This window comes from Peromyscus californicus, unplaced genomic scaffold, assembly GCF_007827085.1.
Source record: "Peromyscus californicus insignis strain IS unplaced genomic scaffold, ASM782708v3 Scaffold_7__1_contigs__length_154581171, whole genome shotgun sequence".
Lineage (NCBI taxonomy): Eukaryota > Metazoa > Chordata > Mammalia > Rodentia > Cricetidae > Peromyscus > Peromyscus californicus.
In genome coordinates this window covers 43,339,044-43,460,939 of record NW_026294595.1, presented here as the reverse complement: position 1 = coordinate 43,460,939, position 121,896 = coordinate 43,339,044, and the positions used below count along the sequence as shown (strand labels likewise).

The 121,896-nt window shown below is 40.1% G+C and overlaps 1 protein-coding gene and 1 long non-coding RNA gene across 6 annotated transcripts; both read left to right on the top strand.

Annotated features, from left to right (window-relative positions):
* Positions 1-5,121: 5,121 nt before the first annotated feature.
* Positions 5,122-82,774, top strand: Ttc21b (tetratricopeptide repeat domain 21B). Of its 5 annotated transcripts, none has more exons than XM_052726406.1 (29): positions 5,124-5,402; positions 10,312-10,441; positions 10,535-10,645; positions 15,304-15,470; positions 17,328-17,450; positions 22,278-22,435; positions 25,183-25,267; positions 27,031-27,129; positions 28,676-28,868; positions 29,266-29,363; positions 29,690-29,890; positions 33,274-33,403; positions 36,427-36,584; positions 38,793-39,014; positions 39,628-39,866; positions 41,279-41,351; positions 41,857-41,967; positions 42,697-42,835; positions 47,394-47,500; positions 52,907-53,095; positions 54,361-54,471; positions 55,771-55,852; positions 62,396-62,546; positions 62,747-62,908; positions 65,891-66,083; positions 70,858-71,082; positions 74,016-74,136; positions 80,784-80,851; positions 82,253-82,774. In XM_052726406.1, exons 1-29 carry the CDS (start codon positions 5,382-5,384, stop codon positions 82,328-82,330), a joined length of 3,945 nt encoding a protein of 1,314 aa, XP_052582366.1. In that variant the 5' UTR covers positions 5,124-5,381; the 3' UTR covers positions 82,331-82,774. The 5 variants fall into 5 exon arrangements, 4 of the variants coding, with proteins under 4 accessions (XP_052582367.1, XP_052582366.1, XP_052582368.1 ...); XM_052726405.1 differs by having other exon boundaries at positions 5,130-5,402; positions 65,888-66,083; XM_052726407.1 differs by lacking the exon at positions 10,535-10,645 and having other exon boundaries at positions 5,122-5,402; positions 65,888-66,083.
* A 6,432-nt stretch (positions 82,775-89,206) lies between these two features.
* On the top strand, positions 89,207-104,309 carry LOC128102351 (uncharacterized). The gene is made up of 3 exons (XR_008215388.1): positions 89,207-89,671; positions 102,588-102,721; positions 103,249-104,309. It is a non-coding gene; the product is annotated as an uncharacterized LOC128102351 (long non-coding RNA).
* Positions 104,310-121,896: the final 17,587 nt, after the last annotated feature.

Sequence of the window (121,896 nt, the reverse complement as noted above, 5' to 3'; positions counted from 1 at the left end):
AAAATTTTTTGAAGAAAACATACACAGGCCAGGCAACAGCTCAGTTGGTAAAGTGTTTGCTGTCCAGTGTGAGGACCTGAATTCAATTCCCCAGAAGCCAGGTTAAAAAGCCAGGTGCAGTGGTATACATCTGAAACCCCAGTGCTGAGGATGAGGTGGATGTCCCTGGAGCTTGCTACCAAGCCAGCCTGGCCAAATCAGTAATCCCAAGTTTAGTAAGAGACCCTATCTCCAAACATAATGTGGAGACTGACTGAGGAAGACACCTAATGTTAATGCCTGGCTGCTACGTATACACTCACACATATGTACTCATATGTACAAACACATACAACACACACCCAAAGAAAGAGGAAAAGAGAAGGGAGGGAGGGAGGGAGAGAGGGAGGAAAGAAGAAAGGAAAGAAGGAAGGAAGGGAGGGAGGGAGGGAGGGAGGAAGGTTGGGAGGGAGACAGGAGGGAGGGAGGGAGAGAGGGAAGAAGGAAATGAAAGTTTCTCCTGAGGGGAAAAATTAACTGTTCCATGCATGTTGGTTTTGGTACAACCATCAGGAAAAACAAACAAACAAACAAATTTACAAACAATCATCTAGCTCTTGGAAATTGATAGAAAATGACTTTTTGGGGGACACATATCTAGGAGGTTATGTGTTATCAGAACATTCATATCTCAGTGTCTAATTCATTCCTCAAATTGAATCAAACTCTGGATTCCTGCTGGCAAGCACAGATTCAATGTTGTCTAGATTTTTTTTTTTTTTTTTTTTTTTTGGTTTTTCGAGACAGGGTTTTTCTTGTAGCTTTGCGCCTTTCCTGGGACTCGCTTGGTAGCCCAGGCTGGCCTCGAACTCACAGAGATCCGCCTGGCTCTGCCTCCCGAGTGCTGGGATTAAAGGCGTGCGCCACCACCGCCCGGCAGTGTTGTCTAGATTTAATATTTGAAAATGAATGATTTATACTATAGCATCTTCCATATTCAGGGACAAATCTTTAAAATGTTTCTGGTACCCATATTGTACCCATATTCGGGGGATCTGGCTGTGAACTAAAGTTCTAAAACTGAATTAGTTTTAGAAGTCATTAAAATTTCTGGTGGTCAGCAAGATGGTTCTGTGGGTAAGGAACTTCCCAGGCAAGCAATGACCTGCATGTGGTCCCTGTTACTCGCACAAAGATAGAAGGTTGAAATACATTCTACATAGTTTGTCCTCTGATCTCCTCATGTGCACTCTGGAACATGTGCACACACACACACACACACACACACACACACACACATACACACACACACACAAAATAATGTTGCTGTACCTCATCCATATACATATTCTCTTCAACTGTATAGAAATTGTTACTTTATTATATATTCTCTTACTATTGACATAAAAAAAACTTCTACATACACACCACCTTTTCATGCAAGACAAAAGGCAACTACATTGGTATGTGTGCCCAGCAAAATAATCTTATGATGGAGAAATGCTGGTCAGTATATGAGGCTAAGACTACACTTCAAAAAAAGCTGTGTTTTTTTTTTTTTTTTGAGGTGTGATCCTCAAACAGAAAACATCAGCAATACTTTGAAATGTATTATAAACACATGCTTTGCCTACCAGGTTATACCCACTACCTCACACTCTGATCAGTCCCCTCCCCACCCCTAGGATATCAAGTGATTGATAGCTAAGTATCTGAGCCCAAGCTTGACAGTCATTGTTCATACCCAGTATTGTCTTACCCATGGGACAACAATGTCCTCCAGTGGCCAAAAACATGAACACTATTTTAAGTAAATATATTGGTACATCGTATTTTAAATGATGTACAAATCAATAGACAACGTTCACTATGTTTTTAAATGGGCATGAACCCTCTGTCTTAAAAGTAATGTACACACAATAAAATTTTTTAATTGTATATCTGTGTGAGGGTGTCCAACTGGAGTTACAGACAGTTTTGAGCTGTCATGTGGGTGCTGGAAATTGAACCCAGGTCCTCTGGAAAAGTAGCCAGTGCTCTTAACCTCTGAGCCATCTCCTCAGCCCCACAAGAATTTTTTTTTGTTCTTTTTAATTAAATTCCTCATGCTTCACGTGGCTACATTATTATGCAACACCATTCTAAAAGCTTTTGCTTCTGCCTTGCTACAAAAATACCAATTGTCTAAGCTGATCACTTGGGAGAGAGAAGAAGGAAGTTTTAGAGTTCAGAGTCAGTCTGGACCACATAGCAAGCTCCATGCATCCTGGTTTATAGCTTAAGTCTCCATTGAAATTAAGCAAAACAACCAGAAGAAACATACACCTAGTCTCATTGTGTACTTGAAACAATGAAAACAGGGACTATTTAGAAGAATACAAAACATCATTTTAAAATGTTCTCTAATGATAAGTAGAGGAGTATTCATTTTCCATGTGATTAAAAGTTCTAGAAACAAAAATTTGAGGGGTGGTGTTGGTAAAACCCTACTGTTAAAATTCAGTTGCAAATGGACTCATGAACAGGGATGTTTGGCTGTTTTCACTCAGCCACTTAGACAGTGGGCAGGCTGATAAAGGGGGGCTTTGTACACGAGGAGCCAGGACTTATGTCTGAAGGAAGAAACAGTGCACATTTATGGAAGAGGAAAGAGAGCACCAGCTGTTGAAGGACATGGACCTAGCCTTCCATGGATGGAGAGGTTTTCATCCTGAGGGAATCTGAGGGACACACTAGAGAACAGCACATGCATCGGGGTACAGGGATACTTTGAGGAGCACCTGACCCAAGTGTTACTAAGCAGAGTGCTCAGACTTGTGAAACAATAAGTGTTGAGGGCCAGCAAGTTGTAACAGCAAGCCACAAAGAGACAGGAAGGACAGCAGGGAGTGCCGGTCCATAGCATGCCACCGGGCACAAGAATAATTTTGAGCTTAAGATATCAGGACAGCTGATATCTTTCTCTAATTTTATCTGATATCTAGATTTTTCCTCTTCTTGCAGAAAAATAGGAAGATATTCAATTCCAATATAAAGTGGGAAGAAAATGCATACTTTTCCAACGGAAGCAATAGCGAAGAGGATTGTATACAAACAGGTTTCGTAAAAATAAGGTCATTTCCGTTTATCCTCCTTGCATAGTTTAAGTTCTCGTCTGTGACCCTTTTAGTTCTGTCTTCACAAGGACCACTCAGATTTCCTCCATGTTTTCTTTTAATCCGATGCACAGTGACATAGAGAAAACAGACATGATTGAATGGACACGCTGATCCTATTGCATGTACTAAATGCTTATGAGATCAATATACTTACCATAAACCTAATACCACTTCTCCCTCAAAAAATCACTTTGCAAGTCACGGAAGTTAAGTAGCATAAATCAGCTCCACCTCAGGCCTAGAGACCAGATCCTCCCACCCCCATATTCTCTCTCAAACCCATCCACTTACGGTGATCTTCACAGGTTTCACAGAGAATGGATTAGAGCTCTCTCTAAAGAGAGAGTAGATTTTGGTAGGTGGAAAAAATAGCTTGGGGCATAGGAGAAAAACACATTCTACAAAAAAAAGGAATCCTCCCTTCGACACAGAGTAAAGACTTTCTGAGGGGGAAGTTGAGGATATAGTTGAACAAGACATGGAGGCAGTCTTAGCTTCCATGCTCAGACATTTGTAGCTAATAGTAGAGAAACAGCAGAAATATTTGTGTTAGAGAACACACCAATGTTTCAAGAAAGATAGACTCATAAAGGAATTCTCTGCACAAGGGCTTATGGAGGACTGTCAAGTCATCACAAGTAACTAATAATGTTGGGTGCTAAATGATTTACTGTTAGGAACTTGACAAGGAGCTAAGTCATTCTGCTTGCATGTGTAGCTTTCCACTGGTCTTAGGTCATTTGGGGTTTAAACATTTCAGGCTGCTCATCTATCACCATAACTGTGATCCTCAGATAGACTTTCCCTCTTGGATTCAAGTGTGTAATCTCAAGATGACACACGTTATACAGCACCAAGGTTTTATTAGCCCGAGATTTTCTGTGCTGCATGATTGGAAACCAGATCAGTAGCTATTACCTATCAACTGCTCATTGCCACAGCAATTACCTAGACTATGAATTTTAGAAACAATTCCACGATGACAAGATATGCCTTATTGGGTGTAATGAATGTACTTTAAGGAAAAGCCTGTAGAAAACCTTGCTTCATTTTAAAGCCGGGAGTCGGAGTTATCCCATCTCTAAAGAATGCTCTTACATAGCCTACAAGCAGAAAGAAGTTCATGTCTGCAGACAATGTTAGTCAGTTTGTTGGCTCTCATAATGGATACATTGGTGAACATCTTCTAGAGAAGAGAAGCCCTCACAGGCCCAGGAGGGTAGGGGACTGTGGTGAGTCAGCCTCCTTTCATGCCTGGGATGGCAGAGATTACCATGGTGGGAGCTCCATGGTGGAGGAGACCCCAGTCAGTTTGGGACTGCCTGGAAGCAAACTGAGAGGCCGAGGGTCCCAATATCCTCTTCAAGGGCACTCCAGAATCATCTAAAGTTCTTTCACTAAGCCTCCCACCAAAGGTCCACCACTTCCAGCAGCACCACAGACTGGGGAATTAAGCATTCAGCACACCTGTCTTGGAGGGACAGTTTATATGCAAATTATAGCAAACCCCTAAGAAATAAAAGTCTGAAAGAGGCAACTACACATTTCAAGTAAGACTTTACGGTGGAAATCTGGTGGACCAGTTTAATAAGCACTCAGATAACAAAATTACAGCCGTGCTTGCAAAGATTCAAAACAGGCCCAAGCCAGGCTTCACATTTTTTGCCAAACTGTGATTTTTCTGCGCCACCTTGTGGCCCCGTCACTATTACTACAAGTGGCAGGTAAATCATTTTCCCCAGTCAAGCACGCCGCTAAGCCGCATTGCGCAAATCCGCTTCCCCCCACCCACCCAAAAAAAAAAAATGCTGAGAAAATGGAGTCTGCCTTTGTTTGCAGGGATGGAAAGCAGCGTTGCCCTTCTTCCCATTTCCTGCTTCATCATCTTTATTCTTTAATCTCACACCTCTAGCTCCACCCACCCCCTCCTCCTCGAGCCCTTTCCAGGCTGGCCCTCCTCCCTTCGGAGGCTCCATCACTCTGCCGCACTCAGTGCCCAGCGGAGTCCAACCTCAGTCGCCTTCGCGGTCCTCCCTCTGGGTTCCCTCCGAGCCTGCTCCGGGGCCCCTCCCTCGCTGCCCTGCGGTCAGGCCCCGCCCCCTCGGGGCCGACAGCCAATGGAGACCCGGCCACGCCCTCCGCACCGCCCACCGCGTCCCTTAAGGTTTGAGGGCCCGGGCAGAGGGTCTGAGCCCCGGAGCCTACGGCTGGCAGTGGCGGGCACGCTCCGGGCAGCTGGCGGCCATGGACTCCCAGGGGCTGAAGGTGAGCGGTGCGGGGCGTGGGCTGGGCGAGTGGACACTGCGAGGTGATTGGTACCTGGCCCCGGGTGGCATGGGTAGCGGCCGCTGGCGGTGAGGGCCTGCGGCCTTGGCCAAGATGCTGCAACCCCCCCGCCAACTCCTGCCCCCTGAGGATGATCCCGAGGCCCGGGCACAGCCGCTGCCTTGCCGTTAACGGCCAGCCCCCAGCCTGTTGCTTGTGTTGGCATTGGACTTCTACTAGGGAAGCTTGCTTCGTCTCCAGGTGTGATTTTGAGGGAACTTAACAGCCATCCTACCGTCCTACTCTCTGCATTCGCGTGTAAAGGAGCAGGACGAGATATGCAAGCAGTTAAAAACAGACTTAAAAAAGAGAGGAAGGAGTATTTAGCTTACGGAAATGTTCTTCTGATTGATGCATTCAGCAGATATTTCAGAAACGGTGAAACAAAGACGGTTTGGAAATGCAAGAACTTTCCTTTTCAGATGATGGTTTTTCTCTTTTCATTCTTGGACTTGTTTAGTATTTGTGGAGCGCTTCTTCCTGGATGTCTCCCAGAGGTTGGAGCTAGCAGAACAGACCCCAGGACTTTAAACTGACCCATTTGCAATCTAATGCTGGGACAGTCCCGAGTGCCTTTAATAAGCATTGGTTGACAGCCTTCTGTGTGTCTTGCACTATTTTCTAAGTACTTAAGATACTGCAGTAAACATGACAGGTCTTGCAACTCACACTTGATTTATGAGGACTGAACCCACGAGCTAATAAAAGCATGAATGCCATGTTAGCTCCTGATAGTCACAGAGGAAAATCTGAGCTCTGAAGGTTAGAGAAGACTGGAATGTTTGGCTTTATTTATTTATTTATTTATTTATTTATTTATTTATTTAGGTTTTTTGAGACAGAGTTTTCCTGCGTAGCTTTGCGCCTTTCCTGGAACTCACTCTGTAGCCCAGGCTGGCCTCGAACTCACCGAGATCCGCCTGCCTCTGTTTCCCGAGTGCTGGGATTAAAGGCGTGCACCACCACTGCCCAGCTGGCTTTTTTTATTTTTAATAAATTTCTGCATTACCGTTCAAGTTTTTCCTCCAGCTTTTACATTTTTCATCACCTCCAATCTATCCTTCAGGTTGTCCAAATGAGTTGTGCAGTAAAATCACTTAAATGATAAAACCATTATTCAAATTTTCATCATTCACCACAGGAGCAAGTCATATCCTTAAAAATGAGACCATTGGCCCAGCCTCCCTTTTTAAACCTTGATCTGTCTGTCCAATATTCTATCTAGAACAGGTTCTTGAACAAGGAATGGTAAACATCCTCTACAAAATGCCAGATGGTGCCTATTTTAGGATCTCTGTCCAATCTACACTATAGTTGGGAATCAGCTGTGGATGTACTTAAATGAATGAACATCCCCATATGCCAATAAATCTTTATAAGCTCTGAATTTGTCTATGAAATGTTTCTGCAGCCATTTTTAGCTCATGGGCCATACAAAACCAAGTGGGAAGCCAAACATGTCTTAGCCCACTGTTGTAGACTAAGGACTGGCTTTTAGCCCTGCCCATCACCACACCCATCCCAGGTACTGTGCTCTTACCTCCTTGTTGCTGTTCCTCTGCCTTGTAAACTCCTGGACCTTTGTGAAAAACCATCAAGGCAAATCATGGGGTTAAATGTAGGAGAAGGAGGAATAATGGGTTTATAATTGGAAAATCAGTTCTAAAATGGTCTGTCGGAGTGGGTTCTCTGGTCACTCACTCAAGCTGTGTATAGTATTCTGTATTTCCAATTGCAATGTACTAGCCACTTTCCTACATTAATTACTGCATTGGATCTCAGCTGGTGTTCAGATTACAATTTCACCAGAAAGTTCAAGATATTTTTAGAGCAGTGACCACTCCTACTAACATTTCTCAGTACTGCATAATTACTCTCTTCTTGGTATGTAGTACTAGAAAGTAGATAGTACCCAGTACTAGAAAGTAGACAGTCAGCAAATGCTTGCTAGATGCTGATCATGGGGTATGTGACCACTCTCAGCACTCAGGAAACAGAGGCAAGCAGAAAGCAAGTCTGAGCCAGCCTGAGTTACATAATGAGATCCTGTCTCAAAGTCAAAATGAAGTTTGTTGGACTAAATGGTCTAACTTGAACCACAAGAGTCATAATAGGTATGGGGAGTAATATGAAAGCCAGAGAAACAGATGCACGTAAAGACTGCTTTGCTCAGCAGCACTGGGTGAATGGGAAGGGAACGTCATGATTCATTTGATGATTTGGGTAGCAGGTGGCAGAGTATAAACCTGGAGGTTGGCAGAGGTATTGACCAGACAGCAGAGTGTGGTGGAACTCATTCTGTTTTTTCAGACTAGGACATCTTCAAGTACTCCTCACCCCATGTCTTTTGCTTTACTAACCATAGTTTGTAAATGAGCAAAAATGTAACATAGACAAAGACTCGAGGCCATGTCTTTATATAGTTAAATCCATGTCCTCTCTGGGATACCACAGCACTGCCTTTCAGAGTTATGGTTGGTGAGTGCAATTAAACACTGCGTAAAAGTCAAGTAGAATAATATTGTGACCCCAAATGCTCATTTGTGACCCTAGGGCCTGAGAAACTTGGAAAAAACAAAACTGCTGAGGTGTGTTGTGGGGTGACTAAGAAATGGAATATGGGGCATTCTCTCCAGAAACAAGGTGGAGAAGGGGTGTGGGGCAGTAACCACAGGAGGGGAGCAGAGCAGAAGTTCTAGAGAATATTGTGTGACTGGGATCTAGAAAAGGCAAGGATGTAGCCCTCCGGAATCCAGACTGTGAAAGAGCTGTCTGCACACACTATGTCTTTTCAGTTTCTTACTCATGCTGGACCCCACTGTGGTCAGACAGTGGCACAGGATTCCCCACACACCTTTGTTTATGGAGTAAAGGAGTCTGGTAGTCACCGGAATGGTGAGAGTGTGGCTTCCCTCTTTGAGTAAGTCAGCAGCTAAACCTTAGATACAGTTCCAAGAAACCTTAGACCAGTTCCAACTTGTGTGCTGGCTGTGACAACTTGACACAGCTAGGGTCATCTGAGAATAAGAAACCCCAATTGAGAAAATATATCTATCAGATTGCCTGTAGTCAAGTCAACAAGGAATTTTCTTGATTGATGATTGTTGTACGAGGGCCCTTCTCTCTGTCTCTGTGGGTGGTACCACCCTGGGCTGGTGGTTCTCTGTGCTATAAGAAAGCAGGCTAAAGTGAGCCAGTAATTCACATTCCTTCCTAGCCCTCCGACTTCCCTGCAAACTCTAAGGTGAAATAAACTCTGTCTTCCCTAAGTGGCTTTTGGTCATTGTGTTTTATTAGGGCAGGAACTCAAGGAAGCATCTGGAGATAGGAACTGAAGCAGAGACCATGGATGGTGGTGTAGTTTGAATGTAATTGGTCCTCGAAAGCTCCTAGGGAATGACACTGCTGAGAGGTGTGGCTTTGTTGGAGTAGGTGTGGTCTTGCTGGAGGAAATGTGTCACTGTGGGGGGCAGGCTTTGGGGTCTCAAATATGCTCAAGGCACGCCCAGTATCCCAGTTCATATCCTGTTGCCTGCATATTGAGATGTAATACTCTCAGCTCCTTCTCCAGCACCATGTCTGCCTGCATGCTGCCATGTCCCACCATGATGATAATGGATTGAACCTCTGAACTGTAAGCCACCCCAATTAAATGTTTTCCTTTATAAGAGTTTCCAAGGTCATGGTGTCTCTTCACAGCAATAGAACCTTAACGAAGACAGGTGTCTTAGTTACTCTTCTATTGCTGTGAAGAGACACCATGACAAGGCAACTTATAGAAGAGTTTTTTGAAGGTTTGCTTATATATTCAGAGGGTTAGAGTCCAAGATCATCATGGCCAGGAGCATGACAGTAGCTGAGAGCTTCTGTCCTGACCCACAAGCAGCAGGAAGAGAGAGAGACAGAGAGGCAGGGACAAAGACAGACAGGGACTGCCATGGGCTTTTGAAACCTCAAAGCCTCCAGGTCACACCTCCTCCAACAAGGCCAAGTCTTCTTATCCTTCCCAAACAGTTTCACTGACTAGGCACCAACCATTCAAATATATGAGCCTATGGGGGCTATTCTCATTCACCCACCAAAGTGGAGCAACACTGCTTACTGGTTTGCTTTTCATGGCTAACTCAGATAGATAGAGAGAGAGAGAGAGAGAGAGAGAGAGAGAGAGAGAGAGAGAGAGAGAGAGATAAATGTATATATGTGTGTATATGTATATATGTGTGTATACATATATACATATATATATACATATATATATGTATATGTGTGTGTGTGTGTGTGTATATATACATCACCACTTGCCCAGGGGTGGCAGGCCCAAAGTGGGCTGGGCCTCCCACATCAGTTGTTAATCAAGAAAATGCCCCCACAGACTTGCCTACAATCTGATGGAAGCATTTTGTCACCTGAGGTTCTGTCTTCCCAGATGACACCCTTTGTGTCAAGCTGACAAAACCGAACCATATGAAAAACAACAAACACCAGGAACAGCTAACCTGCCCAAGTCTCTTCATTTTCTTGGTCCACATGTTTTCTTCTTTTTTTCCTAAAACCCTTAAGAAAATATAGCCAAAGGAGGAAAATGTAAAAGTAGTCTAGCTCCAGTGTTCTTGACAAAATTAATTAAAGGGGAAAAAAAGGTATCACATTAGAAGAGAAAAACACTGAGTTGTCAGTCATTCCATGACCATTCTGTCTCATCCTTACTGTTATGTGTCAGTTTTCGTTAGTATTCTAAAGAGTAAAGAAGAAAATGTATTAGGTTCTGGATTATCCAATATTTTAGATCTGCTTCTGAATGTCTTTCAAAATAACAGACTGTTAACCTTTAGCCATTATTTCCTTCTAGACACTCATTAATTACTATTGTCAAGAGAGATACTATCACCACGTGTTGCTTGTGGCCAGTGAAGGAATGAAGAAGTATGGCAGTGATCCAGTCTTCAGGTTTTATCATGCCTATGGCACACTGATGGAAGGTACGCACTAGTCATCAACTGTTTTCAAATTCTCTGAATCCTCAATTTGAACTAAGAATACTTTTCCCCCCACACCCTAATCTTGATTTCCAGGTAAAGCTCAAGAAGCCCTTCGGGAATTTGAGGCCATTAAAAATAAACAAGATGTGTCCCTGTGTTCTCTGATTGCCCTAATGTATGTCCATAAAATGAGCCCCAATCCAGGTATAGTATTTAAGTACAGTGTTTGGATAGATTGTCTACATTTGGTTCATTTTGATTTATGGCTATATTATGGAAGGAACATTGTTCTGTGTAATAGTTGGGATATATGGCTCTATTATGGAAGGAACTTTGTTGTGCATAGTTGTTGGGATTTATTGCTGTATTATGGAAGGGATGTTATTCTTGGTAGTAGTTGGGATGTATGGCTAAATTAAGAAGGTAACATTGTAATTTTCATTGGGTAGTAGTTGGGACATTTGGTTATATTATGGAAGGAACATTGTTCTGCATAGTGGTTGGGACATATGGCTTTATTATGGAAGGAAAGTTTGTTCATAAACTGGTCTTTAAAGTTGAGTTGCATTGTGCTGGTGAGTCGTGTAACCTATAACTCAGACAGAAGAAAATCCAAGCCATAGGTAACTTAAAAATATATGTGTATGTGTGTATGTCCAGCAACAATAGCACTGTAAATATTTCAAATTATTAAACTGCATAACATAGGATGAGTTTTTAAGGATTAGAATCATTGTTTTTATTTTAAGAAGCCTATCACATACATCTCATGCCAAGCACACATGCACAGATTACAAAAACAAAATAAATAAAACATTGCTTGACAAGTAAACAGTTAGGTGCTTTCTGTTAGGAGTGTGCTAGATGTTTCAAAGATATGAAAGAGTTATAGTGAGTGATCAATACATATGTGCTTCAGGAGTGGACTTCAGAGTCAAGTAGTTTGGGCACTATTCATGACACTACCCCTGGTGATTTGGAATGATTACTTTTGTTTTATAAATTTTATTAATAAAATACTATAAAATAGTTGTCTATCTTGGGAATGGCATACACTACTCAGCTGTACTATATAACTGAGTGTGGCTTTTGAACACAAAAGGTGGCTAATCTGATTGTGTGGCTGTTGGTTTATCTTCGGCACAGTGGCTCTGCCTTAATCTACTGCTATTTCAGCCAGCAATTGTGACTCCAGAGTTACCTGCCTACTTCTCTAGTCGCAGCCCAGCCACTCAGGCCACAGCCTGGAGGAAAATTCTGTTCCCTCGGGCACTGGCTCTGTCGCTGCCGCTAAAGGTATCTCTGTCGTTCTATTTATAAATAAGACTTAAAAATTCAATGCTGGGGTGAAAACCTGCTGGCTCAGAGAGGCTAAAAAAACGCTAACCTTCTCTCCTTTCTGGCATCTTCAAAAGCTCCATGCTTCCACTTTGCCAAACCAGAAAAACCTGCCCCATTCCAAATCCATCTCTGCTACTTCGACTGTCTCTCCTGTTGCCCTCTAATGCTCCATGATTACTTTCTGTCAACTCATGGGTAACTCAGCCTCCTGATCCAAAGGTAATTTTATTTAATCAACACAAATACAAACTTGGGCTCACAGTATGACAAAATATCCCCCAACATGTGGCAGAATTTTTTATTTAATTTTTATTTACTTAAATTAAAAAAAATATTATTACTTGTATGTGTGTCTCTCTGTTTTTGAGGCAAGGGGCATGTGTGGGGGGGCTTACACATACCATGGCATGTTCAACTTTTTTCCCCTCCACCTTTTAAGGCAGGGTTTCTCCTGTTTCTGCCACATTGGGAGCTCCAGGCTAGCTGACCCACAAGCTTCCAAGTGATTTTCCTCTGTCCTTGTCTTGGTTAGTTTTCTATTGCTGTGACCAAACACCATGGCCAAAACCAACTTGGAGAGAAAAGGGTTTATTTCGTCTTACAGATTGTAGTTCAGCACCCAGGAAAATCAGGGCACGAACTCAGGACAGAAATTGATGCAGAGGTCATGAAGGAGTGCTGTTGATTGGCTTGTTCCTGGATTGTTCAGCCTGCTTTCTTTTGCCATCCATGAGCACCTGCCTTGGGGTACCACCACCCGCAGTGGGCTGGACCCTCCTGCATCAATCATTAATCAAGAAAACGTCCCACAGGCTTTCCCACAGAGCAATCTGTTGGGGGAATTTTCTCAGTTGTTTCTTTCCTCCCAAATGACTTTAGCTAGGATCAAGCTGACATAAAAACTAGCTAGCACAATTGGCCCCTTGTCAATCTGGCACACATGCATCACTATTCATCTAGAAACTTTCCTTTTCCATTTGTCCCGAAGATGACATGTTAATATTATCACAGTGCAAAAACATTCCAACTTTTAAAAGTTCCTTGATCTTTAAAAATTCAAACACTTAAAAGTTGAGTCTCTTTAAAATACTCATTGTGTCTAAAATATTAAGTCTGTAAAATTCCTAAGTCTGTCAAATTCCAGTGTCTCTCTAGAATTCTAAAGTTACTTTAAAATAAATATCCAAGGTCTCATAACTGTGCATTCCTGTGAACTTAAAAAAAAAAAAGTTAATTACTTTCTTACTTCAAGAGGGAACAACCAAACGTCAGCAGTGTATATAACTTGAGTGTCCAGTATCTGGGATTCCCTCAAGACTCATGATCTTCTGGGCCCCAAAGGGCTTGGACATTGCACTTCTCTGGATCTGCTGCTCATAACACTTACACCTGTCCAACAGCCTCAGCCCAGCTTCATCCACTCCTGCTGCTGCCCTTGGTGGTCATCCCATGGCCCTGGTATCTCTGAAATCCTGGGGTCTTCACAACTAAGCTGCACCTTCACCAATAGCCTCTCCTGGGCTCTCTTCAGGGACTTTGACCTTGCCACATGGCGGCAAGCCTCAGCTTCTCTCCATGATCCTTTCATTCCTTCAAGACCATTACCACCTGGGAGACTGTTACACAATGCCACGTTCAGCTGTCAGCATGAGGTACACCCGTGGCCTCCACTGGACCACAGTTTTCTGTGTGCTGACTCCAGGGAAACACTCCCCAGAAGACCTTGCTTCAGTCATGCTGGTCTCTTCTTAATCACCACGAATTTCCCAGGTCCAGCAAAACCAGCATCAGTTGCCCAAAGCAAAGGTTTATCAGAACCACAGATTCTTTATTTAAAATCTCAAACTGCCATGAGACAGTCTTTGAAGGACTCTAACTTCCCTCTGAAATTTCACAAATCAGGCCTCCATCGTCTTTGCTGTTCTAAGCATTATTTTCTAAGTTCCCACAGAACAGCCCACGGAGCTCTGAGCACTCAGTGGCTTCTCCAGCTCAAAGTTCCAAAGGCCTTGCACAGTACTTCCCCAAACGCCATGGTCAGGTCTGTCACAATAATACCTCAGGACCTGGTATCAATTTCTGTTATAGTTAGGGTTTTTGTTGATATGATAAAACATTTTCAAAAGCAACTTTGGGAGAAAAGAGTTTATTTCATCTTACAGTTTGTAGACCATTATCTAGGGAAATCAGCAAAAACCTGTAGGTAGGAAAAGATGCAAAGGCCCTGTTGACTCCCCATGGGAAACCTTGATTTGGGGGATGTGGGGATATGGGGTGGCTTGGGAGGGAGGGCTGGAAGTGAGAGGAGGGAGGAGATGGGATCTGTGGGTGGTATGTAGAGTGAGTAGAAAATTTCTTAATAATGAAAAATGAAAAAAAAAAAAAGATGCAGAGGCCTTGGTGGCTGGGAGTCTGGGGGTGAGGTTGGGGGTGGGGTGCTCCTTACTGGCTTGCTGCCGCTGCATCCAGGACCACCAGCCCAGGGTTGGCACCAGACACAGTGAGCTTGGCCCTCCCATATCAATGATTAATCAACAAAATGGCCCACAGGCTAATCTTGTAGGGTCATTTTCTCAACTGAGATTCCCAAATGACTCTAGTTAGTGTCAAGTTGACATAAAACTAACCAACACAATCTGCCTCCCATCTCGCTGCAGGAGTTCTGAGATTAACATGTGCCGTCACATGTAGGCTGTTTACATGGGATCTGGGGATCAACCTTGGGATACGAGGCTTACGCTGCAAGCACTTTGACACACTGGGCCATCTTACCAGCCCAAATTTTAATATACTTTTTAAATTTTAAGCTGATACCTGATCCAGTTATTAGGAAATTTATGGATGCAGAGGCCATGGTGGCTGGGAGGGGAGGTTGCTCCTCATGGCTTGCTCTGTCTGCATCCGGGACTGTCACCAGACACAGTTAGCTTGGCCCTCCCATATCAATGATTAATCAAGAAAATGGCCCACATTGAGTGTATGGATCTGCCTTTCAAATCTAAGTTTAATGGCATGTACATATTCTTTCTGAAGAAAACTTAGCCTCAATTAAATGTAGTGTAAGTATAAAATAAGCCCATTTCAAAGAGAGCAAACTCTCTAACTTTGTATCTATTTTGTATTTCTAATTTGTATGTATTATGTTAAATAAGGCATTATTAAGATTCATTTTGCTCATTATTTTTGGGGTTTTTTGTTTGTTTGTTTTTGTTTTTGTTTTGAGACAGGGTTTCTCTGTGTGTAGCCTTGGCAATCCTGGAATTCTCTTTGTAGACCACACTAGCCTCAAACTCACAGAGATCCACCTGTCTCTGCCTCCCAGGTGCTACGCCCCATAGCTTGGCTTGCTCATTCTTCTTAAATGAAGCAGCAATACTAGCAGTATTTTGATGGCATGTATAGTGTGTATTTATTTTTAATGATCTGCCCTTGAGAGAATAAATAACTGGTTAGTCATCTGACCTATCATGAACACTCGATTTGGGATTTAATTTCGATTTAATATTATTTCCCCTTCACAGATAGAGAAGCTATCCTGGAATTAGATACCAAAATGAAGGAGCAACGTAAGGAAGCCGGATGCAAAGCCTTGTACCACGCAGGCCTGTTTTTATGGCACATTGGTCGCCATGATAAGGCGAGAGAATATATTGACAGAATGTCAAAAATGCCGCATGATAGCAATGAGGTGACCACTTTTCTTTTTAAAACAGTAGTACTAAAGGAAGGTTGTGATATTATGTAGTAGTATCCTTTGTTTACTCCTTTGTTATAACCACTCTGTTCTCAATAAATAACTTTCTTTTAATATTCTTTATTGCAGAATAGGACCTTTCAAAGGTTGCTTATTCCTTGTTTCATGAGCTTATTTGCTAGCTTTAACTTACAAATATCCTTACTGTATATGAAATATTCATAAATAATATGGCTGGACTGGGGTTTCTTGTTTCTGTACTAGTCACTTTGGAATAGATCTGTATTCTGCTTCCTTCTCTTTCCTTCTTATTCCCCTTCCTTCCCTCTCGTTGAACATGTCTGCTATAAGACACCCGGATGTGTGCCATTAGTAATCCAAGCATAAAGAGAGCACAGGCTTCATTTTCTTGGGTAAATCAGCATAGAGCACATGCCTACTCTATCTCCCGAGAAGCCTTTGAAATGATGAGAAGAGCTGTGATTAAAGTGTGCAGGAAGACAGCGGCCTATTTTGTACAAGCCATGACTTTGATAAACATTTTCCCTCAATCACTTCACATCTGTAAGGGTAAGTGATTGAGGGAAAATGTTTAGAAAGGAAATAGCATTTCAGCTACAACCAAGAAAACAAGTCCCCAAGTCCCCCCACCCCCAACCAATTTCATCAGTAAATCAAGAAAAGGGGAGTAGTTACCCCAGGTTGGAAATGCTAGGTAGAGATGAAGACACATCAGATCTGCTTACCTTGAGAACCTTACATTTGAGGGAACACGAGGTACATAGTGAAAATGGTAAGAGAAAACCGTAGAAATAGAAGAATCATGATTGCTAGGTACAAGTATCTATAGATATTTTGATAGGCATTAAGAAATCCTTAAAGGCTTTGAAGTTACATTATTATAGTACAGATCAAGAAAATAGTTTATAGGCTGAACTGATTTAGACAGAAACTAAAATTTGCAAAAAGTATATTCTGGCAGATAGTTTTGAGGGACTAGAGGAAGTACAAATAAAATATGTTGAAGACCCACCAAGATTTGTTCAGCTGATACACAAAATGAAAAAAGATAATGAGGCATAAGCTCAAGGGGTGCCTCAGTGTCCCCAAATCTAGTGAGATCTCTTTCCATGAGGAGAAAGTGTTGAGTGAAGTCACCAACAGTAGAGGGCAGTGACATGTTTGTCTTCACACGTGCTGGGTTTCAAGTGCTGGCTAACAGAAGAGCAGATGAGCTTTAAAAGGAAGGAAGCTGAAGGTTTAGGGCTAGAACTAGAGTTTGTCAGTTACCCCACAGAAGTAGCCTTTGAAACCCATTCAGATGGTAAAGTGTCTCCTTAGTTGAAGGGGTACTGGTTGATAGTCTCACCCATATTTTCAGGAGGCAAGTATAACCTTTCTAAAATGCCTATAAGTTAATCTAAAAAGCATAGAAAGGAGAACATACCCTATTTCTTATTTGATTTTAAAAAGAAATCATCTTCTTTGCAATCATACAGACTTTCCAATCCATTGGAAATATCCATGATTTCAGTTCTTCATTTCCCAGGATTTTTCTAATTAACTAGACTGTTGCAGAGCTTGTCAAGGTAGCTGTGCACTTATCTTGGTCTTTATCATGCGTGAAGTAAGGTATCATCTCTATTCCTCACCTTAGGTCATTGGGGTTGTATGCAAAGAGAGGCAACACATTCTCACAGAATGAGCCACATGGTAGCTATTATGATGCTATTATCATGGTGGTCATTTACCATCAAAGGCTCAGAGAAGAATATTCATTTCAGCAGTAAGACAATTGCTGACCAACTTCTTGATATTCATATTGACTTGAGTAGTAACTTTCTTTTCCAGGGACCAATTTTGAAAGCGTGGCTTGATATTACAAGAGGGAAAGAACCTTATGCTAAAAAAGCACTAAGGTATTTTGAGGAGGGATTACAAGATGGAAATGATATTTTTGCTCTGCTGGGTAAGGTGAGTTGGAATCAAAGTGAATTCATCAAGTGTTTTAAAATTTAGAACACTTGAAATCTAATCAAACTAAGTAGGTCACAAAAGATAATACCTGTGATTCTGTCTTCAACTCTTAGAGGGACTTGCATCTATCTAGGGAGGACACAGTAGAGAATGACTTCTCTACCAAAGGGCCTGATTTCTGGATCAGAGTTATGTCTGTTGTGGTTGGTTCTTTAATTCATTCCTGCACAGTGTTTCCTTACATCTAATATGTGTGAGGCATCACCGGAGAAGAAGCATAGCATGGAAAAGGTAAACACCTCATGTTGTGGGTCTTCTCTTCTACTAGAGAGATGAACAGTGAGTAAAATGGGTAAATTAATTACCTAGGGTAGGACTAGATAGTTGGCAGGATGTGCAGTCAAAAATAAGAGAGGGATGGGAGATGGGCGCTGAGGCACAAATTTGCAGTAGGAAATGAGGTAGTCAGTACATTTGACTTTTGAACAAAGACTTATTATAGAAATGAGGGCTACATAACACTTGTATGTTTGTTCTTTTATTCTGAAAGATACTGAAGGAAATTCCAATTGAAGCATGTCTGTGATCATCTGAGATAGCTGCACTATCAGCGTATGCTTTGAATCAATAGTATTTAAGATTTTCACAATCCTCATTCCAATGCCCTACAGCCCTGATAGCATGGTGCAGAAAACATTAAAAATAAGGCGTGGTAGATTCAGATACCTTAAGGCACATTCAGGGCATAGTGAGAAATCCAGGCAGTTGGAGGAGAATGAGTGAGAAGTTAAAGGCTAGAGGAAAAAAGGGGGCATGGACCTAAAGTCAGGGTGATGAAGAGAGGTGACCTAACGGGTCTCGCTTTGGATTTGAATTTATATTTGGGAAGTAGCTAGTGCAAAGCTTGAATAGTTTTGCCCTTGATTTGCATTTTGAGGATAAACAGTTGACAAATCTTTTAAAAAATCACTGTTGGGTTGGACTATTTAAGTTATATCGTTTCAGGCTGAAGGGATGGCTCAGTGGTTAAGAGCACATACTGCTCTTCCAGAGGACCCAGGTTCAATTCCCAGCACCCACACCCTCACACAGATACATATGCAGGCAAAACACCAATGCACGTGAAATAAGAATGATTTTTTTTTTAAAGTTCCTTCCTTTCATCTGTCTCCACTAACATCTTCTGACCACCTTTCAAAACTTGTCTATGGGCTGCAGTGAGATGGCTCAGGGTAAAAGGACTTGCTACGAAGTCTGAAAACCTGAGTGTGGTCTCCAAAACCCACACATAGGAAGGGAGGATCCAGCGGACCCTGAATGTCCTCTGCCCTCCATCTGTGTGTCCTTGCACACACCCGCAGCCACACACAGGATAAATAAATAAAATATAAATTATTGGGACTGGTAAGATAGTAGATAAAAATGCTTTCCATGAAAATGTAAGAGTGTGAAGTTGATCCCCTAAAACCACAAAAAGTTTGGATGCAGTGACTGAGATCTATAATCCCAGCACTCTCTGGCAAGATAAGGGAGGAGTGGGGTGGAGCCAGGAGAATCACTCAGAAGCTTGTAGGTAGTTCCCCTGGTGTACAAGGGTGGGCAAAGACAATATGAGAGACCATGCCTTAACCATACAAAAGGAGAGAATTGACTCTTAAATTTGTCCTCTGACTTCTACACATGTGCTGTGGTCCATGCGTACCTGCACTCAAACTCCACAGTAAAGAAAATTAATTGTTTTCATTGCCATTTTAGGGGCTCAGTGCTTAAGACCTCTTGCAGAGGCTCTGAGTTCTGTGCCCAGCACCCATGTCAGGAGACTCCCCGAGACTTCCACTCCAAGGGATCGAGTGCACTTTTCTGGCCTCCAGAGGCAGCACTGTTCATGTGTACACACTCATACAAAGACATTCACATATACACAGTTAAAAATACATCTTGGCCGGGCGGTGGTGGCGCACGCCTTTAATCCCAGCACTCGGGAGGCAGAGGCAGGAGGATCTTTGTGAGTTCAAGGCCAGCCTGGTCTACAGAGCGAGATCCAGGAAAGGCGCAAAGCTACACAGAGAAACCCTGTCTCGAAAAACCACAAAAAAAAAAAAAAAAAAAAAATACATCTTAAAAAATACTATTATTTTAGCAGTGCTGGGGGCCTCTTACAATCCCAGGGCTAAACAAGTGCTCTACCACTGAGATACAGTCCTAAGTGTCTTTCAGGTTTTTTTAGTTGAGACTAAATAAGTCAATACATTTAAACTGGGCATGGTGATACACTCTGGTAATCTGAGCAATTGCAAAGCAGAGGCAGAAGGATCAAAACCAGCATAGGTTATGTAATGAGACTGTCTAAATAATGTATGTTCAGAAGTCTTTATTATTTATGATAAACAAGAGAAAGAGGTGAGGACTAATGTTTATTTCTTGTTAGTATCCCCATGGTCTCTTGGCCAGCTTCCGTGGATGAGTTTGTTCACGTTTTAATCAACCCACACAACAAGTATTCAGGGTGATTAGAGTCAGGATCTTTCTCATTGTGCTGTTACAGGAGTTGGGTTGGCAAGTTTTTCAAGTTTGTTTTGTTTTGGTTTGGTTTTGAATGATCTTGCTGCTCTCTATTCTTTAAAGGGAAGTGAGTTTGTGATCTTCCAGGGTTAGGCTAGTTGAGGTGTTAATATGAAGGACTTTAGAGGGGTTTACCTTTTACCGTGATGTGATACTCATAATTGGTTTAAATGATTTCTCCAAATTACTGTGGTCTAGTCTGTCTTGTGTTGTTTCAACAAAAACGCCTGAAACATAATAGGCATATTGACTTACATCTGTAATCCTGTAACTCAGAGGACTGTCATCAGTCCTTGAACTCAGAGTTCAAGATCAGTCTAGGCTGCATAGAAAAACTCTTTCAGAACCCCTCAAAATGAAAGGAGACTAAAACAAAGACGTCTGAGACTAGGTGCTTTAAAAGGAACAGAAATTCATTTCTACAATGCTAATGCAAGAAGTCTGAAATCACGGCACTAGCAAGTGTGGTATCTGGTAAGAGCCTGCGCCCTACAGGATGGTCCTTTGAACAGTCTTTCCTAATGGAGAAGTTGTCCCCTACATGGCAGAAGACCAGAAGAGTGGACTCCATCGCCCCTCTTTCATTTTCATGATGACTACCTCTGGTCAGGCCCCACCTCCCAGCACTGTTGCTTGGGGAATTAGGTTTCAATGTCGATTTTGGAAGAGACAAAAAAAATTGAAGCTCCAGAAGATCCATTGTAATTATATACGTACTTTTCAATTAATTCAGCAGAAGGGACTCATTAATATTCCAGATAGGAGTGACTGAAGATGCTGCTTCGTGTTCCTGTGGGAGGGGCTGGTCTAAGGAAGAGTACAGATGTTAACACATCAGCTCTTTGTGACAGGGCTTTCTTATTTTCAGTATTAGCTATGTAGGTAGATTCCAAGAGAAAATGTGTACTAAAATCTATCCTAATCTTCTATTATTGTCAATTATTTGGAAATTTAAATATTTTATTTTGATATAATGGATTTCTGAGTAACTATACTTTCCTATAACTATATGGAATTATATACATATAAATACATATTGCACTTTTATATTAAATATTGAGCAAAATATTAATTTTTAATTGAGATATACTAAGATAAAATTTAAAGATAATCTAGAAGAAAAATTAAAAGGGAAAATATGATTTATGAATGTACATTATTTATTTAGTGTGAGTTTGTGCTTGTACATGCCTAGAACAACTTGCAGGAGTCAGTCCTCTCCTACCATGTGAGTTCTGGACATTGAACTCCCTGAGGTCATCAGGTGAGGTGGCAGATGCCTCACTCTGTGAGTCATCTTGCAGCCTCTCCATGCATTTTCAGTACACTAATTACACTTACAGGTTATTCTCCTCTGGGAGAAACAATGTGTCTAATACACAGACACTGTAAAGATGTTTCCAGGCAGCATAGTGACATTTGAGTAAGAGAATAACTACCACTGTTAAACAGGCCAGCTGTCATATAGGACGTGTTCTTTGTGACAGTAAATGGAAGTTGCACACTTCTGCAGTCCTTCCAAGTCCACCTACACTTCTGTTCAGTCAGTGACCTCTTCTTTAGTGACTCATTTATGGACATGTGGGTAATTTTTTCTTTTCTCTTATACACTAACCATCAGGCAGTAACCATCATGGGGCGTGCCCCTTTATGCTGTCTTTCAGTACTTCCTTAAGAGAATTCCTAGAATTGAAGTGTTGTTGGAACCTTATTTTGCTTATTTTCTACCCTGAAACTAGCATTTTCAAATACAGGGTAAAAATCTGTAAAATCTCTTTAGCTTTATATACTATTTAAAAATCTCCTAATTCTATAAAGGTAATTTTCTCATTCTAAGTGGCAATATTCTTTATGTTTCTAAATGAACTTTTACTTGTTTGAATTTTGAGACAGGGCCTTATTCTGTACCACATCCCAGGCTAGCCTGTACTCAGCGTGTAGAAGACAGACTGACCTTACTTAAATGTGGGCCATCTTCCTGCCTCAGCTTCCTAAGTACTTCTGCGTATTATTTTAATTTTATCCTGTTATCAGGTTAAGTAGTATATTAAGAGTCTATTTTAGAGCAAAATTGCTGAGGTAATGTGTGTTAATTTCTATGATATTTTAAGATGTGATTTTGATAAAAACTCAGAAAAAAAATAGCAGCAGTATTCTGCCATAGCCCAGACTAATCTGGAACTTGCTCTGTAGCCCAGGCTGGCCTGAGAAGGTCTGATGTACAAGGCCATAGTTTCAATGTCAGTTTTCTCACCCCATTAGGTACTGTGCCTTGAAATGCGCCAGAATTACTCAGGAGCCCTGGAGACCGTGAGCCAGATAATTGTGAACTTTCCCAGCTTCCTCCCTGCTTTTGAGAAGAAAATGAAATTACAGCTGGCGTTGCAGGATTGGGACCAGACGGTGGAGACAGCACAGAGGTTACGTGGAAGATGCTATCACAGCCTCTTTGGATCTGGTTATACATGAGGGGGGAAAGTCTGGTTTTGTTCTGTCTATTACAGGACTTTCATAATCAGCATAAAATTTAACTTTTCAAGTAATATACAGTGATTTTATTCCAAGCAGCCTAGAGTTGAAAAAAAAAAAACTTCAAATAGTGTTGCTTTTAAAGATGGAGTTGGGGCTGGAGAGCTGACTCAGTGGTTAATGTGCTGCTGTCAAGTCTGATGGACCTGAAGTCTGGGTGGGTGTTTTGTCCCACTGTGTGGGAGGAATAGACACTGCCTCAAAACGGAAGGTGAAGGGTGCCCGGGGCTTCCACATGCATGTGCACATATGCAGGCCCATATGTTTATGCTAACACATACATAGCACGGAGCACATACTTATGCAAACCCCCTGAATTTGTTTATTCACATCAATCGCTGAGTACCTATTTTAAGATAGACACTCCTTTAGTGAACAAGTCTCTCTGCCATTAGGAAGGTAATAGTAAGGTGAGACGAATCATATGCTAAGCAACATAATTATGTAGTAATTAAACATAGGTGCTAGGGAGGGAAAAATAGTCAAGTATGACATGCTGGGGGTAGGAGTTGGAGGTGGTGGTGGAAAGCCTCACTGAAGAATGGCATCTGAGCAAAAACCTGGAGAAGTTCATGGAAGCAAGCCACGCAAGTATCTGAGAGAAAGCCATAGCTTTCATCTGTTTGAGGTACAGAGTGGAGTTAAGGCAAAACCAGTGAAAAGGTAATGGGGAGGGAGCGGGTGCTGAGTAATGAAGGATCTTGTAGGCCAGAGTTTGATATTTCTTCTGACATGCAAAGTTGTTAGTGTTTTGAATAAAGAAGTATCGTTAGGCACCAAATGAAGCATAAATTTAATCTTAACAATAAAAACCAGGATAAAAGCTGAAAGATCAGAGAAGCAGGAGAGCAGCCACAGTCACTTTTTCTTCAGTTTCTCCAGTCCAAAAGGAGCAAGATCCTGTCTTGGCCCCACCTTATCACTTCCTGTTTCCTCTCTGCACTGACCTCCAGACCTCTATGGTTATCTAGTGGCTAGCTCCGCCCTCTGACTCTAAGCAAGCTTTATTTATCAGAACACAAAATACCACGCAGCATTTAATGGAATCATTGCTGATTTGAGAACTGTGTGGGGAAAGGTGCGAGGGCAAAAGCAGAGGGACCATTTTCCTGCCACTGCCATAATCTGAAAGAGAAGTACTGGTCAGGGAATCAGGACAGTTATGCTTAAGGTGCTTTGAGAAGTGACTGGGATTTAGATATATTTTAGCTAGGAAGGCAAGAGACTGGGGGAAGATGACCCCAGGCTGTTTGGTCTGAACATTGTGAGTGAAAGTAAGTTATAGATGCCATGTTTAAAGTGCTCAGAGGGCCTGGCTGATGGGAAGGTGGCTTATACCTGAGACGGAGTCATCCCCACTTTGCAGCTGAACTAAGGTACGAACCTGTTAAGTGTTTTATCAAGCAGTACATATAGGTTATTTAGGGGGAAACTTTTAACCCAAGCTGAGCAATATCACACCAGACAGCAACTGGTGTAAAATAAGCAACTGCACATCTCAAGGAGTAAAACAGTCTACATCGGTTTCTTGTTTGGGTATCAGTGATCTGCATCGACTGATGTCGGGAGGGATTTGATTGCTTGGACTCTGCATCAAGTTCCAGACCTCAGTAACCAGCCATAACAGCACAGATGAAACATTTCTCCTGGTGATAGCAAAGACCTGAGAGCAGAGACAAAATCCAGACTGCCCGTGCAGAGTAAGCAGGGCTGGCTGGCTCTCCTGCTGTCATCCCATTGGCCAGTGCAAGGCCAAGACCCCAGTCTGTAGTCACAGTGCCATAGAGCACACCAACTTCTGCAGGAAGGAACTGTACAGTAGCGTAGCAGAAGACATATTCAAAAGGAGAAAAAGTGAGCCAGAAATTCATTATTTAATACACTCATGCAAGGGCTTGTAGGTGAGTCCTTCTGAACAGTTACTTTATAATTCCTTTTAGTAAAGTTTCCTAAGAATTCTTATAGCATAGAACAGTTCTTGCTATATTTATGCCTTTTGTTTTTTCTCATGATTAATAAATGTCTTCATAATATTTTCCAAGTTGTGTTTTATCACATAGGAACCTATTTAAAATTTATGGATAATATTCGCACATATTTAAATATTTCACTCTTTTTGGCATTGTTAGAATCCCTTTAATAAAAACCTGCTTGAGGTAAATTCACCATCTTAAAATTTTTGTTTATTTATTTTTACTTTGTGTGTATGAAGGTTTTTCCTGCTTGTATGTGAGTGCTCCACATGCATGTGCTTCCCACGGAGACCAGATGAAAGTGTCAGATCCCCTGGGACTACTGGAAACTTAGAACTGAATCCAGGTCCTCTGCAAGAGCAGCAAGTGCTCTTAACCACTGACCTTGTCTCCAGCTCCTGAACTCAACTTTATATACACTGTTGTGTATAGTTAACTAATATTTGATGTAGCATTACTATGGTATTAGAATCAGGCATAGCCCCTATTCATATTTTAAAACATCAAAAATTAACTTCCATATAAATTTTTAACCTAAAAATAATCGTTAAAACTACTTATTTGAGTAGTAGAAGTCAAGGCACTAAATGTTTAATCCCTCAAAAAAAAAAAAAAGAAACCCCAACTCCAGTTATTTTATTATTAACTGACATGTTTCCCTGCAGGTTGCTGCTTCAGGACAGTCACAATGTGGAGGCGCTGAGAATGCTGGCTCTGTATTATCTATGTAGGGAGGGGGACATAGAGAAGGTAAATTGTAGTGCATGACTGAAGTCGCCTGTCACGATGAATTTCCTCACACACCCTGATAAATGCATGTGTGCGTATTCATTAGAAGCTTGAAGTTCTATCTCAGAATATTTGTATTATAATTTTTAATTAGTTGCCAGAAACACAGCATTACAAAGACTTTACCATCTTGTACCAACTAGTAAAGCACACATGTAGGGAAATTTCTCTCAAAAATGATTTTAAGTTGATAATAGAGTATATGTATTTTTATGTAAAATTCTGGTACATAGCATTGTCTGTGATCCAGATATGAACATACATATACAAAGTAGATTTCATAATATGTTTGCAACTTAGTTGAGTTTGCATGAGTTAGATGAGTGCAGGATGAAATCATTAAGATAAGGTATGCGTGTTTTGATAGTATTGCACACATTCCCTAGATGCTGGTAAAGGAGTGCAAAAATGCAGTCTGCAGCAATCATGTTACAAGAGGTCTGTGTGTTTAACTTGGCTGATGTGACTACTTAACAACCACTTTAGTAGACACTAGAAGAATCTTAGTGGATCAAATCTTCTGTCAACTTTTCATTTGTTACTTGGAGCCAGGGCTATAGCTCAGGGGGAGAGATGTTTGCCTAGCATGTGCCAGGCTGGTTCTCAGCACCAAAAGAAACAACCCAGAAACAACACCAGAAATTACTTATCCTAACCACTTTCCTGATTTTTCTATTGTAGAAAACATTTCAAATATAAACTAGGCTATCTGTGTAGTTCAAAGGTTCATGTAACATTTTTGTAACTATATTATTCAAACAGCCTTTGTGGAATGGCTTCATTGTTAGAGAGAGCTCAGAAGAGAGAGCTCCGTTTGTACATTTGTTGAGTAACTATGGCTGTCTTTACCTATCCAGAGGCTTCTACTTAATGATGGGTATTTGCAAGAAATAATTATGTGTAATTCCTGGAGCTTTAAAAAAAACTGGAGCTTCAGATAGATTTTAAGTCATCCTACAATATATGAGATTCCACTGGGGGATCTGGGGAACTACTCAGTTTATAGAGTCCTTTCTACACAAACATGAGAATTTGATTTTGGATCTCCTGCACCCATAAAATGTCAGCGTGCTGGCACATACTTGTATTGCTAGCACTGGAGAGAAGAAAACTGGAGGACATCTGCAGCTCACTTAGCGTTTGGTCTTGCAGAATTGATAAGCTCCAGATTCAGTGAGAGACCCTGTCTCAAAAGTAAGAGAACAGTAGATAGCCAACCTCTGGCCTCTGTACACACATATGTTCATCAAATTCATGCACACACAAACATTTGCTCATGCATACACCACAACACACACACACGCACACGCACACACATGCACATACAAAAGGAGAAATTAGTAAAAACCCAAGGTCTCTTAAATATCAGTAATAAAGGGCTGGAGAGATGGCTCAGTGGTGACTGATGCTCTTGTATTGTTGTGCTCAGTGGCACTTGTTGCTCTTGCAGAAGGCTGGGTTCAGTTCCCAGCATCCCCCTGGCAGCTCACAACTATCTGTTACTCAGTTCCAGGGGATCTAACACCCTCTTCTAGCTTCCGCAGGCATCAGACACTTACATGGTGTGTATACATACATGCAGGGACTCACATATACACGTAAAATAAAAGTAAACCATTAAAAATATATCAGTAAAAAAATCAGTATATAAGAGTATTTATTTGTGTATTAGATTCTTTTTTTCTTAGTTTATTTTAAGATTAATATTGTTTGTTTTGTTTTAGGCTGCTGCCAAGCTGGAAAATTTAGGAAATGCATTGGATATTGTGGAACCACAGAATGCTCAACTTTTTTATAAGATTACAATGGCCTTCAGCAGAACCGTAAGACTGCTGCATGCCAGACCTCTATCTTTAAGAGTTTGCAGTCAGTCAGTGATGAAGCAGAGGAACATATGGTCTAGGGTGAAATCAGTATGATCTAAGTGTATTATCCATTCCCAGGAAAGGAGACTCAGGAGACTGTAACTACTACTTTCAAGACTTCAGGGGACTCTTGGAGACAGAGAGTGCCTTCCAGACAGAGGAAGCCAGAGTGCAGTGTTTGGGATTGGGGTACTCTGTTGCTGTAGCCCATTTTTAGGTTTCCTAGTGGCTTTACCCAGCAGGTCTGCATGGAGAAGATTATTGGACCATGGGCCTGAGTGAAGGTGTCTGAGATGGACCACTTGGCTGTGCTAGGGAGAGGTCTTTTGCTCCACCCCTTGGCATTTCTATAAATACCCTAGGGCAGGGACAGTCATGGTCCAATGGATTAGGATCCAGGCCTTCTAGAGGCTATCTTGTATTTTCTATCTGTCTCTTTCCCCTCTATCCTTCTAATTAATGCTTCCTGCTGCTCCTACTCAAGCGCACTCCAGGAAAATGTGGGGGTGGTGGGTAGCCCTTTCATACTCTGTGCTTTTGTTTTCTATTATAAAACCTTTGGGGGAAATCTATTAAAGTGAATTATAGAGTTTTTCATTGGAGGAAAAGGCCAGTGTCTTGGTTTTGTTGTTATTGTAGTAAAGGCATGTTTCTTTTAGGGGCATTCTGTAAAGGTGAGGTGATAGGCATGGAAATAGAGCCGAATTGCAAAGCCAAGGAAAGGAACTAGAGCTTTGAACAGTTCAGTGAAGTAGCAAAAATCTATGGAAGAAAATAAACATAAAGAATTACCAAACTAACTTGAAAGAAGAAGTTAAGAATATTAATTGCTAAACTGTAGAAACTATCATATTTTAAAACATGTAGGATGTATGAAACTTAAAGAAAAAAATCTAAAAGTATGAATATGTTTCTTTTTTATTTGTGTTAATACCATATACATTTCCATTGTTTTTTAGAATGCTTATAGAATTAAGTTTATTGAACATCCAGAGAAGTATTTTATTCTTAAAAGTTGGTATGTTCAATAGTTATTTAACAGCATTGACATAAAAAAATTTTAGTGAAATTTTTTTCTAAAAAGATGTAAGCCATGCCCTTTTAAAATATTTTCCCTATTGCTACAGGTTGTCTTCAAAGGGAAAGGTTTTTTTTTTTATTTAATTGTGCACATAGATTTAAAAACCTTAAAATCCTTAAAATAAAGACTTTCCTATCTAATTTGTAAAAGAATCATGGAAATCATTGTTTTCATACAGCAAGATATATAAGATGGTGATGTTGTCAAACAGTATTTATTAAAATATACACCGTGTGATGGGCCATACACTCTTGTTGATACAGTATCCAGATGGTAGGAAACCCTTTTCCTTCTTAGATATTCTTTATTCTCTTTCCTTCATCCTGTGCACCTCAATCTATAAATGAGTATAGAGAAAAATAGGTCTTCTAAGCTGGACTTCTTGTCTACATTTGTTTTTTCCTTGTTTTCTTTTCTTTTCAGTGTGGACGTAATCAACTCATTCTTCAAAAAGTTCAAAGTTTCCTAGAGAAAGCATTTAGTTTAACCCCCCAGCAAGCAGAAATTGCTACAGAGCTCGGCTACCAAATGATTCTCCAAGGCAAAGTTAAGGAGGCCTGGAAATGGTACAGGACTGCCATGACACTGAATGAAAGCAACATCTCTGCAGTTACTGGTATGTAGTGATGAAGTGATGACTTCCTTCCTCCAGGGGAAACCTGCTTTGAGAACCAGCCCACTGAAGCAGATATATATAGATATATAGATATATAGATATGTAGGTATCTATATATATACTCTTTTAATTAAACTTTCTGCTATACACAAGAGGAAAAGTCATGTATCTTTAAAAATAACAATTGACTTCGCAAATGCTACCTTGAAAGAATGATTTTATTTGGTTGCTTCTGTCAAGTTATGAATTGTTCAGTGAAAGATTTTACATAGTCCCTGGCTACTGACTTGCTTATTTTAGTTTTTTCAGTCTCAAACAGGATTGTTGTGAAGGAAGAAAATTGTTTTTTAACCTAGTTTCGTTGGTTGGAATAAACCTTGATTATTTTTGATTTCAGGACTCATCCGATGTCAGTTAATAGAAGGGCAATTGCAAGATGCAGACCAGCAGCTAGAGTTCTTCAGTGAATTCCAGCAGTCAATGGGCAAATCTGCGGTATGACATTTTATCAGATGGCAGACCACAGCTGCTATTATAAACATGAAACTAAATGACGGTTCATCCTTAGCTCTGAATGGTGAATGAGCTCTACCTTTAATGTGTAATTGCATTTGTTAGTTTACCTCTGTGCAAGTCGACTTTAAATGTTTTTCTCAATAAGCCTAAAATTCCATTCAGCTAATACTTAAGTTTGAATGATTTCCTATGAAAGGTTTGAATAATTTCTTATAAATAATACTTTATATGCATTTGAAATCTAAACAGAAATAAACGACTTTATAGCCAAATGGAATAACCTATGAAATCTACTTATTTTTCAGGAATTAATGTATTTGCATGCAGTTCTTGCTACAAAAAAAAATAGTCGACAGGAAGAAGTTATAAATCTGTTAAATGATGCTGTGAATACTCACTTTTCACACTTAGAAGATTTACCTCTTGGAATACAGTATTTTGAAAAGCTCAATCCTGACTTCTTACTAGAAGTTGTTACTGAATATCTGAATTTTTGTCCAATTCAGGTAAGTAGTTCTGCCCCTTATCTCCCACACTGAGATGCTAACAAGTTTCTTTTAATGTGTTTGACTATATGTGTACCTGTAATTAGCATTCTTAATTCTTTTTATTGAAATTATTTTAAATCCATCTTTATAGCAATATTATTATCAAATCATGAAAGTATTGATTTGTAAAAACTTATTTAAAAATTTTTTTAAATCCTAAAACTCTCAGGTTAGAAGTATTAAAGGTGCCTAATTCTCATGCATGTTACATATTTGGATCTGATTGATAACATCAAGTGCCATCTCACCTTGGGCAAACTCAGAACTGGAGTTCTTTTTAATAAAACCAATTAAACCATTTCCCATATGAAATCAAACTCTGCTATATGCTAAAAGTGGAAGATTGACTATTCCTCCTGTTCCTTGGAGTGGCACAGAGAGCATCTAGTCATTTAGTCCAAAGAATAATCAGTTCTCCTTCATAAAGGAGATGTTCAGATTTGGATTAGATCCTTCTTGTGTGAGATGCCCCTGTTCTTGTTCCATATGGCTGCATGTGAGTCCACTACCTTTTTATAGTGTATGTACCTACCGAGTTAACAGTTTACAAATACCATAATCCATTACTCATACCTTTGAGTTCGAGAGTAGGACTCCTCACTTCTCTCTTGACATTCTGTATTCTCAGGTTCACACTCCAACTATCATATTCCTTTTAGCTCTTGCCATCTATTTTATATGGAGCCTTTTGTCAGCCACCATCTGCTTGATTTAGCTTGGAAATAATGATGTCTTTTGTAAGCATTAGCACTAGAACCTTGTACAGCCTACCCAGGAATCCTTTCAAAGTGACATGTATTCATTAGGCAGTGCCCCTTGGTATTGGCACTAAGCACACATAACCTAGTTTCCTTGTGCACAGCTCATATTTCAGCACAGGTTTTCCAGATAGGTCTATCCAATACACATTCCTAAAACTAGAGGTATTAGCTTCTCCCTTATTTACAGCCTTACATGGTATATGAACAATGAAAATAAGAAAAATGGCCTTTCCTTGGGGAGCTCTGCAGATTGTTTATCATATCATTTTCCAGGCCTTTATAATGTCTTAAAACTATCCTCTCGCAGAATCATACTTGATGATTAACTCAGGCTGGTTGAGGTCAGTCTTTCATGTCAGCATCCATCCAAGTTGCTCAGAAGGTTGAATGCTTATTTAATATGCACTCTAGGCTTCTTTCTGCAGAGTTTTTATAGCACATCCAGTACAATGCATGGAGCTGGGGGAATGTCTTTATGGAAAAATAACTCCTGTCCCAAAGGATATATTTTAAAGGGTGAAGCATATACCATAAGAAGACTGGATAGTATAGTGGAGAATGCTTTAAGGGTAATAGAACAGGGTAGAGGTGATGACAATTTATGTGAAAGGGTCAGAGCAGGCCTTACGAAAAGAAGAACTGAAGATGACCCGTGGAGACCGCTTGTTTCAACAAAGGGAACGATTGATGAAGACACCCACAGGAACACAAGGGGATGAGTGTGACTGGTCTGTGGGTAGGAGGGGAGAATATCACAGATGAGAACATCACAGGGGAGACAAGGGCAGGGCTTCCGTCCTTGGGTACTTCAAAGGATTTCTTTGATAACTGTGCTAAGAATTAACTAAACCACAGGTAGATCACAAAATAATAGATTCCTTGGTAGCTAGATCTCTAATCCAACTATACATCCTGTTTTTCCCATAATGCAATTTTTATCCACATGTTATAACTTGGTCAGTTTTCATGGGGACATTCCAGAAAGGCAGCACTGGCCTCAGATCTATTCCTCATTCACAGGCCTCTTTCTCATACAGTTTTCCTTTCATTTTTAACCTAACAAGTATAATCTCAGGGATTGTCTCTAGACTTCTGTTTAATATCTGATTGTATAGGGAAACCCTAGTAAAAATGATGAGTGAAGGGGCCCACACCTATAATTCTAGCTCTGAAATAGCAAAGGTGAGAGGATTGAGAGTTTGAGGCCAGCCTGGGCTGCATAGTGAGAGGTCCAGTCTCAAAATATAACAAACAACATAAAATAGAAGAAAAAAATGAGAGTTGTTCTCAAGATTTCTGAGCAGGTGGCAAGGTGACTATTTTTTTTTTTCAAGACAGAATTTCTTTTTGTAGTGCTGGTTGTTCCGAAACTTGCTCTGTAGACCAGGCTAGCCTCGAACTCATAGAGATCTACCTGCCTCTGCCTCCTGAGTGTTGGGATTAAAGGCATGCACCACCACCTCCTGGTGGCAAGGTGACCATTAGATCACTTTAACATTTTTCCTTTAACTATTTTTCTGGTGAGAAAAATTTGTATTAGTGAATTGTATTGTTGCTAGAACAAAATACCTAATAAAGGCAACTTAGCAAAAGGACAAAGGGAGGGAAAGAAGGAAGGAGAAAAGAAGGTAGTAGGGAGGGAAGAGAAGAAGGAAGGAAAGGAGGCTGGGGATGTGGGTTTACTTTGGCTCATGGTTTGTGGGTACAGTCCAACATGATGGGGAATATATGGCAACAGGAATGGGAAGTGGCTGTTTCCATCACATCCAGTCAGAAGCAGAGAGAGATGAATGCTGCTGCTCAGCTCCTCTGGCTTTGTGTTTAGCCCAGGACTCCAGTTCATAGAATGGACTCACCCACATTTAGAGCAGAACAGTCCATATTAACCATCACAACAGTTTTAAAGAATTGACTTCGTTTCATTTCAAAGAAGTATAAAATTCTGAACTTGAAGCTACATAAAGACCCCTAGTCCCATAAAAGAAGCAGCACTACGTGGAAAAGTGCCATAGAATGTGTGCTGTGAAGATCTGAAGAGGTTAGATAATAGTCTTACTAAGCATCTTTTTGAGAACATGGTCTGTGCCTCAGCATAGGGCAAGAAATGTGGCCCATATTCAGAGGGATCTTCTGTAAAGGAATGCAGTCATTGACCTGAAGGATGCAGCAGACTGTACATCAGGTGAAGAGGATGGAGAAGACCATCCTTCAGGTCAAGAAAGCAGCATCAATGAAGTGATGCAGAGTGTTTAACCAAGAAATACATCTCAGTTGTCTTTTCTTTCAACATGTTTCTTTGATAAATTTTGAATAACTGCTTTCATGTGTTATCAAAATATTAATTACATAACAATTTCTAATTTCTAACAGCACAAAACCTATTTGTATAGTCTATTCTTAGATGAACTAGGAAGATAATTTAGTATTTGTCCAATTACACAGCAAAGGTAGTGTGAAAAAAAGTAAGAGATATTTTATAAAAAATACTAGTTTCTTCTAGACACGCTCAAATTACTGTATGTTTAATCCTGGCTAAATACTGTTATGAACTTAGGAAAGTGCTCTGATTTCTTTGCTTAGCCTGCAGGTCCCGGGCAGCCTCTTTCTCCAGTTCTCAGACGTTGTTCTTCAGTCCTAGAGACGATTATCAGAAGTGTCCCAGGTCTTCCGCACGCTGTCTTCTTAATGGCCAAAGTGAAGTATTTGTCAGGTGATCTATACCTTAGCACTTAATGTAACTGAGGAGTTTGATCGCGGTGTTGGCGATGACAAATGTAACCAGGTCCTGTATTCCACTTCAGGGAGAACAGTCATGTCCAGTGCATATTGTGTCTGTGGATGCATGTGTTTTATCTGTAACTGAAACAAAAATGTAAAACCCGCTATCAGATAATTTCATCCCCATGGTCATGAAAGTGACCCCAATTTATTATTATTATTCATCTTTTCCACCACTCCATTTTGAGTCTGGCATCACTGACACACTTAAATTTATTATGCTTAGCATTCTCATCCCCTTCATAGTTCTAGGTATTAGGCATTAGAATAATGAAGATCCCAGAGTTACTGGTTTTGCTGATGGTTGGTTGGACAACATGTTTAATAAGTTATTGTGCTATCTCTGTCAATAATTTGTCCACTAATTCTCTATCTCTGAGGGGACATTGGGTACTGTAGGAGGTGCTGTAGGCTGAATTCTTGTGAACTAGTAAACTGAACTCATCCCTATTGTTTCTATAGATAGCAGGTAAAGGTGAGGTATATTTAAACAAAACAATCTAGGACTTTTCATCCCCTAAATCTTGAAAGGCAGTGTACCCTGTTATATCTAATTAAAGCCAGTTTTTGGGAATGCCACATATGAGTCTGGATGGACTTCATCCCAAGGAAGTTGTAGCACCTAGAGTCAATGCTGATGATGCCAAGTAGAGCCTCATCTCCATCTTCCAGCTAAGGATCAACTTTACCATTGTTATTACATTAATCTTAACCAATGTTTTAAGATTAAGTGGATTTTTAAGACTTCCAGATACATAGCATATGTTTTCTAAAATATTTGATATTTCAGTTTGTGTTTAAAGGAATTTTAATCTTTATCTCATGCTTTAGAATTTCAGAAATGTATCCTTGGCCCTTTTCCTATTTTACATACTGCTGTGGGACACAGAAATTTGTAGTAGGAATTCAGCTTACTATGACAAAGCTATACCTGGAAGAAGCCAAGGACTTTCCAGAGGATAAAGCCAAGACTTAAGGAGTCTTAGTAATACTGGCTTTTGAATATTAGCTATTTCCTGCTATGAATTTCATGTATGCTGTTATAGCTTTCCCATTTGATTCTTTTCCTAAGAACTTCTAACAGTGTGATTGATCATTCATTGGGCACAGTTTTTCCCTATACAATTAAAGTATTTGGATAACTTCCCCCAACTATGTTGACAACAGTCACACGGGCAAGACTTCTTTTTTCCAGGCTTTTATCTCCCCTTTTTAGCATTAAAATCAGATATCTCCTTTAGCAAGTATCCAGGGCCAGGGCCATCTCCAGACAAAAGCATTTTATCTGAGATACCTCTCAAATATCTAAGGACAGACTGCAGATAAGCATCCAAACCACCTACTAGTCTCCTGAATTAAGGTAAATATCCATAGGGAGACAACCACCTTGTTAGGACAAGCTTTGTTTCTTGTGCAAATTAAGCTTAAACCCTCTTTTCTCCCATAGCCCAAATGGTATCTCTAGCCTCCCCTTTAACAATTAGCTCAGAACAAAAGGGCTTTTACATCCCAGGTACAGCAAGCTGTGACACAGGCTGCTAGCTACCCCCGCCCTGCCAGAAAACAGCACAGCCAAGATTAGGCTGAGACAGATACAGCTCCAAAGGGGGGGGGGGGGGGGAGATAGTTTTATTTTCACTCAAAACTTAGTGACTTAGACTCTTCACATTTTAACTAACCACTTCTAAGAATATAGTTTGAGCACATAAATACCTTTTCTCTGATCTATTAACCGAATTTAGCCCTCAGTTGATTCTGTTCCCCAGTAGTCATTCCCCCTTTGGGTTGCTAATGATAGCTGAGACTTACTATTTACCCCTCCTTTTGACCCTGTAAGAATTCAAGCTGTGTGACCTTTCTTTGGCCAGAGCATTGCTGATTGCATGGGTATAGAACTGTAAACCTCAAGAGACTTGAGAGAACTAGATTGGGGAACTATGATGCAAAGAACTAGATGGGGAAGAACTAGATGGAAAAGAACTAAGAGCAGAAAAATGTAAAGAGAACCATGCAAGAAAGGAGCTAAGTGTGAGAGCAGAAAAGAAGCTGTGTAGAGAGAGAACTGACTCAGAAGCATAAATGGGCTAAAGAGTTTCATGTATGCAGATTTATTCAGGAAATCCCATAGATTAATTAATCTGCCACTGGTAGTGTCTCTTCTGGAACTCTGGGAAAAAACTATAGAGGGGCTGGACCCCAGTAGTCTTTGATACCACACAGTCATGTAGCCCAGTTGTAGAATATGTCCTCTTTGTTAGTGTATATGATACCAAAGAGTTCTAGGTTTATAAATGTCTTTGCCCTGTCACTTTCTGTTGCTATGGTAAGAGCAAGGCAGTTTATAGAAGAAACCCTTTATGTGGCCTTATGGTTCCAGAAGGATAAGATTCCAGCAAGTGCAGGCATGGGGCTGCAGCAGGAAGCTGAGAGATCAACTTTCAAATGCAAACATGAAGCCCAGAAATTGAACTCCAAGTGGAGTGAGGTTAAAAATCCTCAATACCCACTCCCCAATGATACATTTCCTCCAAAAAAGCCATCATTTCTAAACCTCCCCAAACTGCCACCAACTGGCCACCAAGCCTTCAAATGCTCAAGCCTATGAGAGACAATCCTTATTGAAATGACAACAGTCTCAAGCCCATTTTAATGTAATTATAAACAAAACTTTTTTAGGAGGGAAATGAAGGTAAATGCTTAGTCTTGCCAGTAATAATGGACACCAGCTGTCATCCTTTCTATTTCCCTTGATTTGTGGTGACCAACTGTTGTCCTGATACATAGGTCTATTCTTCAAGTGGCTAGAAGGAAACTAACTAGGACAGGTAGCAATGGAGGCATGGCTTCATGACAGAGGAGTTAAACACTGGAACCATAACTGCTTGTGATCTAGGTCCCGTCTCAGGGCTCTACCTCTGAACTCTGACGCCTCACAGGCATTGTTTCCCCCATTAGGTGACATTGAAGCGGCATACAACAACCTGCAACACTGTCTAGAGCACAGCCCCTCCTACGCGGAGGCCCACCTCTTGATGGCACAGGTGTACTTGTCTCAAGAGAAAGTCAAACTATGTTCTCAGTCTCTGGAACTTTGTCTGAGCTATAATTTTAATGTAAGTATTCCAGATTAAAATGGTTAAGACATAGCATGTTCCTTGAACTTTTAATGGATGTATACATGTTCAATTATTTTACATGTGAATCTAAAATACGTTGCCAATAAATATTTTAATAGAATTTTGAAATTACAAGAAACAGGAGAAAATGTTCAGATGTCTTTGATATAGATGAAAAACCATATGAATTACCACAACATAACTACCACAATATCAGACTACCTAGGTAGTGGGTACCAGTAATCCTAGCTACTTAGGAGGCTGGAAACCAGGAGCTCCAGGCTAGCCTGAACAATATGGAAAGACAATATCACAGCATGCATACACACGAGCGCATACAAACACACACACACACACACACACACACACACACCAAATCAATAAAATAAATTTGTATGAATTTGGTAATGAATGATCGGGGATCAATCTCTAGTCTTTGTACTTCTCTAAGTCTCGGTTTTCTTTTCTGTGTAATTTGTAGAATAGTTTTTGTTATGATGGGAATTAAATACAGCAATTAAGTATATATACAATAATTTTAAAACATGCAGAATTGTGCAAATACTTTAATGGAGAAGGTTAGTATAATGTTACTGCCCATTTTCTTCTTGGACTTTGCTTTCCTTTTTCTTTTTCTTTCCTTTTCTGCTTTTTTAGAGGTGGTATTCTTCTTTGTAGGACAAACTGACCTGGAATTCACTTTGTAGACTGTTGTCCACAAACTTACATCAATCCTCCTGCCTCAGCCTCCCAAGTGCTAGGAGTACAGGTGGGAACTACCACAACCTCTTACAGTTGCTTTTCCATAATCTCTTTTTAGATTCATTGTCAAATAATACACACTGATTTTGGAAATGAATATTATGTGGTTTGAAGCTATAAAGACATCTCTTATGATCCAGGAAATTTCAGTCATTTTCCCTGAACATTAGATGCTTCTAGCACTATTTTAGACTCGTGGAAGGAAGCCTCAAACTGGTGATTCACTCCGTTCTGGGAGAAAACCATGAAATGAGCTAGAGAATTATTGTTGGAAATATTAAGGCAACTCCACGTAGTTAAAAGGGAGGTTTATTTTGTGGGGTAACTTACAAGTAAAGGGATAGGTTACAGGGTCCAGGAGAGGTGAAGTGCAGTCCAGCAGTGTTCTCTGGAGAACTCTGCTCCATCTACCTCCAGCGTCCAAGATCCAGGAACCAAGAGAGCTGGCACATCTGGATCTCGGGTCTTAAGGGCTCCTGTCTCGGCCCCACCTCGTAGGAGTGACAATTACCAGAAGCCTCAGTGGGGGTAGTACTTCCAGGTCCAAGCTGAAACAGCTACCCACTCCAGAGAATTCAAGTTCTAAATAAGAAGCCAGAACTATTGCTTCTTTGTCTTGGGACAGTAGGGCTCTAGATGTAGGAGCACCCAGTGCTGTGCCCATGCACTGTTCTTCACGCTCTGGAAGAGGAGCAGGTGTGAGTGTTCAGTCCAGTCCCCAGGTGCACAACCTCCAGCTGCTGGAGGACTAAGGCTCCTTCGGTCTGTGGTAGTTTCCCCACCACCACACTGACGGTCATGCCCTTTGGCTTCTCTTTATCACTCATTCAATTAGTCCCCTCTAAGCTCTATATACTGTTTACAGCTGAAATACAGATGGAAGATTCTTTACTTTGTGTTTAGGGGTAATATGAAAAGGGAAGACCAATGTTTAATGAAAGCACCTTGAGACTTTTAGTATTAAAAGTAAAAAAGAATAGAAATGCAGACTTTTTTCTAGAAATCTAAGAGGCATATCACTACTAGAGAAGCCTCAAATAAAGATATCCCTTTACTGAAAGTTCAAATTTTAGGATGTGTTGTTTACCCTGTAAAAACATTAATTGTTCAACCTCTTTGACATTCAGGAGGATGCTGGAGTAGCAGTTTTCCTGAACGTTAGAGTTAATATGATTAAACTACTACATAGTTGATTGACATGTATAGTATTTGGGTCTGGGTAATTTCAATATGTGAGGTTTTTTTTAAATTTGCAAGTCCTTTCTAATACAATTTTAATTTAAAATTATGATTAGGAAGTGAATAAATAAGGTCAGAAACAGACTTTGTGGATATGATCACAAATGAGCTATACTCAAGATTCCTATGACATATTTGGTGGATTGTAAACTCTGGTTTTCCATTGTGGACACATCTGAGAACTATTGTTAATTTTTTTCTCAGGTGAGAGACTACCCATTATACCACTTAATCAAAGCACAGTCACAAAAGAAAATGGGAGAAGTAGCAGAAGCAATTAAAACTCTGCACATGGCAATGAACCTCCCAGGAATGAGGAGAAGTAGAGCCTCCTCGAAGTCAAAACACAGAACTGAGGTGGATGCCAGCCACCGTTTATCCATCTTCCTGGAGTTGGTGGAGGTTCACCGCTTAAATGGAGAACAGGTAAGTTAATGCAGATTGGAGCTTGTGGGGGTATGGGGATGTGATGTGCGCATGCATGCACATGTATGTACTAATACCTTCCTCTCTCCTGTGTAATATGTAATATATAAATATGTAATTCTATTTGAATAATTTTCTACATAGATATATATGATATACATATAGAAAATCAAAAAGCCAGAATTAGTCCCTTGGCCAACTGTCAAAATTTAGCAACTTACTTTTTCCTAACCTTTCAGTAAAATATGTGCATCTTGCAAGTGCCTGGAAATTAAATGTAATTTGACCCTGGATGGATTTTTCATTGTGCCTACCTATGTTGACCACCATGAAATGTAATCATGTAATTTACGATTCTGTTCCAGAATAGTAGTAACTCTGTATAGCAACTGCTGTCATCCTGGTTGTAAAAAAACAGCCACTTAACTAATATTTATAGCCTCAACTGGTTTTGGTCTCTTTAAACTTAAAGACTTCACTTAAAAACCTATCAGTTTATTTTTGTAAACACCATGAATGTACTGACATCATTGTGTTTTGGTAGATGAGGCTCCTCTCTGGGGTAATTTGTTGCCTATTTTGTAGGAGTCTTTCTTTTTTTTTTTCTTTACAGCACGAGGCAGCAAAGGTTTTACAAGATGCCATCCATGAGTTTTCTGGAACGTGTGAAGAATTACGTGTTACTATTGCTAATGCAGACCTGGCTCTGGCCCAAGGAGATACGGAGCGTGCATTAAGCATGCTTCGAAATGTCACAACCGAACAGCCTTATTTTATAGAGGCCAAAGAAAAAATGGCAGATATTTACCTGAAGCATAGAAAAGAGAAAATGTTATATATCACCTGTTACAGGTAAGTTGTTACTTACATGGCACATTTCCTCCTGAAATTAGCCCTCATGTTGGCATTCTGTCTTTTTCATGTCACAGAGTCTTTACAGGTCTTTTCTTGGAGGTGGTCATGCCCATGATCACTCTCACCAACGTGTTTACCCTAAATAGAACTACGGTTGCTTCAGTGCATGGCCTAGTATTTTCTGAAATACCCTCATCAAATGTCCGTTTTAGCTCTGACTCTTTGGTTTGGGGAAAGAAAAGGCAAGAGTTAGATATACTCTAATAACCACATTATATAGCAACGATCCAGAGCCTAGACAGGCATATTTAATACTTGGCATATCTATTGTAGAAGAGGAAAATTGTCAGTTAATGTGCTCCAAACTCCAAGTTATGATTCACCTCTTCCTTTTGAGTGAACAATAGCTTTGTCACATGAGGCCCTAAGAGTTACTGGGACACGGTGCATACATGTTGCTGTGAATGTGTGACTAAGTGAGCAGACTAAGTCAGTTCTCACTCATCAACATATCCAACAATCTAACCAAACATGTTACTCAAATTCTTAGTAAGTATCAAGTATTCTAAGAAACCAGTGCCTTCTGATGATGGTGAGACGTTTAAATGTCAGGATCATGCTTCTACATCCAGTATGGTGGCTTGTAGCATTAAGCAGCCTGAGGCAGGAGGATTATTGTGACTTTGAGAGCAGCCTGCCCTATGTAAGAGTTTCAGGCCAATGAGGCTGTATAGCAACACTCTTGTCTCCAAAAACAGGAACCAAAAGGTTTAGTTTCTTTTGGATGTGCTGTGATGTAATAACGAAAAGCATGTTTTGGTTTCAGGCAAATCTGACAGATTAGCTCTGGACACGCACTCTTAGCAGCATCTATAAAGTTGGAATAGTAATTAGTTTTATCATAGAGGTTGTAAATGCTCAGGTGTGGTATGTTTAAAATGGAGCAGCAAACCAAGCGTGGTGGTGCAGACTTGTCATTGTAACACTTGGGGGTGGGGTGAAGCAGGAAGATCTCAGTCATCTACTTGTTGCAAATAAACAAGCAGCAGATGCTGAAGCAGAAGACGTGGTGGTTTGGAGGTAATTTCATCCACTAATTCTCACCCTGAAGGTGAGAGCTCAGGTAGACCACACAGTCCCTTCCTCCTGTTAAGGAATCCTCCGGACAAGGAGAGTTTGAATGTTTACTGTCTACCATTACTCTCCTCCTGCATGTCAGAAAATGGAAAGAGTCATTGAAAAGTGCATTGTGATGTAGCAAGAAAAGTATACATGTTAACAAGATAACACTACTGGCAATATTCTGAAGGCTACTGTATACTTGAGATAAATAAACCATCATTTTATCTTACTGGTTTGTAAATGTTACCTGTATTCAATATACTAAGTAAAGTTGGTCTAATTTCCAGAGAAATTGCTGAAAGAATGCCCAGTCCCCGGTCCTTTCTGCTCCTTGGTGATGCATACATGAACATCCAAGAGGTAAAATTTCTAATTCTACTGAATTCAAATATTTTTTTAAAATGTAGAACTTTATAATTAGTATAACTTTCTATTAAAAGGAATTTAGCTTTTTCATCGTTTAATATTTGAGTTCTAGTGATTGCAAAAAAGGTTAGGTTCCACCATGTTTTTAACATGGAGACTTAACTCAGCGATCTTATCTGCAATAGAGATGTTGCTAGGAGAATGTCAGGAGTTTCCTCTAAACAGAAGGGTGGAGAGAGATCTACTGACAGTTATAGTGACTGTCAGGAAATGCAAAGTTGCTATAGTCAAGAGTGTGGTCATTGTGGGTATGATTACAGTGATGAGTATCTGGCCCACTTTCCGTCTTCTATCTAGAATTGTTTACTTTTATGTTCTTCAGTATATACTGTGTTAAAGTAGTCCACGTTGGGAGGGCCTTAGTTTCGGAAATGTTGGTCTTTAATGGATCCACTTAAGCTGTTGGTTAATGTTGGTCATTTGTGTCTGACAATGTTAGCCTGAAGAAGCCATAGTGGCCTATGAACAAGCATTAAATCAGAACCCAAAAGATGGAACACTGGCAAGAAAAATTGGGAAAGCGCTTGTCAAAACTCACAATTACTCAAAGGTAACTGCTCCATAATGTCAGTACATCTGTTGGATCAAGTTGATCCAGACCTGCTGTAGAGAAGCCTGCAGCAGCAGCAGCAGCAGCAGCAGCCACCTTCCGCATCTTTGGTGATTTTAAGCTCCACGTTCGTGTGTGCAAACTGGTATTTGTGTCGTGTCAGATTTTCTCAGTAACCTACTTTCTTCAGTGCTGCCTTTTGTGAAGATTGTTTTGACCCTAGCAGTACTTTAAGCTTCTTCTCAGTCTCTGCAATCAAATAATGGTCCTAAAGTCACTAATCCCACATCTCCTTTGTTACGTAATGTAGCGTAATTACTTTCCTTTCTGCTCTGCCAGTTTGGTCAAGCTATACGCTTCAAGGAGGTTGTGTTTTGGTTTCTAGTAGGGAGAAAGTGTTTCCCTTGATTGGTGTATGTGCTATGCCTGGTCATTGTTAAGTACATGTACACCTACTAGGAAAGCAAATGTGTTTAAGAAGGCTTGCTGACCTCTAGAATAATCTCTAAATTTTTTTGCCTAGTATTGTTCATTATTCCTTTATTGTAAGAAAATGCTGGTTGCTCTGTATTCTATGATTCTCTAAGAAAAGCAGCTTACTTCTCTGACAGCACAGATATATGCCTACTGTTCTTCATATATTATTTCTAGTTATCAGTATGCCTTATGCCTGGGATGTATGAAATTTCGGTGCTTTTTTAAGCCCTAACTGAAATGGACTTTGTTTAGGCAATCACCTATTATGAAGCTGCTCTGAAAAGTGGACAACAAAATTGCCTTTGCTATGACCTGGCTGAGCTCTTACTAAGACTGAAGTTGTATGAGAAAGCAGAGAAAGTTCTCCAGCATTCTCTAGCTCATGAACCTGGTATGAAAGTCATTCTGATTAGAAAAAAGTTTGCTTGATAAATCTGGTCTATTTATTTTTATAATACCTAATTATATATTGGTTTTCTTGATATTTTTATATGTAGTTGGTTATATGAATTCACATGTATTTTTCTTCTTTCAGAACTCAACTCTGCCAAATGGGTGTGTTTTAAATCTAATAATAAATTTAATAAATAGTTAATTGTGTTATAAAAGCGCTTAATTCCAAAAATGATAGAAATATATATAAATTACAATTATTGATATTTAAGCACTTCAACACTTTTATAATCTTGTTTGTTTGTTTTGAGACAGGGTTTCTCTATGTAGCTTTGGAGCCTTTCCTGGAACTCACTCTGTAGCCCAGGCTGGCCTTCAGCTCACAGAGATCCACCTGCCTCTGCCTCCCCTCCCGAGTGTTGGGATCAAAGGCATGTGCCACCACCCCCGGCCACTTTTATAATGTTGACTTGTAAAAATATTAATTTTTTCTTAAGAATTCAAGTATCTTGAGTTGTTGCAGAGATAAGCCCATTGCTAAAGTACTTCCTTGATGACCTGGGTTTGGACCTCTAGAATTGACATTAAAAAGAAAAAAAACTTAAGAAGCCCAGCACCCTGTGCCTATAATCTTAGAGATGGGGAAGCAGAGACAGCATTCATATCTGATACTGGCCAGACAAATTATCCTGCTCAGGTTCAGTGAGACCCTGTCTCAAAGGTAGGGTGAAGATTGGCCCTGACATTGACTCTGGCCTCTACATGATACACAAATGCACACATACAAACAAATGCATACAAAAAAATTCAGGCATTATAAAAGTATAGTAATGCATTAAGTCAACTGTTTTTCCACAAATTCTGCTGACATTACTTTCCATATAGGTGGAATGTGAATAAATATATATTCTCTATGCATTTGTTTGTGTTTTTATATAAATATGGTCTTTGTGATTTTCCTTTTCAAAAAATGTATTACCTCTTTAGCTATTTTCTCTGTATACAATATGAGAAAATATGTGTTGGTACCATTACATTCATACCATTTGATCAAATAGCATTAATGTTTTATAACTTGGTAATATTTTTAATTTTACTAATATTATTGAGCATTTATTTTGTTTTCCCATAATGGTACCATAAACCACATTACAACTAATACACTTATATCTTAATCCTTGGTGTACAGTTGCATTTTAAATTTTTTACATTTGTTTCCTCTTTGGGTTTATAATGTGTGTTGCAGGTGTGTTCTCATGCCATCGAGTAGGTGTTGAGGTCAGAGGACAACTCGGGGAAGTATATCCCAGATATTGAACTCAGTTTGTCGGACATGGCAGCAGCCATCTTTACCATTGAACCATCTCCCCGAGTACTTGCTTATATTTCTTAAGAATACATGCTGGGAAAACATTTGTGCATAGAGATTTTTTTCCAGTATTTTCACATTGCCTTTTTACAAGTGGGCAAGTTTATTTTTTTTTTAAGACTTTCAATTTTTAGTAAAATATAGTGCTTATTCCTCTCAGAGTTTAAAGATTGCTGAAGTAAGTGAAAGCCTTGCTTTCTCCCACTCACCCGAGAAATCTCCAATTAGCCACCTTCATATTTTCCTAAGTCGGCCTACTCATGCTTCTGTTCCGGTGCACACACAGTTACAGTTGACATTCTGGAATCCGCAGACCCAGCCAACCATGGGTCATAAATATTTCAAAGAAAGGTTGTTCCTGTTCTGAACATGTAGAGACACTTTTCTTGTCATTATTTCCTAACTATCACAAAAGAGATATTTATATAACATTTCCATTATGTTGGGTGTTATTAGTAATCTAGCAATGATTTAGATGATATCAGCAGACACGTGCATTTTATGTGAAAACACTACATCACTTACATAAAGGATCTGCACACCCATGGATTTAGGTATTGGATGGAAGTGCTCAAAACCAGTCCCCCAGGTATTGGGGAATAGCTATGCACACTAGACTATGTATTTACAGTTATGTATAATTCTATACTATTTTCATCTTATTTCTTTTCTTATTTGCAAATATAGTCCTCTGTTTCAAAATTATGAAATGTGTCTTAAAATCACAGAATATTGTGTGTTTGTATTTATTAGTATTTGAAGAAAAATTTAAAAACAAAACTGTGGGACGATTTTGGTTTATATACCTCTGTGTACTTACTAGAACTGAATATTGTTTCATTCTTTCTTGTTGCTTTGTTTCATGGGAAGGATGATCTCCTCTAGGCCCAGGCTGGCCTAGAATTCATGCCAATCCTTTCTCAGCTGCCCAAATTCATTTTGTGATAGACGATCTTGCTGGGGCTGGTGTTTGGTTGGTTGGTTGGTTTTTTTGTTTTGTCTTGTTTTTTTGTTTTTTGGGATTTTTTGTTGTTGTTGTTGTTTGCCAAGTTTATTTATTGTGTCTTACCATATATCAAATCAGACCATCTTTCTTCTTTGGTTTCTTTGTTACTTTATTTTGTGAAAAAGCTTTCATAACCATGTTATAAAAGTCTTATGGGATGTTACTTGGCCTTTTTGTCTTTATTTTCAATTAAGGACTTTAAACTACATATAATTTTTTTCTATATCATCTTCAAAATGGATAGTCAGCTTTAATTGTTTTTTCAAATACCACCTTTAGTTCACAGTAAATCCCATATATGTGACTCTTTGGAAACTTAATTTCATTCCATTGATTTTCTTTTGCTAACACCATGTAAGTTTCCATCTGTAAGAGGAGTCTACCCTAAGCTTTCTAATACTCCCAGATGGTCTTAGTTTAGTTTTAATGAAGTTGTCCCATAAATCCTCCCAATTAAGGATACATTTACTGTGTGATTTCTCACTCATGCCGAACAGTGTGCATTGCTCAGTCAGCTCTCACTGCTAACACAAAAGGGCCTAAGGTTGTAGGGGAAAATACAGTATGTATTTTATACAAGTTAACTGTGTTGTGTTTATGTAGTAAAAGCTTAATGAATGTTTGTTGAACACAGCCTGAGGCAGACTAATGGACCTTTATACACATTTCATGTGTTACTGTATTAATTAACTTTAAATTGTCCCTATTTTTTTAAATCAGCAGTCTACAGCTCATGTTCCTTCATATATAAAGGTTTCCACAGCTTATAAATACAAGTACCTGATTTCTAACATACGTCTTTAATTTATTCTGCCTAAACCGAAATTCTTAATACATCTCCTAAATGTTTTCTGCATGGGACCCTCCTCCTCTCAACCATTACAACTTTATTTTCATTTTAGTGGGTAAGAACCAAAGTCTTGGCTTCTGCCTTTTCGTTCTGTTTAAATAGCTGATGACTCACTTCTGAGTCTCACTGCTCCCACAACTCAGTTTCCACTACGTTCTGTCCCCATTTGCTTCTCCTGGATTGGGATGGTAGCTAGCTGACCTGCCCGACTGCATCCTCCCTACTTCCACCAGTCTGCCCTGCTTCAGTCCTCAACTGCTGCAGCCTCTCTGAATCCAGAAGTGATCTAAAGCTTTTCTGTAAATCCAGCCACATTACTTTTACAGCCCTGCCACCCTGGCCCTCTAATTAGGTCAGAGCGAAGACTCCAGCTTCTGTGGACTTCCACATTGTTTCTATTTGTCACTCCGCCCACTTCCCAGCTTTTCTTACCTGTAAAGTAACCATGACAAATTTTGGAACCTTATTCATGCTAGGCTGAGTTTTTGTTAATCAAATTTGTTAATTAATTACAAAACAAAGCACTCCTTCAACAGGTTGAAGTGTTAAACAGTGATTGAGCCAGCAAGATGGCTCAGCAGGTAAAGGCGCTTGCTGCTAGGCCTGACAACCTGAGATTGATCTCCTGGATCCATATGAGCAAAGGAGAGAACCAACTCCTCTAAATAGTGCTCTGACCTACGTGCAGGGGGTATATAGCAGAATGTGGCCTGGATTGTATACTCCATAAATGGTGCAACAAACTGACTTTGTCCTCATTTAGGGGTCTGACGTGCCCCTTCAGTCACAAAGTATTCCTTAGATCATTGCGTGCCACTTTGTTTGGATTATTTATTGGACTTATTTGAAGTTTCACTTTTATGCTAAATAGGGAATATTATTCTACAGGGGGAAAGATTACATAGTTAGCTAGAGATGAGCCTAGACTAGAAACCAGACCTGTGGACATTGTAGTTTGTGCCCTTAATGATGGTAATTGATTAAGAATTAAAAAAGCAATTCCTTAATTGTATGCAGAGACTATTCTATTTTAATGGCGTCATCAGACATTTTTACAGACTGAAAAATGAAAATTGCAATCTTGACATGAGTGATAAGATTACCTGCTAATAAGTGTCTAAAAACAAATGCTAATTACTGTTCAGTTCTCTACATTTTCTTCCAGCCAATTACTATCCTAAATCTTTTTTTATGATTTTGTTATACTTTAACTTTATAAAATTTTAAGTTATTATTTACTGTCAAAATCTTTTTTAAGACCAGTTTTTTAATGTAGAGAAATATAGACATTTATTTTAAATGACACTATCCCCTTTGCATTCCATTCTTAGTAACTGAATTGTCAGCTCTCATGGAGGATGGGCGTTCCCAAGTCCTTCTAGCAAAAGTTTACTCTAAAATGGAAAGACCCAGCGATGCGATTGCTGCATTACAGCAGGTACAGTATGTGGGACTGTGGGCAGAGAGTTGGGAGACCGGCTGAAAATACTCCCTGTGGACCCAATAGTTACAGAGGACGTACCAGTGCCTAAAGGTGGTCCACATAAAACACTGCCATTCTAACAGTTAAGAATGCTTCGCCATTTTATTTCTGTTCTACGGTCTAAAAAACTGGGGAAGTGTTATGAACTCAGTACTTAATTTCTCCACTTATTTCGATCTTTAATCTTTCCTAATATTTTGTGGTTTTTCAAAGTAGAAGTTTTACATTTTGTTGTTTTCTTAAGTAGTTAAATGGCTTTCAGTCATTTTTTTTTCAATTTCTTATTTACTAACAATTTTTAATAAGAAAATGAAAGTCATTCTATCAAGATGGTTATATGCCCTGTTTTATTTTGTCTGTTAATGTGGTATATTAAGGTAACTCTCAGATATTGATCAATCCTTATATTTTTGAAATAAATGTCTATTTTTAAGTGATTTTTCCATTATTGAAAGATGTTTTCTGACACTTTGTTCAGATTTTCTTCATGTGGTTCATTAAAGTCTGTAAGAAGACTGTTTGTGAAAGTTGAGAACACTTAAGTTTGAAACTACTGTAGTCTCGCCACTGCCTTTATGGAAACTAGGTTTTAGTTCAACCACTTCAAGAGGTTTCACGCTGACCATTTTAAACTTCCTCTTTTGTCAGCCTGCATGGTCATGTTTTTAAAATAATTTGTTCAATTGTCAAGTACAATAAATATTCTGATTGCCTGTATCTGCTATAAAAAATGTTTCATAGTCTTGATATTTTAATTTTATTTGCCTTCTTTTTAAATAATCATACAGGGATTTATTCTTGTTGGTATTATTAATGAAATACCCTTTTCTCTCTGGTTTTATTCAATGCTGGCTTTTTACCACATGACGGTGCTTTATTAGGAATAAAAAAGCAGTTTCCTTCTTAATACATATACTATTCTATTTATTTATTTATTTATTTATTCATTTATTTATTTATTTTAAATCCCAACCACAGCTCCCCTCCCCGCTCCTTCTCTCTGCACCACCCTCAATCCACCCCTCCTCTGTAATCACTCAGAAAGGGGAAGGCCTCCCATGGGTCAGCAAAGCTGTTGTAAGACCAAGCACCTCCTCCTGTTCTAAAGCTGGGCAAGGAACTCCAGCATGAGGAATAGGTTCCAAAGAGCCAGGCAAAGCACCAGGGACAGCCCCTGCTCCCATTTCCAGGAGTCCCACATACAGACCAAGCTACACAACTGTCACATATATACAGAGTGCCTAGGTCAGTCCCATGCAGGCTCCCTGGTTGTCAAGATGTTCCCGACTTTCCCCCCTCCTGCCCTCACCCCCCTCCCCCCATTTCCTACAATCCCTCCTCCCACATGGTGTTTGGCTCTGGGTCTCTGAATCTGCCTCCATCAGTCATTTGATGAAGGCTTTCCAACGACAACCTGGGTAGTCAGCAATCTAATCATAGGGGATGTCCAGTTCAGACTATGCATCCACTGCTACCAGGAGTCTTAACTGGGGCCATCCTTACAGACTCGTGGAAGTTTCCCTTGCATCAGGCTACTACCCTACTCTGTAAAACCCCCCTTTCCAGTCATCTCTCTCAGCACTGTCTCCCTCTGCCCACACCCCAACCCAATCCCTCAAGTTCCCATGCCTACCCACCCACTCCAACTAGGAGATCTCTTTATTTCCCCTTCCCAGGGAGATCCATGCGTCTCCCCTTGGGTCCTCCTTGTTATCTAGCCTTATGGATTGTAGCATGGTTATCCTTCACTTTACAGTTGGTATCCACTTAAGAGTGAGTACATAGCATGTTTGTCTTTCTCAGTCTGTTTTCCCTCACTCAGGATGATTTTTTTCTAGTTCCATCCATTTGCCTGCAAATTTCCTGATGTCTTTGTTTTTAACAGCTAAGTAATACTCCATTGTATAAATGTACCACATTTTCTTTATCCATTTCTCTATAGCAACTTAACATTTTTTATAAAATGTTTTAGCTATAAGATGCAAAATTATTTTATGCAAGTATCTTATAGTTATTTATCCTTATGAAAATAGCAAAGTCTCTTCTCTCTCTGTCTCCTCTCTCTCTCTCTCTCTCTCTCTCTCTCTCTCTCTCTCTCTCTCTCTCTCTCTCTCTCACACACACACACACACACACACACACAACCCAATCTATAAATGTGTTCCTCTTGAGAGCTAAACAAATGAGACACACACCACTACCCCATTTGTCTTTCTAGAAATTTAGCAGATGCAAAGATAAAACTCAGATTACATAGACTGCATATCTGTTAGACATAGATTACATACCTTTTACCAATCTTTTAGTTCATAAAATTTATCATTCAAAGCACAGAGCTTCTGTAAAGCTGGCCACACTAAAGAGAATCAGCAGGCTGTATTTATATATGTGTGTAGTTATAAAGTGACAATAATAACAGAAAACAAGGCTACCAGTATGAGATGGAGGAAAGGGAAGTGTGGAGTGATGCCCTCATATTTTAATTTTTAACGTTTTAATAACTTAAAATAGATGTCAAAGATATAATCTCTGGTTGTTTCACAATAAAATAAAGATGCAGGAGTAACTAGTGACTGGTGGATAGGTTTTAGTTAATAAAAGAGAGCTAAAATGGTAATAATATTTACTGAGTGTGTTAAAATAGTAATAATATTTACTGAGTGTGTCCACATACCCAGCTCTGGACTGACACCGTAGTTAACATTTAGGCCACTGTTTGGTATTAAGTGGATCTCACAATCACCAGCCATTCGGTTGACTTGCAGTGCTCGCCACCTGTGTATGCCTCTTTTATGAAGCGCAGCAGTGGGTGCTGTGCTGGGTGGGATGCTTGAAGGGCTGTCTAGCCGTCTGCAGGCCTGACTTCCATTGGCACCAACATCACCTAGGCATTTAAAAATACGCCTTTCTCACTCAGCTGGCCTTGTGAATAAGAAACTCTTGAGATGGCATCCACAATTCTCATTTTAAAGCTCCCCTCTGGTGATTCTGATACTCAAGTTTTCAAATTATGTCTTTAGAGCGAGTCTTTTACAGGTACAGAGTAGAAGCTTCTTGACTACTACATGCTACCTAAATTATAAACCAAAGCAGTATTTCATTATTGGGTACTGGTCCTAGGAATCATAGCCACCATCAAAGACTTAGAACCTATGTTTGTCTGGAAAAGTTGCAATGGTTTAACTGTGTCTCTTAGAAAGTGTGTGTTTGAAATTTAATTCTCAATTAAACAGAGTTGGAATTCTACCTATGAGGTGTGTTTAAAATGTTCACCCTCGTGAATGGATCCATGTTTACTAGGAAGGGACTTAAAGCTTCATATCAGCCTCCTCCTCTCTGACCTCTCCCCTTTGGCCGTAAGACGGCAGAGAAAGAAGCCCTTGCTTGGTGCTGCACCTTGGTATTGGACATCTCGGCCTCTGCTACCGAGAGAAATTCCTTTAAAAAATAAAAAAGAGGGCAATGTTAATAATCAGATAGATAAGCGAGTATAAACTGAGGCTGTCTCCAAGGTTCAAAGCATTTCAGTTCGTACCTATAGTTCACTTTTCTTTTACTCTAGCCCCATGTTGGAACACCAAAATGTAGTTGTTCTTACTCTTCTCCTTTGGGGGGCCTGCCACCCAACTCCCAAATAAATCACACACAGAGACTTATTCTTTCTTATGAATGCCCAGCCTTAGCTTGGTTTGTTTCTTGTCAGCTTTACTTAACTTTAAATTATCACATCTACCTTTTGCCTCTGGGATTTTTCCTTTTCTTAATACTGTAATCTTACGTTCACTCTTACTCCATGCGTGGCTGGGTGGCTGGGTGGCTGGCTCCTAACGTCCTCCACCCTCTCTCGTGCCTTGATCTCTCTTCTTACTCCCAGATTTCTCCTGTTTATTCTCTCTGCCTGCCAGCCCTGCTATCCTTTCTCCTGTCTCACTCTTGGCTGTTCCACTCTTTATTAGACGATCAGGTGTTTTAAACAAGCAAAGTAACCCAGCTTCACAGATTTAAACAAATACAACATAAAAGAATGTGACATCATGAAACAAATGTTCCACAGCATAAACAAATGTAGCACATCTTAAAATAATATTCTAAAACACATACCTTGATGGGTAAAGGAAGCTATTCTTGGGAAGTTGCCTCGGTTGCAAATAGTTTGTTTCATTTTTTCTTTCTTACTGTGTGCAAAACAGGATAGAGCCAGAGAGATGGAACATGTTTCAGGACAGTATCAGAAACATACATGCATGCATAAATACATATTTATGTAATCAAATATGAATTGCATCAAAGAGACTTAATCTTTGCTGTATACTATGTACATTCATGTTTTATCATCCTTTCATTTCCAAAAGACTATTATAACCCTCTAAACTGATGATTCAGAAAATTTTGAAATGTTGTAAATCATACTTATCAAATATAAATTGTCAACCAACATTTTAGCAGGAGTCCTTGAAACAGTGCCCTGTGTACAGCCTCATGTGTGGTGTATAGCAGGCACTCACTTTTTACTAAATATGTCACAGTGAATGATTGTCAATAAATCATGGTTCGATTTTACTTGTTAAGCACTAAAGCATAGCATTCTCTCCCGCTTATTAATGTTCTACAAACCAGAAGTATGGATAAAAAGACATCTTTCCAATCTAACAATCTACTTACTATTCTTATGCAGGTGAGGACCCCTTGTTCTAGGGTGTCTGTGCTCAGCATAGGTCCATGTTTATATAAACTGACAGGTGATTGCACATCAGTACATTAGGTTGACTCAAGGGCGTTTTATTGCTACCATTTCTTTCTTAGCTATTCTATCTTATAACACAGATATTTCTTTACAGTGGGTAATTAGTTGTTGTGTTTTGTTTCTATCCCTTCTAAATAAATCCTTGATACCTTCCCAAGAGTGGAAAAGCTACTACGTTCAATAGCCTGGTTGGGTTTTGATATTTTTTTTTAGAAAAATATTTGATTAATTCATAAGCTATCAACATGTTACTTATAATCTATCAACATTTAATTTTATTATTGCATTTCATTAATGTGGTAAACATTTAGCATTTATAATTATTTACTAATAGCATCTAGTGATCTTCCTATATTTTTTTCTGTGTTCATCCCTGTAACATAGAAAAAGACTCCATATTGCAGTACTTTGGTTGGACAGATAATGCCTGCTGGCTAGTTTGTAAGCAGCTGTATGTTTGAGGTCATAATAAGGCTCTTTTGGGGGTGGTTATGTCACAGACCATCAGTGCTCATATAAATCTTACTATAAAATTATACTGTTATATGACCTGTTGAAAATTGCTTCTTTTCCTTTCCTGATTCTTTCTCATTTTTCAATGCTTAACTGTTTTCTAGGCTCGAGAACTGCAGGCTCGGATATTGAAGCGAGTTCAGATGGAGCAGCCAGATGCAGTTCCCTCACAGAAGCACTTTGCAGCTGAAATTTGTGCAGAGATTGCGAAACACTCTGCTGCTCAGCGAGACTATGAAAAAGCCATTACATTTTATAGAGAGGCCCTGGTACATTGTGAAACAGATAGTAAGGTCAGTACTACAAAATTGTAAGTTCTTTTTATTCCAGGTACCATCTAATTTGCTCAGATGTAGAAGCCTTATACGATTATTAATAAAAAATATTTGACAATAAATGTATCAAAAAAACAGGTTTTTTAAAAAAAAAATACTGTTTCTAGAAAACTTTCAGAATGCATATGGGGCTGGGAGTGGAGCTACACAGTAGATTGCTTGCCTAGCATGTGCAAAGCTCTGGGTTCAGTCCCCAGTAATGCAAAATCAAACAAAATACCTGATGATGCCTTACATTGGAGGGACTACAGAGTTTGCACAATCAGTGAAGTGCTTGCCACACACGAACAAGGACTTAAATTGATCCCTTGCAACCGCCAAGAAGCTGTGTAAAAAGGCTGGGCACAGCAGCACACCCCTCAATCTAACTAGCACTGGCAAGTCAGAGCAGGAGGATCATGGGACTGCTGGACAGTCAGCCCCTCTGAACTGGTGAGCTCCAGGTTCAGTGAAAGACCATCTCAAAATGCGCAACACAATGTGACAGGGTAGTACACCTGATGTTGAACTCAGGCCCCCTACGCGTGTGCACCCACATGTGCACACATGTGCTCTCACGAACATACAAAAATTATAGTGGAATAACTAATGTAAACCAAACTGCAATTTCTTTATTTTAAACATTCATCTGTGTTTTTATAATCAGTTTAAAGCTATTTTTAGTCACCGATATCTCAATCTAGGTAGTTTGGTTCAGTTAGGTAAGCCATGCTGTGCACTTTAGCATCTGTGTTTTGATGGTTCCCTGGTGCTAGGACTCTGAAAGTGACTGCAGTAACTCAGTGTGGTGGCTGCTGGAATAGTCTTTGGTAAGATATACCCAAGCAGTTCCCCTTTCCGTTGGGGACTGAAAGAGTAGAAATAGTAGTTCTAGCTTAAAAGCATTCTTAGCGACTGTCTACCAGTTGAACCTTCTTCACTTTAAAATGAGAAAGCAGGTTTAAAGAGGATGCCTTGGTCTTTTCAGAGAAGTTTGTACAGTAATACAGTGTCCAGCCTTAAATCAGCAATCCCTTTTATCTCTGTTTTTCAAGTGAGTTATCACCTGCTTTTCAGTCTTTTCCTGAAAGACACTAGAGATGAATGTGCCTATCATTTATCTTCTCCACTGTGCATGACATTTTTATTGTGATAACTTTAAAACGAGTCATTTAATCTTATCCAAACAGTTCATTCATTTTATTTTGAAACCAATGTCTGAGTATCTTGCTTTTGCTGCCTAGATAATGTTGGAACTGGCCCAGTTATACTTGGCCCAAGAAGACCTTGATGCCTCCCTGAGGCACTGCGCACTGCTTCTCCAGAGGGACCAGGATAATGAACCGGCCACCATGGTCAGTCTGGACTTCTCTGCTGCTCAGGCACTTGAGTTTTAGTTCTGTTAGGACTGTCAAAATTTGACCCATAGAACTGCTATTAAATGGTGGGGTGCTGTTAATTTTTGCTTATGGAAGAATAACGTATGTCTAACATGGGCACGTTTACCAACCAGTACCAAAGATCATTAGCCATACCATTACAGGAGTGACAATAAATGCAGATTATGTTTTGCTTTCCCTTTGGAGCTAGTTAACTAGTTTTCTTTATGCCTGAGGGGCATGTTGGACAGGTGTAGTTCTGTGGTCTTCCATCACAAGATTTGTTAAACCCAGGCTTTGACATTCTGAGCTAATGTAAGGTTTCAAGAGAACTTCTGGAGTCACAGAAGAGAAGAAAAAAAAAAGGCCCCACCACGCTGCATCACTAGCTTGTTTACACAGTCTCTTTTCTACCTGGTTGAAGCTTTCTTTAGCCTTTCAGTACCTTGTGTGGATGACATTGTATGAGGCTTATTCAAGATTACCATTACAGCTAAGTCAAATAGAACTCAACTTGCTTAAAACACACGAAAAATCTCAGCAGCGCTTGCCTGCTAAGATTTGAAATATATGTCACTTAAGGTTTCTTTAATCTTTTTTTTTTTTTTGGTTTTTCGAGACAGGGTTTCTCTGTGTAGCTTTGCGCCTTTCCTGGGACTCACTTGGTAGCCCAGGCTGGCCTCGAACTCACAGAGATCCGCCTGACTCTGCCTCCTGAGTGCTGGGATTAAAGGCGTGCGCCACCACCGCCCGGCTCCTTTAATCTTTTTATTGTCACTTTACTACAGTGAGGCATGTTTCTACAGTAGCACAGTGGAATGTTGAATAACTTTTGAATTGGTGTTATAGATATATGGTTATAGTTTTTATTTCTATTGTAAGGGTAATAGGGGATGTGCACTTCAGTCCAGTGCCCTCAGAGATCAGAGGCATTGGGTCACCCTGGAGCTGGAGTTAAAGTAGTTGTAGGCTGCCCATGGTAGGTGCTGGGAATTGAACTTGGGTCCTCTGGGAGAGTAATACATGCTCTTAAACACTGAGCTATCTCTCCATCCCTTCAAATTTGTTTTTATGCCACCACTTGAAACATTTTATTTTTTGCTAAAAATAAAAATTTGTGAACAGAGCAATCTGGTTTACATGCTTGATTAATTTTTTGCAAATTGTTGTCCCTCCTATTTTTCATAAATATTTTTATAGTGCTAAATCTTCTTTAAAAGAATACGCTTTATAAAAATATGTGGTACTGTTTTTAGAACCACCTTATCTTTACAGTTGATGGCTGACCTCATGTTCAGAAAACAGGACTATGAACAAGCAGTGTTTCATTTGCAGCAGCTTTTAGAACGGAAACCAGGTAAATACACAAAGACTATTTTTGCTCAAATGTAATCATCTCCCTGTCTCTTTAGGTTTTGTTTGTTTTGCCTTTTTAGCCTATCACCTGTTGGGGAGGAGCAATTGATTGAATCTGACTCTGCTAATTCCACACTTGGGTCTAGGTAGCTCAAATGGCCGTCAGGAAAATGCCCCACTGTCTGTGGGTCTCTGTAAATTGTGAGCATAGCCTAGCTGGGCCGCCTTGCAGTATCCCGTGTTACTTTAATGATTTCACTATTCCAACTGCTTTTCCAATTTTCTTCTGTCTCCTCAAACTTCTAGCATTCCTATCACCTTCCTTCCCCACACCTAAGATCATGCCACTTCTAGAATGAGAAATTACAAGGAATTGGAAGAGAAGTCCATTCCCAGTCACCAGCGTGGCAGTGACAGTGCTCAGCCATAAGTTACTTCCTATTCTCCCTGCTCACTTTGCCCAAACCTACCTTTATGTCCCATAGGCCTCCGCCATGGCTTTCCTACCCTTTCTACTTCCCATTCCACGTGTTGTTTTCAGTCTACCTCAAGCTGTTCCCATTTCCTGTGCTAGGAAGGAATTATCTAATCTTATTTCTTTCAAGCACAGACTCTGCTTCCTCATGAGTAGGGTTAAGCTATTCTTGGCCATATTGCCCTCACACATTAGAGTTTCTTTTGCAAGTTTTAGAGAAGCCATCTTGTGGCACATGGCTTTTCTCTTACCTAGGTTTCTGTTCTTCAACAGCAGCATTTGTTGCAAACCCTTGATAGTTATTGAGTTGGTAGACTGGCTGCTTTGGAGCATGTCTCTTCTTCTTTTTGACAAGTGTATAGTAATTGTACAAAGTAAGAGGTTTCCTGTGACATGTTCCTATAGGGATACGGGTGAATCCATCATGTTCATTTCCATTAACCCCTTCTGTCCCTCTCCTCATTACTCTCATCCCCTTCCTCTCTCAAACAGCTCCACTCTTACTTGTGAAGTTTTTTTTTTAATGTGTTTCTGTGCTTGTGTGGGTGTGTGAGAAAGATGAGGGGAGGCATGTGTGGACAACAGAGGACAACTTTGAGCATCAGTCTTACTTAGTAAGCTGCCCATCTCTTTAGAGACAAAGTGTCTTGTTGGACTGGAGCTCATGAATCAGGCTGGACTGACAAGCCAGTGAGGCTTAGGGATCCCCCTGTCTCAGTCTCCCTAGCACTGGGACTATAGGCCCATACCATCACCTTGTATTTTTACATGTATTTTAAAGGTCTGATATATCTCCCCATCCCCTACTTTTGTGGGTTTTTTTTTTAATCTATTTCTTCATAATTTCAGTGTAAGGACATTGTACTCCAGCAATACTGAAAGACATGGACCCATATGCTAGGAGCTTTGTGTAGATTGTTCCTCTTCTGTCTATAATATATTCTTTCTTCTTTCTCACTACGTAGTCTAAAGTATATTACTCTTGAGAGTGCACTAGGCAATGCCTTATGCATTAAGTACCTTACTTCCTACTTTGCCTAGGACTACAAGGGCTCTAGATCCAGAACTTTCCATGCTAAACACAAAGTCAAAGTGGGATGAACTGATCACCCTAATCCACATCACACTGTCAATAAATAACTCCTTGTTAATTAAGAGTATTTGCAAGCCAGGCACACACCTTTAATCCCATCACTCGGGATTAAAGACAGGCAGATCTCTGTGAGTTTGAGGCCAGCCTGGTCTACAAAGTGAGTTCCAGGGAGCCAAGGCTATGACTCAGAGAAACCCTGACTCAAAAAAACAAATAAACAAATAAACAAAAACAAGAAACAAAAAGAGAGTATTTGCTAATATATATGAATATTATATATAATATATAATATATATATATGTCTTCTCTGTTAGACTGTATACTTTTCAAGGTCAGCAATAATGTGCTCATCTTAAATCCCTGACAGATGCAAGCCAGTCACATAGTACAGAGTCAGTGACTATTGATTGAATGAGTCTGAATGACAAGATGGGAGTAGACAGGGGACAGAATTCTCTTCTGGCTGTTCATATTTTCCTAGACAGGTAACACTGAGGTTTTTAGGTGAAAATAGGGAATGTTGAAAGGGTGTTGGATGCTTGAGAAAATTTGCAAAGTAGTTTGAGTGAGTGAATTCATTAGAGGAAGCACTGATTGCATCATTCATTCAGTAATCAGTGAATGGATTGATGTCAGTACTTAAACTTACTAAATTTTAATTAAAATTTTTGTTTATATGACCTTTTTTTTTTATACTGTATGCTGTATTGTAACGGGTCTTTCTTTGGACTTTCAGCTCCCGAATAATGACACAGAGACCTGTTATTAATTACGAAAGCTTGGCCTTAGCTTAGGCTTGTTCCCACTAGCTCTTAAAACTTAAACTTAAATTTAAATTAAAATTATATTAATCTGCTACATGGCTCATTACCTCTCCTCAGTACTGTACATCTGACTTCCTCTGCATCGAGCTGATGAATCTCCTATGCCTATGATTCCTTCCCAGAGTTTCTATCTCTCCTTGGAAGTCCTGCCTGTCCTCTCCTGCCTACCTATTGGCTGTTCAGCTCTTTTATTAAACCAATCAGAAGAAGCCTTAGGCAGGTGAGATAAAACAGAGACACATCTTCACACAGTGTACAAAAAGATTATCCCAACACTTTATTCCTGGTAGGACTTTACCTATTTATCTATAAATTTGTATAATTTCTTCTAATGCATACACATGTACAGTGATTTTATGTATGCATTGTTGATCATCACCAATAGTATAACTTAGAGTGTGCCTGTGTTTAGCTTGTTTTAGAAATGTACTATCCAAGAGCTGAAGGAATGGTGTAGTTGTTAAGAGCATTTGGTTCCCAGAACCTATGTCATTTAGCCAATCCCCTGTAACTCCACTTCCAGGGAATCTGATGCCTCTGGCCTAGAAGACACTTACCTCATGTGTGTACTTATGCACACACAGACACACACATGCACACACAGACACACACACACAGAGTTAAAAATAAAATACTTTTAAAAAGAAGGATACTGTCCAATTTTATTTCTAACTGAAAATACCTTTTACAGTTGTAACTCTGCTATCATCATATTGTATTTTGTCTCAAATTTTCCCAATATCTTGACTTTTCTCCTTTTCCATTTTAAGTAGTCAACAAGTACCCCAGTTCCATCTGCCTGGTTGCTGAGTAACACGGTCAGTCTGTTGTCCCAGTAACGCGGTCAGTCCGTTGTCCCAGTAACGCGCTCAGTCTGTTGTCTCGGTAACGCGGTCAGTCTGTTGTCAGTCTGTTGTCTCAGTAACACGGTCAGTCCGTTGTCCCAGTAACGCGCTCAGTCTGTTGTCCCAGTAACGCGGTCAGTCTGTTGTCCCAGTAACTCAGTCTGTTGTCCCAGTAACACGGTCAGTCCGTTGTCCCGGTAACGCGCTCAGTCCGTTGTCCCAGTAACGCGGTCAGTCTGTTGTCTCGGTAACGCGGTCAGTCTGTTGTCTCGGTAACGCGGTCAGTCTGTTGTCCCAGTAACTCAGTCTGTTGTCTCAGTAACGCGGTCAGTCTGTTGTCCCAGTAACGCGGTCTATTGTCTCAGTAACGCGGTCAGTCTGTTGTCCCAGTAACTCAGTCCGTTGTCCCAGTAACACGGTCAGTCTATTGTCCCAGTAACACGGTCAGTCTATTGTCCCAGTAACACGGTCAGTCTGTTGTCTCAGTAACACGGTCAGTCTGTTGTCAGTCCGTTGTCCCAGTAACAGGGTCAGTCTGTTGTCTCAGTAACGCGGTCAGTCTGTTGTCCCAGTAACGCGCTCAGTCTGTTGTCTCAGTAACACAGTCAGTCTGTTGTCAGTCCGTTGTCCCAGTAACACAGTCAGTCTGTTGTCCCAGTAACGCGGTCAGTCTGTTGTCTCAGTAACGCGGTCAGTCTGTTGTCAGTCCGTTGTCTCGGTAACGCGGTCAGTCTGTTGTCCCAGTAACGCGGTCAGTCTGTTGTCTCGGTAACGCGGTCAGTCCGTTGTCCCAGTAACGCGCTCAGTCTGTTGTCCTCTCCTGACCCACCGCTGTAGTGATACCCTTGTCACCTCGCCCGTTCTTCCAGCCCTGGCTTCTTGCGGCTGCTGGCTTTCATGTCATCAGATCAGTACTCCAACCCATAATACCCCTTTGTTCAGAGTAGGTTCATGCTGCAGAGAAAAGCCTAAAATTATAGCCCAATTTTAATAATATCGTGGCCTGTGTTAGCCCTCTGCTTCTGTTTTCATTCCTCTTCCTGCTCTTCAGCCACATCAAGGTTGCCATCCTCCCCGGGCTGAACTCCGCTCTGTGTGTGCAGTGCCATCAGCTACTGGGAATGCCTTTGTCAGCCTGGCAATGGCTGGCGCCCATCCTTGAGGCTCTTCAAAGGTCAGCTCTTTGAGGAAAGCACACCTGACCTCTCTGGTGCTATGTATTTCCACAGCACTACACTCCTGCATGCCCCATCTCGCTTTCATTATTTTGATATCTTTGCACTGTCCGTCAATAAAAAAAATATACCAGCTACTGTTTTTACCTTGTGATACATTGCCATTTTTTTAAATGAAAACACTCATTCTCTCAAATGTCAAGGCTAACAAAAAGATAACACAATGTAGTTTAGTCTTTCTGTGGTCATTATTTCTTAAGCTAATGATATAGTACTAGAAGGAGGGAATATTTCAAGAAACTGGCTTCCCAGTGTTAAATGTAGATATTTGCAAAATATGTCTCCACATATTAGCAATGTTTGGCCAGATGTTTTAACTTTTAGTCCTTGCTTAGTTGAGTTCTACTTTTAGACTCTTTGGCTTTATGATGGATTGTGCATCCTGTTGTACAAAGACTTGTAAATGTAGCTAATCATTCTGGGACTTAGAAAACTCTTTCATACCTTCACTTAGCAAGTCCGGGTGGCTAACAGGATATCCTGCAGCATTTGTCCATGGGTCTGGCTCATTTCACCTAGCATAGTCTTCAGCGATCATCCCTGGTGCTATGTTAAGAGTTTCTTTCATTTTCAAGAAGCTAGTGTTTTAGATATGCTTGTCTCACACTTATCTGTCATCTTTTTTTTTTTTTTTTTTTTTGGTTTTTCGAGACAGGGTTTCTCTGTGTAGCTTTGCGCCTTTCCTGGAACTCGCTTTTGGAGACCAGGCTGGCCTCGAACTCACAGAGATCCGCCTGGCTCTGCCTCCCGAGTGCTGGGATTAAAGGCGTGCGCCACCACCGCCCGGCTTATCTGTCATCTTTAATGGACATTCGGATAGTTCCCCCTTCCTAATTATTTCAAGTATCACTGCTGTGAATATGCACACAAATGTCTGGTTGAGGCTTTATTCAGTACTCCAGGCATTGTCTCCTTTTTTTGTCTCCTAAAAAAATTAGGGTTTTAATATAATAACGTCTCTTTAGTTTTAAAAATTAGAGTCAAAGATAATTTGTTTTAAAAATTGGGGCTATGTTCATACGCTCATGTAGATAACTTTAGCTCTGTGAATTCACCCTAAGAAAGTTCTCGCAGTAGTGTGTTTAAGAGTTTTAACAAATTCCCTATGAGTTCTAGGATAATTGAAACACAGGAGACCTACCACCTAAAAACAGACTCCCGGAGAAATTAACTACTAATGTAATGGACTGTCAGGCAGCTGTTAAAATCATAGCATTGAGGGCCACTTAATGACAGTTGGGAAGTATTTATTGTCTAATGTTGAATCAAAATCCTAAGTGTCAGCCAAGTTTTATTTACAAGTAGTTGACTATTAGTCATACATATATGACTTACCTCATCTCTGTGTCGTGAAATTGAGTCATTTTTTTTCCTCTTTACACACAATTTTGTACATTTTTTCTTCTTTTGGTGTTCATGAATCTTGGTCAAAATCTTCCTCAAATCCTAGTACAATACTAATGGGAGAAAGCTAGAAGGAACTTAAGAGAAAGTTACACTGGAAACCAGAGAACTGAATTAACTATTTCGTCTAGAAAAAGGTGAAATCAGATTAAAATCCTGCAACTAATATGGTAACGCTGTGGTATGGTCCACTGAGCCTAGTCTTCAACATTTCATATGTAGAATAAATTCTGGAATAAAACTTGTGATCACCTACCTCAATCACTATCCTGAACTTCCATTACCCACCTTCCATCTGCAAGTAGGAAGAGAGTCTCAGAAGCAGTTGTCAATCTATCTTTCTGAATTTTAGGGTTTAGATGACCCAGAATTTAAGGTTGTTTCTAGAAGCTTTGACTCCAGAAACATTGAAAAGTAGCATAAAATCAACCTTTTTCTAGACATGCCTACATTATGCCTTCTTCTACAGTAGCCGACCCAGTGAAACAGGTATCATTTGATACATGACCAAGGCTATACATCTCATTAGGAAATTCTAGCACATAAAACATTTGATTATTACATTGTGTTTCATTTGAAGTAAATTGTACATTAATAAAGTAGAAGTATAAACATCAGAACAAATATCTTAACATGTTATCTACATCTGAAGTATTGCTTGTTTCTAGATAATTTTATGACTTTGTCTCGTTTGATTGATCTCCTGAGAAGATGTGGGAAACTTGAGGATGTTCCGAGATTTTTTTCAATGGCTGAGAAACATAACTCCAGAACAAAATTGGAGCCAGGATTTCAGTACTGTAAAGGATTACATTTTTGGTAAATCTATTGGCAGATAAATCCTACTTTATAATGATTTTTCTCCCTTTATTGTACAGAAAATAGAAAAGGCTTTTCTTCATGTTTAAAAATAAATCTGCAATTTGAAATGTTTTAATAGATTTATTTATGAAGCATATTATGATCTGGTATAAAATTTGTAATCAGTGATTGAAATGTTTTTTCAATCATTCAATAAGGTATACTGGAGAACCAAATGATGCCCTTCGACATTTTAATAAAGCTCGAAAAGATAGTGATTGGGGCCAAAATGCACTTTATAATATGATAGAAATCTGCTTGAATCCGGATAATGAAACTATTGGAGGTGAAGTGTTTGAAAACCTTGATGGAGACCTGGGGTGAGTAGCAATTGACACATTTCCTTTGGTACAGTTTTCAAAGCATTTGTTGGGGATAATGAGCAGAAAAGCCAAAGAAAATCACCTTTGAGCATGATGCTGAGGAAAAGGCAGATTGAATATGTATATTATACATGTATTGACTAAAAGAATGATTCTCCAACTCAATGTGTAGTTTGAATGAGTGTACCTCCCATAAGCTCATGTATTTCAATATTTAGTCCCCAATGGGTAGAACTTTTTGGGAAGGATTAAGAGATGTAGCCTTATTGGAGGAGGTGTGTCATTGAGGGTGGGCTTTGAGGTCTCAAAAGACTTGGGAGATTCCCAGTGCTCTCTCTGCCTTCTGTTTGTGAGTCAAGATGTGAGCTTTCAGCTTTCCTTTGCTGTGCTATCATGGACTCTTAACAACACTCTGATTTAGTCAAATTAGACAATTTATTTTATAAGTTGCTCTGGTCATGGTGTTTTATCACAATAATAAAAAGGTAAAACAATTAGGCATGAAATACCTTCCATTTCCTAAATCATAATAGATGGATTACAAAGGCATTCCCCTAATTACTCTGTCAAAAATAAAATAAATTACAGAATTTGACAACCATAATAAACATAGTCCACATAATAATAGTACTGACTGGCATTGGGGAGATGTCTTAGTGTTAAAGTGTTTGCTGTACGAGTATGAGGACCTGAGTTCAAATCTCCAGACCCCACATAAATGCTCAGTGGGTTTGGTGGCTGGCCTGTATTTCAGTCACTCGCTAGTCAGAGGCAGAGGATCTACAGAGGAAGCTGGCTGACTAGATTGGCTGTATAGGCAAACTCTGGGCTCTGTTGAGACACCCTACCTTTAATAAATATAGTAGAGAGTGATTGAAGAACATTCCTGATGTCAACCTCAGGCTTCCACGTGAACAACATGCAACATGAACACATACACACATGCACACCATACACACACTGCAAAATCAAAACAAAGCAGATCATACTTCCTACGTAACACATGGTAGCTTTATGCCAGCCCTGTGCTCTGTTCTTTCTATGCATTATCTCACTGGTATCCTGCAGCAGCATTGTGAAACAAGCTCAGAATCCCTTATCTGAGGCAATGGCCAGAAAAGATAGAACAAGGCTCGGGCTGAGTGCTAGCCCACCCCCACAGCTCTGCAGTGCAGTGTTCACCCTGGATTGCTCCTGGAGCATGGTGGCATCGCCTCAAGCTGTGTCTATTGTTCCTCTCTCAGAAGGAGTGGGGATGGTTAAAGGTATAAAGGGTGTATAACAGGTCGTGGCTGCCTTTCATTGGCATGTAGTCCATTTTGACTGCAAGACCATATCTGAGGCCATTCAATTGCCCACACCACAGATGGTGACCTGAAAGGAAGCTGATGTTCAGGGCTGCCGAAGGACATAGAGTCATGCAGTGCATAGCTGTCAGGGGAAGGTGCATGGAGGAATGGAGGGGTGTTAGAGCAAGAAAGGACAAATCTCAAGATTGGGTTAGAGAGATCAGTGAACCTTAAAAGTAGAGAAATGGCCTGTTGGTTTTAGGAAAGTTAAGATAATAAATATACTGTTCTAGACCTGTGGGTACCCAAGTGCAGATCCTCAATTAAACAGCCGAAATACAAACTAGAACTTGGAAGAGGAGTTGCTAGTGCTCATACAGATTTAAGGGACACCTCGAGGGTGGTAGCTGTGTGAAGGGCCCTTTTGTAAGTTGTTATCTGTAGCCACAGGAAACAGATTTGGGGTGCTAAGGCTAGCAGTCTCAAGGTCAAAAATGGAAACCAAATCATACAGCTGTGGAAGCCAGAGGCTAGGAACTGCAGAGAAGATAGTATGAGCAGGAAATGTTCTCAGTAATACTGAAATCATTAGGGCCTGTGCCGGAGAGATGACCCAGCAGTTCAGAGCATGTATTGCCCTTCCAGAGGACCCGAGTTTGGTTCTTAGCACCCATGTGGCTTGCCTCACAACTACCTATAACTCCAACTCCATGGGGCATCTGTTGCCTCTGGCCTGTACTTATATGCACAGACACACACAGACACACACAGACACACACACACACACACACACACACTGCACACCACATATACATTAAAAGAAATAGTTCTCTAAAACTTTAAGGTTAAGGAAAGGTGAGTGGTTTTACTGATGCAGGAGTATGTGTGTGTGTGTGTGTGTGTGTGTGTGTGTGTGTGTGTGTGTGTGTAGGGAATTTGCTAACAAGTATTTGAATTGTTACTGTGCCTAAAATTTGCTACCTTGTATCACATAAAATTTCCTTCCCAGGAGTCTGATAGGTAACAAGGTGAAGAAAAGAGAGATTTTTATATGTTTGATAGACTTAGACTCAGATGGAAATCATACCATTTGTGATCTTTGAGAAAGTGTTCTGCTTCCTGAGTCTCAATTTCCCCAAATAGATACATTCAGCATGTGTTGAATGAGCATGTACTGATTGAACGTGTGCTGAAGGAACATGTGCTGAATGAAATCATATGGCATTTGACCCTTTTCCTACCTTTTCTCCTCTCTTGTTCCTTCTGAGTATATACTACATGTGGAACACACCATTGGACAATATTATGATTCTACCTAGAACTTTTCTTTTCTTTTTTGTGGAGCTAGCGACTGACCCCAGGACCTCAGCTATACTAGCCTAGGAAGATTCTGTGTTTATTCCAATTATATATCACCTAAAATTGACATGTTTACCCTATATAGATATTGTCTAATTTTCATTCTAGAGTGATTCAGGGTTTAATGGTGTTTCACTAAGGACATATTAATTTTGGTTAAAATTCATTTATACTTCATCTATTGGTATTAGAAGAAAATGAAATGAATGGTCTTCACCAAGAATTCTTTAAATGAATGATAAAGAGGAGCCAATGCCCTGAATTCTAATATCAGTCGATTTGAAGTCATGAGTAACAGACAATTGTGATTTATTCTTTGTGTCCACAGCAGTTCAACTGAGAAGCAGGAATCTGTGCAGTTAGCTGTGAGGACGGCGGAAAAGCTGCTGAAAGAACTGAAGCCTCAGACCATCCAGGGCCGCTTGCAGCTCCGCATTCTGGAGAACTGCTGCCTGATGGCCACCAAACAGAAGTCCAGCGTGGAGCAGGCGCTGAACACCTTCACTGAAATAGCAGCCTCTGAGGTCAGTGGCTTGCCTTCTCGGCTTTGTCTAACTTTGCTTGGTAAGACAACATGCTGTTTGGATAGCTGATGATCTTCTGAACATGGCCTAATAGCACACTTAATAAAGTTTAGATACATGCTTTTGTATAATCTTACATTGTGTACCATCATTATTTTGTGTTAGTCTCTGGGGAAACATGGAATTAATTCCACAGAAAGGAAATTCTTCATGAGAGCAAAGGATAATTCTAAAGAGAAGAATTTGTGTTCTGGAGGATTTTCATGCTGTAGCTCTGGCTGAGTCTAAGTTACTAAGTGAAAATGAATGTTGCCTGGCTGGTTCACCTTCTCACTTGGGTGTACTTGGAATTTCTCCAGCTGAAGGACTAAATGGGATCAGTACTGACAAGGTGTAATTCAGTTATGCAAAAAACAGTTTTTCTTTAGCAACACTGAAATGACCTCCTGGCATATTTCTGATTGTGGTTATTTCCTCTTTCTTTTCCTGCTCCACTCAAATCTAGTCTCTGCCACTCCCTGTGTTTAGTTAGGCCTTTCTCGTCCCATGCACAATACTACTAAGGAAGGGATAGTCACAGTTAGGAATACCTATTTCTAACCACCGTCACTGATCTTTTTTCTCTTCTGCCACTGAAAACTCACAGTTATCTGTGTGCCTCTCAGAGGATATCAAAAGTTTTTCTATTTTGTTTGGCTTAGAGGTCACAGTGGTAGACAGGCTACCAAAACCCTCTTACTGTGGCCCCATTGCCCACTTTCTAGGACTCCGAGGAAGAATAAAATGTCATGGATTTGTGTAGACTTGCTTTAGATGGCAGCTTCATTTTTACTCTAAACCACCACGAGACCAAACAGCAAGTTCACCTCAGCCTCAGCACCACACAGAGCAGAGCCCTTCTGCAAATTCTAAGATGATGTTCTCAAAAGTATTGCCCCATGCCCTGCGGGATGGAATAGGGAACAAAGACAAATAAGCTGTCTTAGTTAGAGTTTCTATTGCTGTGAAAGGACACCATGACCATGGCAACTTTTAATAAGGAAAACATTTAGTTGGGGCTGGCTTATAGTTTTAAAGGTTTATTTAGTTCATTTTGGTCATGGCAGAAAACATGGCAACATGCAGGCAGACATGGTGCTGGAGAGGTAGCTGAGAGTTCTATATCTGGATTGGCAGGTAGCAGCAGGAAGAAAGAGAGACACCAGGCCTGGCTTCAGCATCTGAAACATCAAAGCCCACCCCCAAGTGACACTTCCTTCCCTATGAGCCTATGGCGGCCATTTTTATTCAGACCACCACATATGCCTCTTAGGATTGCTTCAATTTCCTTCTTTGAATGACAATGTGATATTGTTAATGTCAGGCCTGGCTCAAAACCCAGGAAAAGACATTTGTGAACATTCCCTTAAATAAAGTGCTGATGGTCATGATTATTTTAGAATGATTATCTAAGTCTATTACATAAACTAAGTTAGGTTTTCAGCTCTAGAAACATGCTGGTTTGTGTAGATTTTCTCATGAAAAAATAAATTACAAAAATGAAAATAGTCCAAAAAACTCCTATAATGTGATGTTAAATGTCTCACTCAATAAAGGAGAGCCATCCTTTGTTAACATAAGGGCATCAGTGAAGGCAAAGTAAGTAACAAGGGTTCTTTAGTTGGCTTCTGTATTATAGCTCAGATCATAATTTTGGAAGGTATAACACTCATATATTGTGTAGACTTTATAAGACCTAAAGTACAGCCTAATTTTCAGAACATGACTCTTGAGAGGCTGTTATGATTATTGTTCCCATTTTAAAGATGAGCAGTCTGACTTCAAGGTCAGCAGTATATTCACTGTGTCATCTTGCATACTTTTTATAAAGAAATATAGATTCAATCAATATGTTGTTTCTGTGATGTGTTTTTTAAAAGATAAGAAAAGAACAGGCTTCCCCGAATTGGCATTCTGTAACAGATGGATGTCAGCTACTGAAAAATGGGAAATGGAATGTTCATGCAAATCTAAAAGAATTTTTAAAGGTACAATTTACAGTTAGGTGTCACAGCCACCAACTGCTGTGAGGTGGTATCCTATCACATAGTAATGAGTTTATATTGAGTAAATCCATCATCCCTACTGTAAAGTTTAAAAGAAATAAAAGCCGGATGGCATTACAACTCTTTTGTAGTGAGACTAAGCAAGGTTTTCTGTGGAGATGAGATTGTGTGGTTTTTAGCATGCTTGTCTATGCTACCCAGGTACTGCCTACAAATCTGTTTGCTAACTGGATCAGCCAAGAGATGATGATGGGTGAACTAAAATTCAGCAACACGGTGTTTGTGTTGCATTTTTTCATTTAACTCATAGACAATATATTCAGTACAATGAATATTCATTAAGCAGTCAGTAAGTATTTGGCATAGTGGAAATCATAAGAATAAATAACGTATCCTTCTTGTTTTCAAATTTCTCATAATGTTCAGAAAAAAAAATGAGCTCAGCGTACTGGATATAATGGTTATCTGAATCAAAGAAAATGCTTTCTCTTCTCCACCGTAGTTGCCAATGAAAGTACATAGGTGGTGGGTTAAGGAGAGTCGGGAGACTCTTGTAAGAAGCTGTGATTCTAGAAAGAACTGTGATTCAAGATCTAAGGCAGTTTGCATTTTTATAGGTAGAGGTGGGGAAAGTGTCTTCTGAGTGAAGGGAAAATATGAACAAAGGCAGAGAAACATGGCGTCTCATCAAAACACTGTGTCTCAAAGGAATGTGACAGGAAGTCATGGAGGAAGAGGAGCCTGGTGCACTAGCCCAAGCTGCACTCTCCCACGTGCTTTCATGGGCCCACCTGAACCATGTGTAGAGATTATGTTGGCACTCTCTAGGCCACAGCTGAGTTTTGTCCTCTGTGGCGGCTGAGAGTAAAGGAATTGTGCTTCATAAGTTGGACCAGGGAAGTGCTAGGTCCACAGCTTCGGTCATAAGAAGGCCTGATTCAGGTCTAGTGCTGAGATTCGAACTCGGTTTTCTGTTTCAGAAAGTCTTAGTTTATGGAGATTGGGGGCATGGCTCTATTGGTAAAGTGTTTGCCAATCAAGCATGGGCTCAGATTCCCCAATACCCACATAAAGAGTCAGAAGTAGAAGTGCCCCTATACTCCTGGTGCTTGGGAGTCTGAGGCAGGCGGATCCCTGGAGTTACTGACTAGACAGCCATAGCCAAATCATTGAGCCCCATGTTCAGTTTGTGACCCTGACTCAGAAAATAAGATTTGGAAAGTGACTGAGAAAGATACCTGGCATCAGGACATGTACACACATACACACACACACACACACACACACACACACACACACACACACACACACTTCACATAGCAATGATGAAGCAGTGAAGAGCTGATCCATTCTAATCAGACTGAAGGCTATAAAATGAAAGACTTCTTTTAAATCTGTACTGCATGGACATTTTTGTTCATGTGAATGGATGCAGGACTAGTCTCTTCTTAGGTCCTTTAGGACCAGTTGACAAATACATGATAGGCCACCATTATCTGCCATCCTCTGTCCATCTAAGATGAGTAAGGTAAGGTTTCATAATTTATTAACAGTCTCTTCAAAAACTACTACATTTTGAAAATAAAATTAGAGGCTGGGTGTGTTGGCACACACCTTTAATCCCAGCTCTAGGGAGGCAGAGGCAGGTGGATCTCTGTGAGTTGGAGGCCAGCCTGGTCTACATAGTGAGTTTCAGGACAGCCAGGGCTATGGAGAGAGACCTTGTCTGAAAAAACAAAGACAAATAAACAAAAATAATAAGAAAGAAAAGAAAATTAGAGCCAAGAAAGTACTGTATCCCTTCTGTTTCCATCAGGCCCTAATACATTCCCTTTCTCTTTTCTGACTTCAACCAAGATCAACCTTGGGCATAAACAGATGATCATTTCATGATCCTTTTCGGACATTTGCTATTAGTTGCCCAAATGCAATCTTACAGACAGCCTTTGATACAGCCACAACATTGCAATTTCATATCACATCTCAGCTCTCCTAACTTTAAACTGGGCCCTCCTCCTGAAAGTATCATAATCCTTCTGCTGAGCTCAGTCAGGGATTTGCACCCTGTTGCTTATGTCCATTTTCTGGGTAGATTCTAAGGGCCCCTGTTGTATGCCAGTTCCTATTAGCCTCTCGGCTTTACAGAAAACTGACGTTTTGGGACTTTATCTAAATGAACATTGTGCTTTTCAGATGCTATCTAGAGACTGCCGGCTCTACATCTAGAAATCTACTTCAAACCATGAGTATTCCATGGGCTGGGCAAATGATTTAGGGCACACCTTATTTATGGCATTTCATTGGCTAGAGTTCACTGGGGAAAAGGGTTTTATTGTTATTTTTGTTAATAAAAGAGGGGAAATAGCAGTAAGATTCACCATTTGGAGGTAAAAAGAACCAAGGAGGCAAAACTTTAACTTCATTACAGTGAATTCAGATTTCATTCTTTCTACTTCTGTACAAAACCACATCCGCCAGTCAGTCCCATTAGACATGAAGCTGCACTTGCTGCTGGTATTGGGCTTCAGCATCTGCATAGTTTGTCGGTTCATTTGGGCCACATGTTCACTAATTCCTCATAGGGGATTGCTTGGGATTCCCCACCGTGTTAAACAGTGATGGTCACTTTCCCTGCACGCAGCCAGACAGAGGCACAGGTGACTTCTTAGCTGGTGTTTGCTGCTTCCCATGCAGTGCATCTTGTGGTCTAAAGTTCAATTTTCTTACAGAAGGATCATATTCCAGCTCTCTTGGGAATGGCAACAGCTTATATGATCTTGAAACAGACGCCGAAAGCCAGAAACCAGCTGAAGCGGATTGCAAAAATGACTTGGAATCCTATTGAAGCCGAGGACCTGGAGAAGAGCTGGCTGCTGCTTGCTGATATTTATATTCAGTCAGCAAAATATGACATGGCAGAAGAATTACTAAAGCGCTGCCTGTGCCATAACCGTGTAGGTGACTGAGAACCAACCAGTTAACTGTGTTACGTAGACGTCCTGTAGTAGAGCAATGGGTCAGTTTCTGATGTTTCCCCAGTGTGCCTTGAACCTTAAATCTTTATTCTTACTGTAATCAGGAAATGAACATTATGATAAAGAAAGAAGCTGTGCTCCCTTGAAGGTAATGGGAAGATAGATTTATGCAGCTTCAAGTTTCAGCTGGTGATGCCCTACTTACAAGAAGTACTTTTGGAATGTCAAGCATTCGCCATGATTACCCATCTCATCCCAGAACTAATGAAAATTGCAGAGTATTAATTGTGGCCATCTGTCCCTCCCTTTAAGAAGTGTTTTTGATGAACTTACTGCAGCTGCATGTCATTTCCACATTATTAGAACCCACTATGCATAATATAGAGAGAGGCTTCCAATTCAATTTAATGCAAGTTCTTTAGGTATAAAATGGAAGATCTTCAAGTCTGTACACTGTAAGCCCTTTTTGCTTACATTTTGTTGTACAGACATAAAGAAGATGTCTTATTATGAACATTTTTTAAAGTTCAGATATGAATTAGTACTTGCTGAGAAATAATTGTATTTGACTTAGAAAGTTGAGGCTGTTTATATTCACAGACTCATACCAATTAGCTAAAAGTGTTAATCACAGTAAATCTGTTTTTTTATTCTCTATAAGCAAATTAGACTATAAGATGGCTCATTTGCTTTTTAAAAGAGAACTTATAATTACCTAGTAGTATTAAGATAATTTCTTAGGAATTAAAAGCCTACAATGCACCAGTCCTTTATCAATGGGTAGACTGCCTTAAATGACCAGTTTCATCAAATTTCACTTAAATTGACCTTGAAAACAAAATGCTCATTCATCTTTAAAAATCTAAACTACTGTGTAGTTGAACACTATATGCCTGGTCTGAGATTAAGCAACATTGACTAGAAATTAAATCTTTGACACAGATAGATCCCATCTGTTGTCAACACTGACCAGACAGCAACACCTTGTGTGATTAAACTTGATTGGTCCTTCGGAACATTCAGCCCTGTTGGTTTAGCATGTCTATTTCAAAGCCATGAGGCTCAGGAATCAAAGCTTAGGAACCTTGAGTTATATAATTTTAAAATGAAAATCACTGATATTTGGACGAAGAACGCATAAGACAACACTAGAGCATCTTGCCATTGCAGATGGCAGGAAAGCTATCAAAGACAGTGAGAGTCATGCCAGGCGCTCGGGAGCCACACTGAAGACAGGCCAACAGCCAGCGTTGGGACACCAAGTACCAAAGGGAATGAGAACTGCAATAGATTAAAATACATCCAATATGTTAAACCCATGACTACTTAAAAAGACAAAAGGGGAAATAGAATTAGTCAACACTGCAGTCTGCGAATAGACTGGCTTCTTCTGTCAGACGATAGGGAAGAATTCAGCACATGTCCTGGGGTTTCTGTATAAACTGTGCTGTTAAGTAGTCAGTCTTCAGTAAGGCATCTTGATGTAGAGATTTTTTTCCAAGAAATAACTAAGCAATAAGTATCACTGTTTTTTCAACATTGATGAGTTTATGAATGGACAGACTATTACAAAAAGGGAGAAAATCAAACATCCTGTGCTTTGTCATTGGAAGAAGAAAATGTGCGTGACAGAGATGGCGCTGGGATGAGACAGAACACACAGTAATTAAGATAAATACAACAGTGTACTTACTATATTTTCAATCAAGTGAAATGAAAAAAAGTAATACTGAAACATTAAGACTGTCTGCTGAGCTCTAGGACATCTGAGTGGTAAAGGGGGCTTTCCCAGGTTCATATTTGATCTGTGTTTTAACGGGAAATGGTTTTAGTGAAAATATAATGAAATGTCTTAGAATAGGGGAAAATGTTATAGCAAATTCTGTTAGCATAAAAAGGAAATATTCAGATTGAGCCTCTAAAACAGCAATTCTCAACCTGTGGGTTATGACCCCTTTGAGGGTCACATATCAGATATGCTACATATCAGATATTTACATTATGATTGATATCAGTAGCAAAATTACAGTTATGAAGTAGCAATGAAATAATTTTATAGTTGGGGGTCACTACAGCATGAGGAACTGTATTAAAGGGTCGCAGCATTAGGCAGGTTGAGAACCACTGTAAAAGGCAGGAATTATTAGTGATATCGGACTGTATTATAGAAATACTACAAAGATGCAGTCAACTAAACCTGTATGGAGATAAATGCTACTGTAAAGATTCTTTATGCTACTTTTGGTTAAGATAAAAGAGACAGAAGAGAAATTCTCTAGATCAAAACAGATGAGCTATTTCAAACCACTCACAATCTGGGACATGGATTGGATTCTCCATCTAACAAACTTTTTAAAACTTAAATTATGTTTCAACAACTTGAAATATGACTAGTGTCTGAATATATGGGTGATTTAGAAGTTGGTACATTCTGTGTGCCATGAGTTTGGGTGGTATTTAAGGAGGTCTTTATCTTTTAGAGAAGCATCCTAGCATTTATATGATTAAAATTATATAGCATCTGAGGATGTTTTTCTTGGTTATATGGAAGTGTAAGTGTGGAGAAGGAGCTGAATTAGTAGTTAACTTTTGAAGGAAAGTTATATACCCATATTAAGTCCATATATGTGTTTAAATTATTCACAATAAACTGGGTGCTTGTATATGAGTAAAATCCACATACCATTATATGTATTTCTGTAAAAAGAAATTCTGCTTCTGAAAGATTTGCACTGGCTCTTCGTATCAGTTATTCACTGTGTCCTGTACATACTTTGGTGATATATTCAAGTTTCAAAACCATCCCTTTATACACCATTTAGATGGGTTAATATGACTGGTGTGCATACACATCCCATAAAATTTTATTGATATTGAGATTAATCTGTTCATGTCTTCCATTTTCCCCTCAGTCTTGTTGCAAAGCTTATGAATATATGGGATACATTATGGAGAAAGAGCAAGCATATACAGATGCGGCCTTCAACTATGAGATGGCGTGGAAACACAGTAACCAGACAAATCCAGCAGTGGGTGAGTTCAGCAAACTGGGCCCAGGGTGTTCACAAGAAATGGTATATCATTTGTAAATCTTCTTTGAAATTCATTTTTAGGACAATATATATTATATATATAAATATAACCAAATTCCATTGTCAATGTTTTATTTTCATGATGAGTTATTACCTATAAATAGTTAAGTATAATTTCCTGAAGTCCCAGCTTGTCTTTGGTCACTTTCATCTAGACTAATCGTGCCTTTTTTTTTTTTTCCTCTCTCTTCACTCTACTATTTGGAAGATGGTAATGTGGTGGACAAAAAGTGTCCCATTGTCAAATAAATTATACACATGTTACATTACATCTTTTTACTGTTGATCTTCTAAAGCCTTTTAACATTCAAGTACAGTGTGGGGGTGTTTATAAAGGGCTACATTTCTATGAGCATCTGGAATATCATTAGTTGTGTCTGTAGACTCTTGCTTGAAGAATGTTAGTCCACAGTGTCTGAACAGTCGGGTGATATCAGTAGTGCACTCAATGACTAACCTCACTGGCGATGGGGGTCCTTCCACTGAGCTGAATCTGATTCGCTGAAGCAGTGCAGATCTGTCCTGTGATGCAATCTGGCTCCCTTCCCTCTTACAGAGGACGACCCTTCCGTGGGAACTTCCTCCTGAGGTGACCCTCAGGTACTTTCTGTTCTTCCTGAGAAGGTTGTCATCTTTTCCGTGTTTGACATGGTCCCTCGAAACCCCTAAGTAGACTTACCTACTCTTGAGTTTTCCTTCCTGGCCCACACTCAGGACAAATCTCTCTCACCTGCCAGTCCCACAGCCGTCAGACCCAACCAAGTAAACACAGAGACTTATATTGGTTACAAACTGTATGGCCGTGGCAGGCTTCTTGCTAACTGTTCTTACAGCTTAAATTAATCCATTTCCATTAATCTATACCTTGCCACGTGGCTCATGGCTTACCGGCATCTTCACATGCTGTTTGTCATCATGGCGGCTGGCAGTGTCTCTCTGACTCAGCCTTCCACTTCCCAGCTTTATTCTCCTCCTTGTCCCACCTATACTTCCTGCCTAGCCACTGGCCAATCAGTGATTTATTTATTGACCAATCAGCAACACACTTGCCATACAGATCATCCCACAGCAACTCTCCCTTAAAACATTGGTGGGATTTTCATAGTTGAGAGAGAGAGAGAGAGAGATGGAGAAAGAGTTTCTATGGCCACAAAGCATGAAAATTTACTTTATTTGCTATGTCCCTTCTGATCTGTGTAACTGCATGTGAATGTGTTTCTACATATGGTTTGGCTCATTCTAAGTATAAGGGCATTGATATTTGCATTAGATTAGGTGACTTCAAGTTATTAACTTAGCCTAAGATGGCACCAGTCTTTAACAGCTGTGTTACAATGTTTGACTTGCAGTCAGACAATCCTCCTTACACTCAATGCCATCTGTTTAACTTGGCCTTGACTTGTGTTTCTTTAGGATCTGTTAAATTACTGGATTGGACAAAGTGCAGGAACTAATGATTGTTTAGAAATTTTCATCCCCTAGTATTGTACATCATAGGAGATAGAGTCACCTTGTAATGTGGAAATTTTTTTAATACCCATAAAATATAAATAATTTTGATAATTTATTCCTCCAGAGTAAGATGTTTCCAATTTATTTATATACTCTGTTCCTTGGAAAGCTTCAGAAAACAGAGACTCCACCTCCCCAGCTTTTTCCTTCCATTATTGTAGTTTATACATGACCTTGGCGCCCCTCCCAGTGTTCCATCCATGGGTGGCCCTCTGACACTTTCAGTTACTGAGTTTCTCCTTTCAGACTGTCACTACATCCACTACTCCAATCTGACTGGCCAAATTAACAGTGCATTTCCCTTTCACTTGTCAAAAAACCCTTGAAGTTACATACTGTTTCCATCGAATTCAGAACCGGGTGCTGTCTCTGCAAATGGCACTAAAATAGACATGCCAGTCGTGTATTTAGAATCTACATGGAGTATAGATAGTTGGCTACCTTGTATAAATGTGCACAAGAACACGTTGAAAATGAAATACCATTTTAAACTAGAAGAACACTAAGAACGGAGAGCCAGTGAGGGGAGGATCCACTCACACCTGCACTAGACTGCTGGTTCACTCTCTTTCTCCTGCTTGCCCTATAATTGAGTGTGTACACTTTTGAGAGATGTAGTGTGCCTGTATTGCACATGTTCCTTGTGCTTCCTAGCCCTTTATTTCCTTTCTCATTTTGTTTTTGTTCAAGATAACCTTATTGACTTCTAACATTGAAGTTATGATTTTAGTCATATAGAGTTTGTTTTCCGGGAAAATTGCTATTATTTCTGTGGTACTCCAAAGTTTTTAAAAACATTTCATAATAAGATTACTATTTAATCATTAAGGTTGTTGCTAAGAGGGATGAGAGAGAAGTCTTAGCAGTTAGGAACACTGGCTGCACTTCCAGAGGTTCCAGGCTTTATCCCCAGCACCGACATGATGGCTCACATGTTCCAGGGGATCTGACTTCCTCTCTGGCCTTCACTGGAACCAGTCATACAAGTGGTGCACATCACCTATAGACATTAAAAAAATATATGATTTTACTACTATGAGAGGTTAAGAATTATTTCCCTAACAGTTAAGTAAACTGAAAAACCAAAAACTCAGGCAATGTGCCTATGAGTCCAAAGTTAGTCAACATCCATCTAGTCAGTGTTCTATTGCTGTGAAGAGACAGAATGACCACAACAACTCTTATAAAGGAAAACATTTAATTGGGTGGCTTCCAGTTTCAGAGGTTTAGTCCAGTATCATCATGGCAGGACATAGCAGCGTGCAGGCAGACATGGTGCTGGAGAAGGAGCTGAGCATTCTACATCTTGCAGGCAGCAGGAAGTGAAATGTCTCACTGGGCATAGCTTGAGTATATTGGAGACATCAAAGCCCTCACAGTGACACACTTCCTCCAACAAGAACACACTACTCCAACAAAGCCATACCTCCTAATAGTGCCACTCCCTTTAGGGGACCATTTTCTTTTAAATCACTATAGTCAGCAAACCAGAAGCCCACACTTCCACACTTCAAAGTTTTATATGGAAAAACCCAGCCCATGTGGGCAGGACTACTCTCTAGACAGGATGCCCTGAGAGGAATAAGAGGAAAAGAAGCAGAGAGCAAGTAAGCAAAGATGCATTTGTTCTTTCTTTGTTCTTGGGTATGGATGTGATATGACCAGCATATGACCAGCTGTGAGTTCTACCTTGCTTTCCTTGAACTGATGGACTATAACTGAACTGTAAGCCATATAAACCCTTTCTTCTCTTAAGTTGCTTTAGTCATGGTATTTTATCACAGCAACAGAGATGAAGCAACAACACAGTTCAATCATTAGAGCTCATGAGCAATGTTTTCATTTTCCCATTCCTGTTTGTAAGATGTAAAATTAAATGTCAATAATTATCCATTATTTTATATTAATTATATTTCATGAAATAGTCAAATGTTAAATAGCTATCCTATTTTTAGCTTTCTCTTCTTTAAGTTTTCATTAGTTCTTTGAGCAGTAATTTTTGACTATATTCACCCTGGCTCCAACTTCTCCCAGGTCTACCTCCTTTCCCTAGCCACCAAACTTTGTGTTCTCTCTCTCTCTCTCTCTCTCTCTCTCTCTCTCTCTCTCTCTCTCTCTCTCTCTCTCTCACCTATCAAGTCTAATTTGTGCTGCCCACATATTCATAATGTGTAGCCTTCCACTGAAGTGTGTCAACCTACCAATGGCAACACTCTTAAAGAAAACTGACTCTCTCTCTCCTAGCAGCTATCAGTTGCTAATGACTCCTCATTAATGTTAGGATTTGTGTGCGCCTTTCCCTCCATCTTGTGATTTGGTCCAGCTTGAGCTTCCACAGGGTTTGTGTATGCTATCATAACCACTGTGAGTTCATATGTACAGTGGCTCTGTTGTATACAGAGGACACTTGTTTCCTTGTATTTGTCATCTAGGTTTTTTTTTCTTTTGGAGTTACTAGCCAATGTGGTCTCATAGACACCTAAATATTACAGGATATTGATGTCACTGTTTTTCTCTGCTGAGTAGTATTCCATTGTGTATATGTACCAAATTTTACTTATCCATTCTTCAGTTGAAGGGCATCTAGGTTGTTTCCAGGTTTGGGCTATTACAAACAATGCTGATATGAACATAGCTGAGCAAGTGCTTTTGTGGTATGATTGAGCATTCCTTGGGTATATGCCCAAGAGTGGTATAGCTGGATCTTGGGGGAGATTGATTCCCAATTTTCTAAGAAAGCACCATATTGATTTCCAAAGTGGTTGTACAAGCTTGCATTCCCACCAGCAGTGGAGGAGAGTTCCCCTAGCTTCACATCCTCTCCAGCATAAGGTGTCTTCAGTGTTTTTGATCTTAGCCATTATGACAGGCATAAGGTGGTATCTCAGAGTTGTTTTGATTTGCATTTCCCTGATAATTAGGGATGTTGAGCAATTCCTTAAATGTCTTTCAGCCATTTGAGTTTCCTCTGTTGAGAATTCTCTGTTTAGTTCTATAGCCCATTTCTTAATTGGACTGTTGGGCATTTTGATGTCTACTTTCTTGAGTTCCTTATATATTCTGGATATCAGTCCTCTGTCAGATGTGGGGTTGGTAAAGACCTTTTCCCATTCTGTAGGCTGTCGCTTAGCCTTGTTGACTGTATCCTTTGCTCTACAAAAGCTTCTCAGTTTCAAGAGGTCCCATTGATTGATTGTTTCTCTCAGTGTCTGTGCTACTGGTGTTCTATTTAGGAAGTGATCTCCTATGCCAATGCATTCAACTACTTCCTATTTTCTCTTCTAGCAGGTTCAGAGTAGGTGGATTTATGTTGAGGTCTTTGATCCACTTGGACTTAAGTTTTGTGCACAGTGATAGATATGGATCTATTTGCAGCCTTCTACACGTTGATATCCAGTTATGCCAGCACCATTTGTTGAAGATGCTTTCTTTTTTTCCATTGTACACTTTTGGCTTCTTTGTCAAAAATTGTATGTTCATAGGTGTGAGGATTAATGTCAGGGTCTTCAATTAGATTCCATTGGTCCACATGTCAGTAATAAGATTATTCTGTAGTTTGATTGTGGTGGCTTTTATATACCTTTTCTCAAAAGCCATTGAATTGTCTCCTTAAAATGGGTGAGTCTTACTGCATGCAATTTATACCTCAATATTAAGTTGGAACACCCGTTGGCAACACTGCTTTCTTTCTCATTTTTAAAAATAGGAGCCAAAAAGAATAGCAAGATGCTATTTTTACCCAGATGTGAAGCCTGTGAGGTACAATAATGACTTTCCAGCAAGACATATCCATTGATGCAATAGTGGCACAATGTCATGGGAGTAACCACCATTTTCTAATTGGATTTAATTCCTGTTCCATAAGATGAAACCCATACTTGGCCCCATGGTTGGGCCAAGAATCTGTGGTTAGCATGTCATAGGCCCTAAAGGACAACCTATTAGAATTATTTTGCTAAATGGACAGAGTGTTAAACTGACTCCTAATGAATGACTTATTGCTCTCCCCATAGATTAATGCACTTCTGAACTCTCATCAGATAAGTTTCTACTTGCAGTCGATGGTGATTAACACAAAAACTCACAAATGACCAAGGTGCAGATAATAAGAGCATGGGAAATGCTCAGCTCCAAATGGGGCATCTGTGCTGCACCCTCTCCTCCCAAGACTTGGGGATCATTGTGAAAGAGGAAGTGGAAAGATTGTAATCTTAGTTTTCTTGTTCTTGGAATAGTCTTGTAGGAGAGCAATAGTCATTGTGAGTGTCTTAAAACTTCTAATTGACAACACTAGAAGAGTGGCATTTCTGTATGCATGATTGTGACAAGACTTGCTGTTCATTAATTAGACATCTGATGACTAATCTACCCACCTGTGTTGCTCTCTGATTTGCTGTCTTCTAAGCAAGGACTCTGAAGTGGTTTGGTTTCCTACGTGTCTTACCACTGATCTTAACATATGCAGTCATCCCACCTCCCACCCCAACCTGAAGAGAAAGTGTTTTTGATTCCCAGGCTAGGTCAGCTTAGGCCTTATCCTTTCATTTCAAACACCCCAACATCCTCTTCCTGTGGTTTAGGTTCCTGCTATGGCTTTCTTGGATTGGGTCTTGACTTGGATCTTTCTCTCATGGAATTTATCTCTGTTTAAAATTATTTATTTACTCATGCAATTGCTTAAATAAGGTACTTCCTCTCCTAATAGAAAGTTGACTACAGGAATCAGTTTCCCTAATAAGTAGTAAGTGAACCTATACTGTATAAATCAGTGGGTATGTTGTGTTTTACTGCCTTGTGATGAGTTTTTACTGTAACCTGAAGTCAATGAGACCTTTTTAGTAAGTTAAAGAAACCACATTGTGGAATGTCTCTCCCAACAGCTATTCACTGCAGTTTTTTTTCCAATTTTGTTCTTTTCTGCTTGCTCTTCTTAATTTCACTTTGCTTTATAATAGCATGTCACTTTTCTCTGTGCTAGTTTGGCCAATAGCCTCCCTTAGGGCTTCCCTAATAAGTCAACAACAGAGGAAGAAAAAAACACATACCACTGTATCACTTTTTTTTTTGTCTTAACAGGATACAAATTGGCATTTAATTACTTAAAAGCAAAACGATATGTGGATGCAATTGACATATGTCACCAGGTAAATGCTTAAATTACAATTTCTTTAAATAGTACAGGGGGAGGCTGGAGAGGTGGCTCAGCTCTTCAAGGCTAAGGCTCATAACTCAAAGTACAGATGGACAATTTTCTTTTACTCTCAAAATGTCATTGAATAGAAAGAAAGAGAAGATGCAGTCCTGTAGCTAGTTTATTAATTAAATTGTGGAGAAATTATCAGTGTTCAGTTCAAAATTTAGAAAATAAATTTATTTAAAAGAAGGATGTGTTTATAATTGGAGTTACAATAGTAAAGTGTTTGTGTCAATTTAAAGACATAGGCTAGCAGGGAAAACATGTTAAACAAAACCCAGTTTGGAAGGATTTGAAGGCCTGCAGAGATGACTCAGCAGTTAGGGAACATTTGCTGCTCATGCAGAGGACCAGAGCTTGGTTGCCAGCACTATGTACAGCTCTCAACCATCTCTAACTCCAGTTCCAGGGACTCCACCATCCTTTTCTGGCCTCTGCAGGTACCAGGCGCACATTTGAAAATAGTATTGGTTTCCCAGGTCATTATTTTAAGTGGAACTTTTTGTGAATTTATTTAAATCTATTTATTAGAGAATTTTGATTTATAAATTACAGATAAAAAATATTCCTTAATTTAGAAAATACTTCTGCATTTTATTCCATTAAAATCCCACAATTAAAATAACATATTTAAGCTCTTCCCAGGTTTAGAATTTCCACAGCTCCTTTGTACCTGCCATGTCCCAGTGGTCCTCCATGCAAGGTGGCAGTTCAGAATAAAGTCCTTATAGTTTTCTTATGTCCCTTAACATCAGATAGTTATGTTCCATCATTGTTGTAGTAAACATCTGGCTAGGAGATGCTGTTGACTGCCGACTCCTATAAGGCAGTGTTTCTCACCAAGGTATCTGTGGACACCACAGTAAGGCCATGCTTTAGAATCTCACTAAGGGTAAAAATGGACACTAAAGCCAGACTGTGCATTAGAATCGCTTGTGGAGTTCTATCTTTTTAAATGAATAGCTCCTCACTCTTAGACATAGTATTCCCGGGAATCTGAATGTTCCAAAATCAGTTCAGGAAAATCTGATGTATGCTCCCTGCTAATATCACTCTCCCAGGGTTTATTAGACATCACAAGTAGCTAAGTTACAGAAGTATTATAAGTTGCCCTCTAAATCATCTGTTTAGGAAGTGTGTATGGGATGTTTCCATATGTGGTTCCATGTTCTGATGCTCTTATTTGCTCATCTGTGAGTCACCACTTTACAGCTATGATTACCTTTGCAAACTGTTACAGTTACAGTGTTAATACGGTGGACGCTTGGCCGAAATGCCCATTTATAGTAAGAGTCAAATTTCCCTCGTTCTCAACAGTTCATTACAAGTTATTTTGACTTTCTTTCCCCAGGTTCTTGAAGCACATCCAGGTTACCCCAAAATCAGAAAGGATATTCTTGATAAGGCCCGTGCATCATTAAGACCTTGAAAATGATTGTGTTCGTTATTTCTTTAAACTGTTGAGCAGGAGACGGCAGGGTCCAACAGCCTTTGCAGTACGCACAGCTTCAGCTGACACTGTGTCACAGAAGCATGTCTCCTCTTCTCCAGCAGAGGATGCTGCTGTCCATGGACAAACACTGTGTCTGTGGTGTTGGCTGGTGGAGGGGCTGGTGAGAGCTGGCCTTGCTCTCTTCCATTAGGCGCAAATGACGTAGTTCTGTGAAAAAGGCTAGTTCATGTCTACAGAGGATATTTTTGTTAAAGTCTACATGATATATCTTTTCTAAAGAGTATAGATTTTCAACAAACCTATTTAAAGTCTCCGGTTACCTGTTAAATTTTTTATTATAGTTTGTGATATAATCTCATGTAATTTATGAAAAAAGAATAAGTATTTTAAATGGATATTTTAATAAAGATTTTGTGAATATCTGGTTGACATTTTTCTCAGAACTCTAAAGATATGTTGTTTTGCAAAATAAAGGTAATCTCACAGGGTACTCTGCAGTGTGACGTAAGAATATTGAAGGAATGGCATTTCTTAGAAAACCCTTTCCTGGGACACTATAAAAGTGGGTTTTGCCTCCTTTGTTCTGTTCGTACTTCCTACTCTCGAAGCTCGTGTGATCTTAGATGACGATCTTCTGAAACCTGTCTAAATGGGTAAGCCCTTACAGCAGTTTTTAAGCAGAAGCCACAGAAGTGAGTCTAATGTACCTAATGTATCCCAGACACTGGCCTGGTGAGGAAGGCTGAAAGCTACTTTCGGTCCTCAGAGACTCACAGAGCACAGACCGGGAGGGCAGCTGCCCGGGCGACAGCTCTCTTCCATAGCCAGCCTCAGCTTTTTTACACCAAAACACCCTAATCTTAACCAGCTCGGTCCTTAGCGTTCTTTTCAGTGTCTCATCTACATCTTTTTAAATTCTTTAGAAATATAATAGTCCTTGGTTTTATTTTCACTTGCAGTAAAATATTTTAATAATGTGTTTGTCTTTAAATTAGATTACTTTGAGGATCACATCTCCATGACTTCAGTGTCCCTTTACTACCAATTATGTGCTGTGAAATTTTAATTATTCTTCACCAAAATTGCAATTATAGCATTTCATAAAACTCTGATAACAACTGCTGAGAGAGAATTATTCTTCCCCAGTACTGAGACTCCTAATTGGCTATTCTGCCCCCCTCCACTTCCAAACTCTGCCTATTCTTTCCTTAACAAAGACTGAGCGTGTGCATGTGGTGACTTGAATGAGAAATATCCCCACCCCAGACTCATGTATTTGTCCACCTTTTCCCCCGGTTGCTAGTGCTGTTTGTGAACATTAGGAACCCTTTAGGAGTACAGCCCTGCTGGAGGAAGTGCCCCTGAGGGTGGGCGTTGGGGTTTGCAGTCCCTTGGGTGGTCTACTTTCATTATTGTTATCACTTTAGAAAAGCCATTGCCATATCGAGGCTCCATTTAATGCAACCACCCCACCATTCGGGCTCCTGCTGCCCTAGCTAAACTCTTCAGCATTGACTGCCCTAGATTTTTTTTTTTTTTTCTTCACTAACAGTTGACTTTCTGTGACATCTCTAAATCACAGGGAGGTGAAATTTAGAGCTCAGACTAGGCAGTTACCATTCCAATTTGCAACTTAAACAACTGTGGTACATTGAGTAGAAGTTTGTGCCTGCCTTCAGGATGGAGAAGAGTCCAATTTCCAAAAGGTAGAAGAAGCTCCATGGAGCCTGGATCTCAATACATGCCCTCAGGAAAAAGGAAATGTTGGGAAGTTTACTGTGCTTTGACTTTTAACAAGTCTAGTGTGATAAGTAGGGGTACCCTGGAGGAATAGCTTTCTTCCCCCAAAATCAACCCAGAGCAAGCCTGGGAGGGCCTTCCTGCACAAATGGTGGAGGAATTGAGGTTGAACTTTGGACTAGGGTTCACGTAGGTAAGAATCAAGAATCTGAAACGAAACACGCTACTTTGGGACCAAAGAAGATGAGTGATTTCAGACAGACTCACGTGGCACCGTTGGGGCTGATTGAACTCTGGGTAAATAATGCATGGCAAGGCAAGTGCTGTGCCTGTGCGTGGCCGGTAGATAAGGCAGCAGAAGTGAGAGTCTGTCCCCTGACCAACTGTCCTGTTCAGAGAGGCACCATTGGGAATACTCAAGGATGGGGGTGGGAGGGAGGCAGTATTACTCTTCTTTTTTCTTTTTGCTGTCAATGAACTGAAATTGTCCTCCATTAAAAAAAAAATTGGTCAAATGTATTCACATTTATGTAATGGTAGATTGCTATGTAGACATTAAATACATTCAAACACTCAGTAAATGTTATCCAAAGATATTTGTCAAAACTGTAAAAGCTGGAAAAGTATAATTGTTGAAGTTATATACCCATTTGCCAAAAAAATAAATAAAACCAGACTCATATATAATGGTCACTACATACACACAAAACTGAATATATATACATATATATGTATGTATATATATATATATATATATATTTACACTAAAAATAGGACATTTTAAATGTAATTTTCAGAGGACAACCTTTGCAAACTTCCTTTTCACTGTTCAAAGCTATTTTCTTGGCAAATATGATTAGGGGAAAAAAGGTGGCATTCAGTTCTTAAGTCAAATTTTTCTATTTGTTCCCACAAAATATATCCTCATTTCCTTTGATTGCCAGCGATCCCGAGCGAGAGGATAGAAAGGAGACTTCCAGAAAACGGCACTGGGTGCAGTAACAGCAGAGTGGCAGAACAGGGGAGCCCCTGAAGGATCACACAAAGAACTTCTCCCCCAAAGGGGCACAGAGCACATCTTTGGGAATCCAGAAAGACCCGAGAGCAAGTCCGTTCTCTCACCTTGGGTCTTTGCGGTAGTAATGGAGTTTTAGTGATGACCCTGCCACATTTAATGAATTGGAGGAAGAAATATCTAAAGTCATTCAAGGCCATGACATCGGGCTATATGATGCATCCTGAGGAGGAGCCATAAATAATCTCACATGTCACTGGCTCCTTGAGTGAGGAGGAGGAGACCCCTTTTCAAGTTTGGGCAAACCTTGCTTGGAGATTAGTGACACCCTGAGAATGGAAGCAAGGATCAGGAGACAGAATAGATAGATATTTAGATATCTAATATTTAAATAGGAGACAGAGGAAAGAAAGGGAGGTAGGAGAAGTTTTGATTTGCCTGATTACTTTTTAAAATAGAAGTATTTGGTATATTGAGATATTTATGGGGAAAGCCAGTCAATACTGAAGGTACAGGAAATAAAGATGTTGAAATGTAAGTGGGAAAACAGTGGGGGGCAGGAACTTTAGAAGAATGAGTCTGAGAGTTGGACAATTTTTGTGAAGAAAATGAAGAAACAAGCGTTCAAAAGGAGATGGTGCACGCAAAGGTGGCCAGAGGAACTCTTATGCTAATGGGCTTTCGCTGTTTTATAATGAGTAAAATAGTCTTTGACCAAAGGGCAGCCCCTTGTCCTGCATAAACTGGTGTCTTGGCCTCTGTTTGGCTTGGACTCGAAGATTTTCCCACTTACCTCCACGTTCCTGTTTGTGGCTGCTGAAAGTCTGCCTGCCAGATTTGAGCTGGGAGCAGGGAGAGTGTGGCACTGTGTGACTTGATAAATCATAGTTATGAGCAAAAATGTGTCACTTAACTCCTAATACTTTTCCTCCAGAACCAGATGTTTTTTGAGAAGAATGCTTCACTTTACAATCTGCCTTAGAGTGGTCATCAGTGAATCTGGCACAGTGCCCGTGAATGCAATCTGAGCCCATACGTGAGGAAAGCTGAGTAGTGGGGTTCTGAATGCTTCCTTCCGAGGGGCTAACCTGAGATGAGAAGGCAGTCCTCAAACCAGCCTGCTTTCAGATGGTGTGTGTTATTTTTATCTTCCTTCAAACAAATTCTTTTGACAATCTTAAACTGTTTTTAAGAAAACAAGGATATTTAAAGAAGGTAATTACTACTTCCGTTTCCGCCCAAGGCAGCCTAGTTGTATTTTTAATGCCGGAAGTGACGTAAGAGCCTGAGAAAACACTTCCAGCAGGACAGGTGCTCTGGTGCAGTCAGTAGCAGCCCACTCAGATTCAGCTCTCATCACTAAGCTTACCTGCTCTCAGGAAAAGTGGTTTGCCAAAATACTGACCTGCAGAAGTGTTCTTCCCAGGCGGTTAAAGTGAGGTCACTGAAATCAACAGATTCGATAAATGAAAACCCTTGCCTGGTAACGGTGTTTATTGAAAATTTCTATTAGTTTCTCACCAAGACTGAAATGACAAAGTGCAGAAGATATTTTGACACAAGAATCACAGAGTAGAAGAAAATCTACACACACACACACACACACACACACACACACACACACACACACGCACATGCAAAATTAAAATGAGTGAACACATGCCACACAAGAGATAGGACATGGGCTTGTATCCTGGTGTCATTTCCCTGTAGTCAAAACATAAATCTTGTTGGATGTGTTGGCTATTTGTGTATTTCTCTGTCGTGTGCGTGTGCGTGTGCGTGTGTGTGTGTGTGTGTGTGTGTGTGTGTGTGTGTATGCACATGGGTGTTGAATGTGTGTACTTGTACATGTCTGTTTGTATATTCAGGCACATGGGACCAGAGAAAAACTTTGGCTTTCATGCCTAGGAACCATCCACACTTCTTATGTTCTGACATTTGCTTGTTTTAAGCAGAGTGTCTCATTGTCCTGGAACTGGCCAAGCATGCTAAGCTGGCTGACCAGCCCCAGAAATTCATCTGTCTTGTCTTCTCCACGACTGGCTTATAAGAGTGATGTCATCATGGCTCGGTTTATTTATGTGGCTTCTGGGGGATGGAACTCAGGTCCTCAGGCTTCACTAGTAAGTACTCACTAAGCCATCACTCCAGCCCTTTGTATGTTTCTTAAAATGTTTAGTATCCATTTGCATTCCAGTATAAATTACTTTTTCCACAAACAGATACGAATTTTTTAATCAACATTTCATTTGGAAAGAACTTCATATTTACAGAGAGTTGTATGGATGAGAAGACAGCAGAGGCTCCCAGCACCACAACAGATATTTACCCAGATACTTGTTAAAGTATCGCAAATATTTTCTCTCTCTGCGTAAACACAAATTGTATGTACATTTACACAAACCATATATAAACAAACATGGCTTGTTCTGTCGGAGCATCCTGAGAATGGGTTGAGTAGTATGCGAGGTACACACACCTCTACCCTGAATTATTTCTTCCCTAAGAAGATAGTTGCCTATGTAGTCAACTTCCTGCCATTATCAACAGTAGGAAATTCAGAATGGCTACAATACCGTCTCACCTCTTACTGCTGATTGAACCCACAGGGTCCTCCCCCACTCCCTGGATTAAGAACCACTCTCTGGTCAGGCTCTGTCTTTTTAGCCTTGTTTAAACTTCAAACTTGGGGCCTGGAGAGATGGCTCGGTGGTTAAGAGCACTGACTGTTCATCCAGAGGTCCTAAGTTCAATTCCCAACACCCCCATGGTGGCTCAAAAGCATCTGTAGTGACATCTGATGCCCTCTCCTGGCATAAAGTCTTAAGTGCAAATAGAGCACTCATACATAAAATAAATAAATCTTTAAATTTCAAGCTTTCTCTATCTTTTATGTCATGCATAGTCTAGATAACTACAGTCCACCACATCCCCTGAACATTTGTGCTATAATACTTCTTATTTTGGGTTTGTCTGATAATTCCATTTGAGATCATAAGCATCCATGGCCATCACAGAACATGAATGTTTTATCTTCAGAGAATCACATCTCAAACACACATGGCAGGTGAATTAGCTTTGATTACTCAGAGTTCTCCATGTAGAGCTTCATTTCTCCCTGCAACTATAAATCTATAAATTGGCACTTTGGGGTCACATGGACATCCTGCTCTTCTTCCAACCCCCCCTCCCTGTGTTGTTAGTCTTGTCTGATCCCATTTCCTCGCAATGGTCATAAAAGATAGTAGTCTGACATCACCCCTTTCTCTGCCAATGTACAGCAGTCGGTGATCAGCAGTTTACCATATTAAGAATATTATGTCCATTTTAAATTTGTGATTTAACCTGTAGACTCATGAATACCAGGTTTTCGGAATCCTTCATAATTTGTTAATGTTTTTAATAATGCTGGTGCTCAAGTTTTTTCAGGTTTGGTCAGCTGAAGCCCCCTCAGATGATTCCTGTGTCCTTGTGATACACTGCATCATTCGTGTATGTGTGTGTGTGTGTGTGTGTGTGTGTGTGTGTGTGTGTGTGTGTGTGCACGTACTTCCTTACTTTGCAGTGTGAGGAGGTCCCCTAGATCATTTTTTAATTATCCTGCCCAGGCCTTGGAATCCAATCATTTCCATTCTGTGGCATTTCAACCAAACTGAAAAGACATGATTCCCTTTACTGGGGTTGGTATTTGAAATTAAAATCTGAGGTAGGAGAAGAAACAGCCAGCTCAGCAGGTTGAAAGCATTTTCTGCCAAATCTGATGACTGGAATTTGAACCTTAGAACCAACAGGATGGAAGGAAAGACCTGACACCTACAGGTTGTCCTCCGTTTTCCACACACACATAGAAGAACCCTTGTACCCACACATTTACACAACAAACAAATGTAAAAGTAATTGAAATATGGATACAAAAATCTGTTCTTTGATCTTAGGGTGTAATATTGTGCCCTTTCTGCAGTTAGTAAACATGTATACATGCATAAATACAAATATACATGGATCACATAGGTGTACTTCTTTTCATGTATACATGTATATTTTAGGAATCATAAAATCACATTAATTCCAACAATTTCAAATCATTCCACAGAGCTGCTTGCTTCCTCCAGAATTTTTTACATGAGTCTTCATACTGAAACCCTGGATCCTAACACATTCATTTCTCATTAAGCCAACTAAAATGTGTTTCAGAATTACCTCATCCCAGCATCCACAACAAACACAAAACCCACTGAAGCCCATGTGTTTGCAGCCCTCCCTGCCCAGCACACACACGACCAACTTTGATAAATGCAACCTATCTTAAAATGTCCCCATAACCATACCTAGTGGCATGAAGCATTTAAAAAGTCACACCAAAGAATTCCTTGCAGATTAGAGTGTCTGCTGTGCTCTGTAGAGCAGCTTTGCCATTTCCTTCTAAATGTTCCCCTCCTTACAAAATGAGTTGCTTCTCTTCCCACGCCAACAGTGTCATATTAACGATGTAGTGGCAGAAAGGAGAACAGGAGACTCTCGGAGCTTCAAACAACTCACCATGTGGTGAAGAATGAGAGGTGAGCATCTTTGTTAAAAACGTGCAGAGAAATGGCATTATTAGAAACTGATTTATTTTTCCATGGACCCTAAGTATTTTCAGATTCTGTTGTGATGGTCTACGTGGCAGTTATAAATATCTCCAAAAGAACACCGAGGAAAATATTGTCTTCCTATATTACTAAAAATGTGAGTCTGATTTATAGCAGTCAACGCTACTTTCCCCCTCAATCTATCCTTCCAGGCTGCTGCCTAGCTCATTGAGCAAATCTTGGTCTTTACTTGAAAAGGATTTATTTCCCCTATTCTTTATTTTGTATTTACATTTTATATCTACTTTCTTGAGTCCTACAGACTCATAAAATGGTTTTGAATAGCATAGCTGCAGAGATGATGGGGAGGTCAGCTATGTTAATTTCAAAGCGCCCCAGACTTCGGTGTGAGGTTGCCTAGCAACCCATCTCTCAGGCCTCCTTTGTGGGTGAGAGAAGAGAAAGCAATTCTTCTGTATACTCTCAAGCTGAGATGGCTTTATAAAGTGAAAAATCCCTTGCAAAAGGTCCGGCATAACCCCTGTTTCTCTTCTCCTGCCCATTTTGTGCACTTCACACATGATGAGAGAAAGATCCTGTCCTTTGATGATTGAGATCTGATACAGACATAAAAAGGAACTAGGTGAGATATGGTCAAACAGTGCAAGTGACCTGTTTCCTTACATTAGATTGAGATGCATTAATTAAACTGCTCAGCTTCCCCTTTCTCTTATATGAAAGCATACTTTCCCCTCAAGTTCTTAAAGCCAGTGATGTTAAATGAAACAGCAACTGCCTGCTGAGCATCGGTTACCATAGCGACCTGAGCCAGGAGTGGTGTTTTTCTCCTTAGGCACAGGATGGCTGAAATATGTTCAACCAGGGAACTCAAGCAGCATGCTGACTAGAAATCAGCATCTGGGAGGAACCCGCTCTGTTCCCTCTTTTCTGCACTAACTTGAAAAAAAATAATGAACCCCTCATCAGCTGAGAACTAAACTTCGGTGGGTGGCAGAAGTTCCCTACAGAAGGCATGTTAGAGAAGGGGAAAGAGTAGTAAAACCTACATCAGTGCCTGGGAGATCTAAACAAGCTATGCTGCCCTTTCAACAGCACTAAAAGCAAAACGGAAGGGGCCAGCTGGAGATTTACATTGTAAAAACACACATGTACAATTTTAAAAACCATTTCTAACCCATCCTCTATCGTTATGTTCTAAGCAGACAGTGCCATTCAGGAGCACATTTTGGTTCAGATCAATATAATTTTGTGTGTGTGTGTTGTCTTTGGGATTCTTTTTTTTTTTTCTTTTTCTGTTTTTTTTTTTTTTTTATTTTGCAATACAATTCAGTTCTACATATCAGCCACGGATTCCCTTGTTCTCCCCCCTCCCGTCCCCCTCACCTTCCCCCCAGCCCCCCCCCCCCCATTCCCATCTCCTCCAAGAGATCCATGACTAGGCCCTGGGTGGATCTCTGCGAGTCCAATTAGCGAGAATGAGGAGGGTTTATATGAGCGAGAATTGTTGAGACCAAGGTTGGATAAAGCACAGGGACAAATAGCCAAATGAATGGAAACACATAAACTATGAACCAAGGCTGAGGGGTCCCCACTGGATCAGGCCTTCTGAATGGGTGAGACAGTTGATTGGCTTGATCTGTTTGGGAGGCATCCAGGCAGTGGGACCGGGTCCTGTGCTCATTGCATGAGTTGGATGTTTGAAACCTGGGGCCTATGCAGGATTGCTTGGCTCGGCCTGGGAGGAGGGGACTGGACCTATCTGGACAGATCACTATAATTTTAATAGTGTCTTTCTGGCTTAGAACAGTGTGAGGCGCACTGCTTTGTGCTCGCCTGACCTGCCTCTAATCACAGATGAGAACAGAGAGGCCCCAGAAGCATCTTAGGCTTTGCAATCAGACAGCCTGGGTTTTCATCCTCAGGCCCTTCTGGGCAGTGTGACTTGGGACAAATTCTCTCTTGAGGCCTCTGTGTTCTGGTGTTTGAGATGGTACCTAAGAGTAGATGGTTGACATGCAAACAAGCCGGTAGATGTAAAGCAGGCTGATTCAACACTGACCTGCTGTTAGGAGTGTGTTTTGAGCAGGAAGTGCTCACAGAGCAGGTGGTAAGTGCCCTGCCTTGTGCTTATTCGGGGAGTAATAATGCAACCCCAGCTAGAAGGGAACACCCACATAGGAACCTAACTGTAGCTGACTCACCTTTTCACAGCTTGGTTACCATGTCATCCTCTGTGCATGCTGAACACTGCACTCCTTGAGGGTAAGCCCCAGACCCATTTCAAAAAACAAAAAACAAAAAAAACAACCTCATACATTTTCCAGCTAAATCTTGTTTCTGTGATGCTGTGAGATGTTTTGTATACTGTGAATATGTGTTGCTCTGATTGGTTGATAAATAAAATGCTGACTGACCAGTAGCCAGGCAGGAAATATAGGCAGGATAAGCAGATAAGGAGAATTCTGGAGAGAGGAAGGCTGAGTCAGGAGATGCTAGCCTGCCGTCCAGGGAGCAGCATGTAATGGCACACAGGTAAAGCCATGGAAAACGTGGTGACATATAGATGAACAGAAATGGGCTAAGTAAAAGCGTAAGAGCTAGTCAGTAGGAAGCCCGATCTCTGGAGGCCAGATCAAAATGGTACTGACCATAACTGACCATCAGCCTCCAAAACTGTATTCTGGGTAAGCCTTGTTTGTTCATAAACTATCCATCCTCAGGTATTTCATTATAGCAACAGAAAATAGACTAATCTATATATAAGTATGCATCTACACATACATGACTAATACATATATAAGTATGCATACACACATACATAAACATATTCTTCCAAATAAACAGAAAATCAGGTTCGCAGATGCATAAAGTTTTTCACTGATACCTCAGAGTAGACACAAATGTCTCCCAAATTAGATGTGGAGAGGACTGCATTTGTTTTTAATGTTCCTTCATGTTTGTATTCATTCACCCAGCTAGCCTGTTTATCAATTCAGGTGAAGGACCTATTCAGTGCTAAGCATTGGGCCAAGCAGCGGGCCCTCACACATGGCAAAGCCATCTTTTCTGATGCTCACAGACATGTCATTGCTTTCCTGTTGCCAAGTTAACTACTGCACCATAGACAGTCCTTGGGTTCCCAGTTCCCATTAAGGTAGACGGGAGCAAGGGAAACAATTTATGTGGGTCTCCAGTAATAGATAAGAAAGTTGCTAGGTCTCAAGGTGTCCACCAGAATCGTGCTGCCTGATTCTTTGATACCTCTCTCTGATAGCTATTCACAGGCCTAGCTGATCATCTACATACAAAAAGCATATTTTAATTAGAAATAGAGAAACTATTCAACTTCCATTAAAATAGCAAATTTCAGTATGGTTTCCTTTCTATTAGTTAATTATTTTTTTATGTGGATGGGTGTTTTACCTCCACATATGTCTGTGTACCATGTGTGTGCCTGTTGACTGCAGAGGTGAGAAGAAGACACCAGATCCCTTGGATCTGAAGTTACAGATGGCTGTGAGTTGCCATATGGCTGCTGGGAATTGAACCTGGTTCCTCTAGAAGAGCAGCCACTGCTCTTAACTGCTGAACTATCTCTCTGGCCCTTTTTGTCATCTTTTTGAGACAGTGTCTTATCAAGCGGCTCAGGACGGACTCAAGGGTATGATCTTCTTGCCATAGCCCCCGCCCCCCCCCCCCACACACCCCCAAAAGAACCAGCATACCTGCCTCTACGTTGTAATTCCATTTATTTTCTTTCTACAAGATGTCTGCCTTCTACTAGGACTGTTGCCGGGCTTTCCACTTTCCAAACCAAAGACAGTCCTAAAGATTCCTACACCTGCATTTCAGTACTGTGTTGATATAGAACTGTTTGGACTTTGTATTGCCTTACTGTGTTATGAGTTTTATATTTACACATTGTTTAATCATTATGTCAAAATGCACCTTAACTACCATCTCAACTATTTTGAAGGATGAGAAGAAACTTGGAGAGGATCAAATCAGGCTGGCTTCTTTGAGCCCTAAGGAGTCCCTATTATATCATTTACCAAGTGTGTATAGTAACACCGTCATCTTCTTGGGCTCATATGTCTGCCCTGGGGCATTGTGAGCTAGCATCAGTCAAACAAGGAAGCACAATTCAAGGAGATAGATGAGCGTCACTCCTTCGGGAGGTCAACACAAACAAGATGCTATCTGGTAAAGTGAACTTATCAGAAGAGGCAGGAAGCAAGTGAAGATGCTGAGCCCTTAAGGAGGAAGAGATAATTCTCTGGATGGATGAATTCTAGGGCTCTGCCTGGTAATGACTCCACTGTAGAACTGTACCTTGCTGACACATGCTTAGAGAAAAATGTCATTGCAAGGTTGCTCAAGGTCCTAGCCATTTAACTAGAAAGCTATGACCACCTCTCTTTGCCTCTCTCAATTCATATACACAGCAGACTATCCTCTCTCTTCACCTGTTTCCACAGAAGAACCTCTTACTTTATTGAAGTTTTATGTTTTAGATATTTTGTTAATGCTCCAAATTTCCTGTTGTGGCTCTTATGCAAGAAATTTTTTATTTTCATAATTACTAATATAAAAAATTCTCCCACATCCAGTTTTTGTGTAATAAACCTTGATGTCCTTTAGCACAAACGTCTAACATGAACCCAGGCCAGTCTTTTATTGCTCAACTACAAGAGAATCTGAAAATAGGCCCTCTTCCAATGCAGCAAGGAACAAGAGAAAAACAGAACTATTGGTTCCATACAAAAATAATAAGAATGCTTGTCTTCCACCACCACACACTGAATAGTTCTGGACAATCAGTATTCTGAGTACTGGACAAATAATACAGAAACAGAAAAGTAAAGAAAACATGCTTGTAAAATATTATTCAAAGAAAAACAACATGACCATATTACTGAAGAATAGGGAAAAATATTACTGAGAGTTGGGAAAGTAAAAAAAAGTGTCCTTGTATAAAGAGTTCCTGGATTGTGCTTGTGCCTTTCTATGTCAATCATCCTGCTGCCTCCATGTAGATATCCCGCCTATCCTAGACTTCCATCTGTCGGAAGAACATGGCCATCTGTACCAGTACCGATAATCAATCCTTTCACACAGCCAAGCTCTTTTTTTTAAATGTCTAATATTGTACAACTGAGAAGTCTTCGTTGAACCTGTCTCTGGTTCTTCTTACATTAGGGTTCCCCTCAAGTTAAGGATCAAGTCAGAATGAATGGAGTGAAGCCCTGATGTCAGGATAAAAAGCACTGCCCTTATGGGGGGTGGGGGGCGGGGCTCTGTACCAGTTTCCTAGTGCTGTTCTGAGGAAATCGTTGCACAGTGGCTAGCTCCCAACAGCGCGGGTTTATTTTTCTCTATCTCAGGTCAGAAGTTTGAAGTGGGTCTTCTGTGATTGAAAGCAGGGCCAGGCTGTCTTCCTTTGGGAGCTCTAAGGTACAGTTTGTTCTTTTGAACTCATCAGGTTCGAGAAGCCACCTGCAATTTCTTTTGTTCTTGGCTCAAGGTCTCATCACTCCAACTGGTTTCTGCCATCATATCTTGTCTTAACTTCCATCTCCTTCTTTCCCTAGTTAGGAGCCGGTGCGCGTAGTAGTTCCCTGGGAACAAAACAAGGTGCCCTCCCCATTAATGCAGTCACCCCTGCAGTCTCTCTTGTCCTGTCAGTTAACGCGTTCTAGAGGTTAGCATGGGGACCTCTCTGGGAAAGAGCATCATTCTGCTTCTTACAAGGCTGAAATCATCTCAGGCTGACAACCTGGAAATCACAGAACCTTACAGCAGCGCGTCAGGATGGGGTGCAAGAACGGCAGGACTCTTTGACTTTGGACTGTGGCCATTCTTCTGGCCCGAAGTAGGCTACAGGATCGTGTGAGGACTTTAGGTGAGACAAACCTGGGTTCTCAGCACATGTGGACTGTGGGATCTTGGACAGTTTCTCAGACTCTCTGAAGCTCCATATTCATTTCTCTTGCCTGGTACCATCTAAAGGGAAACAGGCAGAGGTTTACCTGAAGAAGCAGCTTTGGCAGTAACACTGATGAGAGAAAGCGGGGGTGGGGGGGGGGGGGGGTGAAGGTGGGGTTTGGGGGATAGGGGGTATTAAGAAGCAGGACTGGACTGTGAAGCAGGTTTCTGCTGATCTCCAGGGGGCTGTCTGCTGCTGGAGTGGCCCTTCAGGGTTGGCCTTTTTAAATCAAAGGAGACAGGCCTTTGTCCTTGACAAAACAACCCAGTAGAGCTAGGTTAAAGTGAGTGGGTGAGGCACTTGCTTGGAGGCAAAATTTAAGTCCATCCAAACATTCAATAGCCAAAATGTGAATCTATTAGCACATTGTTGTTAAAAAATATAAATCATGAAAAATCACAATGCAGAAGACATTAAAATCTGTAAAGAAATATGAGATCAGTGTTTTCGTGGAGACATATCCAAGTCTCTGGCAAAAGGAGAAACTTATCCATATTGATGATATTGCTGTGGGGAACTGTGATATTTTGGTCATTACAGAATCTGACTTTTTCCATTCAGCTGAGGAGACCAGCTCCTCACTTACCTTTCCCCAGGCCTGGCCCTGCACTGTGCATAGGCAGGCTGCTACCTACCCACATGAGAGAAAGCAATCTCACACCAAGGATGACTCCTGGAGAGGCTTGGCTGTGAGCCATCAGCAGCCAACACTGTGGCATCTGACCGATGATGGCCTTGATCCTGTCCTAAGACGGGTGGGGGAGCACGGAAAGCATCCACTGTGGGATGAAGATTCTTTCCCAGAAGCATCCCCTGATGTCGTCTAGTCATTTACTTTTCGAGGTAGATAAGCGCTTGAGACTCCCGCAGCCCCCAAGGCTAACTGTTTCAGGTGCTGCGGAATGTAGTCTCAGCCCAGCAGGGACCTGACCTCTCCTTTCCCTTTTCCTGACAGCGAGTGAATGAAAGGTCCAGGTCACTGACTCAGACCTGAAGCTGCCGTTAATATCGCTGATGAAACACTGCTTTGATCTATGGCTCACTGGCTTTGGCTAGAATTTCTAAGCAAATAATCCAAAGAGAAGCATCTTTCTATGCCCCTGACCTTTTAATCCCAAACCACCTTCTTATGGTGGCGATCACAACCAAGCTGCTGGACAGATGTAAATCCCTCATCACTGTAAAAATGAAAAGAAGTCAAGAGTGAGTTCTCCTAGATACCAGTGCATTTCTTGGTGCATTTTTCGGCGCATCTAGCACACATGCCATGTTCTAGAACATTAGCATGTAGAAAAACCGTAAAGTCTCTGTCTGCATTAAAAGATGAGGGGCTCTCAAAGGGAGAGGGGGTTTATAATATTTGAAAATGCGGGTGATTTTTCAAAAGTGGGAGGAGTTTACAAGGCCTGGCAGAGGGGCACACATCAGAATCTCCCAAGAAAGATTCTCACTTAAGGCAATGCCTGTGGGAGGGATTTGAACACGTCACATCATCTCCACCGAAAGGTGTCCTGCTTATTGCTGCAAATCACTGTGACTGCTGGGAGACCAAAGTTGTATCAGATAAGCCCAGACACAAAAGGGAGGGAGCCTGTCATGAGCTGGAGCAGATGCAACTAGTGTACAGGAATCACAAGAGAGAGCTGTGACACCAGTCACGGGAATGCAAGCAACTGTAGTTTTGTCATGAGTCATATTCAATAGTAGTTACTGAATGGGATTTATAGTGTATCATTTGTTGAAAACAAAACCCCTTTTCAGTAACACGGGGGATTTTTTATTTTAATTTTAAGCATAAATTAACAGAAGGAAAAGGGTGGCACTTGATTATCTTTCACTGAGCCTCCTTGGAAGTGAAGCTGGTTGGCATTCCTGTTCATTTCTTGGCTTGTCATGCGGCAGTTATCTGGCTGTTTTCTTTCTGTAGATTACACCATCCACACTAATGCAAGCCTCACATCAATTCCCATGAGAGAAGCTACAGACCCTCTGTGTGCTGTACTGTTTAGATAACACATTTCCACAATGAATAGGTTTCTTTTTCTAACTTTCAGATCATTTAGCAAAATGTCTGTTCTAAAGTGGTAGTGTAAATGATTTTTCATGCACACAGTTTTTGTTTTGGTGGTAGTTTCTTCCTCCTCCTCCTCCTCCTCCTCCTCCTCCTCCTCTCTTCTCCTTCTCTTCCTTTTCTCCTTCTCCTTCTCCCTCTCCTTCTCCTCCTCCTCCTCCTCTTCCTCCTCCTCCTCCTCCTCCTCCTCCTCCTTCTTCTTCTTCTTCTTCTCTCTCTCTCTCTCTCTCTCTCTCTCTCTCTCTCTCTCTCTCTCTCACACACACACACACACACACACACATTTCCCTTGGAATTTTTTCTTTGTGACTTTGGACTTCTGTTGGGCAAGAAGAGTATGATGTACGCATATAACTTAATTTCTCTCTGGTGGCCTTTTAAATTCAACACTCACTTTCCTTTCCTGATAATCATTTCTTCACAGTCTGAAAGTGTCCCACCCCCATGCTGCATCCTAGTTGTTTTTTTAATACGTGCACCAATGCACAGTATATAAGTCATTGTGTCTGGGCTGCTATGTCATGAGCTTCAGGCGGGCACTGACAGGTCCTCAGGCTTTCTGACTGGCCTTTGGAGCAACCCGATTTACCTCTTCATTATAATGTTTGCTCCACAATTGCACATCTAGTTGACTAGGTAGAGGTTACAATTCAGAGTTACTCACTGGAAATACCAACAATTCCTTTTCTTCCGCTTCATTCAGACAATGTACATGACCTGTCTGAATCACCCAATGACAGGAATGATGAACATGCCCTCCTTCTAGTCCCTCCTATTTTAAGCTTAAAAAAAATAAGTATGGGAATGCCCACTCAGGTTTCACAGGGTGTTTTGAAGAAATATTTCTTCCCACACATGAATGTGAAGAAAATGCCCATATTTTTAAAAGCCTGGGAAGGATTTTTTTGTCCTCAAGTGTTAACGGGAAGTTGTAGATGAGTTAAGCATGACAAGTTGTGATAGATTGCTAAAGAATTGTGACATAGAGGAACTGTTGACTGTGAAGGTAGAACATACAACAATTATGTATTTTAGATGTTTATTAGTGCATAATAGCTACATAAAACAATAGGCTTCCTTGTGACTTTTCACACATGCAAGTGACATAGTTTGATCTCATATTCTTTGTTAATTTCATGTATTTGGGATGTTTTGATTATTGTAGCAAGTCAAAAAGCACTTTTCCAAATGGATACTCTTAAATAAAATTTAAATTATATTAAATTTGAATTTACATTACATTCACTGTAATTTATGTGTCTAGCAGGAGAAAGATTTGATATTTCTGTCCATACTTACATAACAGATCAGAAAAAAATTATAAATCTTCTATTACAGCAAGTTTGAGCCTGAATTCTTCTGTCTCTTTCACTGTTGCGAATTGGTCCAATTATTTTCTCAATTTTCCTCATTAAAAATATTTATCACTTGGAGCCGCATCCAGTCTCTCCACCCAACCAGCTACCTCACACCCTTCTCCAGGTGCTAGCCTGGTGAGTCTCCTTGACACTCTTCATCCATATACCCTTCCAACCCACCAACAGAACCAGTGCTTCCACCAGGTCTGGCCACCCTGCTTGTACAGCAACAAGTTTCTAGACTTCTGTCCCTTTTCTACCTGTCCCCCAAGTCAAAGGCCCCAAGTCACATCCAACCTTTTAGTCAGCTAGATCTACCCTAACACTCCAGGCTTGAACCAGGCAACACCTATCCACTACCCCAGACCCATCACTCCACATGACTTCATTCCACCCAACCCATTTCCATCCTCTAAGCCCAACCTCCCCATATATAGTCTCTTCTGACCCAGCCTGCTCTGTCCAAATCAGACTTAGAATTAATAAAAGAAATCACATGGCCAGATCACATTGCCAAAATACCAAGAACATGGAAGACCAAGCAAGTATCTTCGCTCCAAAACCTACCATTCCTATAGAGATGTTTGCCAGTGAAAATTACTTGGATGAACCCCAGGACACAGAAATTAAACGAACAATTCTAAACTTCAACAAAGAATGCAAGAAGTTTAAAAAAGACACAAAGGAACATCTAATAAAATTAAAGAGAAACAACTGAAGGAGAATAAATACCCGAGTGATGCCCAAGAAAACACAAACATAAGGCTCATGAAAACAATAAAGACAATCTAAGACTTGAGAATAAATTCAAAAAGCCGATAGAAACATTGAAGCAGACAAGCCGAAATGAAGAGAGACTTGAACAATCCAATAACTCAAAGGAAAGCCTTGCAATTAGAATTAACCAAGAATGCCAAGGTGGAAGGAGGAAAGCTTACAAGACCTCAGGCCCCCACAAAAACTAAGGAATGCTGAGAGCGGGAGAAACAGCCTTCCCAGAGAAGAGCACACCCACTGGCTGCCCAATACCAAACGGTCAGCCCTAAAAACGCACATACAAATAACATTATGCAGAGTGAGTAGGCTGTATTTATAAATATATATATATATATATATATACACACACATATATTTATTAGACATATACATAGGAATATGTGTACATATACACATATACTATGCATATACATGTATGCACGTAGCAGCAATTACAGAAAAAAAGAGGTTGTGAATTTGAAAAAGAGCAAGGAAGCACATATGGGAGAATTTGAAGAGAGGAAAAGGAAGGGAAAATGGTATAATTGTATTGTAATCTCAAAAATAAAAGAAAAAAAGATGTTAAAAAATGTTTATCACTTGTTATGTTGGTAATATCTTTACCACGCAAAACTATACCTAAATGTTTTATCAATTTTGTACATGTGGGGACACACACATGTTGGTAGGTGCATGAGAATGGAAGGTATTTACTTATTTGTGGGATAGAATACAACTTCAGGCATCTGTCCTTTGTGGCCTCTGTTTTTTTGTTTTGTTTCATTTTGTGTTTTGAGGCAGGGTGTTGTTATCTGTTCTCGATTATCTACAGTGGCTGCCCCTCAAGCAACGGCTGTCCTAGTCAGAGACTGCGGCTCCTCTGCTACCTGCAGTGGTTAGGCCACAAGGGCCGCAGCCTGAGGGGACTCTGTTCCCTCGGGACTCTTTCAAAGCCACAAAGGGAAACTTGATCTAGATCTGAAGAACTCAGGATTCAACAGTTTAGGTGGACTTCTGCTTGCTCAGAGAGGCTGAAAAGCAAGTAGCCAACCTTCGCCTTTTGCTACATCTTCCAAAAAACTCCAGTGCCCTTCTCTCAGCCCCCACTTAAAAAAAAAAAAAACAAAACAAAACCTTGCTACACATGGTTCCTCCTTACCATTTCCTGTCAGCCAGTGCTGACTCAGCCTCCTGCTCGCAGGTTACTTTTATTTAATCAAACACATCTTTAAATAGTTAACAAAAGCAGTAGGAAAAAAATGCAACACACTTTAAAATGATATTCCCCAGCAACGGGGTCTTTCCTGGCTTGGAACTCTCTATCAAGGATAGGCTGCACAGCCATGGAGATCTAATGATCTGCCTTCCTCCGCTTCCCCGGTGCTAGGACTGTAGACATGACCTACCACACATTGTTTCTTGGGTATGTTCTGGGAGTTGAACTCTGGTTATCATTATTGCTAGGTAATTTCTTTATGAACTGAGACATCTCCCCAAGCAGTTTTGACACTTTGGCGGAGGACTAAGAATAACATGTAAACCCTTGCTTTGACAGTGTCATGAAGATACCAGAGCGGCATCAAAACATTTATCAACACGACATCAGGGGTTGCTATACATCAAAGTTTTATTTTCACTATTGGTGTGTGGGTGTGGGTGTCTCAATTCTCTTTCCACATGTACATGAGTTCTGGGGGTTGAATTCAATGTACCATGCCCACTCAGCAAGCACCTTTACCCACTGAACCATGTTGCTGGCCTTGTATATAAGTATTTAGTACTATTCAGGAAATGTACGGAGGGCTGGAGAGAAGATGGTTCAGTCTGTTAAGTCCTTACCGTGGAAACATGAGTGACTGAGTTCAATCCCCAGTACTCACATAAAAGATAGCCTGGTGATAGACCTCAGTATTCTTAGTGCTGGAGAGACAGCGGGATCCTGGGACTTGCCTAGCCAGTCAGGCCAAGTCAGTGAGCTCCAGGTTCAGCAAGAGACCATGCTTAAACAAATGAAAATAGAGCCTTTGAGATGGCTCAGTGGGAAAGGTTCTTGCTACTTGAGTCTGGTGACCTGAGTTCAATCCCTAGAAGCCAAGTAAAGGTGAAAATAGAAAAACAACTCCATAAAGTTGTAGTCTGACCCTCACATGGCACCATGATGTTCACACACACACACACATGAGAGAGAGAGAAACAGATAGACAGATAGATAGATAGATAGATAGATAGATAGATAGATAGATAGATAGATGATAGAGATCATAAACACAATAATGAATAAAATTTAAAAATACATACCTATGTATGTACACACACACACACACACACACACACACACACACACACACATACACACACGGTAGAGAGAAACTGAGAGACACCCGATGCTGACTTCTGGCCTACAGCACACACACATATACCCATGTGTACCCACATACAGGTATGTACCTCCCCACAAATGAACATACATATACTACACACACACAACTTAAAGAAATGTAAATAAAAATATTAAGGATCATTTCCAACTGTTTCTTGAAAACAATCGGAGAGCCCTTGAAAAATTGTTTCTATTAATACTAATTTAAGAAATTATCGGGTTAGAAAATGCCCAGCCCTTTGTATTTGAGATTAGGAATCTGCATAATGCAATTCAAAAGTCAACCCATACTTAGCACTTTTAAGTAACTGAGCTGTCCTTTTGTTGGTCAGTGGTCATTTGATTGAACTGGAAGCACATCAGACACGCAGACCACCCAACCCGTCTTCAGCAATTATACTTCTGCAAAAAGAGCCAGTGTGTCTGATGCGTGAGGGAGACGAAGATGAAAAGAACGCAGACTGAGGTGAGCACACTATTAAATGCCTTTGCTTCCAAGTTTAGGGAGCAGCTTGGGGAGTCACATACATCTTTTTTCATTGTGCCAAATGGGGCCAAGTGACTACTATTATTTCCATTTCTAAAATGAAATAATAGCGTTCACTAGTGAAGGTTATTGAAGGTTATTTTAAGATTAGTTGAAAGTAATCCGTGTACCATTATTAAGACAAGCCCTGTACTTTGTGCTTGAAGAATAGATGTTTGTAGGGCACACTTCAGGTATCAGGAGTCCTGCTCAGAGTCTAACTTCAAAGGGCTTGCAGTGAAAACGTGGCCGGGTTACAGTTCCTGTGGCTGAGTGTGTAGCCACAGCCACACGCATGGGGCTTTCTTACCTTATCTGCCTGGAAGGTGATGTTTGAACGTGCAGACAAGGTTGGGGGTTCTCTTGAAACCTCTTCAGATTATGTAATGTTTATACCTTCCAATGCTAAATTTTGCCGTTCCTGTAACTAGAGACAAATAAGATTCAGATTTTTTTTTTTTTTTTAGCTTCTGAAAAACTACAGTTAGCAGAAGAAAGAAAAGGAAAAATTATTTCAAACTCACGGGCAAAATTCAAGAGCTGTGGTAGGTAAAATTCTACTCCAAGTTTTGATTGAACACCTTAAAAATGAAACGAAAGAAGAACTGCAAATGGAAATACAAAGAGCTGTTTGCGGACAAATTTGATATAAAGTTAAAGTGAATGGGAAGGATTCCCTATGCTGGGTACCACAAAGCTTTTGAGTTTCCCTTGGATATTTGAATCAAGTACGGAAGCTCTGAAGGAAGGAGAAATCAATTTGTCATGCTTCGTACCAAACACATGAGTTTTATTTTCTCCACATGGAAAGATTGTATCTGTATTAGCTATGAGGATGGCCAAGGAATTGCGCAACACTTAAAATCATAAAGACAGAGAAAGAAAACTTCCATGAAATACAAGCTAAAAACAGACAAACAAACAAAAAAACACCCACAACTTATACATATGAGATGAACCCCTAGGGTTATTAATGGAGCCCTAAACTCTCATACCCCAAGGCCCTTATAGGCATTTCTGGGCAGCACTCAATAAAATCATTGAGACGCCAGACATCCTATGCCTAAAGGTGTATGATTAATTTCTATTCACTAAAAACATTGGAATATTTTACTGAAATTGTTTAATTTTCTAAAAATGATAGGTGAACGCAAAAGAAGTCATCAAGTTAAATAATGACACATATATAAAATCCACCATTCTCAATAAGCACAGTTAAATGACATACCTTCTTATTTAGCTTATTTTGACATCCCTCTCTGTCTGATGATTTTGGTGTTTGGTGTAAGGACATGCATCCTAGATTTCCTGGTTTGTATTTTGCTCACCTTTCATTTATCTGCTTATTATTTATTTTATCAATTACATATAATTTCTAACTTTACAAATGAACTCTAAAACTCTTCCTTCCTTGAAAATATATTCTGGGCCCCATATCTAAAAATGTCAAAGGTATATGATTTGGGGGAGGAAGAAATGTAACAGCTGTCTTAGCAGTTTCTTACTTGTCAAATAAGATTAAACAGAATTAAAAAATATATATTCCATTGGTATGTTCTTTATTTTTAAGCAAAGTGGTCATGTAGACCTGCATGGGGTAGGGAGGCTATTCTTGATGCAAACCAGGCTGGAAAACTCTATACTTTTACATACACAGTAACACTCTACCTCAACATTGCCTACTCAGAAGGAATTATTTGGTCAATTCTCTCTTCCATTAAAATAAGTCCAATGAAAAAATTCCAAAGCCCTGCCAAGACATCTTTAATTAAATGACCCCAGAGTCAAATATAAGAAACTAGCCTTTCTTATATTTTCGAAAGAAAACTCTCTCTTCTATCCTCATTTCAGTGTGCAAGTTCCTGGTATGATACCTTTTCCCAATGAAAAATTGGATAACCTATTTTTTTTAAATTAAATCATCCAAAGCCAGCATAAGCTATTTAGCCAATAACAAAAGAACTTCCTTCCATGGCCCCTTGAGTTGTCTCTGGGGGTCTTGGGTACAGAGGGATGACTCATCATACCACGGGTCACAGTGCACAGTCACAGTGTGCTGGATAGTTTTATGTCAACTTGACACAAGCAAAAGTCATCTGGAGGAGGGAAACTCGATTAAGAAAATTCCTCCATCAATATTAGGACCAAGCTATTTCCAAACTATTTAAATTCCAGTGAGTAAACCAGTAGACACCCGGGATGATACTGAAATATAGGCTACCGAATGCGAAGATGCTTGGTACATCAATAGTACCAGTCATGTTGAAATAGAGAAAGGAATGCCATTGACAATACAAATGGACATGTAGTTAGAGGGATATCCAGAAAAGAAAGAGTAGCCAATAGAACCAACCAAGAGTACTGTTAACAATGAAGACTCCTGAGGACTTGATACCATTAGCAAGACTACTGTTATTCACGGTTGGCCTAACGATGACAAAATGGGAGAAAAAAAAAGAGCCAAACACAAAAACCAGATTGGTAGACCTTTCTTGTGATGGCTATTCTTAGTTGTCAACTTGACTACAGCTGGAATTAACTAAAATCCAAGGACCTAAGCAGTACTGTGAAGGATTTTTCTTAACTATATCATTTGAAATAGGAAGATCTAATCCAGATTTTTTGAGGTGGGAAAATCCACCTTTAATCTGAGTCACAACATCAGGTGGCAGCTTATAAAGAATGTGGAAAAAGGAAGCTTTTGCTCTTTGCCTGATTGCCTTTGCTCTTCCTGGCAAGTTCATTTCTTCACTGGCATTAGAGCCCAACTCTTCAGGGTTCTGGAGTACACTGAAGACCAGATGAGACACCCAGCCTCATGCACTGAACAACTACTGGATTTGTGTACTTTCGGTTGGAAGGCAGCCATTGTTGGACTAACTGAACCACAGCCTGTAAATCACTCTAATAAACCAAATATATGACATGCTCCAACCTTGGAGTGTGTCAGTGGTTTGGATAAGGGCATTCATTGAAAAAAAAAAATGCATCCATAAGATCTGGCTGCAGGCAAGCCTATAGGGCGTTTTCTTAGTTACTAATTGTTTGGGGAGGGCCCAGCCCATTGTGGTTAGGGCTATCCCTGGGCTGGTGGTCCTGGGTTCTATAAGAAAGCAGGCTGAGAAAGCCAAGTAGGCAACACTCCTCCATGGCCTCTGCATCTGCTCCTGCTTCCAGGTTCCTGCCTTGTCTGAGTTCCTGTTCTGATGTTCTTCAGTGATGAACAGCAATACAGAAGTGTAAGCCAAATAAACCCTTGCTTTTGGTCGTGGTGTTTTGTCACAGTAATAGAGACCCTAAGTAAGACACACAGGCTGCTAAGACCTTATCTTCCTGCCTTCACACATACATTTTTGATTCTTTCACTAATTTATTCCTGAGTTCAGTTCCTTTTCATCTCCTCCACTTCAGGCATTCTAGAAATTTCCATGCATGTCACTGAATATACAAATGTATCTGTCTTTGAAAAATAAGTAAACTCATTATATGCATGGAGACTTAATTTACATATTTAACAACAAAGCCTGTTCTTTGGCATATTTTGTATTCTTTCAACACTATAGTTAGGATGGTGCTGTAGTTCCAGTTTCATTCTATCTACCTATTGAATATTATTCCACAGTATGCATCCAATACATTTTATTTATCCATTCTCTTCACATTGTCAGCAATTCCCATCGCCTACAAAGTAGATAGCAGATACCATTGCTAGGTCTATGATATGCATACTAATTTCCTCCAAATATTGCAAACTGATTTCATTCTAGAAGGCCACCCACCTTGAAACAAGGTTCTTATGCCTCAGTCTCATAGTCTTACAAGTACTTGGTATTCTGGAAGGCTGTAATATCTACAAACTCACAGTATATAAAGGGAAATCTCATTTTAACTTGGGCCTCTTTGTTATCTGAGAAGTTTAACATTACCATATATGTATCAGCCATCTGGAATTCTCTTCTATGAATTGCCTTTTCACAATACGTAAGTCTGGTTTACTCTGCAGTACCTTCCTGGGTTTGTTGCTGTTAATATAGAAACTGGGGTTGGTTAGAATGGTTGCCCATCAAGTTTCCTTGGGCTTAAAATATGGCCTAAAAATAAAAATTAGTGTTTGTTGAGATGGCTCAGTGGGTAAAAGCACTTCCCGCACGATTTTCATCATCACATCCCACAGTAGAAGAGAATCAACTCCTGAAAGTTAAGTTGTTTTCAGAACTCCACCCTGGTGCCATGGTAAGTGTATTCCTATAGTCACACTTACACACACACACACACACACACACACACACACACACACACACACACACGCTCATGAATATGCATATGTACATACACTAAGAATAAATTAAACACATTTATAAATTAGATTTTCTATGGGATTCTACACAGCAAGGATGTGAAGCATAAATTTGAATTGAGGCATGGACCAAGTTCCTTTTTCTCTGTGTGTCTGGTTGCTTGGTCACTGTTCATATCTCACTTAAACCCCCACTGGCTTTAAGGCTAGAGAAGGCTAGTCCCACCCAGCAGACATCTTTTGTTGGTTAATACCTTTTTTTTACATTTTTAAATGGCCTAAAAGCTAAATACTTTCTTTTATGTCTTATCAGTTGACAGAAGGACAGTCAAATAATTTTTGTTCAGTTTTGGCACTGAGCAGAATAAACATGGGCTAGGAAGATCTAACAGAGAGCAGACCAAAGACCAACAACCTGAGTCCTAGAACACAGTGCCCATTTGTACCACGTGTCATGGTCCAAGTTGGAGACCTTAACAAGGAAACATATAACAGAGAATATTAATTACATATAGAATCATATATAATACACAATAAAGCACTTCTCTAGAAATAAAAATGTACTAGCCTCAGTCAATTTTATTCATGATTATAATATCATGTAACTTTTATTAATCATTTACTGTCAGAGTTTTTGCTAGACATTTTTTCAACAACCTAATGAAATTCTCATGATGCTAAGCTCTTAATTATAACCATTTTGAGAACAGTCTTATTTATTTTACAAATAATTTATTAGCAACTGTTATGAAATAGTAGAAATGTAAAGTGCCATTCTTGAAGGTATAAAACTGAGACAGGTGAATATCTACTTACTTTGAAAAGTATCCAAGCTGGGCAGTGGTGGCATGTGTCTTTAATCCCAGCACTTGGGAGGCAGAGGCAGGTGGACCTCTGTGAGTTCAAGGCCAGTGAGGACTACAAAGTGAGTTCCAGGACAGCCAGAATTGTTACACAGAGAAACCCTGTCTCCAAAAAGAAAGAAAGAAAGAAAGAAAGAAAGAAAGAAAGAAAGAAAGAAAGAAAGAAAGAAAGAAAGAAAGAAAGAAAGAAAGAAAGAGAGAGATCCAGGAGACATTTTAATTTGGAAAACAAAAAAGCTGTTGCTTAAGAGTTTTATTCCTAAAATTTTAGACATCTTCAAGGAATGATCTCTCTCTTCCTCAATCCCCTTTTTTATGGGCAGAGAAAATGTTAACCTACTCTTTACGGGGGAAAAAATCTTTATATATAATGATTTGTTCATTAAATCATTAAGGATGGATTTTCATGTACTTTATTCAAGACTTTATGATTGTGATTTATTTTAATTATAAATACTACAGTCATTTTATGATGTTCTTTAAACTTTTATACTTGATTTACTTCTTGGGGTTTGTGTGCATGTGCCGTGGTACACATGTGGAGGTCAAAGGACAACTTGAGAGAGTGAGTTCTTCCCTTTCAGCAAGTGGGTTCCTGGGATTGAGCTCAGCTTGTGCAGCCAGGCATCAATTGCTGCCACCTGCTAAGCCATCTCTCCATCCTGTAGTAGTGACCATATTAAGGTAAGAGTAAATGAACGAAAGATGTCACAGTCTCATCAGGTTCTAACAATTTTCTTTGCACTACTCAAAAGAGTGTCTTAGCTTTAAAGCTGATCAATGTAACGACACGCCTACAGGCATTCATGATTGATTAATGCTAACCGAGCCCCGGAAAAGTAAAGAAATCTGTATCCAATTTTCATTAAGTAGATTGATCTCAGCAGATCACTGGCAGCTGGCCAACTACCAGCACCAATTTAATGAGGACAAGCAACATTTACACAGTGATTCTCAGATTCACAGATTAAAAAGTATGTCCGATTACAGTTGTCACTTGACTCTGACAGTGACCTCTGAAGGTAATACTTTATGCTGGGTAACAGCAGCCATGTACGAAGCACCTGCATTTCTGTGTGCCAGACACAACAGGAAGTATTCTGCCTATGCTGGCCTGTTTAATTCTCAAAGCTGTATTATGGATTACACACGCGCGTAAGCTTGAGTAAGTGAGTTACAAGGATAAATATCAGTAAGCAATCGAAGACAAAGGAAACTGTTTTTCTCTGAGAGCCCTGGCAGGTGGCCTAGGACTTTTGCACGGATCCCGTTCATGAGAGGCTCAGGCCTCTTCTCTCTCTGGTGTCCCATTTGTACCTTATGGCTCATGGTGGCTGCTCCAGCTCTACCTACAGGTCTGGATTGTGGCCACCAAAGAGGAAAGCACAGAAGAAAATGGCAGCCTCCCTTCTGTTCTAAGGCCACTTCTCAGACATTGCAGACACATTTCTATCATTTACTCCGTTGACCCCGAATCAACTCCGCAATGCACTGAGCTGCAAGGGAGTCCAGGGATGGAATTTCATTCTGGGCAGCATCTGGGCCTAGCTTGTTTGGGGGATTTTTTTTTTTATATATATATTGACAGAGAACAGGAAAAAATATATTTAGGTTTAAATAAACAGTTGTGTTCACAATGTTATGGCTCTTGTTCTATAAATATGAAGTTAATAAATATATTTAATATTACTAGTAAATAACAGAGTTTGTTTGATTAAAACTCATGGTTTCTCCACAATAGTCCACTCTCTGGACTCTTAATCAATTTTCTAAGATACTTGCAACTCAAGTAATCATACATAAAACATTTTTTAACCCAAAGGACAACTAACAAAGATTTGATTTTGGTCTAAACATTTGTGTCTTGCATTAACTATTCTACTTGACCCAGAGAAAACCAATACTCAATTTATTTATATTTGCAATCAGTGTGCACTTAAAAAAATGGGAGTTCCTAGGATAGATGTATTTCCACCTAATAGCTATAAAGTGACATTCAATAGAGAATAATAAGAAAAGCCTTAAGGACAGATGAAGTCATGATATCTACTGTGCCCACCAAGGTTAGCTCTCACACCAGCATTAGGAACTATGACATGTAGGGTTGCATTAAATCAGACATGAGAACACAATAACACTCTTCTAATGATGCCTCAGAGAACAAAGTAACACAGCTCACTGCTATATACTATGTGCTGAGTGTTATATTCTGATTGAAGTAGAGGAGATATGTGTATGGCTACCTGTGTACTGTCTACTGAGCACTTGATATATAGCTAGCCAAAATAGAGATATGCTAAAAGTATAAAATACATGTAAGATTCGAAGGACTGTATGAAATTAATACTGTAAATGAATTTGTGAAATTTTGATTGAATTTTGAAATGGGAATTTGGATATACTGGACTAAATAAAATATATAATTAACTATTTTCACCAATTTCTGTTAACTTTTAAAATTCAGATACTAGAAAAATATAAACTTTTTATATACTTGTATATAAGTATCAGATTATATTTTCTTTCACAAGCAACAAATGAAATTATATTGCATAGTTCACAAGCAACAAATGACAAACAAAACAAAAACAAAAAACAAAGAAGGGGGAACAGGGTCTTCAACCATTGCCCAAGAGAAAACAAACCAAACAAAAATAAAAACCTAGCTGTTTTTAGTCTCCAGCATCTCCCAGTGACAAATGAAAGGTGGCTTCTTCCTGGGTGTTTTCTAACAAATTGTTAAAACTCTCTGGACACCCTCCCCACTCACTTTCAAAGGACTCCACACCCAACAGGCTCAGAAGCATAATGTCTGATGACTGATAGAGTTTCCTAGATCTTTTAGTAAGGTGGGGGATTGTCTAGGGGAAGAGACAAGCATATTGTGGTTATTGGAAAGAAAATGCCCCACTCGAAGTAACTCCATCGATCTTGAATCAATTATAGTGCATTTAGCTGCAAATAACAGAAAGACAGACTTAAGCTCTAAGCTATAAGGCGTATTTTCTCAGCACTAAGTCCAGCAATAATGGAAGCTTCTGCTTGACCCTCTGCGTGCTCATCAGGCTCCGCTTTCCCGGGCACGTTGGCTTTACGTTCAGATAGTACTTAAATCGTAATGAATTGGTTGCTACGTGTCGTTTTATCATTATGCTTAATTACCACCCTCTCCTCATTAAAACTTCCCCAGTATCATCCCATGAATTGTTTCACAAGCTCTTGCTGTGCCGCCATCTATCTACACAGTCATTTAGTGACTGTGTTTACCATCTATACTGTGGTGTCAGTCACAGCACGATCATCTCAGCTCTTTCTCCGAGTGTGCGTTTCTGGTTGTTCACACAGCAGAGGACACTGACAAATAAATGTACAGTAGTCACAACATCAAGTCTGTCAAACTGGTCAGACTTCTCACACTAGGCTTCAAAGTTTTCCATTCGCAAAACATGCCTTGAAAGTTTACGTCTCTGAGATTCAGGAACTACATGGATAAGAAAGTAAGTCCGCCAGAGTTAGGCATTCCTGACATAAAGCCTTGTGTAGCTGTTTTTTCTGTTTCTCAATAATTTGGATCCCAGCAAAAACAGGGCTCAGGACATTTCTTATCAAATGTTCTTATCAAAAGAGAAGGCCAGGCTTTGATTCTCTGTGAAATTCTGTGTTTCTTCCTGGCCAGCAGACACATTAAGAGGCTCTCTGGAGCATGACCCCAGGAAGAAGACCGATTGCTTTACCTGCAACAGCACCATTTCTCAAAGCACATCTCACAGCCCTGAGGGGCCAGGTGTCCAGCAAATCAAATTCTCCCTTGAACCAATGAAGATTTTGTACCACAATATCAAACAGCATGTGGGTCCTTTGCACTGAACCAGCAGGTCTTTGCTTCAAGCTCCTACCTTAGCAATCTGAGACATTTCCTTTCAGGTAGAGTGATCGGGGTCTTCATAGAAGTTACTTCTTTAATATTTTGTAAAGTGGATTTTGTTTCATTTTTTAAATGTTCATTTGAAACCTAAGAAAAATGAAGCTCAGAGAGGGACTGACACTTGACCCCTCAACTCTGTGACCTTGAGCTCCAGTTACTTCTTACTGACAACCAAGTGTCCTAGAGCCTGTCCATCTAGCACACAGTAAGTGTCCATACCTCGACTAGGGAACTCACTGAATAAGGAGACGTTTCTTTTTCTATTTCTCAGCCACAGGCATTGGGCTGTTACACGCCTTTGCTGGTTCAAGCCTCAGTAAGGCACAAGAGTGCTATACCATCTAGGGCCAGTCATTAAAGCCCACAGAAGGGATCCATGAATGAATGGGCTCAAGTTTTCTCATCATGGATCTTGCTAAGAAGTTCTCAGAATCTTCACAGAGCAGTCTCATAAAGAATAGTCAGATGGTTTGATGAAGTTTTATGTACAGTTACTTTTCAGTAGTCACAGGCTGCTGTGGAATAACCCTTCTGTACACTGTGAATATGTATTATTCTCATTGGTTAATAAAGAACTGACTGGCTTATAGCTGGGCAGGAAAAGATTAGGTGGAGAATCAAACTGAGAATGCTGGGAAGGAGAAGGACAGAGTCATGAGCAGAGAGAAGCAAGATGGGCAGTCCTATACTGAGAAAAGGTACCAAACGACATGACAAAACATAGATGAGAAATATGGTTTAATTTAAATGTTAGTTAGTAACGAGCCTGAGCTATTGGCTGAGCATTTATAATTAATACTAAGCCTTTGTGTGGTTACTTGGAAGCAGCTTGTGGGACAGAAACTTCTGCCTACAGCAGGCCATTACTTCTAGAAACCCTCTGATACTCGAGTCCCTGGATGATGATGACCTTTATATCTAAAGGCACAATATCTGCATATAACCTATGTCCTCCTGAATACTTTAAATCATCTCTACACTACTTATAATCCCAAATACAATGGACAAGTATGAAAATATTTGTTACACTATATTATTTAGGGAATAATAATAATAATATATGTACAAGTTGAATTCAGACATAATTCTTCAAAAATATTCTGGAACCATGGTTGTTTGACTCCAGGGATAAAGAGGTTATTGGTAAGGAGTGACTATTTCATTGGGTTTCATTCTAAAGTCATTATTAAGTTTTGTTACCATTACTCTGCAGGAGATACATTCATCCCAAGATCAAGAGAACACAAAATGTCTTAAGTACTGCTGTTTCCCCACATTATGATCAAGACATAAGAAAGAAAACAAAATATAGCAAGAATAACCAGACCCTCTTAGTTAGTTCTTCTTAGGAAGAACCAAGGCATTTCCTGCATGTGGAAAACTGTTTTAATGTTGGACTCTTCATAGGTAAGTGAACAGTGGAGAATTGTACATGGGTATGTGGACATAGGTCTAAAGGTGCTGAATTTTGGGTGCATACTCAAATATTTGAATCTCACAACTGGAAATGGGTACATTATTAGAGGCAGATCCTTTGTTAATCATGAAGATTATGATTCTCTTGGCATACTATAATGGTGAATATATGACACACATATACACTTATTGCCAAGACATGGTGATACACATGCATGCATGTAGATGGAGACTGGAGACTACAGTGAATGACTTCCCAGTTTAGCACTTAGAACAATCTAGACTCTCCAACAATTTTTCCGCAGTATTCCTGATCCAGGAATGGAATCATCACAAAGCAAGTTGCCAAGAGAATAAGATTTTCTTTTCTCTAACTGGTTTACCCAACATCCTGTCATCCTATCCCTGCTCTTTGCTGTGAAAAGGAGAAAAACACAGTCTCTAACTAAAGATATTTTTCTGGAAACTGGAGAGACAGTTCAGGGGTTAAGAGCACCAGTTGCTCTTCCAGAGCACCCAGGCTTAATTAGTAGCATCCATATAGCAGCCCACAATTCTCTGTAACTCCAGTTTCAGAGGATCGTGTGCTCCCTTCTGCCCTTTTGGTCACTGCATACATGTGATACACAGGTGTACATGCAGGCAAAACATCTATATGCACATGAAATGAAAATGAATAAATCTCAATTTTAAAAGATGTATTTTCCAATGATTAAAATCCCCTAGAAGTGGCATGTATCCCATTAAAATAATATGTTAATTCTTAATGGTGTGGGATAACCATGAAAAGAAGTCAATGTTTTGATCTGACTCTTTTAGCTTTTTAGAGTGAAGGAGAAAAATATAAAGATCATGGATACGATAAATGAGCTCTCTCAGTAGCACTGGTGATAAATAGGACTTCTACAGGCCTTTCCCCCTTCTGTGATGTTTTGAAAAATGGTCCCCATAGCTCATAGGGAGTGGCACTATTAGGAGATGTGGCCTTGTTGGAGTAGGTGTGGTCTTGTTGGAGGAAGTGTGTCACTAGGGGAGGGCTTAGAGGTCTCAGATGCTTAAATCAGAGCCAGAGTGGCATTCTCTTCCTGCTGCCTCCAGATCCAGACACTCTAACTAAGATACCCTCCTTACTGAACGTTTTAAGTAGTGTTAACACTAAGCTTTTATTCTTTTGTTGTGGCTACTGAGGAATATACAGGTGTTACATAATCGCATAAGCCACTTGGATTAGCACCTGCTACCATGGAACATTGTGGAAACTTCACTGATCTAAATTCTGTACTCTCAGCCTAATTATTAAAATATGTACAGCATGAGGATTTCACAAGAAAGTTTTGGAGTGAGATGCTGGTCGTGCATAAACTTTACCGCTTAACAGTATAAATCTCAACTCTCAGAGTCATATTTTCTGTTAAAATTAATTTTAAGGGGATAAAGAGATAGCTCCATGGGTAAAGCTCTTGTTGTACAAGCATGAGGACCTGCGCTTAGATCCCCATCATCCATTGAAAAAGCTGGGTGTGGTAACCCCAGTACTGGGGATTCCGAGAACAGTGAATCCCAGGGCATGCTGGCCAGCTGGCTAATCCAAAACCTCAAGCTCCAGATTCAGTGATGGACTCCACCTTAAAAAATCTTTTACAACATTAAGGTGGAGAAATGATTGAGGAAGACATCCTGACATTAGCCTCTGGCCTCCTCATTCACACTTGCATGGGAGAGTATAACCCCCCATCCCCCCATCCTCCCCACACAAACACACAGAAACATACACAATTAATTAATATGTGCTTTACAGTATTGCACATAGCATAAGATAATGTGTATAGTTATTTAAAACAATGCAGATTGCCTAAATAATAAACATAACAGTAATGATGACGACAAAATTAATGTCGAACTAATGCTGCTAAAGGCATTGAAATACAAACCCTTGGACTTCTTCTCAGTGAAAGCCGGTCAAAAGCAACCCATTGTTTCAACCACCTTCTGTAACCTGAGAGCTTCTTAAATACCTCCTGGGCATTTTTCTAGTGGATGCTCTATTTCCATCTCTAATTCATCTCGGACTTCCATATTACCATCTCCCAGTGAGTCCTTGCTCTGAGTCCATTGATGCTCCCTCCATCTGTTGTCTCCTCTGTGTATTCTCCTTGACCAAGTATAACTTCCTTCAGATCTGGGTTCAGGAATGAGTCCTCTAGAAACCCACCTTCTCATATGTGGCTAAGGACTTCCTCTTGTGAGCTCTTACCATACTGCATTGCGCAATTTCTTTAATGAGACTGCCATGTCATATACACTTAATGTATATTTAGAATACAGTGAGTGGTTCTTCTGTCTCTCCTGCTTATATTCACACCCACATATTCTGCTTTTATACTGAGTATACCTCACAACATCTAATTGACTTACCAATGTTCAATGCACCTCTAGAGTTTCACTTATCCCCTGCTTTCTTCTCTAGTGGAATTAACTATTCTCTAATACAGAAAATACATTATTACATTTAATGTGTTTTATCATTCAGTACTAACAAGTTGAAATGTGATCTCTTTGTGGAAAAAGTAACTGAATTTTCTTAAATATTAGGACTTCTAATATAAAAGATAAAATAATCTGTTTAATTCTCAAGAGATGATCTACAAAAGTCAAGTCAAAGGTCATCTTGATTAAGCAATTTATCCTCTTGAGGCACCAGCTTCTTCTATTGCAAATATCAGGGATTATATCAGATACAGGTTCCAATTCTGATTCCTTAGCAGAGAGCACAGAGTGAGCAGCTCTCAGGTCTGTGAATAGATGACAGGCGGTGGAAACACCCAGTAACCCGTCAGGCCATGCTCGAAGCCTTGGAGCACTGGCAGACTTGCAGTACACCAAGCTGTGCTCTTCTACAAAAGTTGGAAATTTGTTGACTCCCTGTTTAGGGCAATCAACCATACTGCTTTGTTCAGGATTCCGAGATCTTGGAAATTCTACACCTGTGCAAGACAGAAGGCTTGCCACCCTACTTCTTATCCTTTTAATGCATTGGTTTCTCCTAACGTACAGAGGGATATAGACACATCCATGCAACATTTTGTCAATGTGAAGTACATAATATGAGAAGAGTGCTTAATAGTGATTTCACTGTGAAAGCCATTATTAGTGAGCTTAGCCCAATCTAGTTTTAGGTTTTAGTATCTCCAATTGAGCTCAAACTTAACCTTTTTCTTATCTTGTTTTTTATGGAAACTCATGTAAACTCTCAAAGAATGCAATTGATGCCTCTCAAAAATCACTGGCTTTGCTGTATCAGTAATAGTTAATCAATGAGTATCATTTGATACCATCTAGCATTTGTGGGTCTGTAATGAAGGCAATAGCTGTGTTTCAGTGATTTTTAAAAGGGTGGTCCCAAGGCAATAGCAGCAGCAGCAACCCCTGCAACCTTTCATGAAACGTAACTGCTCAGTCTCTAACCTAGATTTTCCTGTATCAAAAGCTGGTGGGAGCCAGCCATCTGTGTCTCTTCGAGTTCCCCAGGGAATTCTGCTGTGTGGGAAAGGCTAAGCACCGCAGCTCTCTTTGTAGCTTTGATCCACCACAGTCCACAGCCAAGTTCTCCTCCACACGCAGGTAATCCACTGAAACAGCAGCTATATTAGTATGGAGACAGAATACAATTTGTAAGGTATGAACCATGTTTACCAAACAAATTTTCTGTCGTAGCTAGACTTTCCTCATTTTCCCTTTCTTAAACACAGCACTTAACTGCTGATATATTAATGAGCAGCCTGTGAATAATGTTGATAGTAGTTTCAATAAATAGTCAATAAATATCTCCCGCGTAATTTACAAAGCACTTCGCCATGCTCACTGTAACACTGTATAATTGGAACAGGTAAGATTTTCCATGCTAACCGACTATTATATTCATCTTAAACTAAGAGTTTTGAACACGTCAGGTAAATCAAGAGTAAAATTGCCAGTGAGTATAGCTGAAATTGCCAGTTACATTGTGAACGGCTGATAACATGGTTTAGAGTCCCTTAAGTGTCCCAGTTTGGATGCTTAGTTACTTTGTCCCCCGTTTGAGCTCCTTGACCACTTTGCTTTTTTTTTCCCTTCTTTCCTCAAACCGATGACTTCTGTGAGTGAGGATTAATCTCATCTTCAGTGGAGAAAATAAAGCCAGCCATGTAATGTAAACAGTGTCTGCTGACTTGAAATAAATCTATCTTAGACACAAAGTCTCTGTCAAGATGTTCAAGGTCCAAAATTATCCTTCCCAGTGTGGCAGTTAGGCAATCGATCAAACATGGAGGCCTTTAGCAATCCTGCTGCATGTCATTAATGCGAAATTATCTGCTTCAAAAAGTCAAGCCTTCGTGAGTGTGGTCATGTCTTGTCATAGGATGAGGAGGAGTACTGTGAAATCCAGTCTCCTGGACCTGACACAGTTATCTAACTTGTGAGTCACACCAGGTGGAGTTACCTGCATAATGCACAAGATCAATCAAGCCAGCTAAAATTCTGGCACAGGATGATGTAGATGATAGCCACACCCTACCACTTATCAAAGAGCTATTGGTGCTGGGGCAGGGAAAATTACTCGTAGAATTCTCATGCTCCAGCGATGGCCCCACATTCATGAACATATGGGCAGCTTTAATTAGACTTGGGTTATTAAAAAAAAAAAAGGATATGACATTGGAAGGGAGGACATGCTAAGAGGAATATGGGAAGAGTGGGAGAGGAATGTGGAGAGCTAGACATGATCATATTTCATTGTATACACATATGAAATTCTTAAGAATAAAAAAAAATCTGTTTTAAAGGAATTACTTCAAGAGGGCTTCTTTGAAACTCTGTTTCTTTGCTCTTAAAATACTCTTGAGTTTATAAGGTTCTGTCTTTCCTGAAATTCTAACATAGGAGTCTGAAGTATCTTGACAGCATCCAATCAGCTTTTAGTTCCTTATCTTTAAATAAGAACACAGAACTGAAGATCACCAGTATTTAACATTGAAAAGAGACAGTGTGAAACTAACAAAAAACTCACAGGAAGTGCATTCAGTGTGACAAATGTCATCAAGGCTTACTCCTTCCCTTTTCCCAGGTAGTGTGACGATACACGTGCATTTCTCATGCATCCCCCAATATCTTATACAGTGATGACCGCTGTTCCATTTCACTGAGGAAAACAAAAGTCGGACCACTTGCCCAAAGTTAATGGCAGAAGACAATGCTGGTGCTAGCTTCTGAATGGTCCACAGAATCTGAGATCTTGACATTACGTCAGACACTAGGATCCCTTCAGAGAGCAAAAGGACAAATACCTGGAAGCAATGATTCCCGAGGCAAAAGTAGAGAATTTATCCATGAAAAACAACAGTATCCTTGCTGGAAAGAGCATTCAGAAAAACAGAGGTCTCTAAATCCAAAAAAAAAAAAAAAAAAAAAAAAAGAAAGAAAGAAAGGGAGAAAGAAAGAAGGAAGAAAAGAAAATACAGTAGTACCAAAAAGCTAGAAGAATTAAATACAAGCGTTGAGAAAACTTTCTGATAAATATAATTAAAAATAGAAACGTAAAATATGAAAAGAACAGACTTTGTGTCTAAGATAGTCTGTAAGTCAAGATGGACCAGACCTGCGACTTGAGAGATCCAATTAGCTGTTCAGAAACTAGACATCATCCTTGTCAGTAATAGTTCCACAAGGAAGAGCTAAAATGGAGGGAGCAGCATTTTCAAAGAAAAAAGAGAAACTTTAAAATGGAACTGAAGGACACACTTACAAAATGGAAGGGCTGATGATCACGAGCGTGTGAGGAAAGACCCAGGCTGACTCATCATCGGAAAGCAGCTAGAGATAAAAGAACAACGCAAAACACGTTATCTCCTAGAATCAGGATCAGATTACACTGATCCCCTTCGAGAGCAACCCGGATCACATTCCTGCTAGAGCACTGCCTTCGCGCGATACTGGGGCAATGTGACTTCTAACCCTGAGGTTCTGGACCTGCCAAACCACAGCCAAGCTTGAGGGGAAATGCAGGTGCTTTTTGACAGGTAATTCCTCAAACAGGTTTGCCGCTTAGTTCCCCACAGTCAGAGACTGCTCAATAATTTGTTTCTTCAACATGGTGAAGTGAATAAAAAAGAGGTGTGTAAAAGCTGAACCACGAAAGGCTGATTACAGATAAGGAAAAGTGGAATGTTTAGAATAAGAGCTGACGCCATTTACTGGAGTACAGCAAAATAGAAGGAATGAAGAGAAGGCCAGACAACTTTCAGGAAGACGGTCTTGGGAGAATGGGTAGCAGGGATAGTTCGCTGAAGTGGATCTGATCTTACCACCAGTTTAACAGCAGCATCAGAAAATCTGAGAGAAACTGACTGAAGGGTAGATAAAATGAGACAAGACTACTTTAAAGTTATAACACACACACACACACACACACACACACACACAATGCAATATCAATTACAAGACAGTATGGTTCAGATGTTAGTGATAGGCACAGGTATAACAATGGCAATTAGAATTTGACTTAACTCCCAAGTGTGCTGCTATAGAGAATGAGAAAGTCAGAAAAGCATCTTCTATTTGTGTGTGGCAGGAAGAGTGTGGCAGACTCCTGGATATATACATTGTTGCTGCTGTTCTCAACCATTCATAATGGTTCCCCAAATTGGAGAATCAGGAGAATGAACAGGTAGTAGAGGCGTCTGGGGCTGAATATAAACAAATCAAGTGTTGAAGATCTTGCCTTTGACTTGGGACACTGGAGCTGGGAAGTGATTTTCTTGATAGTCTTCAAGTATTGGTTTAGTTTTCTGAAGCTTGCTTGTGTGCATTGTGTTGATAAAAACAAACACACACACAAACGAACCTCAAATGGGAGTATTCACCACTGTATTCAACAACGTTCATGGACTGTGAGTAGGAGCCAAGCTTCCTTACAATTGTGGGCTTAACAGAAAGCACCTAGCCAGGCCTTCCTTCGTTGAGCTGGACAGCATAAGTTCTTGGGCCCTGCCTGGAAGTTCTGCCTGTGGGCACATACACAGACTGGGTCATACAGGTGTCCTTGGGAATGGTGGGTCCCTGGGAAATAGTGCGTAGTGCTGGAAAATAGTATCCACGGGACTACATTTTTATTTACATGTTGACCAGGGGCTTATTTTATAAAATAGCTGAATCACTTCTGTGATTTTAGCCATTGAACTAACACCTCTGGATTTAAATATCTATACACTGTAAGAATTACTGTAATTCACTGTGGAAAGATGTCAAAATTTCTAAGTGTATTTGGTTTGAAAAGATACTGGTCAAGCAGATCTAAGCCAGCAGGTCCTGGTCTAAATAAATAAATAGGGGAGAGGGAAAAGAGAAGGAGTTGTTTTAAACTGTAGTAAGAAAGAGGGCTCTTATTTTCAGCCTATTGAGAAATTAGTAATATTGAAAGGAGATTTAGGCATGATCTATTGCTATTTTATCCATTCTCCTGAACAAAATTGCTCAGCTACACTCACTCGTGCCAAAACTTCGAGGTTTTTCTCCAGCAGGCAACCAAACTAAAGGGGTATGCTCAACCATGGTTTTGACTTCCTGCAGCACACTTTTCCTTGTTGTATTTCTTAGTCTCAGCAGTTTGACTGTTTTTCTGATTTCTCTTTAAGTAGACACACCATCATCCTCATGTCTCCTCGCTGCTTCTTCCCACGAAAATGACTGTCTGAGTAACTTCGGTGTGAAATAATGAACCACTCTTTAATGATCTTAACATTTTAAAGTTGACAATCCACTGTAGACACCTTAAATATCTATAGCAAGTAACTTGTAGAAATGAAACCCAAAGAAGTGATCAGAAAAATGCACTTAGATGTTTGCAGTAGTGTTACCGAAGAACTGAATCAGAATTACTTAAATGATTGCCTACGGTAGACAGTATAAGTGGGGAAGTGGAAATCAACAGCCAGTCTCTATCTCTGATGGGCACGGTCTTCACTGAAAGAGCATGGCCCTGTGGTGTGGGCTAAGGGTCTAGTAGGAGCAGTAAGTTATAGGAAGGTGCTGAAGAAAAAAAAAAGAGAAACTGGGCTATAGCAGTGGATTTGGATGGGAGCCCCTGCAGTCTCTGGACATCAGGACTTTGTTCTCCTTCTCATCGAAATGGTGTAGTCTATTTTTAGGTAGAAAGGGGGAGGCCAGAAACCTCTTCCCACCCCTGCTGCTTCTCAAGTGATCTCACCTCAGAATAATCAACACACCAAAGGACAGCATGTCTCAGACTCCTTGTGGAGGGTCCTGTTTGTTTGGAAATGCTTTCCTAAAGTCTGCCATGCTGCTCTCTGTAGGAATACACTGGGGAATTTTAGCAGTAGTTTTCTTTGGGGGCTTAAGAATACAGGTAGGATATGGATCTGTTTTCAGTTAAATGCATATAAAATATATATTAGGAAAATTTTTATATTGTTTTAAATTCCTTATACATTTTCCTTATTAAATTATTTCTTCGATACGTCAGTATATCAGACATAACAATTGGAGAGATCAGCTAAGCTAAATTTGAATTCTAAAACAACAATTGCAATTTAAAAAACACAGAATAACTAAAACCAGG

Coding starts and splice junctions, on each gene's coding strand:
- Ttc21b (XM_052726405.1), top strand. CDS start 5,382: ATGGACTCCCAGGGGCTGAAG. Junction 27,130..28,675: donor CAATGGCCTTCAGCAGAACC/GTAAGACTGCTG, acceptor TTTTCTTTTCAG/TGTGGACGTAATCAACTCAT. Junction 41,968..42,696: donor AAACTCACAATTACTCAAAG/GTAACTGCTCCA, acceptor GACTTTGTTTAG/GCAATCACCTATTATGAAGC.